The following is a 140947-nucleotide window of genomic DNA, read 5'->3' as shown; positions in this document are numbered from 1 at the left end:
GGAATCCTTTTTTTTCCAGGAGGCAACTGGACTTTCATCTTTTTCTTTGAAGACATTTCACTTCTCATCCAAGAAGCTTCTTCAGCTCTGACAGGATGGTGAGAAATGGAAGGATTTATACTCCTTGCAGACAGCTGGTCATTTGCATGCTTTTAGAGAGTTGTTGAGACCACACCATCGATCTCCAGTCTACAACACAGTCCTTTCAACAGTTCCAAACTCATTTGCATCATTCAGATGTCCCTGATAACACAGCTAAACCTCCAGGTGGCCTCAAAAACTCTCTAAAAGAATCCAAATGACCAGCTGTCTGCAAGGAGTATAAATCTTTCCATTCCCTACCATCCAGTCAGAGCTGAAGAAGCTTCTTGGATAAGAAGTGAAACAACTTCAAAGAAAACCCAGAAAGTCCAGTTGTCTCTTGAAAAAGCCTCTTTTGGACAACCATGACCTAGATAACTGAGAATCTCCAGTGACAGTTACTTGACAGTGTTACAGATGTTGCCGCAGAATATAAGTTGTTCCAAGTAAAGTTGCCTTTTTCAATTGACTGGTGGTGATTTTGTCAATGCCAATGATGCTCAAATGATCCTAGATGTTTTGGGATTACATCCAAGAAGCCTATTATTACTGGTACTATCTTCTCGTTCATTTGCCACAGTTGTTGTTCTTCTATTCTCAGGTCTTTGTATTTTGTGTTTTTCTCCAGTTTTTTTTCTCTTCTGTGCCTCTAGGTACTGCAATGTTTATTATTCAGACTTTGTCTATTCTTATGAATATTTGTTGTTGTTGTTACGTATGATGGACATGTTCCTAAACTTTTCCTCCCCAAATAGCCATCTTAGTTTTGCTTGCGCCCACAATAAGTGGCTACCCATTAGAAGCACCCTTTTTAATCTTCTTCCTTCCAGACATTACAGACACAGGTGAACTTGCCTCCTCTGCTTCTCCATAATATTCAGAATTATTCATTGCCACCCTCCCGAATGACAGTTTTATTGGTATAATTAGGGCCAAGGTTGGTAAGGAAAATATAATCATTAATCAGTTTGAAGTATGCAGAGTATTTTCAGTTTCAGAAGTCATGTGTAAAAGTATTCTGTCTGCCTACATAATGAGCCCAGAGACCCTTATCATCATGTTGCGATTTTTAAATCCCCCCCCCCAATACATTCTGGGCTCCCAGCCACATCCTTTCACCTATAGCCATCCCCAAAAACTTAAAGGGAATCTTTGATTTACTACGACAGATATATAATCAAGCTTGGAAATTATAACATACATTGTGACAGTTGTAAAGTGGGACATCATGTGATTGATCCTCCGTTTTTTGCAGCGGTTGTAGAGCAAACACCATGGTTATTAAGCAAACCCATTCTTGGTTATGGCCCAGATTTTGGTAGATGCCAGTTTCCAGCAAAAGCATCATAAATCACAGTGACATGGTTACTTCAAACAGCCATAAATGTGAGCCCGTTGCTGAGCGCTTCCAGTATAGTTATGTGACTGTGGGCAGGGGCACAGCTGCCAGGACCTAGTTATAAGTAGTTTTTGGCATTCATTTTAACTTCAAGCAGTTTGTAAGCAACTGGTGACAATTCAAGAACTACTTGTAGTTGGAGAATGTGGTGGGGTGGGGGTCCTGAATAACATAGGACCATGAGGGCGAACCTATGGTACGTTTGCCTGAAGTGGCACGCGGAGCCATGTTGCCTGGTACGCAAGGGATCACCCGTTCCTCTTCCGGGTTTCTGGCGCGACGATCAGCTTGTGCATGCTGCAGTGCCAGAAACTGGAAAAGCTGGTCTTTCGTTTTCCAGCTCACCAGCTGATCAGGATGCGCGCCAGTAATCAGAAGACTAGCTGGCTGCCGTGCATGTGCGCAGCAGAAACCAGAAGTTCTTTTTCCGCACGCATCCCCCCCTGGGCAGCTCCTCTTCCAGATTGTGGCCCCGACGAGCGCAGGTGTGCTCTTGGTGCTGAAAAGGTTCGCCATCACTGACATAGGACATAGAAAGCGGTTTGTTTTGAACTATGTGATGGCCTAATGATGGAGACACTCGCCTCCCACTTGGATGTCCCAAGTGCCATCCCATGTTCAAATCCTAAGCAGCAACAAATGTTTCTCTCTCAGGGTACAAAGAGAAAATATCTGCTGTGAACTCCATATGGCATCAGGAAGAGCATCTGGTCAGTAAATGCTCTGCTCCATCCAGTCGCCCCAACTCTACCCCGAATTAAGAGATTATAGGGTTGTAAAATAAGAGTTTATAGAAAGGGGTTTGCCTATGGAGATTCTCAGTCATCCCGGTCATGGTTGTCCAAAAGGAGCTTTTTCAAGAGGCAACTGGACTTTCTGTTTTTTATTTGAAGATGTTTTTCTTCTCATCCAAGAAGCATCTCCAGCTCTGACTGGACAATGGGGAATGGAAGGATTTATACTCCTTGCAGACAGCTGGTCATTTGCATTCTATTAACGAGTCGCTGAGGCCACCTGGAGATTTATCTGTGTCGGTCACTTGAGTAGTGCAAATGAGTGTGAAGCCTTCTTTGCAAATGTCCATATTCACCTTGATTATTTTTTCTCTTCAAGAAGCTGACTGTGTGAACACTCCATCTTCTAGTATAATCATTCAAGAGCTAAATTTTGCTCAGCGCTTTGACTTTTGGGCTTGTTTTGATAGTGCTGTATACAGAGGGGAGTCTTTACACAGTTAAAGGTGTGGAATCCTTTCCAGTGTGACCGTTTCCATTTTTTCCAGCTGTAGAGTTTTAGTTAACTCGAGTTGAAGTTAGGCTCCGATATCAGTTTATTCTTCGGCGGCAATGTTCCCCCATTCCTTTTTATGGCAAATTCCTCTCCAGGTCAGCTTTAGATGTTAGTGTAGGGTCAGGGTTCTTGTACATTTTTGCTCCCAGTGGCAACCCCAAGCTCCTGCAATTTGTATTGTGAAACAGATTCCGTTGAACTGAATGGAAAGCTTGATTTTTATCAATGTGTCACCATGATCAAATCAAACCAAACTTAGATGCAAATACATGGATGCGAGACATCGTAAGAACTGAATCTGAACCTATTTTGTCCTCATTTTTGTGGAACCGTTGATCTAATCAAGTATTCCCAACAGTTAGTTAAATATTAAAGTCAAAGTCTTGTATCAAGATGTTCTTCCTTAGTTCTTTTTAAATGTGTTGTAAGTATCTCATAATGGGATGTATTAACACCTGTATTAATCAGCTGGAAGAAAATAATCTGCCTCCAAAAGATAACCACTTACGGAAGCAAGAACTTCCATAAAAGTCACTATTACTCCATCTGGATGTGATGTCTGTTATGAATACTTACCTCAAGGTGGCGATAGAAATTCATGTCTATTAGATAACCAGCTTTAAGAATGTTGCTCTTTTCAGGAAAGGAGTAATGTTTGGGATTCAAACATTTTTACTACTGGTTTTGTGGGTGTGGCTTTGTGGTCGTGGCAGGGGAAGGATACTGCAAAATCCCCATTCCCTCCCCACTCTCAAAATTTCCGCTACCGGTTCTCCAGAACCTGACAGAACTGGCTGAATAGCACCTCTGATACAATCCCTTTGGATTGAATCTGGCTCCTTAAGTAAAATATTTATATGGATTCATAGTGCATAGCTTTTACATCATCACTACTCTCTTCAGCTTTTCTCTCTTTATAGTTTTATTTTTACAGCAAACCAGAATAATAATTCTTTGATTAGAGGTAATAAGGATCTTAAGGTCATCCAAAAGTGAACAGATGGAATGGCCATCTCAGCTTTTGTTAGCTGAGTTGAGTTGGAATTGATAGAAGTCTCATCGAATGGTCAAATGAGGTGGAGATCCCAAACACTCAGGCCAAAGAAAGTGACAGGTATAAAGAAGGTTTAGGTACTGATATTTGTCTTACTGTGTTTCCCCCGAAAACAAGACAGGGTCTTATTTTCTTTTGACCCCTGAAATAAGCATTTGGTCTTATTTTCGGACAGGTCTTATTTTTGAGGTGCAGGAGGCAGAGAGCAGGGTCACCTGATGGCTGTTGATGTGTTGCAATATTTTCCGAGAGGGCGTATTTCAGCGCATGCGCTCAAAAGCTCAATTGGGCTTATTATCTAGGGAGGTCTTATTTTTGGGGAAACAAGGTATCAAACTAGCCACTCACAAAAAACCCATATCCTGCATGGATGAGCTGAATAACAAATACATTTGTGTGCTTTTTAAAAAAAAAATCTCTCTTCAAGGGGCAGTTTTGCTCCTTCGTGAATTATAATTTATATTCCGGTGCATTTTGAGTGTAATTATTTCATTCAAGGATGGCCATGTTGAAGTTAGCCAGAGAAACTATTTTCACATTAGGCTAAGTTTGTATTAACTGTGGTTATTATATAAACCATAAAATATTGCCTTCACTCAACATGTTGAGCCATAATCAAACCACATTGTATGGTTAGCGGAGTTGGAAATCTGTTGCTTTAACCTTTTGGACCAAACTGGCTCTCCACCGCAGAAGAACAGAGTTGGAAGGACTTTGGAGATCTTCTGTCAGACCCCCTGATCAAGCAGGAAATCAAACTCAATTTCATTGAGGGTTGTGTTTGAGCTCATGGGACCAGGGTGGGCGTGGCCAGCTTGACATCACTTGTGTCGGAGGTGCCTGTGGTGGCCCAAGCACTCTGCCAGTGAAAACAAGCTCCTGATCTCCGTTTTCAGCTGGGGCAGCCTCCTGCAATCCTCTGCCAATGAAAATGGAGCTCGGGAGAGCCACATGCAGCACTCCCAAGCTCCATTTTTGCTGGCAGAGGCACTGCGGGCCGCTCCTTTGCTGTTTCCAGGGTGGTCCTACAGGCCAGATATAAGCATGCCATGGACTGGATATAGCCAATGGGCCTTGAGTTTGACACCCCTGCCCTATAACATTTCAGACAAATGTTGTCCAATCTCTTTTAAAACCTTCAGTGTTGGAGTACTCACCAACTTCTGGAGGTAGTCTAAATGTCACAGATCAATGGGACTTGGGGCTTCCTAACTAGGTGTGCACAGGATGCCATTTGGATGATTAAGCATACCTCTTTGGGGCACGCTCACACATACACCCAACTATAGTCTGCCACTTGGAAATGGAAGTGAGAGAGTTGCTGCTAAGCAACTTAGCAATACCTGCTAAACTTGAGTGCCTGGGGAAATGTTTGTTGGAATTGAGTAGGGTCAAGCTAAACATTGGGTTTTGTGCATCTGCACAGAAGATGGCGGACTAGTTGTTCTCATGCATGGAAAACTGTTGATGGGGAAATGTTGATGTGATACAATGAGTCCCATGCTGGAGTGAGATCTAGGAGGGCTCAGCATGTACATGAGACCCCCACACTACCCCTTAACCAATGGTGGCCGGTTCAGACCGGTTCAGGTGAATCGGCAGAGGTGGTATTCACTTACCTTCCCTACCAGTTTGCAAATGTGAGGGTACATGTGCTTTTGGCAAAAAAAAAGGCCTAAATTGGATGCTGTAGAACCGGGGCGGGTGTGTGGGACCACCCACGATTTCCGCTACCCAGGCGGGTAAACCAGTCCGAGCCAGTAGAATACCACCTCTGTGAACTTGTAGTTCTGACACCCCCGGCTGGGCCCGCCCATCCGCCCCAGCGCTAGCCTGTCCTATTTATCTTATTCTCTGGCTTTGTTCCCCACCCACGAAGCCCAGCTGATTGCCCTGCCTCACTGCTTTACTCACCGTGGCTGCCTGAGAAGCTTCCTGTGGGTTTGAAGCTGTGTGAAAAGCTCACATTTCTGGTGAACCAGTTGTTAACATATGTTCAGCCCACCTCTGCCCTTAAGCCCTCATGGAACCTGTCCAGTTCACATGGAAGTCAAGAGTTCCTGAAACCCAGTTTGAAATATGTATGTATGTATGTATGTATGTATGTATATGTGTGTGTGTGTGTATGTGTTCTCTCTCTCTCTTTCTCTCTCTCTCTGTCTCTCTCTGTCTCTCTCTCTCTCTCTGTGGATGGATGGATGGATGGATGGATGACAATCTGCCCGTGGAGATCCGGACCCTCACTACTCTCCCGGCCTTCCGCAAAGCCGTTAAGTCTGGCTGCTCCAGCAGGCCGGGGGGCTTTCGAAATATCCGGCCCCTCGGAAATTGTGACTGTTGTATATTTTAATATGTTGTCTTGTATATTATCCCCTTCCCTTGTTTTATTGTAAGCCGCCTGGAGTCCTTCAGGAGTGGGCAGCATACAAGCTCAATAAAACAAAACGAAACAAAAATGAAACAAATTGTGTGTGTGTGTGTGTGTGTGTGTGTGTGTGTGTGTGTGTATTTTTTTCTTTTTTCTATTTGATCCAAGTCAAGTGTTTAACATATTTCAGTCTGATTAGGAATGTATACAAGAGGGAGCACATTTTCTTTTGTAATCCAAGTCAGTAAAGAAAACCTTTTCTAAGACTAAGGAGAGAACGTTAAACCGCCAGGCTTATCTACAACCCTCTTAAGATCAGCTCTCAAGAGTCTTCCAAAATATGTTAGGGCCATTTTTATTGTGGCAAAAGGGCATCTTTATGAAATACAGGACAGGAGAATCGCCCCTACATAAAATTTTGATTAAGTTAAGTATGCAAATGAAAGGTAAAACAATTTAATTTTTGTTTTATGTCACTCAAAGGTCAACTGTGTCTTTAAGCCTAGAAAAGTTTTAGATCCCGCCTTTAGAAGATACCGTACCCTCCGGAGTTTACATCCTGCTTGATTAATTGTTTTTCTGGATTTGGCATTTTGTCCAGAGAGATTCCATTCAATTTCATTCTAAGCCCCCCCTCCAAAAATCAAAAGCTGTTTAAAATGGAGAAAATGTCCCTTGGTTGGAACGCAAACAAATGTTTTGGCATTGTTCAGAATGCAAATCTAAATGTTGACCTACGATAATAGTGATATGGGCATCCTCTGTCTGATTTCAGACAGTCCAACATTTATGATGGGTTTGGATTCCTTGGCGTGAATTTCCCACATATTTCTTGCCCTTTGTTAAATTGTATGGTTAGTGTCAGGCCTGGAAGCCATCTTTTGCATTGGGCCTTCAGGCCTGCCACAATTAATGTGTGGGAAAATGGGAGGAGGGATTATGTGGAGTATGGGAGATATATAATCTAAATAACATTCCTTTCTCAGAGAGTCAAGGACACCTTGCCCTGCAGCTGCAGTGGTGTGACTGGGAGGCATCTCCAGTTTTGGACAGTGCCTGATTGGACCATGTGACGGACATCTGAGTGCTGGGCATGGTCTTGAACTTTCATTTGGGTGGGGAAGACCTGGAAACTTTCAGATTCGGGTTTTCCCAGATGTGCCAACATGGCATCTCTAATAAAATGGAACTTTGAGGAAACTCAAGCCTGACAACCGTAATTGAGCCTGGAATCACAGTCATAAGTTATGCTCGTCATGAAGCAGGTCAACACATGACCAACCTGATTTTAATACTTTTTTGTGGCAGTCGTTAAGCAATCCATGGTCATTAAGTGAACAACGTGACTGTTAAGTGAAGCCATTGTTCACAAGGACCTTTTTGTTTTTGGCCAGAAATAAACACAGGTTTCTGGCAAAAATGGATTCACTCAAAATGACTTGGTCGTTTGTGGCTAAGTTAGCCTTTGAACCAGAGGTGGTATTCAGCAGGTTCTCTCTGGTTCAGGTGAACTGGTAGCCGCGGCTGCGGGAGGCTCCGCTCACCCGCCCCGACATAATGCATGAGCACTGTGCATATGCAGAATCGGCAGGGAAGGGGAGTGAATCCCAGCTCTGCTTTGAACCAATCTTGCTCTCTTGGCTGCAATTTTCCTTGGTCTTTATCTCAATCGCTTAAAATGTTTTTGTTATTACTTACTATCACATTTATTCTCTGCCTTTCTGTTTATGCAAGCCCTCATTTGATCAGTGAAGAGGAACATCTGCGTACAACGAGGAAGGATGCGATCTGCTTTTAGTCTGAAACTGCACATTTATCAGGATTGCTTTGAACTACTCCAAGTTCCTGGCGCTGCCCTTTGGAGAACTACAGCTGGGCTCCCACAAGCTGGCAGCTTCAAGGAACTGCGCCGTGCTCGGGGCCCCAGCCAGCCCATCTGGCAGATGGTGGCTCACTCCAGGAGGTCCCATCTACAGACAGCCTGTCCTGCCACTGGCACTTCCTCCCCATGAACAGCAGGCAAACTGCCTCGGAACAATGTGCTGCTCAGAGTCCCCTGATGATGAAAGATGACAGGCGCTTAGACGGGCAAGCCAAGATTACTGACGAGAAGACCCATCCGGATAATTGCTATAATTATACCCTGCGAATTCTGCACCCATCAGATGGGTTTGCGCTAGGTAACCCATTGACGATGAGTGCAGCTCTGGCAGCGAACTTCCACCCCTGCCTTTCAAAATTGCCTCTCCTGTGGAAACCAAAGTCAGAGATTGGCAGATTTTTTTTTCATTTTGTGTAATTAGACAAGCTGCCTCATCTTTTCCCCAAAAGCAGGAAACTCGTCCTACTTGGATTTCAATGGCTGCATGCCTAACTTTGGATGTGGCCTGCCTGTCAATTGCAAAATATAAGGGAGAAATCCTTTTTACACCCACGAAATTCTAAAGCAAGGTAAGAATCCTCTTTGGATGTTTCTTTGCTCTTCTCATTTCTGGGCCATCCTTTGTGGCAATGCTTTTGAAAGCCATTTTATTTTTATTTATTTTCAACATTTATTATTTAGCTGCCCTGCCCCCAACTGGAGCCAACCGCATGATTTCTAAACTCAGGTACTCATGGAAATTAGGCCCTTCGGTTTCATTCTTTCTGGTTCCAGCATGGAAAAACCTTGGGGCATATCTTAATCGGAGCTGAATTAGATTCCCTTTAAAACTAGCATCCTGCTCTGGCTTTGCCATTTTTAGTAATTACATTGCTGAAAAGGTGCCCTTTACTCTCCCAAATGTTCCCTATAAAAGTCTTGCTTTTCTTCTCATTCTTGGTATGGATTTATTTTATCTTGGGATTTATTTTCCCAAGTATAATAGCAATAGCTCTTACATATACCATTTCATAGTGCTTTTACAGCCCTCTCTAAGCAGTTTACAGAGCCAGCCTATTGCCCCCAACAATCTGGATCCTCATTTTATCCACCTCGGAAGGATGGAAGACTGAGTCAAGGTTGAGCCGGTGAGATTTGAACTGCTAAACTGCAGCTAGCAATCAGCTAAAATAACCTGCAGTACTGCATTCTAACCACTGCATCACCTTGACTCTTTTATACCCTTTATATACCCCTTTTTATTTACTATTATTAATTTTATGGCATTTATCTACCACTTTACAGTGCTTTACAGCCCTTTCTAAGTGGTTTACAGAGTCAGCACATTGTCCCCAACAATCTGGCTCCACATTTTACCCACCTTGGAAGGATGGAAGGTTGAGTCACCCTTAAGCCTGGTGAGATTCGATCTGCCAAATTGCAGGCAGCCAGCAGCTGGCAGAAGTAGCCTGCAGTACTGCACTCTAACCCCTGCGCCACCACAGCTCATAATATATGAATTCAGATTGTGATAAGGCACAATGTAAGTAATAGTCATACTTTAAGCTGGGATCCCCAGACTACAGACTGGGACTGGTCAGTTAGGAACCAGGCCGTACAGCTGGAAGTGAACAGCTGGTGAGCAAAACTGAATACAGGGGACCTAGGTGCCGAGCTTCTCCTCCTCCCCCCCCCTCCCAGTCTGGAAAAATTGTCTTCCACAAAACCAGTCCTTGGTGCCAAAAAAGTTGGCGACCGCTGCCTTAGGCAATTTCAGGATATTTTGTTGTTTTATAGTTGTGATATTAAGGCAATTTCTAGCTAAAGGTTCAATTATATGATACAATTTGGGGCTTGTGATTGTGAGAAATTTGAAGACAGGATAACAAGAATTAAGATAATAAGACAACCACACCAACCTTTAGGAAATTTTGTTTTCTTCTACTAGAAAGAGTCCCCAAAAGTCCAAGAGGTAAAAGCAAAGATCAATCATGAACACCAGGATGCTCTTAAGGATTAAATGACAATTCAACAGATCCTAGCCTTCACCAACTCCCAGATCTTTTCAGCTACAGCTTCTATAATCTTCACCCAGGATTCTTGCTTATGGGTTCTTCTTGCTTCCTGTTCAGATAGATAGCCCTTATTATGGGGCTGGGGAGGGGGTTTCAGATTTTTACTTGCAGAAGATACACATAATTCATCTACATTCAAAAATAGTCTCAGGAGTGGCTGACCTTGTCAAGGCCCAGGAGCCAAGCAGAGTCCAGCCTGTTTAGTTTTTGGATGGGAGATGGCTTGGACATCCCAAGACCATAGCTAAGATTGGGAAAGTCGTGGAAGAAGGCAATGACCAACAGTTCTGTCCAGTGCCTGCATGGACATTTCATCCGGAGCATAAGAAAGCTGAACTTTGCCATACAAATAACCCTGAATATATTAAAACTACAAAAGATTGCAAGATTGCATAGAGATGTTTACAGAATTTACAGAACAGAGTTGGAAAGGACCTTAGGGGTCTTGTAGCCGAACCCCCTGCTCAAGCAGGAGACCCTATACCAACCAGGGCAAATATCTGCCCCATCTCTTCTTAAAAATCTCTAGTGATGGGACATCCACAACTTCTGGAGGCAAGCTGTTCCAATGATTAATTATACTCACTGACAGGAACATTTTAGACTGGATCTCACCTTGATAAGTTTCCCTCTATTGTTTCTTGTTTTGCCCTCAGGTGCTTTGGAGAATAGATTGACCCCTCCTCTCTGTGACAGTCCACAAGTATTGCAAGACAGCTATCATGTCACCAGTGGTTGGATTCAAATTTTTTTTACTACCGGTTCTGTGGGCATGGCTTGGTGGGGATGGCTTGGTGAACGTGATGTGGCTTGGTGGGGATGGCGTGGCTTGGTGGCTGTGGCAGGGGAAGGATACTACAAAATCCCCATTCCTTCCCAATCAGCTGGGACTCAGGAGGCAGAGAATAGATGGAGACGGGGCCAGTTAGAGGTGGTATTTACTGATTCTCCAAATTACTCACAATTTCCGCTACTGGTTCTCCAGAACTGGTCCGAAAACCTGCTCAATACCACCTCTGCATGTCACCCCCTAATCCTTCTCTTTGGACATACCCATTCTATGTTTGATTCTATGTTTTAGCCCCCAGTTCTCTAATCATCTTTGTTCCTCTTCTATGCACTTTTTCGAATCTCAACATTTTGTGTCTCCTGCTGTTCACAATTGGACATCTTGCCTAGCTTCTCTCAATTGCAATAGAACTTTCCCAATCGACAATGGGCAGCATTTGGCATTTTTACTCGGGCACCAAAGGAGGCCCAGATAAAGCAATACAGAAAGATTTTCAAGCAGGGTGGGACAGATGAGGACATGGAGGTTAAGAAAGCCACTTTTCCACCGTTCCTACCGCAAACACACTTGAGTGACTAGGCAACCAGTGTGTTTGTTAAACACAGAAATCCTTTTTCTAAAGAAACCAGTTGCTTTGTGAAAGAGCACAGGGTTTTTGGATTTTTTTTTCTGTAGACTGTCCCAAGTTCACGTCACAGATGTTTAGTGAAAGTGTTCTCTGCCTGCCTGTGAACAAGCAAAGATTTAAATAGGCTCAGGGTTGAGTTTGGTTTTTAAAGAGCGTGAAAACCATATTCAAAAGGAGGCCAGCAAACAGTTTATAAATATAAGTAGGGCTCCTACTGAATTACATATTTTATTCCAGAGGTGGATTCCTACCAGTTTGGACTAGTTCAGCTGAGTAGGTAGTAACTCGGCTTGCCACTCCCCCAAACTGATTCTCTTGTTGGTGCCGTAGGTGCCGCCATCTTGTTTTTTGCTTCTGCGCATGCACAGAAGCATTTTTTTAGTACTGTGCATGCGTGCACAGTGCTTCTCTGAGCAAACTGGCAGTAGCAGCAGCCAGAACCCACTCCTGTTTTATTCCCGTAGCTGATTAACTGCCATTATGGTCCTCCCCGGTCAGGCATAGATGGGAGGGGGAGGGACTAATTTGAAAGAAAGAGACACTTCCCACTTCCCAAACAATGGCCTTGGAGGACAAACAGAGATTGGAGCAAGTGGGGTGTTTGGGTGGTTTTGCTTATCATTATTTTTTGTTATGAGAAAAAAAAGTTTTTGATTTTTTAATATGAAATCAGGAAAACGAGCTAATACTTTCACTTTCTATACCTGAGATTTCTGATGAGTTGAGATATATCTTTATAATGGGTGAGAATTCTTGAGTCATGTTGACTTAGGAATTCTGGGAGTTGGAGTCCACATGTTGTAAAGTTGTCATAGTTGCCCACCCTTACTCTATAATCATCCATTGACTGAGTTCTGGTTAAAAGAGATAGCTCTGATTGGTTAATAGTTGGTTATTAGTTCTCTGCAAAGCCTGATGATTCACATTGAAATAAATTGGTCTGTTTCCTTAATGTACAGGCCATTTATATGCCATTAAGTCATTTTAGTCATTACATTCTAATTGGTGCCATCCCCTGCTTTATCTGAAGAAGAAGTAATTCCTAAGGTTTCAAGGGCTTCTGTTATTCTAATAAAAATATTTTTACTAGAAAGCCACATGTAGTTTTTAGATTTTTCTTCCACAATGCCTTCTCAGTCAAAAAAAGGCCATAAAGGACATAATGATAAGAAGGTACAGAGCTTAAGAGAACATAGAAATAGCAAGCATTGTAAGAAGCCAGAAAAACATCTGGGTATCCTGGATGTTACTATTTTTAACAAGACTGTGTTTAGTAAATATAAAGCAGGATTAAATCAACTAGTAAATATAAAGCAGGATTAAATCAACTGGGAGTTCCTTGAAGGATACTGACTTAAAGAGACAGCTTAGGGAGACATGTAATGTTCTAACATCAGAAAATAATCCATTGTTTCTTATCATTAAAAACTCACATAGGTTTTTTTTTTAATAACCAAAAACCCAGATGCATTAATTTGACTCCATTTATGCTTTGAAATGACTCATCAAAATTCTCTGAAATTCCCTGTCCATGCCCCCCCACCGGCTCCCCGAGCTCAAACACAAACCTGATGTGGCCCTCAATGAAATCGAGTTTGACACCCCTGTTTTAAGTGCAAGGGCTGTTTGTAAGTCATCTTTTTCAGTAACAACTTGGACCGTTGTTAAATGAACAATCATAAGTTAAGGGCTTCCTGTATGGTAATATTTATAGGTAGAAAAGATAGGTGGGTAGATAGCAAAGGAAAAGAGGATTGGCTGGTGGGACAGGAACCTTCAAGATGATACCATACTGATTAGGAAAGATCTGGTTTTACTCTCTGTTGAGAAAAGCAGTCTCAACCTAATTTTGATACTCTTTCTTAACAGTTGATCCAGGCCCCTGATGAGAGAGTTTTGCCCTTGTTCCAACAGTTGCAATTCACATTTGGAGATCAGCTCTCCTGGGCTCGAGACCCGAGCACCATGCATGGGGTTAGCTTCCATTCTTGTCCCAACATTTGAGAACATGCAAATGCAAGTAGATAAATAGGTGTTCTGACCTAGGCTTCCCCAGCAGCATGAAGCTGAATCCTCGTCCTGATAAACCCCTTTTATTTAATTTACAGTGAATTATTCTCTCCAGCAAAGTCCTGGCACACAATCTTTCAAGATAGTTCACAATTACCGACCTTTATCAGGCTTGGAGAGTGGCAGGCCGATATCTTTCAGATGCCACAATACTTGGCAAGAATACAGGAATGAACAAATTGTCTCCTGCAAACACCCCGCCTTTTGCTCCTCTTTTATTTCCTCGGGGGGGGGGTGGTCATTCACCATCCACATGTGGCTTTACTCCCAAGTCGACCCTTGTTCCTTAGCTGTTCCCTTCGTCTGGCAACTCAAGGCCGAGGTGGCGCAGTGGTTAAATGCAGCACTGCAGGCTACTTCAGCTGACTGCAGTTCTGCAGTTCGGCTGTTCAAATCTCACCGGCTCAGGGTTGACTCAGCCTTCCATCCTTCCGAGGTGGGTAAAATGAGGACCCAGATTGTTGTTAGGGCAATATGCTGACTCTGTAAACCGCTTAGAGAGGGCTGAAAGCCCTATGAAGCGGTATATAAGTCTAACTGCTACTGCTATTGCTAACTCTGCACATGTGCACACTGGTAAAAGGCTCCAGCTGCCTCACTGATGTCTGATAACTGTTAGACGGCCCTGGCCCCATCTCTGCCTCTGACGCAAAGCATTCATCAGAGCCTTCCCCAGGTCCAGGACTGACTCCCCAACTTCCTCACTGTCCGAATCTGCTGTCAGCTTTGCTGGTGGGCCACAACAATACCTTCAGCGGGAAGGTAACAGTATTCTGTGTGTCTTTGGCATATAGCCATGGTGGCCACATGACTATAGAAAATGTCTTTGGACAATGCTGGTACCCTCAGCCAATAAAGAGTCAGACCCGACTGGACGGGGAAACCTTTGCTCCCTTTTTTTTCCTAGGCATCAATGAAAGTCTCATATGACAATCCAACACAGGTGCAATTTTCTGGGGATCCATTTAGAGAAGTAAAAATGGACCATCCAGTGCTAATTCAAATGTACAGTATGTTACAGCATGATATCGTTGTGACCCGCCAACAGCCAGCGGAGCTAGCAGCAGATTCAGACAGTAAATAGGTTGGGAAGGAACATGAGCCAGTCCTGGAGTCTTGGGAAGGCTCTGATGAGGGCTCTGTGTTGGAGGCAGAGAGGGGGCCAGAGCCATATGCCAGTTATCAGCTGCCCTCAGAGTCAGACATCAGTGGGGAAGACGAACAGCTGGAGCTTGTTCCCAGTGTGTGCATGCACAGAGTTGCCAGACAAAGGAAACAGCTATGGAACAAGGGCTGACTTGGGAGTAAAGCCACAGGTAGACGGCCCCTCCTATCGGGAATAAAAGAATGAAAGGGGAGTGGAGTTTGCAGGAGAAAATTAGATCACTTAATTGGTTCGTGACTCTATGAGACACCTTGCCAAGTTTTGCACATATCGGCCTGTCAGCTCTCCAAGCCAGATAAGGTCTGTGACTGTAAATCCTCCCTTGAAAGACTTTGCTGGATGTGAGTGAACAGAATTCACAGTAAATTAATAAAAGGGTTTTTTGTTGGGTCAAGGAGTTTGCTTCATGCTCTTGGAAAGCCTAGGTCAAAACAGACATACTGGCCTTACTGGGTTTTTGGAAAGGGTCCTTTGAATGTCCAAATACCAATTTTTAAATTCTTGGAAATAGCTTTTTGGAATTTCAACCCAAAAAATGTCATTCAAAATGTTATCCTTTGCTAACCAGATGGCACCCTGTACCAAGTCCCCAAAGGGTTAATGATCCCTGCTTAAGCAATCTGCCTGATACCCCTAGAAGCAGCATTAATTACAGAGAGAGAGCCTGGAGGATACAGGAAAGCTCTGGAGTATCTGAGTAGTATTTAACGTCAAGACATTTTAATAAGCGGTTGAGTTGGATGATCCCTAATAAATTACTGCATTGGGTTGCTGAAATTCAGTGTGAAAGTGAGGGGAGGATGAAGGGGGTTCGCAGCTGATGTTTTAAAAATAAAAACTTTTAAATTGCAGGAAATTACTGTAAGGTTCTTTTGGGGATACGCATCACATACCGCATTTAAGAAGTCGGTTGTGTTTTAATCTCTTTCTTTCTTTGATGCTCAATGTTAAAATCCGTAGGTTCAGAATTGTTAAGGATCCTAAGCAAGAAAACATCTGAGGAATAACTCTGGTTTATGTTACAAAGGCAACACACTGCTTGTATGTGCATTAAGTGGCAGCTTTCAATAGTTTTATTAGCAATTTGCAGATATGTTTGGACATGTCTTATATATGTGCACAGGGTTAGTGTTTCATCAAGTTACACACAGCGAGTCTTTTTGTCATGAACTGGGCAGAGCTGAAAGAGCAATGGGTTGTGCATTGTTTCAAAGTGAACAATATGCCACTTCAGTACAACCTGTCCAGAGTTTGTGTATCTCTCTCCTCACTTCTTCCTTTTTTTTTTTTTTTTGGCTAAAATAATAGAAGAACAAGTCAGTTTATATGAGGTCATCTCTTAAAATATATGGCCAGAGTGGCCTATAAGGTAAAGGTAAAAGTCCCCCTCGCATATATGTGCTAGTCGTTCTTGACTCTAGGGATAGTGCTCAACTCCGTTTCAAAGCCAAAGAGCCAGCGCTGTTGGAAGAAGTCTCCATCAGTGACGTGCGGTGAGGTTTATGGCTGGTGAGGCAGCAATTTTTGTAGACTTGTGGACTTCAACTCCCAGAATTCCACAGCCAGGCATGCTCAGTTCCGATTTAAAGCAACAGCATTTGTTTTTCTCCTTTGTTAAATAAGTTTCCTTCTTTCTTTTTCTTTTTCTTCTCCCTTCCCCTCCCTCCCCCCTCTCTCAAACACACACACATACACACACACACACAGTTGCACCAGGATTCAGAAAATTTAGGTTTTCCTCCTCAGCCCATGTGAGCAATACCACTAGCAGCATTTTGGCTGGCAGGTATAAGCAGAAGTGGAAATTCATTCTACTGAAAGCATTGTTTTTGCTTATGATTGGATAATTAAAATTTCAGAAGACCCAAAGGCATAGTATTAGAGTGTTACATAGTGCATAAACTAAAGAACTGTCTCAATATGCTCCCTCCCCCCTCTCACAAACACACACACACACATGCACACAGACACAAAGTTGCACCAGGAGGATGAAGTTTGAATTCCTGCCCCTCCCTCCGACCCACACGTACCTTTTCCAGCCGTTTTAGAGACGATTTCAACTCTGCTCTTGCCTGCCATCATGAAAAGAAAAAAAAATGTAAAAGGAAAAAGGCAAGAGCTGAGGTCAGGCTGAGCTAGTTGCTGCCAGAGTCACCATGGATGATCCTGCTTAGTGCTTCACTGTTTAAAAAAGCCTCTAAAAAAACACTCTCTACAGGAGGAGGCGGGAGAACGAGGTGCCTCATCTATGTCAGGAATTTTTCAGCTTTTAACCCTTGCTTAACTCTGCTCAAGTGATCATAAAATGCCAGACTAGATGAGGCACATCGTTCTCCTGCCGCCTCCTGTAGAGGGCACTTTTTTAGAGGCTTTTTTAAACAGCTAAGCACTAAGCAGAGTCATTCATGGTGACTCTGGCAGCAACTAACTCAGCCTGACCTCAGCTATTGCCTTTTTCCTTTTATATTTTTGTTCTTTTCATGATGACAGTGGTGAGGCTCTGCCTCCCCTGCCTCCCCTGCCTGCATCTCCCTGGTCTCCGTGGTCATGTGGCCAGTATGACCAAATGCCAAAGGCGCACGGAACGCTATTTACCTTCCCACCAAAGGTGGTTCCTATTTTTCTACTTGCATTTTTACATGTTTTCAAACTGCTAGGTTGGCAGAAGCTGGGACAACTAACAGGAGTTCACTCCGTTATGCGAGGATTCAAATCGCTGAACTGCCGATCTTCTGATGACAAACTCAGCGTCTTAGCCACTGAGCCACCACGTCCCATAAGATAACTATTACATGACAGCAAAAATTAGATCCCCCCCCCCATCTTTTTGCTACCTTATTTGGATTCTTGAAACTCACATCTGGTAGAATAACCTTCTCTTAACTGACAGGAACTTAATTTTGAGAAGATACAGGCAAGGTTCCACGGCTGCATGCTTTCAAATTTATTTCAGTTTGCTTTTATGATGTGGGTTCTTGCTTCCAATAAGTTTGATTTATTGTTTCAATACATTTTAATCACATTAAAGTTTTAATCTTTTTTATAAGGAAAATGAGCATAGATTTTTTCCCCCTGCCAATAAAAGAAAATAAGGAAAAAAGGAAGAAGCACTATTTTTTTTTGTAATGCAATGTAAAGGAGCCAATAAAACATATGTTACAAAATTTCCCGTTTTGACCTTAATCATCTTGTTGGTTAAAAACAATAATAAGCATCTTCACTTTGTCTCATATTGAAATGTATGCCTTGTAGAATACCAGATCAGTTTGCTTTGGGCAACTGATCTTCAAGACATTCACATCTATGTAATTCTACTCAACTCAGGCCGAGATCTTTGAGCAGACAAAATTATTGAAGGCGGGTCCTTGAATTTGCAAATGCCACCTGATGAGGGCAATGTCGTTCTAGTAGAACCTGCTCAATCTGTAAAGCAGAAGAGAGATTTACCTTGAAGGCAACATCAAAGCTAATTTTATTAGCTTGGTTTCAGAGTTTATTATCTGTGCCTCATTACTGCAAATTGTTAACCAAGTTCAGCAGCATGCCCTGAGCAAGAATGAAAGAACAGTGGACCAGTAATTATGTAGGACCTCAGTGCTGGTGGTGAGCCCAATTCTGAAAGGAAAATACTTAAAGTCATATTGAGATAGTTAACCTTTTGCTCGGAATTGCCTAAAGGACATCTATCCATTTATCTGGTTTTGATGACCACACTTTGCACATATTATACAAAGGCGAACCAGCGCTTATAATCAATAGTTGGGTTTTTAACAACCACAACTGCTTGTGGAATAAGGTTGTGGGACATACACCATTGTAAGCCAGATATTACAAAGCTCTCTTGATGATTTGGCATCTTCTTCCTGACCTCCAAATAGGCAGCAAATTCATCAGATTTCTACAATATGTAGCATGCTCAAGTTGCACAACTGAAGTTCCCAGAGTCACATGTGACTTCCAAAAGAAGCGAAGTTTCTTCTCTGGTAATATTGTACTGCTAACTAAGGCATACAAAACCTTTGCTAGACCAATTCTTCCATACAGCTCGTCTGCCTGGAATCTGCACTGTATATCAGATATTAATACAATTGAGAGAGTCCAGAGGTATTTCACAAGAAGAGTCCTCCACTCCTCTACTCACAACAGAATACTCTATACCACCAGGTTTGAAATTATGGGGTTGGAAAACCTAGAACTGAGCCACCTACGGTCTCACCTAAGCATAGTACACAAAATTGTCCGCTACAACATCCTACCTGTCAACGGCTACTTCAGCTTCAGCCACAATAATACACAAGCAAACAATAGATACAAACTCAAGGTAAACCGCTCCAAACTCAATTGCAGAAAATACGACTTCAGTAACAGAGTGATCAATACCTGGAATGCACTACCAGTTGTTACATACCCAAAGCCCCATAATTTTAACCTAAGACTTTATTTTATTTATTATTTTATTTTATTTTATTATATTGTATTTATCAACATGTACAAGGTAACAGGTATTAGTATAGGCATGGGCATTTCCTCACCCCATTCCTAAGAGGTCTGTAAGGGGTGTGTATAAGTGCACCAGTGTGCCTAACTTCCCTGTCCCACTGTCCCCATTTATTTGTACCCATTTCCTGTGTTCTTTTTCATGTTTATTCCTATTCCTGTTATCTTGTACATGAGTGACAAGCTAAAGAAATGAAATGACATGACATGGGTACAGCTCCAGATCTTCAAAACTATCCACCACCAAGTTCTAAATGTATGGGGAAATTATGAACCAACAAGCAATAATCATATTTACCGCATAATTTTAATTAAAATTAGCCCCTCCTATTTTTGAGATTGAGACCTCCAGCACTCTACCTAAAGCTCAAATGTAGCTCTCTAACTTCTTGGCTAAGCTTGCATAGATGCCCCTTGATGCCTGGATTGCTTTCCTGGTCGGGAGGCATTGCTCAATTGATCCAACATCCATCAAGTGGTCAATTATAATAATTATAATAACTGGAGCAAACAACCATGGATTTAATGGAAGGATCAAATATCACAAAATCCAACAATGTTCATGTGAGGATGCTTCCAACATGAGAAGTTTACCGTGGAAAACCAGGAGTTGTGGTGGATAAACAGGAGAATCCAGGAAAAAAATAACCCTTCATCTTCCAGTTGCAACTGTTGTCTCTTTTCCATAGTTGGATAAAAATCTCTGAAAGAGGAGCAAATACAATGGGTTGTCTACCAATGTCTTTTAGTTGATAGCCCTCGGGAATTATTGGCCTGGAGGCCTCCTATGGCAATTCAATTGAAGTAAACCTAAATAACAAGTTACGAATGCATCAGAAGAACCATATAGATCAGTGTTTCTCAACCTTGGTAACTTGAAGATGTCCGGACTTCAACTCCCAGAATTCCCCAGCCAGCAAATGCTGGCTGGGGAATTCTGGGAGTTGAAGTCCAGACATCTTCAAGTTGCCAAGGTTGAGAAACACTGATATAGATAGCACTGCTGGCTCTAAAGGGACAGGAAAAAATATCTCCAGATGAATTCTGCTCCACTTTACTTCTGCTATTTTGCACCAAGATTTCCCTGTACAACCTTCCACTGCATCTCGACAATGCTTTGCACAATTGCTTATTCAGTCACCTCATGCTGCTGTGAATTGAGCACAGTTGTGCAGGTTGAGGAACTAAACCGTTCAGCTGTGCTTCTTTTGAATTGACCTGAGGACAGGGCTGGTTTCTCCTTCCTCATCTTTGCAGTTCTACGGTGAATGCAAAAGCCTGCTGTTTGGGAAAGATGTTCTGACCACAACTGCTAAAACAGGGGTAAACAACATCTTTATACCCCAGACTTCAAGGCCCGAGAGCCACACATATTTTTGCACAAACTTGTGGAGTGAGATGCATTTGCATATTGTTGCACTAAGAGGTAAAGCAGGATTGCTGAAGCAGGAAGAAGGCGAGCCAAGATGGCGCAGTGGTTAAATGCAGCACTGCAGGCTACTTCAGCTGACTGCAGTTCAGCAGTTCGGCTGTTCAAATCCCACCAGGCTCAAGGTTGACTCAGCCTTCCATCCTTCCGAGGTGGGTAAAATGAGGACCCAGATTGTTGTTGGGGGCAATATGCTGACTCTGTAAACCGCTTAGAGAGGGCTGAAAGCCCTATGAAGCGGTATATAAGTCTAACTATTGCTATTGCTAGGAGTGGTGGTGAAGAAATCCTGCTGTTCAGTGCTTCTTTGGTGGTTTGTCACTAGCTCAATTGGACTTCTGATGGAAGTCTTTTGCCTTCTTTCTGCTACTTAATTCATAACTACAACAATATTGGCAATAAACTACTACTCTCATTCCTGAGATTAAATCCCTCATGGCACTGCCTTCTTGATGTCTACATGTCCAGTTGCAGGCCTGAGGAGAGGGGGGTGCAACTGGTACATTGTTCCGGGGCCCAGGCAGCTCAAAGGGGGCAAACGAAGGAGAATTTTTTTCAAAATATTTACAAAACCATTTTTTTAAAAAAACAAAAACAATATTGGATGTATATTCCATACTCTATACCCGGGATGGTGAACCTATGGCACGTGTGCCACAGGTCGCACGCTGAGCCATTTGTCAGGGCACGCGAAGCGTTGCCCTGTCATGCGCGTGCTGGCCAGCTGAGTTCAGCCTTTTTAAAAATCATTTTTCGCCTTCCACAGACTCCAGAGGTTTTATAGGAGCTTGGAGAGGGTGAAAAGAGCCTCTCCCCGCACCGGAGGCCCTCTGGAGCCTTCAGGAGTTCCTCTGAAGCCTCCGGAGCGCAAAAAACCCAGCCCTATGGGCAAACCAGAAGTTCAGGAATGGACTTCCGGTTTGCTGGTCGGGTCAGTTTAAGCCCTCCGGAGGCTTCAGGGACCTTCAGAGGTCACTTGGGCTTCAGGGGGTGCACACACACACACACGCACACGCACACGCACACACGAACCCCGTTTTGGGCCTAATAGGCCTCCCCACAGTACAGTTATGATATTATTGATTTATGTGTCCATGTGTAGGTGAGGGGGCCCATATTAGTCTTGTTCCAGCACTTAATAATCCTCTCAACGGCCCTCTCCAGTTCCATGCAGTTGGGTTATCAATCCCTTCATCCTCCCTTAGTTGCATGTCTGCTTGTGCATGCAGAGTGGGTAGGTGGGTTGGGGGGATAAAAGACAGGAATCACACCCACTGGTTCTGCTCCTGAGCTGGTTGGTCTTTCCTTCTCCCTCGAAAGGGCTGCATCATCTTTCATCTCCTCAGAGATGTGGTCTTGGTCATGCTAATTGGAAATATTCTGCTTTCATAGATTAGCACATTTGGAAGCGGGTAGATCAAAGATGTCGAACCTTGGCAACTTTAAGACCCGCGGACTCCAACTCCCAGCATTCCCCAGCCAGCCTGATAGTAAGCATAGCTGGCTGGGGAATTCTGGGTGTTTAAGTCCACAGGTCTTAAAGTTGCCAAGGTTGGACACTCCTGATCTAAATGAAGGGAAGACTGTTTTACTAATTTTGTTGAAAGAGATCAATTAACGGGTAGCTGGAAAAGCATCAACCAGAGTCTTCACGCTACTTCCTCTTCCTCCTTTATCAATATTGTGAACTTTCTGTTCGGGGATTTTTGCACATTCTCACAATTTTCTTTTCCTCCAGGAGGCTTGACAGGTACATATGTCATCAGTAAGAACAACACTTATCAATCTGCAAGAGATCCATTCTTCCCAAAAGTTACTCCCCCCCCCCCATTTCAAAGGCCCCCTTCATTCTTACTTTTTGCCCTCTCACCTCTGTTTGCCTGTTTTGTTATTGCTGTTCAACTGAACAAGAGTTTTCCACATTCAGGTTATACGAAAAAACATTGCAAAAAGGTCAGGGAATGTCAGATGGCAGGCAAGGTTTGTTTCAGACAGGGACTTGTCAAGTTGGAATGAAAGTTCTTTGCTTTGTACTCCTTTTAAGAGCCAGCATGGATTAAAAGAACATCGCTTGTGCCAGAATTCAAAATATTTCATAAGCGCCAGCCCCATGCCTAGTACAATGAAACTCATCTGACTCTGCTGTCATCTTTTTGTTTATAATTTTTGCAAATGGATATATGTATTTACATTCATATATAAAGAGAAAGAGAGAGAGAAATATATCTATAAATATATCTATATCTATCTATATCTGTTGTGGCCAGCAGGAGCCTTTGGAGCTGTCACCAGACTCCGACAGCGAGGGACCCTATGAGTCAGCTCTGGAGGATGTGGAGGACCCTGGACAGGGTTCCGACTCCGAGCAGGGTGCAGAGAGGCTGGTTGGCCACCAGGAGGCGCCTGAGCCTTGGACCAGTGGGGAGGAGACAAGGGAGAGTGATCCAGAAGCCAGCAGTGAGTTCTTCCCGGCATCAAAGAGCTAATAGGCGTCAGGAACAGTTGTGCAAGTACAGGAGGTAATTGCACTCAGCTGGTGGTCATTAGGCTCCTCTCCAGACTATAAAAAGACTGCTTGTGCACACACCCCTCTTGCAGAAGTCAACGCATCAACTAATGTTTTATGAATAGTATTGTGAGCTTGGCATGCTGGATTGCTGCCAGGGCTTATCTGTGCTGGATTGCTGCCCCGGCTTATCTGTGCCGGTTTGTTGCCAAGGACCTGTCTGTGAATAAATTCCGTAAAGTATCTTTGGCTTCGAGTGTTTTAGTGTGGGACGAGGGAGGTCAGAACATATATCTATCTATCTATCTATCTATCTATCTATCTATCTATCTATCTATCTATCTATCTATCTATCTATCTATCTATCTATCTATCTATCTACAATAGATAGGACCCACCCATCCTCCTAGAAGAATGAAATATTCTGGGAAATATTATGTCAGAATTTTCTATTTCCCTGGATAAGAAAAGGGGAAACATGTTTTTAAAGACAAAGCAGCTTCATGCAGCTTCCCCCCACCCCCCATCTTAAAGTTGCTGAAGTTAAAAAATACTGGGATGGAAAGTCTTCCATCAACTATACAACAGAAGTCTTCCTAATGATACCATTCAGCTACAGTAAGCAAATAGTAGAATTCCTAGGCAGGTGAGAAGAATTGGAGATTAGATCAGGGAAGTTTGCTTTACTGCATTTAAGAACAGATTAATCTGTTTTAGAATAGATTAAATAATCTATTCTAAATAATCAATGGGATCCCTTGCCTCCTTGCAATTTGTTGTACAGAGAGAGCAACCAGAAACACATTGGCAATAAAAATCAGAACACCAAATACAAATTGGGTGGAAATGACCTTGTAGATGACCCTCAATCTGACAAGGACCTTGGAGTACTCATCTCAAATTATCTAAGCCCCAGAGCTCACTGTAACAGCATTGCCAAAAAGGCGTTAAGAGTTGTTAACCTAATTTTGCGAAGCTTCTTCTCCGGTAACACTGTATTGCTAATTAGGGCATACAAAACCTTTGCCAGACCAATTCTTGAATACAGTTCATCTGCTTGGAATCCACACTGTATTTTGGACATTAACACGATTGAGCGGGTTTAGAGGTATTTCACGAGAAGAGTAATCTTCTTTGCTCACAATAGAATCCCTTATGCCACCAGGTTTGAAATTTTAGGCTTGGTCAATCTGGAACTGCGCCGCTTGCGCTTCGATCTAAGCATGGTACACAAAATTGTCTTCCATAACATCTTGCCTGTCAACAACGTCTTCAGCTTCAACCACAATAAAACACAGGCAAAGTATCAATAGAAATTCAAGGTAAACCACCTCAAACTCGATTGCAAAAAATACGACTTCAGCAACAGAGTGGTCAATGCTTGGAATGCTCTACCCGACTCCATTGTTACAGCCTCTGACCCTCACAGCTTCAATCTCAAGCTGTTTACTGTGGACCTCACCCCATTCTTAAGAGGTCCGTAAAGGGGGTGTGCATAAGCGCACCAGCATGCCTACCATATCTGTCTTACTGTCCCCATTTATCTGTTTTTACTTCCTTTGTTTATGTTTATGTTCATACCTATACTTGTTATCTTATACATGTTTGACAAACAAACAAACAAATAATATTTAGGAGACTAAATATTAAGTAGCTGCAAGTTCGTAGCTAATAATAGTACTAATATTATAGACAAGTAATAATTATTCTTTATGGAGTTATTAATTCACAGCATCAAGCACAAGAAAAATATTTTTTTCTGTTTTTAATTTCATTGTTGGCATATACTGTATATTGGTTTTTATCCTTGGTTGTGAGCTGCCCAGTGTCTGGTTTAAGTTGGGCAGTCATGAATGTTATAAATAAATACATAATTGATCATCAGTTCATTCTACTAATTACTCTTGGATTTCCTAGACACATAAATTAACGTAGAACTCATGTTTGATCATGTTCTTCCAAGCATAATTGTCGTTGAAGATGTTTCTTGGTAATGAACTCATTTTTTAAAATTAAGAAAATTTTTGCTGCACATCACCTTCCACCATCACATACTGTATATCCTAATTTCATGGCATAAATATTGTTATTCTGTTTTCAATTTCAAGTTGCATTGCTAGAATGATACTTTCCCCCATAATTCTTTTAATAGGAGCAACTGATAGTAGGCCTATCAGAATGAATAGAAGACAGTGGTGGTTCAAGCATCCAAGGAAGTGGATCGTCTCAAATTATAAGAGTGTCTGCTTGAATCTCTAAAAGTGAAAAGTGAATTGCAGGAGAATTAAGACTGATTTTGACTCACTCAAAGTTGAAGTCAAAATTGATTTAGGAAACATTGAAAGGAGAGAATAGGCCAGTGATGTGCCAATATACAATTTGAACCCACAATTCAGTTAAAAGAGTTCCAATTTGTGATTTGATTCAAAGATTAAAACTAATTTAAGTTAAAATTGCAATTCAAATAATTGAATCAATTTATTTCAATAAAATGTCTGTGCGTGTGTATGCATTCAAAGTCACTATATCTTTGGAATCATTTAAAGTCAACCGATTTAATCTGACGCATCAGATTGATACAAGAATGTGATTTGAAGATTATTTTTGAAGGGATGATTTGATTGCTCTTTAAATCAAAGGTTTGGAAACCCACAAATAAGCTATCACTTAAGGACCTAAAATATGCTTTTCAATTAGTTTAGAGGTTTGGTTTCTGGAGGTGTCCATTTATTAAAGCAAATTTATCCCGTATCTCATTGTACTTTCATGATGCACCTATAAAATGGGATTGCACCATTGATTGCATCATTACAGTCCTTTTCGGGAGAAGCAATACCTTGAAAACATTTCTGCCTACATTGCAGACTTTATAGTAGTCTTATTTATAGGAGCCTGGAATGGGATGGGCAGGAGGAAGACCTTTAAGTATAATCTTTATTGTCATTGTACTTAAATACAACAAAATTGGTTTAAGAGTTTGTGCCAGCCAGAACAGCTACCAACAGTGGATTAAATTAATAAAAATTCCACAAAAAAAGCACCTTCTAGTTTCCTTAATTTAAAACATGGCTATTCTAGTGAAGAGAAGGACCAGGGAAGACATGATTGCAGTATTCCAGTATTTGAGGGGTTGCCACAGAGAGGAGGGGGTCAAGCTATTCTCCAAAGCGCATGAAAGACAGACAAGGAATAATGGATGGAAACAGATCAAGGATTCAACCTAGAAATAAGGAGGAACTTTTCTGACAGTGAGAGCAATCAACCAATGGAACAGAAGTTGCCTTTGGAAGTTGTGGGAGCTTCATCACTGAAGTCTTTCAAGGGGAGATTGGACTGCCATTTGTCGGGAATGGTGTAGGGTCTCCTGCTTGTGTGGTGGGTTGTACTAGATGACCTACAAGGTCCCTTCCAACTCTGTTAATCTGTTGGTTTGTTTTTTAAAAAGACATAAAGGAGGTGCAATACCTTTTAGATGTTTCTATAAAATGCCAGAGTTTTTAGTGCCAAGGTTAATGTAGGAAGGTGGAAGAATTCTGAGACCAGGCCTGGACAAGGATTGAAAGGAGGTATTTGGACCAGGAATGTCCACACTAGGTAAAGCTGTTGGTCAACTGGCAAATTACCGCTTTTATGTTGCTTATCCCAATCTCCTTTTTTCCTTTTCCACCAAAATCACTGTTTGCTGCTTCTCTGCTATTGTTGAAATTTACCAGAAACTTTGGAGAATCAGCAATATAATTTTACAAATATTGGGAGGAAAATTGCACTTTGGCATCTGGAAAGTGGAGGCATCGCTATGTATTATTTAAAAGTGCAGATCTCAGGTACAAAACGTCTCTAGCCTTGGTCTAATTTTTGTTCCTTTTTTTTTTCTTCATGACTACTCTTGCATTGCATCTGGGAAATTTTAGCTCGGCCCAAGAATGTGTCAGATGCAATATTCATTAGAAGGATAATTGCACTGGAGAAGCATGAATCATCACTGAATGGCGAGATTCTTCTCATTGTCGCCCTAGGAAGATTGCCTTTCTAATGCATTTGTTACAATGTGTGTGTGTGTGTGTTTGTGTGTTGCATATGTGCTGATAAATAAAGGGAGACTAGTATAGATCTATTTCAAGCTATTTAGCTCTCATCAGCTAGCCATACCCTTACTGGGAATCGAACCTGGGCTGTATTACATATCAGGCAGTTATATTAGCCACTAAGCCACAGGCTCTCTTCCTTTATCAGCTAGGCCAGGGAAATAGGTATGTATTGTGTCACAACCCCTGGTATGCCCAAATATGGGAGGAAGCATACTGCTTCCTTTCTCTCTTTATCGGCTCATCACAAGAGACCATCACGACAGAAAGCCATTATTTTTACTGTTGCCTTTGCAGAAGCTCCTTCAGCTCTGAATGAGATGAGATTCTTAGATGAGATTCTTGGATGAGAAGCAAAACATCTTCAAAGGTAAACAAGAAAGTCCAGTTGCCTCTTGGAAAAAAAAATCCTTTGGGACAACCATGACCTGGATGACTGAGAATCTCCATAGACGTTTAAAGATAAGAAACGTTTTTTTATTTGATTCAATCTGGATTGCTGTTTGACTCCAAACAAATCTGGGAGTCTCAAAACCATACCAGTACATAAAAACATCCCCCTCCAAAAAATTAAAAACACAGAACTAGTACAAAATATAGCTACAAAATAATTATAGGATGGCAGACCGACAACAAAGCAGACAAATATTTTAACTTATATTTAATTATCTTTTCATTATCATCATTATTTCATACGCAAATAAGTACATATAGAACTTTTTAGAATATGAATATAAGTGAGGTGTATGTTGCCTATCATGTTATGTAACACGTTAATGGAATTGTAATAAGCATTGAATAGCAAGGATTTCAACTAAAAGATAATTAAATGTAAGCTAATATATTTGAATGAAATAGTATAGTATTTGATAGGCACTAACAGATGAGAGAGAAGTGAATATTTGGATATAGATAGGATAAGTAAGGGAAATGGAGGGGGAATTTGAAATATATTCTTAATGAGAAAAATATCTGAGACTAAAAACTTGGGGCGTGTAATGATGTATAACTATATAGTATTATTATGAGGACAGCTGGAAACTTGAACTAGGCCCACTCTTTGGCCATCCATCCACCCTACTTCACATCTGCCCCATCCACCATACTCCAAACTTTGGGTAAACAGCCAACATCCAAAAAGTCTGAAAGTGCCCATCAATAGCAGAGGGAGCAAATGATCACCAACTTGCCCATTACGATGTCTTTCTGTTATAATTATAGCAATTTATTTCTAAACATGCCGAATCGAAATTAGCAGTTGTAAATGTTATGTGCATTAATAGCATCATTTGTCCTTTTTTTAAAGCATTGGGTAAGCTGCCATCCTGTCCTAATTCTTCATAAATATTAACAGTAATCATTGCTACAACTTTGTAAGGCAGGGGTGTTAAACTCAAGGCCCGGGGGTCGGATCCGGCCTGCGGGGTACTTAGATCTGGCACATGGGGCTGTCCAGGAAACAGTGAAGGACTGGCCTGCAGTGCTTCTGCCAGCGAAAATGGGCTCCCGAGCTCCCGTCTTCGGCTGCCGCATCCTCCTGCAACCTTCTGCCAGTGAAAACAGGAGGGCAGCCCTTTCAAGCTCTGTTTTTGACGGCAGAGGGTTGCAGGAGGCCGTGGCAGTCGAAAACGGAGCTCGGGAGCCCGTTTTCGCTTGCAGAATGCTCGGGCCGCCACAGGCGCTCCCAATATGAGTAAGGTGACCAGACGTCCCGCATTTGGTGGGACAGGCACACCTTCTCATAATTTTTCCCGCGTCCCGGGCCGTTCCCAAAAGATCCCGCTTAATTTTGGCGCCTTCTTCGACTCGCTCCCCCACCCATCCGCTGCCGCTCGCATGGGCGGGGTAGCATAGCGAGTGAGCGGGTGGATGGGCGGGGGAGCGAGCTCACCTTTCCAGCCCCACTTCCGGACAACAGGAAGAAAAGGCGCTGCAGGCCTGGGGAGTGGGGGAGCGGGAGGAGCGCTGGTGGTTTGTTTTTGGGGTGGGGGCGCGATGGGGAAAGGGGTGACTGCGCGGAGAGGCTCAGAGGCGGATACACCTGGCAGTCGGTGGGGACGGTGCCGAGAGGGACTTGCGCTGGGAAAGGGCGGCGTGCAGCAGACCATGCAAGCTCTCTCCCTCCGTTTTGGTGGAAGGACAGTGGTGGAGGGGAGGCGTTTTGTTCCAAGAACGGGCTGCTCGGCGAGAGGAAAGGGGGCTCCCTGGGAAGCGAGAGCAGCGAAGAGGTGGTGTAGTCGCAGAATTCCCTGCATCCGTATTGAGGTTGGCGTGTTTCCGGTGGCGGTGCAAAAGCCCAGCCCAGCCACAACTACTGCCTGCCTTTGAGCCTTAATAAACTAAACCATTTTGTTCTTCATCTTAATGGTATAATTGAATGAGATTTGGGAGTAGGTTATTTCCAAGATGTGTGGTTGGGCTGGTGAAGGAAGTGTGAGGCTCAAGAGCTAACATAAAAAAGAACAGGACCATATTTTCCTGGCAAGATTCTTGCAAAATTTACTTACAAAATTTTAGAAAGCCTCCTTATGTGAAGATTTTAAAAAGGTGGACTGGACCTCTATTAGGGAGGGGAGTAGAAGATCAGAGGTAATCATTTGGATCCCTTTTCAAAAGGGAATAAATATTATCATTAGTTTGGTTAGTAAATTGTAGTTAACAGCATGTTGGCTTGAAAAGTGGTCTTTAGATTAGAGATTGCAGCTTGCATAGAATAAAGTTAGCATACTTGAAGTGAAATAGGCTTTGGTTATGTTTAGATTGCATTAGCTAAAATGTGCCAATACCGTCCTTGTTGGTAAGAATTGTTGTCATGTTAGAAGAATGACTAAGGCTGACAGCCTAATCTACTCTGTGTTAAATAAATAAAATGGATGGATGGAAATGAAAGAATACAGAAAAGGTTGGTGAGGCATTTAGTGGCCTATGGATGAGAATGGTGGCTGTTTAGTAAGAAAACCTGTTTGGAATGTGCATATATATTCATATGTGGCCATAGCAAAATAATAAATAGAAATAAAAAAGCATGATTGATTTTTACTGTTTTTGATGAAAGTGAGAGGATTAGTGAAGGCTTGGTGCAGCAAGGATCCCACTATCTTACTATTTTATTTTTCTTTATGTACACTGACTGAGAGCATATTCACCAAAGACAAATTCCTTGTGTGTCCAATCACACTTGGCTAATAAACTATTCTATTCTATTTTACTCTACTCTCTTCATTTCTATTTCAATTCTAACAAGTTTAGCTTCTCTCTCTTGAAAATGTAAGCTAGCATAAGGCATTATAATGCAAGCTAGCCTTAACTTTCAAACAGTTCATTTAGTAACCAAAGTTACAATGGCATTGAAAAAAGTGTCTGATGACCATTTTCACACTTAGCGACCATTTTCACACTTAGCGACCGTTGCAGCATCCTCATGGTCACGTGATCAAAAATTTTGATGTTTGGCAACAGATTCATATTTATGATGGTTTCAGTGTCCTGGGGTCATGTTTGACAAAATATAAAATTTTTAATCAACCCCCCCCCCCCCCGGGTCAATGGTGTCCCTCTTTACCAATCTGAAAATCTGGTCACCTTAAATATGAGTGACGTCGATCTGGCCAGGCCAATCCCAGCTCCCCCATGACAAACACAACTTGGATGCATCCCTCAATGAAATTGAGTTTGACACCCTTGCCGTAAGGCAAGTCAATTATTAGCATATTCCAGATATCGAGAGTAAATAATTTGCAGTACACCATATAATTCATATACACAGAATCAGTAGATGACCTAGGCCCGTGTGCCACAGATGGCATGTGGAGCCATATATGAGGGCACACAAGGCATTGCCCTATGTCAGCTCCAGCACGCATGCCAGCTGATTTTTAGCCTTCTGGAGGGTGGCAGAGGCCGTTTTCACCCTCCCCGGGTTTCAGGAAAGCCTTCAGAGCCTGTAGATGGTGAAAAACAGGACCAACAGGCCTACCAGAAGTTCGGAAATGATTCCGAACTTCCGGTAGACCCATTGGGCCCCATTTTTCGCCATCCACAGCAGAGGTGGGTTCCTACCAGTTCGCACCTATTCGGTAGAACTGGTTCGTCAAATCTACCGAACCGGTTAGAAGAGGTTCCACCAGTGGACCCGGAAAGCAGGCCACACCTACAGAAGAGGTTCCAAAAAATTTTGAAACCCACCCCTGGTCCTTGGATATGATTATTCTACACTATCAAGCTCATATTTATTAAACTCAGTGCCTCTGTGAAAGGTAAGGATGACTACTGCGTTTGTGGTGCAATCAGAACATTGTGTGTGTTGAAGTTGTTTTAACGCAAACCAAAGATGTCTTTTAAAAAACAAGTTTACATCATAGTCTTATGTATGCCAGTGCTGTGTCTGAGGTAATTTAAGGTGGTTCTGACAAGTGTCGTCGGCATCTTCATATCCGGTCACATGGGCGGCAAGCCACTCCCATCCGGTCACATGGGCAGCAAGCCACTCCCACAAAGGAGGCCACACCCACAGAGTAGGTTCAAACAATTTTTGAAACCCACCACTGATCCACAGGCTCTGGAGGCTTTTCTGAAGTCTGGTGAGGGTGAAAAATGGCCCAATGGGCCTACCAGAAGTCCAGAGGCTTCAGTGAGGCTTGTGTGCATGCACGGGAGGGAGCGCAGGGGTGTGTGTGCATGCATGAATGGGGGACATTGTATTATGGGTGTGGACATGCATATGCGCACTATTGCACGCACACCCTTTTGGCCCCCGAGCAGAAAACTCTTTGCCATCACTGACCTAGGCTGAACTTGATTGTCAAATGCTTAACTGGGTTAGTAGTTGGATTCAGTGGGGTATTTGGATGGAAGCTCTCCAGAAAATATAGGAGACTGGAAAGTTGGGAGAAAAAAACCTTCCTGGGGAAAAACACTGGCAGACATATTGATGTAACTGACAATAAAAGAATAGGGACATGTGTATGAAGTCATCAGGAGCCAGGCTCAAATTAATCCAATGTGTTTGAAACTTGGCTGAGCAGAAAAAGAGGCTCAACGCCATAGAAAGGCAGAGTACAAAGCAGATTAGATTTGAGATCAGTGCTGTACCCAGCACATTGTTCCAAGAAAGGGGGGGGGTGGGATTAGATCTTTCCATGATTCTATCTAGTTGTTAGTAGTAGGAAAATAAAATGTCTGTAGTAATTATTACTAACCTCTTAAGATTCTAAGGACAATTCAGACAGCTACAAAACAATATCATTTCAGTGGAGTTTTTTTTAGATCTGTTAAATATTTTTTATCCCACCTTTATGGGACTGGAGGCATATATGAAGAACGGCTGCAGGAACTGGGTATGTCTAGTTTAATGAAAAGAAAGACTAGGGGAGACATGATAGCAGTGTTCCAATATCTCAGGGGTTGCCACAAAGAAGTGGGAGTCAAGCTATTCTCCAAAACACCTGTAGAACAAGAAGCAATGGGTGGAAACTAATCAAGGAGAGAAGCAACTTAGAACTTAGGAGAAACTTCCTGACAGTTAGAACAATTAATAAGTGTGACACCTTGCCTCCAGAAGTTGTGAATACTCCAACACTGGAAGTTTTTATAAAGATGTTGGCTATCTACTGTATTTGTGTGAAGTGGTGTAGGGTTTCCTGCCTAGGCAGGGGGTTGGACTAGAAGACCTCCAAGGTCCCTTCCAACTCTTTTATTCTATTCTATTCTTTATCATTTTTATATAAATAACTCAAGGTGGGGAACGCTAGTATCTAATGCTCATTCCTCCTTATTTTCCCTCAACAACAACCCTGTAAGGTGATTTGGGCTGAGAGAGAGTGACTGGCCCAAGGTCACCAGCCGATTTCTCATGCCTAAGTGTTGTGGCCCAGCAGGAGCCGTTGGAGCTGCCGACAGACTCCAATAGCGAGGGACCCTATGAGTCGGCTCTGGAAGTTGTGGAGGACCCTGGGGAGGGTTCAGACTCCGAGCAGGGACCAGAGAGGCTGGTTGGCCACCAGGAGGCGCCTGAGGCATGGAGGAGCAGTGAAAGCCAAAGGGAGTTTGTCCCTGACGTCAGACAGAGAAGGGCGGAGAAGTGCAGGCAGCAATTACGAAGACATCGGAGATAATCAGGCCCAGGTGGTTGTGATTTGGCTCCTCCCAAGAGAGTATATAAGACGAGATTTTGGGAGGAGACCTTTTGCAGGACACAACTGTTTTACTAAGCTGGAGAAGCTCTTGTGCGTATCTCTTATCTGTGGGAGTCTGGGTTGCTGCCAAAGTCTTGTCTGTGAGTAATTACTGTGAATAAAGCGTGGCTAACAGTAATCTTTTGTCGGCATGACTCACCGTACGGAGGGGGTCAGAACACCTAAGGCTGGACTAGAATTCACAATCTCCTGGTTTTTAGCCTGGAGTCCTAATCAGTAGACCAAACTGGCTCTCCTTCCCCATTTCCACATAGCCAGATTTGATTAAAATCTGAATCAACTTGGCTTCATGCTGACAATAGAGATTATAGATTATAGCTATAACCAACAGCCATCAGAGATGGTTGGACTTCAACCATGAGACCTCTCAACTAGTCTCATACTCTGAAGTTGAAGTCCAGCATATCCATAGAATGCATGTGTATGAAAGTTGTGTAGGGGGTTAGCACCCACCCCTCTCCTAGAAAAATGAAATATTCTAGGAAATATTAAAAAGGCAGAATATTATGTTTTCCTGGATGAGAAAAGGAGAAAGATGTTTTAAAGACAAAGCAGCTCCCTGCAGCTCCTTGCCCCCTCCCTCCTCCAGCTCAAGGGTGATGCGATTAAGACATGGCCCTCAGGACATGATAGGATTAGCCCTCTGCCCATCTCACCATATGCCACCTGGAAAGATTATATCATCCAGCAAGGCTCAACCAAGCCTGGGACTCAGGACAGCCTACAGAGTTGCCCCTGCATGGCCCCATGGGAGTCTGTCAACCAATCAGAATACAAGCTCAAATTCAAAAGCCCAGAGAGGGTATAAAACACAGGCATTCTTTGCATCTTGGCTTTTTTTTTCCTCTCCTTCACTCAACATCTTCAAGGCATGTCATCCTGTCCACCATTAAAACCTTCTTTCCAAACAACTTCCATGAATCCAGTGTCTTTTCCCCCACTTGGAACTAAACCCAGATGAACATTTCTTCCAGCAATTGGAATATAATTTCTCCGTGACCCGTCAAAACCGCACTCGACTAAACCGCGCCCGATTAAACCGTGTCGCTAACGTCATCAACAGGGCGACAACAGCCAGCGCGGAGAAAGAAGGGCGCTTTAAATAGCGCTTTGAAAGCAAGCCGATTCAACTTAAGGTAAGGGTTAGGGTTAGGGTTAGGGTTAGGGTTAGCTTTAGGGTTAGGTTAAGGGTTAGGGTTAGGTTTAGGTTTAGGGTTAGGTTAAGGGTTAGGGTTAGGTTTAGGGTTAGGTTAAGGGTTAGGATTAGGATTAGGATTAGGTTTAGGGTTAGGTTTAGGGTTAGGGGTTAATTTTAGGTTTAGGGTTTACAGCGTGCTTCTGTCTCCGCACTGTTGTCACCCTGTTGATGACATCAGCAACGCGGTTTAGTCAGGCGCGGTTTAGTCGAGCGCGGTTTTGTGGTGGAACCAATTTCTCAACCTTAGGCACCATTTATTTCTTCAGGCCCTTTCTTGTCTCATCAAATCCTAGCGCGATTTGCAAACATCCACTTACTTGCTTTCCTAATTTGGATGGCATTCCTGATTTAGTTGATCTCTCCTGTACAAAGAGATTGGAGCCAAGAGTATCTTTTGTAGTATTTGATGCAAGAAGTAACATCTTCATTTTGCTATAAGTCAACTATAATAGCTTCATGGAACTCTGCAATATGTTAGAAATTATCCTGGTCTTGCACTGATAAAATAACAGGTGCTGGGGATTTTTCTGCCATATGTATAATAATAAATTACCCCGTATGTTTCCCAAGCAGCAGTAATTAGCAAATCAAAGTCCTTTTTTCAGCAAGTATGTATTTTTAGCACCAAGCTGCTTTATAATTAATATGCACCATATCCTGGGATTAGTTTCTGGAACTAAGTTCTGGGTTACATCCAATGCATGGTTTTTGAATCTGACCATAGCTTAAAAATTTGAGAGTGGTTTTTGAGTATTTTATTTTAATGCCTTTGAACTGTAGATATTAGAAAACGTTGGAATTTCTAGCAAGTAAATTAATGTATGAGATCTTGCTTTCAAAGAAATGTATATATTCAAACTTTAGTTGTAATCTAATATCTAAATAAATTATTTTCCCAGGCAGTTTTGAAATTTGGGTTCTTTTTTTTAAAGAATGAATGGCAATGAGTAAAAATAGTTCCATTCCTCAGTGCATATATGGAGAAACCATCTAATCCTTCAACACTATCAAACTTTTCTACAGATGTGTAGTAGCCCAGTGGTTACATGCTAAAAGTCCCAGCTTTAATTCTTGAGATCTCTGAGTAAGATACTACTATTGATGATCTACTGACTACATCAGGGACATGCAGTCACTAGAGGCAAGGGAGGCGGGGCCTCACCAGTCTCCTGAGGGAAAGGAAAGAATTTTAAAGAATTTTTTTAAAATAATTAAAGCCAGGATAGTTGCTACCAGATTTCAAGTCACAGTGGCTTGGTGTCTGCTCTCAGTGTTAACTAGGAGGAGGCCAGAGAACTCAGGGCTTCCTTTGCATAAGGAATTTTTCGCCTTTTAAAAGTTAAGAAAGAGTTAAAAAGCAAAAAAATTAATATGCAAAGGAGGCACTGATTCTCCCGCCTCCTGATCTGGGAGCAGCGAATCATGTCTTGCACTTGAGCGACTGCGCAATCGAGGGTGATTCTGGAGAGGTTGCTCTGGGCCACCAGCCGCCATTTCTTCAGCAGCAATTTCTTCTCTGCCCGGCATTTTCTACTGGGTGGCTTGCCCTGGCCTGCAGCCAGCCCAGCACCGAGTGGGGAGGAGGAGGAGGAGGAGGAGGAGGAGGAGGAGGAGGAGGAGGAGGAGGAGGAGGAGGAGGAGGAGGAGAGCGGTGAGACCTTGTGTTGGCCGGCCGGCCGGCCAGGCAGGGAGCAGGTCGGGCGGGGGTGGGGGTGAGTTTGCTGGCTGGCTGGGGAGGGACTCACCGCTCTTCTCCTCCCAGCCAGCCAGCCCACCCACCCCCGCCCGACCTGCTCCCTGCCTGGCCGGCTGGCCGGCACAAGGACTCACTGCTCTTCTCCTCCCAGCCAGCCAGCCCACCAACCCCCGCCCTGCTCCCTGCTTGGCCGGCCGGCCGGCACAAGGACTCACCACTCTTCTCCTTCCAGCCAGCCAGCCAGCCAGCCAGCCCACCCACCCACCCACCCCCGCCCGACCTGCTCCCTGCCTGGCCGGCCGGCCGGCACAAGGACTCACTGCTCTTCTCCTTCTCCTCCTCCTCCTCCTCCTCCTCCTCCTCCTCCCCGCTCGGTGCACATGTGCAGAGTTAGCAATAGCAATAGCAATAGCAGTTAGACTTATATACCACTTCATAGGGCTTTCAGCCCTCTCTAAGCGGTTTACAGAGTCATTGACTATCAGGACCTATCTTGTGGCAATACGGGTGGCGAAATGTGCACATTTTTCCGCTCTTATTGCATCTGCTGAATCGCGCCCAGCTGCCTTGTTTAGAATAGCCTGCTCCCTCTTGAAAGGGAGGGACGCGGACGACCCTTTACAGGGTAGAGCTGAGGAATTTGTTCAGTTTCTAATGGATAAAGTTGCTCAGATTCGGACAGATCTGGACTCCAATTGCACGGTACCAGCCGAGGTACCGGGGGAAGGTCTTGAGCGGATTTTATGGAGCGAGTTTCAACTTGTCGCTCCTGAGGAAGTGGACAAGGCCATGGGAGCGGTGAGTGCCTCCACTTGTATACTGGACCCATGCCCCTCCTGGCTGGTCTTGACCAGCAGGGAGGTGACACGTGGCTGGCTCCAGACGATAGTTAACACCTCTCTTCCCGCACCTCCTAAAGGATGCGGTGGTGAGACCCTCCTGAAGAAACCTTCTCTGGACCCAGCCATTTTGAGTAACTATCGTCCAGTCTCCAACCTCCCCTTTGTAGGGAAGGTTGTTGAGAAAGTGGTGGCCTCTCAACTCCGACGGACCTTAGATGAAACCGATTATCTGGATTCCTTTCAGTTGGGTTTCAGGCCTGGCTACAGCACTGAAACTGCTTTGGTCGCGCTGATCGATGATCTCTGGCGAGCCAGGGATAGGGGTCACTCCTCTATCCTTGTGCTTCTTGACCTCTCAGGGGCCTTCGATACCATTGACCATGGTATCCTTCTGCGACGGTTGCGAGAGGTGGGAGTGGGAGGCACCGTTCTTCGGTGGTTCTCCTCCTACCTCTCGGACAGGTCGCAGTCGGTGTTGGTCAGAGGGCAGAGATCGACCCCTAGGCCCCTCAATTATGGGGTGCTGCAGGGTTCGGTCCTGTTCCCCCTCCTATTTAACATCTACATGAAGCCGCTGGGTGAGATCATACGCCGGCACGGGATTAAATACTACCAATACGCGGACGATACTCAATTGTATCTGTCCGCCCCATGCCAACTCAGTGAAGCGGTAGAAGTGATGTGCCAGTGCTTGGAGGCTGTTAGGGTCTGGATGGGAACGAACAAGCTTGCACTCAACAAGACTGAGTGGCTATTGATGCTCCCTCCCAAGGATGGTCCAGCTATTCCATCTCTCAGCCTGTGGGGTGAAATTATTCCCCCTCAGAGAGGGTTTGCAATTTGGGAGTCCTTCTGGATCCGCAGCTGACGCTGGAACATCACTTGTCGGCTGTGACCGGGGGGGGGGGGGCTTTGCCCAGGTTCGCCTGTTGCACCAATTGCAACCCTATCTGGACCGGGAGGCCCTTCGGATGGTCACTCACGCCCTCGTCACCTCAAGACTGGATTACTGTAACGTGCTCTACATGGGGCTGCCCCTGAAGAGTGTTCAAAGACTTCAGTTAGTCCAGAACACAGCTGCGCGAGCGTAGGTGTACCTAGGTGTACCTAGGTACACCCACGTTACACCTATCCTCCGCGAGCTGCACTAGCTTCCCATTGGTCTCCGGACACGCTTCAAGATGCTAGTCGTTACTTTTAAAGCTCTTCATGGTATCGGACCTGGTTACCTGATAGACCGCCTCCTGCCAATTACCTCCCAGAGGCCTATAAGATCGCACAAACTAGGCCTCCTCCGGATTCCATCTGCCGGTCAATGTCGGCTGGCGACTCCCCGGGGGAGGGCCTTCTCTGTAGCTGCTCCGGCTCTATGGAACGATCTCCCCCTTGAGATCCGGACCCTCACTACCCTTCCGGCTTTCTGCAAAGCGACCAAGACCTGGCTGTTCCAGCAGGCCTGGGGCTGTTGATTTGTCCAGCCCCATCCTAAGTTGTGAATGTTGTGGATTTTTAATGTTGTTTTGTTTTTGTATGTCTTCCCCTTCCCTTTTTACTTGTAAGCCGCCCTGAGTCTTCCGAGAGTGGGCGGCATACTAACTAACTAACTAAGTAACTAACTAACTAACTAACTAAATAAATAAATAAATAAATAAATAAATACTGACCATTCCTGCATCAGTGAATGGCCTGCACAAAGAAGAGACACACAAATGAACTCCTCAATTTGCATGCACCACATTAGGATGAAACAAGCACACAAAACAATAAAACTGCTACTTACAGAGAGAAGATGACTGCCTTGCCAGTCTTCTACATCACTGACCATACTTGCTCCAGTGAATGGCCTGCACAAAGAAGAAATGAACTCTTCAATTTGCATGTACTACGTTAGGATGAAACCAGCACACAAAACAATAAAAGAGCTACTTACAGAAGAAAGATGACTGTCCTTGCCAGTCTTCAAAATCACTGACCACCTTGCTCCAATGAATGGCCTGCCCAAAGAAGAGACACACAAATGAACTCTTCAATTGCATGCACTACATTAGCATGAAACAAGCACACAAAATAATAGAAAAAGATGACTGTCCTTTTGTGTGTCTTCAACATCAACGACTGATCACCTTGCTCCAATGAATTGCCTGCACAAAGATACACATGCACTACCACCAGCTCCCAAAAAGCCTCGAGAGCCTAGGGTCGGCAAAAAAAGCATGCCAAAAATGGAGGGGTCGCGTCTGTCATGCGCGCATGCACTCTGGGGATCATGCATTGCATTATGGCCAAACCCCCACCGTAGGGAGGAGGAACCGACCAGGTGGTTCCGCCCCAGGCGACTTATGGACCCGTTGAGGTTCCAGACGGAGCTTGGGGTTATTCCTGATACTCTCGCCCACAGTTCGGCGGAGACTCTGGTTGCCGCCTGGCATTCGGCGGCGTCGGAGTCTCTTGATCGGATTGCGCCACTACGGCCCCTCCGGGTCAGTGGATCCCGGAGGCCTCCTTGGTTTACCGAGGAGCTCCGGGAGAAGAAACGCCGGAGGAGATGCCTAGAGCACCTGTGGAGGTCCGATAAGTCCGAGGCGAACCGAGCACTTCTGACCACCTGCACCAAGGACTACGTTAGGGCATTAAGAACTGCCAAAAGATCATACATCTCTGCCTTGGTTGCGTCCGCCGAGTCACGCCCAGCCGCCCTGTTTAGGATAACCCGCTCCCTCCTTAATAGGAGGGATGCGGGAGACCCCTTGCAGGGTAGGGCTGAGGACTATGCTCAATTCTTGGCGGACAAAATAGCTCGGTTTCGATCGGACTTGGACTCCACCGCAGTAGATCCAGCCGAGACACAAGAGGACTACTTGGCAAATCACCTCTGGGTTGAGTTCCAGGATGTTGCCTCTGGGGATGTGGACAAGGCCATTCGAGCTGTAAGTGCCTCCACCTGCATTCTGGACCCGTGTCCTTCCTGGCTGGTTGCCAACAGCAGGGAGGTGACACATGGCTGGATCCAGGCGGTCGTGACCGCCTCCCTTCGGGAGGGGCACTTCCCCGCCGTACTTAAAACGGCGGTGGTGAGACCCCTCCTGAAGAAACCATCTTTGGATCCAGCCATTTTAAACAACTTTCGTCCTGTCTCCAACCTCCCCTTTATCGGGAAGGTTGTTGAGAAGGTGGTGGCCTTCCAGCTTCAACGGGCCTTGGAGGAAGCTAGTTATCTTGACCCCTTCCAGTCTGGCTTCAGACCTGGTTACAGCACAGAAACCGCTTTGGTCGCATTGACCGATGATCTCTGGAGGGCCAGAGATGGAGGCTATGCGTCCATCCTGGTTCTCCTTGATCTCTCAGCGGCTTTCGATACCATCGACCATGGTATCCTTCTGCGACGACTGCGGGAGGTGGGAGTGGGAGGCACTGTTCTGCAGTGGTTCTCCTCCTACCTCTCGGACAGGTCGCAGTCGGTGTTGGTCGGGGGGCAGAGATCGTCCCTGAGGCCCCTAACATGTGGGGTGCCCCAGGGTTCGGTCTTATCCCCCCTACTATTTAACATATACATGAAACCGCTGGGCGAGATCATTCGGAGGCACGGGATAAAATACCACCAATATGCGGACGATACGCAACTGTATCTGTCCACCCCGTGCCAACTCAATGAAGCGGTGGACGTGATGAACCAGGGTCTTGAGGCCGTTAAGAACTGGATGAGCGCTAACAAACTGGTACTCAACCCGGACAAGACCGAGTGGCTGTTGTGCTTCCCTCCCAATAATTTGGCTAATGTACCAACGCTTAGGCTGGGGGGTCAAATTTTATACCCCTCAGATAGGGTCCGCAACTTAGGAGTCCTCCTGGACCCACAGCTGACTTTTGACCACCAGCTGTCAGCTGTGACCAGGGGGGCATTTGCCCAGGTTCGCCTGGTCCGCCAGTTGCGGCCCTACCTAGATCGGGAGGCTCTCACAACAGTCACTCGAGCCCTTGTGATCTCTAGGCTGGAATACTGCAATGGGCTCTACATGGGGTTGCCCTTGAAGTGCATCCGGCGACTACAGCTAGTCCAGAATGCAGCCGCGCGAGTGATAGTGGGCGCACCGCGGTTCGCCCACGTTACACCCGTCCTCCGCGAGCTGCACTGGCTACCTGTTGGTCTCCGGGTGCACTTCAGGGTACTGATGACCACCTTTAAAGCACTCCATGGTAGTGGATCTGGGTACTTGAGAGACCGCCTTCTGCCGATTACCTCCCTACGACCAATTAGATCGCACAGACTGGGCCTCCTCCGAATCCCATCTGCCAGTCAATGCCGACTGGCGACCACACGGAGGAGAGCCTTTTCTGTTGCAGCTCCGACCCTGTGGAACGATCTCCCCGTTGAGATCCGTACCCTCACCACCATCCAGACCTTCCGCGCAGCCCTCAAGATCTGGCTCTCCCAGCAGGCCTGGGGATAGGTTCCCAATTCACCCGCCCGAGTGTTTGATTGTTGAACGAAAGTTGTGTTTTTACTATTTTTCTTTGTTCACATTTTGTTTTGTTTTTTGACACTGCACCCCCCTCCCTTGTGGTTGCAAGCCGCCCTGAGTCCCCTCAGGGAAAAGGGCGGCCTATAAATCCCAATAAACTCTATAAACTCTATTATGGGTGCGGCACTACCGCATTAAGGATGAAACCAGCACACAAAGCAATAAAACAGCTACTTACAAAGGAAAGATGACTGTCCTAGCGGTCATACTCAGTTGCCTCTTCATCCTGTTAAATAATAGTAACTGCGAAAGAAATAAAACAATAATGGACTCGATTGTGGTTGTAAGCTGAGGACTACACTACAGGTAACAGAAGGCACCTCTGTTTTCACCCAACAATGTATAGTCTTTTCAGGAAGGATGTCCCCCAACAAACAGGAAAGATATAGTTTTTCATCTAAGAAGTTAGATCAAGAATGAATATCATAGGTAGATTCACAGAGCAATACAGATTTCTTTTTCTGAAATTTATTCCTCAGTTCTAAAAACAGGAATATATCAATTAGGTTCAGTACTTAGGACAAACCAAGTAGCTATTCAAGAGTTAGTGGTGTCATGGTTAGAAGCAATGGTAAAGCAAGATATGGATTTAAAACCAGTAATATTTTGTTGGGTATTTCAAAGGGAATACAATACATATCTAATTTTACACATGTTAACAGCTGCTGGAATTGTGTTTGCATAACAGTGGAAAAACAAAGATATGAAAATGAATAAATATTAGAATGTGCAGGAATGAATAAATTGACAATCAAAATCAAGAAGGCTTCGAATACTTTTTCACGTGGGATTTGTTTTATCACTTGCTAACTAACAGAAACAGAAATCAGAAATCTAAAAGTATGAAAGAAAACACCAATTATGTAAGGAATGGTCACTAAAATGTATAAGGAAATATTATTAGTACTTGATGATTATTAATGTGTAGATAACTGCAGGACATTACACACACACACACACACACACACACACACACACACACACTATGACAGTGCCAGGAAAACACCAAAAGAATAACAGTTTTCCCCCAAAAGACTGCAGATGAAACCAGTTTTTTCCCTAACCCTAAGGACAGGAAAAACAAAGCCACTAGAATAAAAACCATCAAGGCAATGGAAATTATAAAGGACAGTGCCAGGAAGCTCACAGAACCAGCAACCACCTCACAATTACCTAAACAAACAGATACCACACAGAAACACACAAAATCTGGCAAAGCTGCCTTGTACCAACCTGAACTGTCCATAGAAAAGCAGCCACTTTGAGACATATAAACCATACACCAACCTGCACACTTAAAAGCAACATATTGCATCACGAATAAAACATTTGCAAAAAGGAATAACATTTCTTGTAATAAGCATATTCTATAAACAATAAATCAGTGTTTCTCAACCTTGGCCACTTTAAGTCCCGTGGACTTCAACTCCCAGAATCCCCCAGCCAGTTCTGCTTCTGGGATTCTGGGAGTTGAAGTCCACAGGACTTCAAGTTTCCAAGGTTGAGAAACACTGCAATAAATAAATAAAAATACCCTAAAAATATTTTTAAAAGATATTCTATAAATAATAATAATAAATCCTTAAAAACCATTAAAAAAACATACTCTATAAACAATAATTTAAAATACCATTCCCTCCCTAAAAGCCATTTAAAAAATTATATAAACAATAAATAAAATATCCTTTAAAAAAACATTAAAAGCATAAAGAAAAAAACTCACTTACCAGCAGGCAGAATCAGCAGCTCTCCGATGCGATGGATGCAGGCAGCAGGCAGGCAACAAGGCAGCAGGTAAGCTGGACTGGAGGGACACAGAGTCAACCCAGTCAGCTAGGCCCGCCGCCTGGTAGGCTTAGCAAGCCAGGAGAGGCTGGGGACTGGGTGGGGGGCGGGGGATCGCAAGAAAGGCCTCAGCTGAGCACCACGTGGGCCTGCGGTCTAAGCGAGCTTGGGGATCAGCTGAAACGAAGGTCCCAAAGGATCCCCGGACTCCCCCAGAGCGCAGAGCCATGGCAGGCCACTCCAGCTGACTTTCCCGCCGCCGCCACTCACATGGTATACGCGAGGCCACGGCCTTGGCGAAGGAAGGCCTTCCTTCGCGAAGGCCCCGGGTTTGCGTAGTGTAGGCTCCCGTCACCGCCGCCGCCCACACCTACTTCAGCCACTCGACATATGCGAGCCCGTGGCTTTCGGGAAGGAAGGCCTTTCTTCCTTCAGAAGCAGATCTGTGGAAAGTTTAAAAAAAAAAAACCTCACTGGCTGTATTCATACAATACATTTAATCTCTCTGCTGCAGTGTCTGCATTTGACCAACATGCTAAACTTAGTTATTCTGTTCTGAGAATTCAGTTGACTTGGTTAGATTATGATTCAGTGTATTGTGCAAATGAAGAAAAATGGCTCACTACATAACCAAATTAAACTTGGGTGCAGACAAATAAAGAGTGCATGTTTATCATGAGGCCCTTTCCTTGGAAATATTGACCAGAAATTTTAGGAGAACACACATCATCCACCATTCAAGACTTGCTGCCCAACACCTCCTGAAGTCCACCATCTGGCATTCCCATTTTAGCTGGACTGAAGAACCCCTGGAATTCTCAAAACATACAATTCTGGGATTATTGTTGCTACTACTGTTGTTGTTATTGTGGTGGTGGTTTTCATGCAACTTGTGCTAAGAGCATACAAGGTTTTCTAAAAAGCAAGTTTCCCCTTAGAGCTTTATAGTGGAAAAATGCTCACCACAAAAGCAATTGAAATAGGAGCAGGAAATGAAGACGGGGTTAACAGGGAGGAAATGATCAAGTCCATTTTGGCTTAATTGCCCTGTTATTTGAAGCTGCAGTTCAGTACAGTATCTTCTGATTACATAATAAGATGCCTATCCTTTTAAATGTTGATCATCTCTCTGAGCAAATGGGACGACGCAAGCAGCACACATACAACGCACACACCACCGTCCTTTTTTTGCTTCTCTCCATCATCCCACCCCTGTGCTTCTTGTAAAGACTTTGGTATGTCGAACGCTGTCAAACAATGCCCGATGCCAGGTTTTTAACAAGAATCTCACACAATGCCCAATGCCAAACACCCTCTTTAAACAATGCTGGATGAAGGATCGCAAACACTCCATGGTAGTCATAGAGTTAGTTGCTTGCAGACCATATATAGGCAAAAGACAGGGGATTCCCTTTGCTGGGGAGACAGTCACCCGATGGCTGAGCACAGACTCTGGGCAGAATCTGTAGCAACCCAACTGTTGTACACATGGCACAACTCTCTCCCAATGGACATGGTATCTTATTGTAACGCAGGCACTGAAGATACAGCTCAGATTGCAGGGAGAAGCACAGCCCAGACCAATACTGAACCCACCAGCCTTTGCCAAAGGAGCCCCTCGTGCTGTCCCCTTAGTAGCAGGAGCCAGAACACACACACACACACACACACACACACACGGAGGGAGGGAGGAAGGAAGAAAGGAAAGAGATATGAAAGGAAGAAAGAAAGAAAGAAAGAAAGAAAGAAAGAAAGAAAGAAAGAAAGAAAGAAAGAGAGATATATGAAAGAAAGAAAGAAGGAAAGAGAAAGGAAGGAAAGAAAGAGAGATAGGAAGGAGGGAAGGAAGGAAAGAAAGATATGGAAGGAAAGAAGGAAGGAAGGAGATATGAAAGGAAGAAAGAAAAAAGAGAGATGAAAGAAAGGAAGGAAGGAAGGAAAAATGGAAAGAGAGAGAGAAAGTAAGAAAGTAAGTAAGAAAGAAAGAATGAAAGTAAGAAAGAAAGAAAGAAAGAAAGAACAAAAGAAAAAAGGAAAGAAAGATAAGAGAAAGAAAGAAAGAAAGAAAGAAAGAAAGAAAGAAAGAAAGAACTTTTTTTTGGTAGTTGGGGAAGCCAAGTTAGAGCCACAATGATCTTGGTTTTTGTCACCAGAGAGGAAGAGAAAAGGTCTGTTTGTAAGACCAACAGCTGCATTGGTGGCGTTTGAAGGAGTGGCAAAGAAACAAAGCAAAAGGTAAACCTTCTGTGATTTAAGTGCCCTTTCCAATTTCCTTTCAGGCAAGGAATTTCCCATTTCCACCACACCCTCCCCAGGCAGTCCTAGGGTTCTTCCCTTTTGGAGATACCCAACCCCTCCCTCCTAACAGTGCTTCTTCTAAATGGCATGACCTGGGTGTTTTTTTTTTTGTGCCAAGGTGGTTTTGCATTGGCTTCCTGCCCATCATTGGGTGTCCAGAGGATTCAGTGCGATTCACAGGCTCCAGGCCAAGACAGTTCATCCTGGTTTAATGTTCTGAAGTGGCAGGTGCAACCGATCTGAAGAACACACCCTCACCTTTAAAGTCCTAGTGCAGTGATGGCACAGGTGGCACGCGGAGCCATTTGTCAGGGCACGCGAGGCGCTGCCCTGTGAGCTGGCCAGCGCGCATACATGCGCTGGCCAGCTGAGTTCACCCTTTTTTAAAGACATTTTTCGTCCTCCCCAGGCTCCAGAGGCTTTATAAAAGCCTGGGTAGGGTGAAAATAGCATTCCCCTCCCCCCCTCGGAGGCCCTCTGGAGGCTTCATGAGCTTCCCTGAAGCCTCCGGAGCGCAAAAAAAAAACAGCCCTATGGGCAAACCGGAAATTCTCCGAACTACTCAAAATTTCCACTACCGGTTCTCCACAACTTGTCAGAACCGGTTGAATACCACCTCTGGCACCGGGGATCAGTTCCACTGAGAGAGGTTTTTCCACAGACCAGAGGGGGCGTGGTTTCATGTTCTGCCCGCATCCCATGGATGGGGTTTCACTTGTCTGCACAGTTTCTGGCATTGCCGTGGCCTGGTATTGGTCCACAAATCCAGGGTTCGGGACCCCCGATCTATGGCTCACTCCAAGCATTTTGAAACTTATTAGTATGAATTGTTTGAGCTCAGAAAATGTTCAAAATGAGTTGAAGTTAATATAGGACACGAAAATCACAGAAGGGGCTTCTTCAGATATAGTCATAGAAAGGGAACAGGGAAAAAAAATAACAGAATAACAGAGTTGGAAAGGGCCTTGGAGGTCTTCTAATCCAATCCCCTGCTTAGGCAGGAAACCCTATATCATTTCAGACAAATGGTTGTCCAATCTCTTCTTAAAATTTCCAGCGTTGGAGCATTTACAACTTCTGGAGACAAGTTGTTCCACTGATTAATTGTTCTAACTATCAGGAAATTTCTCCTTAATTCTAAGTTGCTTCTCTCCTTGATTAGTTTCCACCCATTGCTTCTTGTCCTCAGGTGCTTTAGAGAATAGCTTGATTCCCTCTTCTTTGTGGCAGCTCCTCAAATATTGGAACATTGTTATCATGTCATCCATAGTCCTTATTTTCATTAAACTAGACATGCCCAAACGCATATTCTATAAAATCAGCTGGTCATGTGACCATTAAGAACATTATGGGCAGGCTCCATTATAGTTGTAACTAGAAGACTACCTATATTACACTTAAATATTTTTATTCCATCTTAAGAACATGGTACACATTCATTCTAATCAGGGGTGGGTTTCTTGCCCCGTTCCAACCGGTTCAGTTGGAACGGGGCCGGCGGCGTCCTCGTGCACGCGCGCGGTGCACGCATGCGTACTAGTGTCTGTGCGATGCTCCAGCTGCTCCTGGAGGATCGCGCAGGTGCTGTATGCGTCCTGCGCATGCGTGGAAGCGCAGAACTCGTCAAAACCAGGTAAGGAGCGCGGTTGGGCGGGTGGGCCCTTCGCCGTTCCCGGAAGTTACCTTCCAGGTTCGCCAACCAACCGGTTCGCAGGGACCGCCACGAACCGGTTGAAACCCACCCCTGATTCTAATGATCCATCAAAGAAGAAAAACAAAAAAATCAAAATATCTGCCTGTTTAATTGATTGATCCCTGGAATGAATAGTATAAATCGTCTTTTATGACATATTCCGAATAGTAGTAACCAGCCTTCCAAAATTCTCAATCCTCAATCCTTCTGACCATTTGCATTAAAAATTAAACCACTAAATTCGATCACCATTCCATAAAATCCCTTTTCTTGGGGATAAAGCAATCAAAATTCTTCTGCTTTGGTTGGAATTAAGCCAAAGAAATTTAGGAAGTTAAATTAGAGAAGCAGTAAAGCTAAAGCTAAACCAAAACAAGCATAGTAAAGACTTCAAGATCAAAAGATGGGAATAAATTCTACAGAGGGAAAAAAATGAGGAGTTGGCACACTCCATTTGACCCCTGATTATGCAATGAAACCGATCTGAAATGTGGTAGGCAAACAACTAACGTCTCCTTTGACAAAACGTTCAGAAGAAAAAAAAACCACCTGCCCACTTGGTCAGCATTAACAAAGCAGGCCAAGGCAACACAAAATAAATATAGCAACTAACTCTGGAGGCTTTGTTAACGGATTTGCTAAGGAACAAGCCCTCAAAAGAAAGGGCAAACAGCACCTGTTCAGAGTCCCAAAGAATTGTTTGCACACCTAACCAACAGCCAGGCAAGGCGGCAAAAGGGGCGCGAGGCTTAATGGTTTTGCAAGACGGCAGAGCACCTGCGGCTTCACCTTCTTGCTTGATTTATCTAGCAGGTGTAGGATCTGGTTGGCTTATTTGGTTCTTCCTCCTTCCATAGTAATCGTGGTTGGAAAAAATTAAGTAAGGGTGCATAGAGTCCATATCCATTCTTGGTTTCGGGGGGGGGGGGGGCAAATTGCTCTGTGTTTTTTTTTTGTGGGGGGGAAACAAATCTTACAAATGATTCCTTACTTGCCAAAAAAGCCAACACAGTTCTAGGCTGCATAAACAGAGGGATAGAATCAAGATCACGTGAAGTGTTAATACCACTTTACAATGCCTTGGTAAGGCCACACTTGGAATACTGCATTCAGTTTTGGTTGCCACGATGTAAAAAAGATGTGGAGACTCTAGAAAGAGTGCAGAGAAGAGCAACAAAGATGATTAGGAGACTGGAGACTAAAACATATCAAGAAACATCAAGGAAAGTGATACTACCTTGTTGTTTGGGTAGCTGATCCATGATACAATACAATACAATACAATAGAGATGTCAGCGTTGCAAATACCATGTAGAATCAAATCAGAATCGAAGGCAAAACTTTGCTTAAAGTTCCAATTTAATAAAGCAGGCATGTTGGCACATAGCTGTGGGGATCCCAACTCTCAAAGTTACATCAGAATCCCACCCAGTTAAAAGTTCATGATCTTGTCCCGACACCCACAGTCCATCACATGGTCCAATCTCCTTCTTCCATGCTGGCGTCCATGCCCAGCTTCTTCCAGTCAGGTGTGAAAGTGCAGAGACAAAGGATGACCTTGACTTCTAGCAAAGAATGAAAAACAACACATTCCAAAATCCTACTCCTTCTAATCCCCCTCCCATTGACTATACTTAAAGAAACAGCATAATTAAATAAGAGAAAGTGTGGCAGGCCAAAATTCTAAAAGGAATATAAACGCAGGCCTGACAACAATACAATAGCAGAGTTGGAAGGGACCTTCGAGGTCTTCTAGTCCAATCCCCTGCCTAGGCAAGAAACCCTATACCATTTCAGACAAATGGACATCCAACATCTTCTTTAAGACTTCCAGTGTTGGGGCATTCACAACTTCTGGAGGCAAGCTGTTCCACTGATTAATTGTTCTAACTATCAGGAAATTTCTCCTCAGTTCTAAGTCGCTTCTCTCCTTGATTAGGCTGCATAAGCAGAGGAATAGAATCAAGATCACGTGAAGTGTTAATACTACTTTATAACGCCTTGGTAAGGCCACACTTGGAATACTGCATTCAGTTTTGGTTGCCACGATGTAAAAAAGATGTGGAGACTCTAGAAAGAGTGCAGAGAAGAGCAACAAAGATGATTAGGGGACTGGAGACTAAAACATATGAAGAACGGTTGCAGGAACTGGGTATGTCTAGTTTAATGAAAAGAAGGACTAGGGGAGACAAGATAGCAGTCTCCCAATATCTCAGGGGTTGCCACAAAGAAGAGGGAGTCAAGCTATTCTCCAAAGCACCTGAGGATAGAACAAGAAGCAATGGGCTGTGAGCTGTGAGCTGTGAGCTGTGAGTTGGGGCAGAGATGTGTCTAACAAAAATTACATTACAAATAATAGTAATGTTTGAACATAGCATTATATATTATGGGAATATAATTAAGAGTAAACTTTAACAAGTTATTAGCTAGTTAGTTTCAACACATAAGAAATGGGTATGACCAGTAGCTGTTAATCTGATAGACTGATTATGCAAGAGAGAACTTCAATAATTCATGCCAACTGATATTATGAATAGGCTTAAATTTTAAAGCATGATAATTTACAGCAGGAGTGTCCAACCTAAGAAGAATGGTTGCAGGAAATGAGTATGTCTAGTCTAGTGAAAAGAAGACTTAAGGTATATATGATAGCAGTGCGTATTTGAGGGTCTGTCAGAAAGAAGAGGAGGTTGGACTAGAAGACCTCCAAGGTCCCTTCCAACTCTGTTATTCTGTTCTTGTTCCAACTTTGGCAAAAAGACTTGTGAACTTCAACTCCATATGCTGGTTGAAAAATTCTGGAATTCTTTGTCAACGAGTCTTGCGGCGAAGGGGGGGGCGGGGGGGTGGAGGAGGAGGAAGAAGAGGAAGAAGAGGAGGAGGAGGAGGAGGAGGGGAGGAGGAGGAGGAGGAGGAGGAGGAGGAGGAGGAGGAGGAACAAATGACTAGGATAGTTATCTTTTCACTGTAAATACTTTGGCTTTCCCAAAATCCCAAGAAGCAACAAAAAGAAGCTTGTTCAAGCTTTGTGCCAAATTGCAATGCTAAGCAAAGAGCAAGCAAACCCATATTTTTCAGCCTAAATTGTTCGCTCTGCTCTTCTGACTCCTCTTTCTGAACTCCCCACCTCTGCCTAATGGAATCTGGAGAACATTTCTGTTTATGCTAACTGCTGCACCACTAATATAAGCCAAAACTAGCTGTTACTGCAACAAGAGAGATTATTAATATTTATTGAATTTATTCTGTGTTGGGGTTGCATTCGGGGTCATCTGTTTAAAAAACACCAAAGGGATGTGTGGTGCTTTGATCATGTGGCCACAGAGGCTCTTGGACTTTTTCGAGACTCACCCTCCTGCAGACGTCCCTGAGTTCCCTGTAGTTTTTCAATCAATTAACACAGGCTGCCTAAATATGGACTGGAATTAGATCAAAAGTCTCTGGTTGCAATGCTGGCTCTTGCTTTGAGTATATTTCTATTCCAGTACCCTATGTCCTGTGCCTGCAGTTCTTTTTCCATGTTGAATAATGGCAGGACAATCAAATTCCTGTAGGGTTGATGCAAAATATTGCATAAGTCTGAAGATCTGTCCTTGTTGCCAAATAATCTCTGCAGATAAGGAAGACCACCTAGCTAATAACTAGGTGCAGGATCAACTACGTCCTCCAGCTTGACTCATATGGAAGCACTAATGTTGATGTTTGAAGCAGTTTTTTTCCCCCTTTTGCAGGGAACATTTTATTTTGTAATTATTTTTAGGCCTCCAGGCACTGCAGTACTGAAGTCATCAGATCATCCAGAGCCAACCCCTTATTGGCCCCGGTAAGGGATTTAGTCTCTTTAACAGATAAGATACGTATTTAAGTCCTTGTTTTTTTAGATGTCAAATGAACCAACATTCAAAGTCTTCAGCATCATCTAAGAAGGAGGGGATGGGCTGCTGACGGTTCGCGGGGGGTTGGGAGATCCTCTAGCTAAGATTATGTGCAGTTCAGAGAACCCCCAAATCCCCCCCTGGCTGGCCATGCCCACCCTGCCATGCCCCTCCCAGGAGTCCTGTTTTGGATGCAGGTAAGTGGAGGCGTGCATGGAGGCTCGAGGAAGGGCAAAAAACGGGCCTACTGGAAGTTCAGGAAGGCTGGAAACGCCTCCATTTCTGGCATCCTGGTGGCTTCCGGAGCCTTGGGAGGCCGTTTTCGCCCTCCCAGAGACTCGAGAAAATCCTCCATAGGGCACCCCCCCCCATGATGCAGGAGGCCAACTAGGCCATGCCCACCATGGCCACACCCACCCAGCTACCAGGCAGAGAACCCCTTGCTAAATTTTTTGAAGCCCACCCCTGTCTAAGACGCAAATGTTTGTCCAAACTTTGGGCTGAACCATTGTTGTTTTGCCATTTTGTGTATTTCCCTCAAATTCTTCTATGGGTGGTTTTCACTTGTATGATCCCATCTAGTAGTATTAACTGAGTTATGCTGGGGGGGGGGGCGTTAATTGTAGTGGAATTGGACTACATGTGCATAAATAAATGAATAAAACTGAAACATAGCAGAAAAATGAGAATCAACCTGTTATTGAACTTCAGTGGTACAATCTCTTGAAATCTCTTGAAGCTGTGAGACTACACTCAACCCATAATCTGCAGATTTGCCATCCCTATCGTAGATTAATATTGTCACAGTTATGTTTGCACAATATCCTTTTGTAAACCCATCTGTATTAATTTCAAGCTGTGCAATCTGTTAACTTTAAATCTTCCGGTGTATGTGATATAAACTGTGAGTTTGGGTCTACCATCTGTATCTATTTGACGCATCCTGTTAGTTTACAGTAAAAACAGCATGTTGAATATTCCTGGACTTCTGCCATCACTTATGTCGGTTGCCCTGTTCATTTGGGCTGAACTGGAAATAAAACACATGTTGTAAACACTCTCACAAAATGGCTGCCATGAGGACCCGGCCTGTTCATAAAATAATAGTTGCTGGGAATGTTGATTATAAGCTACTGCCGTTCTTACAATCAAGATGGGAAGATTTCTACCACCTCCTCCCAACCTTATCTACATAGATGTCATCTGCTGAATAAACAGCTTGTCTTGAAAGCCTTTACTTGCTTTCTCAAACTGTGCTAGGCAACTGTGTGAAGCAATACAACCATGTGGCCCAGAAGAAAAAGAGGAACGCACTAGTGGCAACTTCCGTTTTTCTGAAATTCAATGTTGATCGGTGGCTGTATTCTCCTACTGACGGTAGCATCTCTTTGGGGACAGCATGTTATGGATGCAGCTTGATGCTTTCCTGATCCCCTGAATTTACAGTATTATGCAGCTTCTCCTTCGTTTTATTCAAAGCATGCTTTGGGACACTATGCACAGAATTTAATTCCTTTTGAACTGTTTTAAGGACCTGAGGCTCTTTTCATTTAGCTTGATATCAAAGTTCAGACATTGCACTAGAAACTAACTAGGGGAGCGGGAGTTCTAGTCTCATCCTGGACACAAAGTCTGAAAAAGTTTGGTTTTTTTTGTTCTGTATATAAAATTATAGGTATACATTCACATAGTTATTATTCTTTTTTACATTTGTCATTCATATACATTCATCATTCCATTTACAGGGTTATAATATACCATTTGGGTTGCTTTGTTTACCATCCCTCGCCTGTTTTCCCTCCCTTCTCTACTTTCTTCCTCCTCTCCTCTCCTTTCCTTCTTCCCTTTCCTCTCCCCTACTCCTCACTTCCTCTTCCCCTCTGGACACAAAATCAACTGGGTGACCTTGGGACAGTCACTTTCTCAAGGCTCTAGAAAGGGGACAATAGCACACCACTTCTGAAATCTTGCCAATAAAACTGCAGTTTTCCAGAAGCTAAAGCTAACTACAGGCACCATCTTGAACAACTTATTATTAATTTTATTGTTCACCTTCCTGCCAGCAATCAACACCCGGATAAGCAGGAATTAAGATTAATACTAAACCAGAAGTAAAGAATATCCCAATCTAGTAACTAACAACTCAAAACAATCAAACAGTAAACACCAACCAAATCAAGGAACTATCAAAAAGAAAGCAACACTCCCACCAACATGGGCAGGACAACTCATTGTATAAAAATAGAGAGCAAACCCCACTCCTTTCAACTACTGACGCTATTGATACACTTTGTGGGTTGGCACAAAGAAGAGGGAGTTAACCTACTCTCCAAAGCACCTGAAGACAGAACAAGAAGCAATGGATGGAAACTATTCAAGGAGAGAAACAATCTAGAACTTTCCTGACAGTAAGAACAATTAATCCGTGGTATAGCTGTCCTTCAGAAGCTGTGGGAGCTCCATCACTGTAGGTTTTTAAGAAGAGATTGGACATCCATTTGTCTGAAATGATACAGGGCAGTGATAGCGAACCTTTTCAGCACCGAATGCCGAAAAGGGAGTGCGCATGGGCGGCACCGAGAAAAGAGAGCATTTTTTGTCGTCTGGGCCGCAACTAGCAAGAGGAGTCCTTCTGTTCTCCGGAAATGTACTTCCGGTTACTAACGCGCATGCGCACACCCCAGTCAGCTGGCCAGCATGCATGCTCAACTGGATAACAGAAGACCAGCTCTTCCAGTTTCTGGCACTGCTGCACTCACAAAGGGCAGCTGATCATTGCATGCGCATGCACACCAGAAATCCAGAACAAGAATGGGTAACACTGCACATGCCAGGTGATATGGCTCCGTATGCCACTTCGGGCATGCATACCATAGGTTCGCCACCACATGTATAAGGTTTCCTGCCTTAGCAGGGGGTTGTACTACAAGATCTCCAAGGTCCCTTCCAACTCTGTTATTCTGTTCTGTTATCTAACTGTTCCCCTGGCTTTAATCCTTCCTCCTGTCTCTCAAGGCCATTCCCACATACCATTACATTCAACAGTGGTCACATTTGCACAGAATAATGTTTTCACTTTTTCGAAGAAGGTGGTCACAGGATCCTGTTTGAAACCTGTGTCTGTAGAAACCAGGGCACCGTTGCTTTGCAAGAACATCAAAACTGAACAAAATAGTCCATTTAATTAAGTTTGATTTAAGGGCTCTCATATAAATTGTAAATGTTTTAAAACCAATTCTATTACATTGACTCCAACTGATGAAACGTAGAACAGTGAGCAGTATTAGGTTTCTTTCTCCAAGTTGGCATTTAACAACAGGCTGTTCAACGCCAGCTTGAAGAAGGAAACCCAGTGTGGAATGTTTCTATTTTTACTTTTAAGTCACAAAAAGGAAAGGAATGATGAATACACCAACAAGAGTACCAAAATAATGTAGCATCATATTTTTTTGCCAAGGAGAGGAAAACGGGGAGGAAAAATTATACTCTTTCAACCCCACTTTCCTTCTTTCTGTGCCCAGGGGGAGCAAGTTTTGACAGATGACTAAAACCTTTCTCCTCCAGGCAAAGGCATGTGGCATGCTTAACTATTTAAACTCACTACCCCTTGATTGCATACAACTGAAGTAAGTTGTTGTGGCCTCTTGGCCACCAGCCCCTACAGTAGCCAAATCAGATGAGGAGGCAGTGTGGGAGTCAGGGCCAGCATCAAGGCAGCCTGAGAGCTCTGAGGGAGAAGAGGGAAGGGAGCTGTCAGAGAGAGAGAGAGACATGCGGAGCTTGGGCTGCCCATCAGCCCTCAGATGGAGAGTCAACAGCCCCCAGATCTGGAGGTGGCTGGTGAGGAGGAGGAAGAACAGCTGGGTCCAGTGCCTGATGCATGGCTGTGCAGAAGGCAGAGGAGAGGAGAGCAGTGGAAATCTATGGGCCGATCCTTGGGACGAAAGAGCCACCGCTGCTAGCAAAGCCCTATCCTAGCTCTGGGGATAGAAGGCAGGGGGCGGAGATAAATAGGTATGGCAGGCAACTATTCATCTCCCTGCCGGACAGACTTGTTAGCCTGCTGTGTGGGAGAGAGAGACTTTTTTGCCGGGGCTTCTGGCGTTCTTAATAAAGGAATCATTGATTTAACTACGATGTAGACCACGATGTAGAAAAGATGTGGAGACTCTAGAAAGAGTGCAGAGAAGAGCGACAAAGATGATTAGAAGACTGAAGGCTATAACATGAAGAATGGTTGCAGGAACTGGGTATGTCTAGTTTAATAGAAAGAAGGACTAGGGGAGATACGATAGCCGTGTTCCAATATCTCAGGGGCTGCCACAAAGACGAGGGAGTCAAACTATTCTCCAAGGCACCTGAGGGTAGAACAAGAAGCAATGGGTGGAAACTAATCAAGGAGAGAAGCGACTTAGAACTGAGGAGACATTTCCTGACAGAACAATTAATCAGTGGAACAGCTTGCCTCCAGAAGTTATGAATGCCCCAACACTGGAAGTCTTTAAGAAGATGTTGGATAACCATTTGTCTGAAATGGTATAGGGTTTCCTGCCTAGGCAGGGGGTTGGACTAGAAGACCTCCAAGGTCTCTTTCAACTCTGCTATTGTATTATTGTATAACTACAGAGGGTTTGTTGTGTTTGGGAAGCTGGGTAAGAACATAAGTTATAAATGGAAGGTTAAAGCTAAGCTCCCCCTTTGTGGATCAGGGCAGCCCAATTTTATGGGGTCTTTTGTAAACTAATTAGAATACAAAACCAGGATGATCCAAGTCAAATCAGAAGTAATCCTAAACAAAAGCATAAGAAGCATGAAAATGTCTTCCAAGTAGCCCTGCCCTCAACAAGCTCACTCAAATGAGGCCAGCCATTGATGAATACGCATATGAGCTAAACATGTTCTTCAAATTATGCAGGTTGATATGAAATATGACAAAAAGTGTCTGCCAAGCTAATGTTCAACAGTGAGAGTTCATATAAGGGGAGAAATAAGAAATTAAATGAGCAGATATATAAAGAGGGACATTTTTCCAACACTGCAAATATAGTTGTTGCCATGGTGTTCTCTGGAGCAGAGATGAAATCAGGATAAGGTAGTCTTCAACGTACGTCCAGAATTTCCATTGCTAAGCAGTGCAGTTCAGAGGTGGTGCTCAAGCCAGTTCTGACAGGTTCTGAAGAACCGGTAGCGAAAATTTTGAGTAGTTCGGAGAACCAGCAAATAGGCTGGCCCCGCCCCGGCTGCCTCCCAGCTGATCTTCTTTTGTTGCCCTGAACAGGAGAACGGAGCTGGAAAGCAGATTAGTGGGGTGGGGTGGGGGAATGGGGATTTTGCAGTATCCTTCCCCTGTCACACCCACAAAGCCACGCCCACAAAGCCACATCACGCCCACAAAGCCACGCCCACAGAAATTTCGAATCCCACCACTGGTGCAGTTGTGAAGTGAGTCACACCCAGTTTAACGACCTCTTTTGCCATGGTTGTCAAGCAAATCACTGCAAGTTGTTAAGTGAATCACACTGTCATTAAGCGAATCCAACTTTCCCCATTGAAACTTTCCCCTTGTGGAAGCTGGCTGGGAAGGTCACGAATGGCAATCACATGACTCCAGGACATTGCAGTAAATCAATTGTCATAAATACATGCCGGTTACCATGTATTAAATTTGGATCCGGTAACTGTGAGACGCTGCAACAAATGTGAGGGCCAGTTGTGTATGACAGTTGCAAGTCGCGGACTTCCTGTACTCAAAATAGCAGAGGATTCTGCAGAATCCAATTCCCACTTAGGTGGAAGTCACCATACAATACCACACACTACACATACCAGGCATCCATCACCCAGACCACACAGTGGGGTCAATTAACTTACTTAAAGCCTCTAACAAATTGTTCAGTTCCTCTTAGAGAATCTTTGGCTCTGCTTCTGGGTAAATAGACTCAACAATAAATGTCAAAGGCGCAGCCAGCATGAAAAGAGCTGGGTGGGTAAAAGCACCAGAATAAAATGTGTTATTGTGAGGAAGCAGGTTGAGACATGTCCACAAAGCATGGGGAACGTGCTCTATTCATCTCTTTCGATGCAAGGAGAAACGCAGGTGCCAGGTTTATTAGGGGGTGCAACAGTCATTCAGATGGAAAGAAAAAGCTTCAGAGGAACTACTCAACCCGTCGGCAGTGTTACTTAAAATGGTTATTACGCTAAATGGTTCCTTTGGTTAACTACAACCTGCCAAAAAGAAAGAAAAGTCTCAGGATAAGTACAGTGCGATTTGTTTTAATGGGAACTGAAGTCCAACCCTTTTGCAGGCCACCAGCCGTGAAGGTGGGGTGTAGACATTTTAGATCAGGGACATCCAACCTTGGCGACTTTAAGACTTTTGGACTTCAACTCCCAGAATCAAAAAGAGAAGCAATCTGGACTTAAGGAGAAACTTCCTAACAGTGAAGACAATTAGCCAGTGGAACAGAAGCAGTGGGTGCTCCATCCCTACAAACCTACAGGAGGTTTTTTAAGAAGAGACTGGACAATCACTTGTCTGAAATGGTATATAGGTTCTCCTCAGTGATGGGATTCAAACAATTTAACAACCGATTCTCTGACCTAATGACCAGCTGGGTAGGTGTGGCTTGGTGATCATGTGACTGGGTGGGCGTGGCCAACTCAGTGTCACACACGTTGATGGGTGTTTCACCTTAGCTGTTACAATGTAGTAAGGGTTAACCGGAGAGTCAGTTTCTGTGAGCAGGGCAAGAAAGATTAGACTGAAACAACACCACAATGTTTCCTTCCTGCCTTCCGTACAGGATTAGCCCTGAAAAGTGGAAAAAAAACAAAATGAGATTTCTTCCAACAACCGGTTCTCCGGACTGCTTAGAAAGTTACCAACCGGTTCTCCCAAATAGGTGCGAACTGGCTGAATCCCACCACTGGTTCTCCTGCTTGAGCAGGGAGTTGACTAGAGAACCTCCAAGGTCCCTTCCAGCTTCTATTCTACTCTCCTCTGCTCTGCTCTACTCCCCAGGCAGCATGGGAGTTGAAGTCCACAGGTCTTAAACTGACAAGATGGAACATCCTGTTTTAGATAACATCACCCACTTGACAGTTTGCAGCCACTTTGCTTTTCAGATCTAAAACACAAAAATGATTTTTTTTTTAAAAAAAAATGTTGACAGCCTCCTCCCCACCCCGCAAAAGGTGGCATTCGTCTTGCACTCCCTTCCTTTTTATCTTTTCCTGCTTTGCTGCTCAGTTTCTGCTCAGTTAGTCGGAGCCAACAGCAGGGGGAACATCCTTTCCCCCAAAAGCCCTCGGCTGTGTTGGCAACTGAGCCCAGAGACTTGCGGTGAGAAGCTGATAATCAGAGTGGAGCGGAGCGCAGAGCTACGTCTGTGATGGTTGCACAAACTCCCCAGGGCCAGGCGGTCAAAGCAAATCTCTAAATATAGAGAGGAAAATATTTATGTCTTCCGTCAGTTCAAAAGACATGCTACAGTATGTATTACTAATGGCAACCAGGTCTTCCTCTCTGTGGAAAAATATATATGTTAAGACTGAGGGAAGGTAACTACGTAATTGTAACAACTCAGTGGACCAGAATAGGGTGTTTTTTTTTTTGTTCTGATCACCTGCAAATATTTTGTGAATGGCATCTGTTAAAATGGCATTGATTATTTTTGTTGATCACATGTTTAGGAGTTCAGGTGGTCCCTTCTCTTCACAATTCTCACCATGAACTTGGGGACTCTCTTCAATTAAGGGGCAGGGCTGTGTTGAAAGTCAACATGGTCATGTACGGCTTTGAAACACATCTCTTGAGATCTAGCCCAACCCACTCCCTGCCCCCACCACCCCAGACAAACCTGATTAGTTTCCCTCTAAATCAGTGTTTCTCAACCTTGGCAACTTGAAGATGTCCGGACTTCAACTCCCAGAATTCCCCAGCCAGCAAATGCTGGCTGGGGAATTCTGGGAGTTGAAGTCCGGACATCTTCAAGTTGCCAAGGTTGAGAAACACTGCTCTAAATGCAGCTACTGTTTTTACACAACAAACAAAGCTTGTTTATTCAAGCTTGTTTGTTTTCTACCTCCACACTAAACAAAGCAAGCTGACTAACTTTGCCCAACACATGCAGACATACCATAGGCAACTAAGAAAAAACAAAAGACAGTCCGGTTGCCTCCTTGAAAAGCACCTTTGGGACAGCTGCAGGAAGTTAGCACCCAACCCTCTCCTAGAAGAATGAAATATCCTAGGAAATATTGAAAAGGCAGAATATTATATTTCCCTGGATAAGAAATGGAGAAACATGTTTTTAGGCAGGAAACAGACTCACTCTTAATTGCCCTCACTTTTGTCAATGGGCCATTAGGGGCCCTGAGCTGGTCTACTCTACATAATAAAGGTAAGATTAGCCTTCTACAGAAACTCACCACATGGCATCTGGGAACTCAACCGAGCTTGGACTCAAAACACAACCTACAGAGTTGCCCCTGAATGGTCCCATGGGAGTCTGGCATAAGAGCCGAGGTGGCGCAGTGGTTAAATGCAGCACTGCAGGCTACTTCAGCTGACTGCAGTTCTGCAGTTCGGCTGTTCAAATCTCACTGGCTCAGAGTTGACTCAGCCTTCCATCCTTCCGAGGTGGGTAAAATGAGCACCCGGATTGTTGGGGGCAATATGCTGACTCTGTAAACCGCTTAGAGAGGGCTGAAAGCCCTATGAAGCGATATATAAGTCTAACTGCTATTGCTATTGCTATTGACAATCAATCAGAATACATTTCTTACACAGGAACAGGAAACAGAGAGGTGGGACTGCACAGAGTATAAAAAACCCAGGAACCCTCTGCAGGCTCTCTTTTTTCTTCTTCACCCAACATCTGGAAGCATGTGATCCTCCTTTTCTGTTCAGGAGCTCAAGCCATGTGATCCTGTCCACCATTAAACCATCTTTCCAAGCAGTCTCCATGTTTCCTGTCTATTTTCTCCACTTGGAACTGAACCCAGATGGATATTTCTTCCAACACAACCATAACCTGGATGACTGAGAATTTCTACAGACTTTTAGGCAACCAAGTTTAGTAAATGCAGGCTGTGTCTTTGTTTGGTTGCATGAAGGCAGCCCTTGTTGCCAATCCCTTCCCCTGATTGTGGGAGGTCTTTAAAGCTGCAGGACGTGAGTTGCAAAGATCCAGGCAACCCATAGATGGTGGTAAAGATTAGGAGTTGTCACTATCACTTTGCTGCCCTCTTGTGGTCATGCAGATATTGGCAGCCCAGATTCAGTAGGTGGGTTCCTGCCAGTTCTAACCTCTTCTATAGAAGAAGTTCCACAAATCTACTGTGCCATTTAGAACCAGTACCAGCTCCCTCCCCCGCCCGTCCACACCACGCTTGCCCCGCCCACCGCCCACTGATTGGCTGGCTCACCAATCGCCCCGCCCGCCTCAAAGAGTCCTATCTAAACCTTAAAGTCTTAAAGCTGTCAAGTTTGAACACCCCTGGGGGTTTTTTTCTAAAGGGTTAGGGGTGCGAGGGTCTTGTAACTTGACAGCTTTAAGACTTGTGTGCTTCAAATGCCAGAGTTTCTGAGCCAACATTTTGGTTGCTAAGCAAGAGCGTTGTTAAGTGAGTTTCACCACATTTTACAAGTTGGCCATGCCCACCCAGTCACATGACTGCCAAGCCACTCCCACGTGGTCACATGACTGGAAAGCCACTCCCACCCGGTCACATGGTCGGCAAGCCACTCCCACAAAGCAAGCCACACCTACAAAAGAGGTTCTAACATTTTTTGAAACCCACCACTGCAGTAGACCTAGAATACAGAATATAGGTCAGAACAATGTTTTTCAACTTAAGCAGCTTGAAGTTGTGTGGACCTCAGTTGAATTTTGGGAATTGGAATTCACACATTTTCAAGCTACTAAGGTTGAGAAACATTGGGCGTGAGTGTATGTGGGCAGGGCAAGGGTTTTTTCTCTTATCTCATGTCTATTAAAGGTTTCACACTACTGTTTTTGCAGATTGTCATTCTCAAAATGGTGAGCATTTTTCTCCAATCATGTTGCTATAGGCCTATATAAAAACACCCGAAGCTTGCTCGGTTTACTGACTGTAACTTTTATTAAGAGCTTTTTTCCCATCTTTTGCTAAGTCAAAGTGTCCTCCATCCATCTTTAACTTCTCCATCAATCTCTGAGTTGGCAGAAAACTATTCCACAATAAAATTTGCTGCTCACAATGTGAATCCTTTCCCTGCCTCTCTTGCTTCTGTAGCTAGTCATTGACCACCGGGGGGGGGGGGGGTAATTTTCCTTCAAACTAGTATTTACTAATAGGTTACTAACAAGTAACAAAGCCTAACAGATCTTACCTAGTTTGGCACTGTCCTGGATGTGTTAGAATAAGGGAGAGAAACCACCTTCTCAACTTAAGCCTGTGTTGCTCATGGACAGGGAAAGAAATGAACAGCATAGAGAGATCTGCAGAGTTCTGGAAATTGGCAGAAAGAAGATTTGTCCCCAGCATATTTGGGCTACAGTTAAGTGTCAGTGACCCACAATCTTACTTTCCAAATCAGGAACTGCACTTTGCATTCCTAAGGTAAAGGTTTCCCTCGCACATATATCCTAGTCGTAGTCTAGGGGGTGGTGCTCAGCTCCATTTCAAAGCCGAAGAGCCAGCACTTCCAAAGACGTCTCCGTGGTCAAAGGTGCACAGAATGAATGCCGTTACCTTCCCACCAAAGATGGTTCCTATTTTTCTACTTGCATTTTTACATGCTTTCGAACTGCTAGGTTGGCAGAAGCTGGGACACGTAATGGGAGCTCACACCTTTACACGGCGCTAGGGATTCGAACCGCCGAACTGCCGATCTTTCTGGTTGACAAGGTCAGCGTCTTCTTAGCCACTGAGTCACTGCATCCCTTTTGCATTCCTATGTGTGGTTAAACTTCCCTGGGAAGTTAGACGTAGGCAGCCGTTTGCCTGAGATGTTTTACGGGCAATCCTCAGCTATGACTGTTTGTTTAGTGACTCTCAAAAAGGTCCAGTCCTTGCCCTTAGAACCATCATGGCACCCACAGACTAGGCCTCCTCCGAATTCCATCTACCGGCCAATGCCGATTGGCTACCACCCGGAGGAGGGCCTTCTCTGTGGCTGCTCCGGCCCTCTGGAACGAGCTCCCCATGGAGATTCGGACCCTCACCACCCTTCAGGCTTTCCGCAAAGCCCTTAAAACCTGGCTGTTCCGACAGGCCTGGGGCTGACGAGTTTCTGTCCCCGCTCGAATTGTGTGGTTGTTGATTGTTTTTAAATTGTTGTTGTTGTTTGTCTGTTGTTTTCCTCCTGTTTGTATCCCCTCCCCTTACTTTGGTTTGTGAGCCGCCCTGAGTCCCTCTGGGAATAGGGCGGCATAGAAATGCAATAAATCAAATCAAATCATGGCATCCTCACGGTCATGTGATCAAAATTCAGGTGCTTGGCAACTAGCGTGCATTTGTGACAGGTGCAGTGTCCCAAGGTCATATGCAGAGGTGGGATTCACTTACCTTCCCTATCAGTGAGCAAATGTGAGCTCACACACTATGTCGGGGCAGGGGGGGGGGAGCCTCCCGCAGCTGCCATTACCAGTTTGCCCAAACCGGAGAGAACCGGCTGAATACCACTTCTGGTCATACGATTTCCATTTGTGACCTTCCCAGCTGGCTTCCGACATACAAATGGGGAAAGTCAAATTCCCTTAATGTCCGAGGTGGCGCAGTGGTTAAATGCAGCACTGCAGGCTATTTCAGCTGACTGCAGTTCTGCAGTTTGGCTGTTCAAATCTCACCGGCTCAGGGTTGACTCAGCCTTCCATCCTTCTGAGGTGGGTAAAATGAGGACCCGGATTGTTGTTGGGGGCAATATGCTGACTCTGTAAACCACTTAGAGAGGGCTGAAAGCCCTATGAAGCGGTATATAAGTCTAACTGCTATTGCTATTGCTATTGCTATTAAGTAGCAATAGCAGTAGCAGAACAGCTCATAACATTGGCTGCAACTTACTTAATAAACTCCTTTTTAAATCGAATTGGATAGAAGTGAAGTGAAATTCTGGTCCCGACTGTGATCATAATCAAGGATTATTTGTTTTTAGATTTCTCTTTTTTTAAAAAAAATAACTTTATTAAAAATTACATTATACAAACAAAACTTGATACTGCTAACTAGATAATAAAGAAATATATTTTTGAAAAATAATAATTAAAAAGCACAGAAAAAGGAAAGAAGGAAGAAAGGGAACAAAGGAAAATAGAAGAAACTTCATTCCCAGCAGCTATAATCAACACAATTTATCACAGTCTCTTAGAATACAACCATACCCTCTTTTTCATTTCATATCTCACCCCATTCTTGATAAGCCCAACTCTACAACCTCATCTTTCTATATTATATTCAATTAAAGTTCATTATGAGTTATCAGAAACAACAACATACCATATTTTTTTGGAGTATAAGATGCACCGGAATACAAGATGCACCAAGATTTTGAAGAGGTAATTTAAAAAAAAAAGTTTTTGCACTCTGCAAACCTCCCAAACCACTCAGCAGGGAGTTGGATTCTCGTGTTTTCCATGGTTCTTCCCAACCCTTTCTACTAAAAGCCAAGCCAAAACAGAAAAGAAAAATCCCATCATCTTTGTTCCAGTTCTATCATTGCCTCGTCTGTTGCAGGCTTCTGTATACCACATACACAGCAAACACTGGTGTGCCCCCCTCCCCCCGCCCAGCCACCCTAAGGAGGTGAAAAGTTGCCTATCCCAATCTAGAAAAAAACATGTGCAGGATGAGAAAATGTATTCATGACCCAGAGAGGGCCTGAAATGGTCACTGGAGATGTTCAAGGAGGGAGGCTCTGGCTGGGATGCATTAATTTTAACCCAGAGGTAGATTCAGTAGTTCCGTGGTCTCAGTGTGCCTCTTTAACTTTCCCATCACACACACACACACACACACACACACACACACACACACACGAGGGGAGAGGGAGGAAGGGAGGAAGAGAAAGAATGAGAGAGAGGTGGAGAGGGAGGGAGAATGAGAGAGGGGGAAAGAGAGGGAGAATGAGAGAGAGGCGGAGAGGGAGGGAGGGAGGGAGGGAGAAAGAATGAGGGAGAGCGGGAGAGGGAGGGAGAGGGAAGGAGAATGAGAGGGGGGAGAGGGAGGGGGGAGAGAGAGGATGGTGTTTCCCAGTAAGGATCATTGGAGAATTCCATGGATGTCAAAATGATAGCAGATGGCACAGCTTAATATTTTTTTAAAAGTTTCTCTGCCCAGTTGCCTAATCTTAGCATTGTTACAAAAATAGTACTGAAAAAAGCAGCCCCAATCTAAATAGTTTAAACTATCTGGTGATCTTTTTGCTTTACTGGCAGACTTTCACATGACTAAGGGTAGGCGGCATATGAAATTAGAACACTTAAACAAGGAAGGTTTAGTAGACTGAGGTGCTCAGTTCCATTCTGTTCTGTCTAAGCTCAAAAAATGATCCCAGATCTGCTCCAGTATTCCTGCAGAATCTACAAAAAGATCTTTCTTTCTTTCTTTCTTTCTTTCTTTCTTTCTTTCTTTCTTTCCTTCCTTCCTTCCTTCCTTCCTTCCTTCCTTCTTTGTCCTTCTTTCTCTGTCCTTTCTCTCCTTTCTTTCTTCCCTTCTTTCTCTCTCTCTTTCTTTCCTTTCTCTTTCCTTCTCTCTCCTTCTGTTTCTCTTTCTTTCCCTTTCTCTCTTTCTCTCTCTGTCCTTCCTCCCTCCCTCCCTCCCCTCTCTCTTCTATAATTTTCCCCATGCTGCTCTATTCCTGCAGCCCTAGAGCAGCATACAATAACCAGAAAAGGAATTAAGGACCCAACAGAATAACAGTCAGATAAACTCTAAACAGCAGTATCAATTCCCTCCGTGAGAGATAACTTAAACCTCCGCGTTCTGTCAAAGCCATTTATTTTAGCAGGGCTCCACAAAGGAGGTAGGGCTCCAAGATATGTCAATTTATTCCATAGGAAGGGACCACCACTGAGAAGGCTTTGTTACAGGATCCCTGGAGAATGGAATTGTCTTGCAGATGGGACCTTAGCAAGCCTTTTCTCCCCAGTCTCGTTGGACATGGAGATTCACCTTCATTGTTCCTGTCGATCAGGGGTGTCAAACTCAATGTCAGCCTCTATATCGCTTGCTTCTTATCGGCTGCCACAGTAACAGGGAAAGAGGTATTTGGAAGGGGACTAGTGCTGGAGATGTCTCGGGATGAAGAGGGAGTTTTGTTCTCACCATCTTCCGTGCATGCTGAATGGACTTGTTTAGGTGAGGTCAAGGTCAGCCATCTCTGCATACCAGATGGACGAAGCCACCTGAAGATGCACACCACATGACACCCTTGGGGGCTGGAGATTGGACATTCAGTTTGGGGTTGTTGGGGGGAGAGGCAGTTGGGTAAACTTTGGATATGGACAATTTCGCGCCTTTAGCCTCAGATCTTGCTTTACTTTCGATGCTGTCAGTTCATAGCCAGTAAAAGTACTTTTTCTCTAAACAATGGGGGGGTAGAGAGGGTGGGAGAGAGGACTGGAGGGAGGGTGAGAAGGAAGGGAGGGAGTGTACCGGGAGAGGGGAGTCGTAGAGGGGGAGGGGAAGTAGGATAGAGGGGAAGGATGGAGGGAAGATGGAAAGTTGGAGGGGGGCGAAAGAAAGGGTGTATGGAGGGTCGAAGAGGTACATTGGATCTTTATTTTGGGGGGTTTTGTTGACAAGAGGAATGGCTGTGTTTATTGTTTAATGTTATATGACCCCGGTTATGCTCAGTATATATGTGACTGTACGAAAATGAAAATGGAAAATAAAAAACACATTTACAAAAAGAAAATAAAGCTCCCTCAGGCGGAGCTAAATACCTCATGGCTTAAAAAAAAAACAAAAAACAATGGGGTGGGGGGGGTTTCTTTCTTGGATTTTGAAAGAGGCGCGTCTGATCGTTGTCACGTGACGTGTCTCAACTTCCCCCCCTTTGCTAAAATGGGGGTGGGCATGGCCAGCGCAGGATGCATTCAGCCTGCAGGCTGCGAGTTTGACATCCCTGCTGTAGATTAACCCTCTGTGATATGGTAACCTTCAAATGTGTTTAAATGACAGTTTCAACAGCTTTATTGCCTTTGGTGGAGTATGAAGAAGTGTAGGCCAACATATCTGGAAGGCATCAAGTTGGGGGAGGATAGGTGAACCTGATGGCTCATAAACTTGATCCGTTCCTCAGATGAATATTGAGAGAGGACATGGCAGTTATATAGGCGTGTGGTGCAACAACAGCAGATGTGTATCTGATACACATACTTGTGAAACCAGAATTGGGATAGGAATGTAGGCACTGCCTTGGTGCCTACAGAGATGCTATTCTGTGACATTAAGGTGCTTTTCTGGGGTGGCAGCAAATTTCAGGGGTGAGGGAGAAAGGCATTAAACCACTTTCTCTTCCAGACAAGTAAATGCCATTTTATTTGCTCCCATGGCTGGTACGATGGTTCAGTGGTTAAAGACATTATGCTTGTTAGCTGGAAAACTGACAGCAGGGGTTCAAAACCTGAGTGCCAGGTGACGGGGTGAGCTCCCGTTACTTATCCCAGCTCCTGCAGTTTGAAAGCTTGTAAATGCAAATAGGTAAATACCGTGATTCCCCGAAAATAAGACAGTCTTATTTTCTTTTGACTCACAAAATATGGCTTGGGCCTTATTATCAGGGGAGGGCTTATTTTGGGGGGGTTTACTGGCCAGCTGCTCCCTTGTGAGCGGGCTCCCGAAGAGCCAGACACAGCCTCAGGGGTGAAGCAGCCATGAGGTGACCACACTCATGAGCAGCCGCCCAGCAAACCCCCTCTCCAGCCAGGCAGAGCGCCATTCACTGACCTAGGGGGTATCCCTAAGATGCCAAGCCATGTGGCATTCTGCCCGCCCCCCCAGCTCCCCCAGCTTGGCACATTCGGGATACCCCCTCCGGCCAGGCAGAATGCCACTCCCCAACCTAGCGGTATCCCGAAGGTGCCAAGCAACGTGAGTGCCTTTCCCCTCAGCTCCCGTGGCTTGGCACCTTCAGGATGCCGCTAGGTCGGTGAGCGGTGCTCTGCCTGCCAGAAAGGGGGGGGGGTGTCCAAGGACCTTATTTTCAGGAGGGCCTTATATTTTTGCCCACCCAAAAAAAATGGCAATCGAGTTTGGAGTGGTTAACCTTGAGTTTGTATCTATTGCTTGCCCATGTATTATTGAGGTTGAAGCTAAAGTAGTCACTGACGATAGGACATTGTAGCAGACAATTTTGTGTACTACGCTTAGGTCAGACCATAGGCAGCATAGTTCCTAGGTTGTCCAAGCCCAAAATTTCGAGCCTGATGGTGTAAGGGATTCTATTGTGAGCAGAGAAGTGGAGAAATTCTCAGATAAGTCTGAGCAGCGTTCCTCATTTTCTTGAATTCCATTTCTGGCTGGAGATTCTGGGAGTTGAAGTCCACAGACCTTCAAGTTGCCAAGATTGGGAATCCTTGTTTTAGAGAGCACACATTGGCTGTGAGACACTAGTAAACTTCCACCTTTAGTTTGCAAGGCCCAGGCAGACTTTTCAAGAAGAGAGGCAGGGAGATGGTGAGCTCCTGATGTCATAAATCTAAACTCTTTGGAATCGGAGTCAAAAGAAGAATAAAAACTTCTTTCCCTGTATGTCTATATTTGGCCATTTCACTACAAAAATAAATTACTGGTCAGATCAAGAGGAAGTGAAAGTTTCTGCAAAAGAGGGGGAGGTTTCAGGGAGAAAAAGAAAGTTTTAGGTGAAGGGAATTATCTACTGCTCAAAACCAGATGGACACTGAGTGTGACTACTGTGTAACCTTCTAAGCTAAAGGATTTTACAAGGTAAAGGCTCCATTTAGCATGCTTGTCCATGCACACCCACAGCCTGCGATGCTCTAGCTGCTCAGCGGAGAATCACACAGGCGCATTATGCGCTGTGCGCAGGCGCAAATGGCCCGGTTGGGTCAAATACAGGTAAGGAACGTGGATGGGTGGGCAGGCCCTCCGAAGCACCGTAGCGGAACGGTGCCTGCTGCTCCCAGCAGGCACCGGTACGCCCATACCGGAGAGTACTGACCAGAACCCACCACTGCCCCTTGCTCAAGCAGTAGATCCTATACCATTTGGAGCTGTCCAATCTCTTCTTAAAAACCTCTAGTGTTGAGGGATCCACAACTTCTGAAGGCAACCCATTCCACTGGTTAATTGTTCTCATGGTTAGGAACTTTCTCCTTAGTTCTAGGTTGCTTCTCTCCTTGATTAGTTTCCACCCATTCCTTCTTGTCTTGGCTTTTGGTGCTTTGGAAAATAGGTTGACCTCTCTTTCTTTGTGTACTATACTTTTAAGTTAAAGACTGGATTGCAATTGCCTAAATGAACAGATCAAAAGCTCACAGGTAAAAGATCATTAAAGGCAAATTATTGTCCATCATGATTCCAGGAAAAGATCCCAACTGAAAGAATTCCAGACAATCAATGATGGGAAATGTTTGAATATCAGTTTTATTCATAAACGAAACATCTGCAAAGTCCATCACTGAAGTATATGGTTTCTACGTATATGGGAATTTTAGCAAATCTTAACACATCAGCAAGGGCAAGCAAGGGCTCTCTTTTACACAATCTTTCCTCCTCATTTTGAGACTTCAGTTTTTGGCAATGAATTTGTAACCTTGTAACCCACCTCCATATAGGGACACGGTGGCTTAGTGGCTAAGACACTGCGCTTGTCGATCAGAAAGGTTGGCAGTGCGGCGCTTCAAATCCCTACTGCCGCGTAATGGAGTGAGCTCCCGTTACTTGTTCCAGCTTCTGCCAACCTAGCAGTTCGAAAGCACATAAAAATGCAAGTAGAAAAATAGGGACCACTTTGGTGAGAAGGTAACAGCCTTCTGTGCGCCTTCACTGTTTAGTCATGCTGGCCACATGAGCACGGAGACACCCTCGGACAGCGCTGGCTCTTTAGCTTTGAAATGGAGATGAGTACCGCCCCCTAGAGTTGGGAACAACTAGCATATATGTGCGAGGGAAAACTTTACCTTTACCTTTTAACCAATCGTAGAATTCAGCCAGTTCGCACCACTTCGGGAAAACAGATTTTTAAGTTTCTAAGCAGTTTGGTGAACTGGTTGTTGGAAGGAATAATTAGGGCAGAGAAGCGGTTGTTAAATTATTTGAATCCCACCACTGTTTTTAACCCACCTCTTTTTAAATTGTTTCCTGGCCTTCTGTTTTTGCAACCATGGACTTCTTCTAGCCTTATTGCCAAGGATTGGAATGAAAATATAATTTTTTTAATTCTTCATATTTTGCAGAACCTTTCCAAAAGATAAAAAGCATGAAAAATTGTACAAAGACCGGAATCAACAGAGTTCATGTCAACTGTCTTTTTCTAAAGGATATGAGTAATCTTGTAGATTTACGTGATTTTTTTTTGTGGGGGAGGGGGGAATTGAATGTTTTATAGTTGGTGACAAACAAAGAAAGCTAAAATATTTCAATATATGTTACATGTCCTAAAGTAACAAAGATGATCAATGTGCAGAGAAAAAAAGGGAGGAAAAACGACTGAAGTGCATTTTAGTCCAATGCATATTTATTGAGAAGTACAGGCTAAGGTTTGGTCTTTTTCCCGTTCAAATAAATCCCACATCATAATGGACAGGTAGATTTACAGTGACTTACAATACGATCTTCATAGTGAGTGCCAGTACATCGACTCATCATACCAACAGTCCTTTTAATCAACGCTAAAGTGCTTTTCTTGCTATTTTTAAAAAGTTTAATTCCCTTTAATGGAATACCACTCTATACTATATAGCTTTTTCTAACTTTTTTTTAAAGTTATCATATTCTGATCAGTGCTATTCTAGTAATGTAATAGCAGTTGCCAGAAAAGTATTGTTCAATCATTTTTTTCTAATGGAATTTATTCTATAGCATAATAGTATGTATTATACTGGGCAATAGGATAAAATTATCCAGAGAAAAGATGAAATTATTTTATCTGGAAGTTTCAAGGAGAGGTTGAACCTCCGTCTGTTGGGATGCTTCATTCTAGATTTCTGTAAGGTTAGAATGTTCTAACATTTCCATTGAGGTTTATAGCTTGCATATGTGGGTGTGGATGTGTGAATACATATATCTCAAAATGGCTGTCTGTGTCTGTGTATGTTCCAGCATAACTCTGGAATGCCTCAACCAATTTCAACCAAACTTGGAACACAGATGACTTTCTCTCTGGAAACAAATACTGTGGGTAAGACATCCCTAACACCCCTTGGGGGGGGGGGTGTTCTGTTGTGTACAGCCTATTGTGCCTTTAAATGGCTTCTACTGTGCAGCGCAGTGGAGTTGCCATGGTAACGGCTTCACAGTTCTCCACAAGGGGGCTCCCTCTGGTAAGGGGGAAAATCCGACAGTAGAAATTACATTTGGTCCAGACATTTTCACCAAGGCTTTGATTATTTTGAGGTCAAATGTATGGTCATGATCAATAAAACATTATTGCAACATGGCCTGCCTACACTACTATGAGACCAGCACAACATACTTTAAACAGATTACATACCAGAAAAGAACTACAACGTTGAACAGTTTAGTGCAAACATTATGGACAAGAAACCACTTCTAAATCAAGATCAGAAAAAAACATACCATATGATCAAGAAGTAGAACAAGAAGCAATGGGTGGAAACTAATCAATACAATACAATAGCGAAGTTGGAAGGGACCTTGGAGGTCTTCTAGTCCAACCCCCTGCCTAGGCAGGAAACCCTATACCATTTCAGACAAATGGCTATCCAACATCTTCTTAAAGACTTCCAGTGTTGGGGCATTCACAACTTCTGGAGGCAAGCTGTTCCACTGATTAATTCTTCTAACTGTCAGGAAATTTCTCCTCAGTTCTAAGTTGCTTCTCTCCTTGATTAGTTTCCACCCATTGCTTCTTGTTCTACCCTCAGGTGCTTTGGAAAATAGTTTGACTCCCTCTTCTTTGTGGCAACCCCTGAGATATTGGAACACTGTTATCATGTCTCCCCTAGTCCTTCTTTCTCTTAAACTAGACATACCCTGTTCCTGCAACCGTTCTTATATGTTTTAGTCTCCAGTTCCCTAATCATCTTTGTTGCTCTTCTCTGCACTCTTTCTAGAGTCTCCACATCTTTTCTACATCGTGGTGACCAAAACTGAATGCATTATTCCAAGTGTAGCCTTACCAAGGCATTGTAAAGTGGTATTAACACTTCACATGATCTTGATTCTATCCCTCTGTTTATGCAGCCTAATCAAGGAGAGAAGCGACTTAGAACCGAGGAGAAATTTCCTGATAGTTAGAACAATTAATCAGTGGAACAGCTTGCCTCCAGAAGTTGCGAATGCCCCAACACTGGAAGTCTTTAAGAAGATGTTTGATATCCATTCGTCTGAAATGGTATAGGGTTTCCTGCCTAGGCAGGGGGTTGAACTAGAAGACCTCGAAGGTCCCTTCCAACTCTGCTATTGTATTGTTGTCAGGCCTGCGTTTATATTCCTTTTAGAATTTTGGCCTGCCACACTATTGTTGCAAAACTGCAAAACTGCAAAAGGAAAATGCATAATTAAAAATTATTTTAAAAAAGAGAATAGGACGTGTCAAATATCATGAGCCAGAAGAAACCTTTTACTGTATGAGATGGACACATTAAAAAAGAAACATACCTGCTCAGAAAATTTTAGAAATCAGACTTGAAATGAAACATAATTCTTCTTCCTAGGCATAATTCCAAAATCTGTTAACAAAAAATATCACAGTTTACTATACTCCATGTCTATAACTGCAGTGATAAATTTAGCACAACACTGGGAAAAAGATACATTACCAAAGAAATGAAACTGGGAACTTCAATTTGGAGAACATGTAGTAATGACACAATAAACAGTATATATTCACAACAGACTTTTAACCAAATTTAAGCAAGAATAGGTTTTACACATTCTGTATATTATGTAACAAGGCAAATGCAAGTATTTAGAAAACAGTTTTATAAAGGGAAGAAAAACTGACTAAAGAACTGAAATCAGAAACACACACAAATACATAATGTGTATAAATATTGTAGAAAGCCAGTCTAATGTAGTGGTTCAGATGCCAGATTAGAAACTGGTAGAATGTGAGTTCTAGTCCCACTTTAGCTATGAAAGCCAGTTAGCTGAGAGATTCACATTGTCTTAAAATAATTTAATGTATTTTGTTTCCTATGGTTAACTTCTTGTCAACAATATAATGCACACTAACTAGAGAGTAACTCCTTTTTCCACTTATTGACATTTGTACTACTGTATTAGTTTTTTTTTTAAATGGCTATCAAATGATCAATGGGAAAATTCAGTTTTGATGGGTTGCATTCAAAATACTTAAAAGAAAAAAAACAAATACATAAAACATTAGGCTAGGGCCGGGATGGCACGCTGACCAGCTGACTTCAGCCTTTTTTTGAGGCCATTTTTCGCCCTTCCCAGGCGCCAAAGGCTTTATAGGAGCCTGGGGAGGGCGAAAACAGCCTCTCCCGCTCCCCTGGAGTCCTTCCAGAGGCTTCAGGAGCTACCCTGAAGCCTTCAGCGCACAAAAAAACGACCATACGGGCAAACCGGAAGTTCGGGAACAGATTTCCAGTTTGCTCGTAGGACTGGTTTTAGCCCTCGGTAGCCTTCAGGAGCCTTCCGTAGGCTTCCCTAAAGGCTCTGGAGGGCAAAAAACGACCCTATGAGCAAACCAGAAGTCACTTCCGGTTTGTTCATAGGGCTGTTTTTCATCCTCCGGAGCCTTCAGGGAACCCTCCTGAAGGTTCAGGAGCAGTTCAGCTGAACCGGTAGTGGTTGGCTCCTGGGTCGCTGAAACCGGCAGCGATCCAGGCCGCCAAACCACTACTGGTTCAGCTGAACTGGTCCGAACCGGTAGGAACCCACCACTGCTTGGAAGGATGGAAGCAGAAGTGGGTTCCTACCGGTTCGGCCGAATAGGTAGTAACTTAGCCGGACCCGTAACCGCACCGGTTCTATCCTGAGCGCTGCCATCTTTATTTTATGTTGTGCACATGCACAGAAAAATCTGCATTTAAAAAAATGTAAAAGACTTTTCTTTTTCAATGGTGTGCGCATGTGCAGACCTTTTTAAGTGCAAATTGGTGCGTGCGTGCAAAAAAATGTTCGGGCACCAAACTGGTAGTAATGCTGGTAGGAACACGCACACACACACCCCAGATGGAAGGCTGAGTCAACCTTGAGCCTGGTGAGATTTGAACTGCCGAACTGCAGCTAGCAGTCAGCAGAAGTAGCATACAATACTGCACTCTAACCACTGCGCCACGCCCACCCTCCCTGGCTCTATTTCATCATCCTATTTAGGAACGTTTTTTGAGCAAAGCGCATGCGTGGGAGTCCGGGCGCATGCACATGCACACACATTTGCAAACCGGTAGGGAAGGTAAGTGAACGCCCTCCCACCACAATTTAAAAAACAGCAACCAGAATTCCCTCTATGAAATGCTCCTTAAATATCCAGCCCTGCTCATAAGTAGCACGCCGCCCGTTTTGCAGCTGCTTGTCCCAGTCTTGGGTCAAGCTGGGTATTTTCTTTCCGAAAGAAAGAAATCAACTACTGTATGTATAAAACAAGAAATTGTGGCCCTTTCACAGCCAGCGAGGGAGGAGTTAAAAATTAGGCTGCATACTCCAAGCAAATTGAAATGGCCTTTCATAACAGGGACTGGATTCCCCCCCCCCCCCGCCCCAGCAATCTTCTAAGCCAGCATACAGTGTCTGCCTCTTAACTGATGTGCCCTTGCAAAACTTGTGCAATTCATCCTAGCAAACAAAAGGCATAGTTGCTAAGAGAGTGTCAGCATGGCGATACATAAAACAGAGGGGAAAAAGGGGGCGGCTCTAGTTTTTGCAAAAATGTTTTCTCTTCTTAAATGTTGTTTCTTTCTGTTCCTCCGCTCCCGCCCCCAAGCCCTGGGCTTTCTCTTTTCAGCCAGAGTTGCTTTTCCTTTCAACAGCTTTGTCCTTTTTGGGTGAAAGTAGCCAAACGACATTGGCCCAGAGGTTTAATTTCTTTGTTGCAAATGCCAGTCCTGGGCTCTGCTTGGCATTCAGGACCAAAAAAATGTTGTTCTGCATGATCTATCTGTGTTTTCGCCTGGCAATCTTGGAGGTCAAATCCAAACACTTTCTTCGTGAATGTCTTCTGCAAACATAACAGTCTAGAGCAGGGATGGCTACCCTTTTTCTAAAGGGGTGCCAAAATTGTGTGCATGCTCACTACTGCAAGTGCACACATGCCGCCCTCCACCTGTGCATGCGCACACGACCCCCCACCTGTGCATGCACGAGTGATTCCCCCCTGCACATGGGGGGGATTTTTGCCCTCCCCAGGCTCCGGAGGCTTTTCTGAAGTCTAGGGAGGGTGAAAACGGTCTCCCCCGGCCTCCTTCACCCTCTCTAGGCTTCAGAAAAGCCTCTGGAGCCTGGGGAGAGTGAAAAATAGGCCTAATGGGCCAACCAGAAACAAACTTCTGGTTATCTCGTTGGGCCTGTTTTTCGCCCTCTCTAGGCTCTGGAGGCGTTTCTGAAGCCTGGAGAGGGCGAACAATGGCCTCCCCCGGCCCTCTGGAAGGCCGAAAATCAGCCGGCTGCCGCACACATGCACGCTGGAGCGGAGTACTGCCACACCGGCAAATATGGCTCCGTGTGCTCCCTGTGGTTCCTCGTGCCATAGGTTCGCCATCCCGATTCTAGAACATCGAACAATAGAGTTGGAAAAGACCTTGGAGTTCTTCTAGTCCAACCCCCTGCTTGAGCAGGAAATCCTCTTACCTTGTCAGTAAATGGTCATCGAATCTCTTTTTGAAAGCCTCCAGTAATGGAGCCTCCACAACTTCTGAAGCTATTTCATTGGTTAATTGCTCACACCATGAGGAAATCTCTCCTTGGTTCCGGGTTGCTTCTCTTATTGGTTAGTTCCCATCCATTGTTTCTTGTCCTGCCTTTCTGGTGCTTTGGAGAATAGGATGACCCCCCCCCATCTTTGTAGGAGCCCCCTCAAATATTGGAACACTGCTATCATGACACCCATAATCCTTTTTTCCCCCATTAGACTAGACAGACCCAATCCCTGTGACGATTCTTTGTATGTTTTAGCAGTGGTGCGTTTCAAAAAAATTTCGAACCTATTCTGTGGGTGTGGCCTCCTTTGTGGGAGTGGCTTGCTGGCCATGTGACCTGGTGGGAGTGGCTTGTCGGCCATGTGTTTTCTTTCTCTCTCTCTCTCTCTTTCCTTCCTTTTGTCTCTCTGTCCCTTTTTCCTTTTTTTCTTTCATCTCTCTCACTTTTTCTTTCTTTTTTCTTTTTTCTATTTCTTTCTTTCTCTTTCTCTGTGTGAGTCTGTCTCTGTGTGTGTGTGTGTGTGTGTGTGTGTGTGTGTGTGTGTGTGTGTCAGTGGTGGGTTTCAAACATTTTTGAAACCTCTTCTGTAGGTGTGGCCTGCTTTCCGGGTCCACTGGTGGAACCTCTTCTAACTGGTTCGGTAGATTTGATGAACCGTTTCTACTGAACTGGTGCGAACTGGTAGGAACCCACCTCTGTGTTTTAGCCTCCAGTCCTTTAATCATTCTTGTTGCTCTTCTCTTTCAACATTCAACAAAGGAAGGAAAGAATGTTATTAGATGTATCATCAGTCCAATATATATTTACTTCCTTAACTAAAACAGAGCATAAACAGCCTGTCTCCCTCACCTGTTGGCCAAAACCCAGGTTGGGTTCATCTGATATAATTTTCTTTCCTAACAAAGCAGGCTTTGTTAGTTGTGGTGCCTTTGGTATACTATGGTTAAGCAAACAATGGGTTAGTGCAATGTGTGAATCCAGTTACTAAATCTTGCTGGTGAAGGAAGTTAGCACCTACCCCTCTACTAGAAAAATGAAATATCCTAGGAAATATTAAAAAGGCAGAATATTACATTTCCCTGGATGAGAAATGGGGAAACATGTTTTTAGGCAGGAAACAGACTCACTCTTAATACCCCCCCCCTTTGTCAATGGGGCATTTAGTCCTGGGTCAGTCTATTCTACATAACAAAGATGTACCCCCTTCAGGCAGAGCCATTTCATTGCCCTTCATTGCACTACCCACCAAGTTTCAACCAAACTTAGACACAAACAACCTTCAAAGCTAGCTATGACCTCTGACAACAAACCATCAGGATACTCTTCCTGTGCCCCAGGAAGTTCAAAACCCAGAGAGGGCATAAAATCCAGGAACTCTCAGCATCTCTTCCCTTTTTCACCCAGGAGCTCCAAGCCATGTGGTCCTGTCCACCATTAAAACCATCTTTTCAAACAGCCTCCATGTTTCCAGTGTCTTTTTCCCCACTTGGAACTGAACCCAGATGGACATTTCCTCCAACACTGGCTATGTTTGAGGGTTCTGGGGCAAAATTCCACATTGTGCTTCTGCTCCAAAAATGATATAAATCTTGCAAATAAATAAAAAAATATCTTCTTTTGCATATTACTTTGGTGGAGACAGATGGAAAAAGCTGCTTCTCTTCTTCAGGCCTTATTCACAAAAACATTTGCAGAATTACATGCAAATTAAAACTCAAGTTTCTAGAAAGGCCTACAGCTAATTGTGGGATGTGGAGGCCTAGCTTCTCATGAGCTAGGCTATCAGAGGAATTTCAAGTGGTAGAAAGGAGGGGAAAAACCAGAAAAACTAATTTCTTAAATATTTGTCTTTATTTTAACATTGAATTGACTTCTCAATGTTCTCTCTATTTGGAGTAGAAGTAGGTGTTTAGGAATTTTCTGGTAATGTGACAAGAATGGACAATGACAACAGCCATTTGCCTTGTCTTTAAAAACAGATGACGCATTTACTCACTCATGGATAAGAAGTGGAAGGGAAGAGAGTACGCACTTTAAATAATATGAATATTTAATTTAAATAATATGAGAATAGTATGAGAAAGGAATAAGCAGAGCCAGGTATATTTGGGCTACAAGATGTGGGCTGCAGAAACCCTATGCGACTACTAGGTGGCAGCAAATACATTCAGAATACTCTGATCACTAGGTTGCCATCTAGTGGTTGTACTGATTTTTGCAATGCAGAATCCTAGGATAAAGAAACATCTGCTTTAATGAGCTATTCATTAAATCCTGCAGGTTCCCAAACACCCTTTCCTAAATCACATCCGAAACACTGCAAATCCATTGTTATTTATCAGTAGTAAAATTCGTAGTGGCATTTCATTTCATTTCAAATGACACACACGTAGGAACTGGTGAAGATTCAGTGACTTCCACCTGGACCTTTTTTTTTTTTTTACCCTACCTTGCAGGCAGCCAAGGCAGGGGAGATTTATAGCACTGCTGTTTCTTTCTCTACCAATTTTCCTCTTTTGCTAAATAGGAGGTTTTTTTTTCCAACTTCCCCTGCTGATGAAAGTATTGCAAGGGGAAATTGGAAAGAGAAATAAAATCTATTTCTTGAACTGGAAAAAAATTCTTCTCTGTTTTTGGTTTGGGGTTTTTTGGGTAGTGGTGAGAGGAGATTCAAAATTGCCTTTCCTTTTTCTTCTCAGAACATCTCTTTTTATCATGTGGTAGCTATCTATAACCTCTCAATGGCTGGTAGCTGCATAATCCACTTTGACTAAGAAATTAGCAGAGTTGGAAGGGACCTTGTAAGCAGTGGTGGGTTTCAAATTTTTTTAGAACCTCTTCTGTAGGTATGGCCTGCTTTGTGGGAGTGGCTTGCCGGCCATGGGATCAAGTGGGAGTGGCTTGACAGTCATGTGACTGGGTGGGCGTGGCCAACTTGTAAAATGTGGTGAAACTCATTTAACAACGCTCTTGCTTAGTATCAAAATGTTGGCTCAGAAACTCTGGCATTTGATGCACACAAGTCTTAAAGCTGTCAAGTTACAAGACCCTTGCCCCCTAACCCTTTAGAAAAAAAAAACCCCAGGGATGTTCAAACTTGACAGCTTTAAGACTTTAAGGTTTAGATAGGACTCTTAGAGGCGGGCGGGGCAATTGGTGAACCAGCCAATCAATGAGTGGTGGGCGGGGCATGTGTGGTGCGGAGGGGCGGGTGGGGAGCTGGAACCGGTTCTAAACGGCATGGTAGAGTTGAGGAACCTCTTCTATAGAAGAGGTTAGAACTGGCAGGAACCCACCCCTGCTTGTAAGTCACCTAGTCCACCCCCCCCCCAAGCAGGAGACCCTGCACCATTTCTGACAAATAGCAGGGGGAGGGGGAGGGAAGGGGGAGGAGGAGGAGATGATGATGATGATGATGATGTAGTAGTAGTAGTAGTAGTAGTAGTAGTAGTAGTAGTAGTAGTAGTTGTCGTTGTCAAGGATCTTCAGTAACAAAGAGACCAGTCTTGCATTTGCTTCTAAGTCCTCAGAGCATTTTTTTTCAAATGATCTTTTCCAAAATTATTTTGCCACGTATCAGGTTGACAACTACCTGGCTGGTGGTTTCTGCCTTTTACATGTTGATTTTGATTAATTAACTAAAGGAAGCTAGTCTGTTCACATTATAACTCCAGACCAGACAGAGATCAGGCACATCCTACTATGAGCTAGAAAGCGACAGATAAGGACAAGAGAGTATTCTATCGCAGAAAGCAGAAACTTCCAGGCATGATCTGGTGGCAGGCATGCACACAAATTAGGCACACACTATTTCTCTTCCTGTGTTGCTCTAGGAGAGACATTTCATTCAAATTAGTTTTATAATTCAAATGATTTCAGTAGAGCTTTTTGTTTGTTTGTTTGTTTTAAAGGTGGGAGGGTTGGTTTGGAACAAGCAAATCGCTTAGTTGGCGAGAAAGTATATGGGATACAAATAGGGTAGAGAAGAAAGGAGGGAGTTTCGTTAGCATTTTCTCTCTGGTAACACAAGAGTTGGTGCTGGTCATGGAGCTTCTTCTGCATTTTTTTAAAACAACATCACATTCAGTGGATGGCAGAGAGCAGACTTCAAACATTCCTTCACAACCAAGGAGAAATTGAGCAACGATCCTCCTGATGAATGCACTTTTATTTACAAGGTGGTCATAACTCATGGAATCATAAAATTATCTGGGTCGGAAGCAGAGGTGGGTTCCTACCACTTTGCACCTATTCGGTAGAACCAGTTCATCAAATCTACCGAACTGGTTAAAAGAGGTTCCACCAGTGGACCCGGAAAGCAGGCCACACCTACAGAAGAGGTTCCAAAAATTTTTGAAACCCACCACTGGTCGGAAGTGATCTTGGGGGTGTTTTAGTCCTACCCAGCCCCGTGCAGGTATCTTCATACCATACCAGACATCTGGTTCTCCAATTTTCTCTGGAGAACCTCCATTGATGGAGCACCCGCAACATCAGGAGACAGCCTGTTCCATTGCTTAATAGACAAGAAATTCCTTTTTATTTCAAGGTTGGATCGCTTACTGTAGAGCTTCCAACTACTTCTTACTTAAGCCTCCCACACTATGGGGAATAAATTCACACCTTCCCTATGAAATTCCTTCATCTGTGGAAAGTATGCTATCACATCTCCCTTCTCTTCTTTAGGCTAAACATGCCAAGTTGCTTCTATTGCTCTTTGTAGGATTTAGCCTCTAAACCCTTATCGTCTTTTCAATGTTCCCTGCAGTCTTTCCAGTTCCTCATTGTCCTTTTTGCATTGTGGTGGCAGAATTAGAAACAACATTCTAGGTGTGCGTGGAGCCATGCTATCACTTCCCATGAAATTGATACTATATCCTTACTAATGCAAACTCATACAGCTGTGCCTATCAGCTTTGGAAGCCATATTAACACCGGAAGCTTTCATGTTGCCACATTCTTGTGCTTGGGAAATTAGGAGGGGGGATTTAGTAGAGGGAATGTAGTTAGACATAATAGCATTCTTCTTATCGGTCAAGGTCATGGTATTCCTGCACCTGGATGAGGAATGAAGTGATGTCTTGAGTTGGCATGGATTGGGATTAGACCAGTGGTGAAATTCATTTTTTTTATTACTGGTTCTGTGGGCATGGCTTGGTGGGCATGGTGTGGCTTGGTGGGCATGGTGTGGCTTGGTGGGCATGGCAGAGGAAGGATACTGCAAAATCTCCATTCCCACCCCTCTCTGGGGCCAGCCAGAGGTGGCATTTGCCGGTTCTCCGAACTACTCAAAATTTCCGCTACCGCTTCTCCAGAACCTGTCTGAACCTGCTGGATTTCACCCCTGGATTGGACCACGTGATGGAGTGATGGGTGCAGGGGCTGGGTTTGGACCTTTGACTTACTGAGGAAAAACCCGGATCTCTCAGATTCAGATTTTCCCAGATGTGCCTGTATACCTAAAATAATAAATGGGAATTTTGAGCAAATGCCTGTCTCTGAGTTTTTAATTGGAGTTGGGTCCTTCAGGAACACTGACAGCCTCACAATGCTGGCTCATCCTAATTTGTGGACTACCAAGACCACAAATTAGGAGCAACAGCATTCTAATATTTGAGGGGATGCAAGAAGCGATCAGCCCATTTTCCAAAGCCCTAGAAGACAAGACAAGAAGCAATGGATGGAAACTAAACAAAGAGAGAAGCAACCTAGAACTAAGGTGAAATTTCCTTACAATAAGAACAAATAACCAGTGGAACGGCTTGCCGTCAGAAGTTGTGGGTGCTCCATCACTGGAAGCTTTTAAGAGACTGGACAGCTTGTCTGGAATTGTATAGGGTCTCCTGTGTGAGCAGGGGGGTTGGACAAGATGACCTCCAAGGTCCCTTCCAACTCTGTTATTCTGTTCAGAAATACAGATCACAAATGCTATTCCTAAACAAGATAATACTTGGTACCTGTTCCTCTGGGGGCTTTTTTCCTGCCAAAGTGCTGTAGGAAGTTAAAATCCACCCCACTTCCGTCCCACCTCTCTGTTTCCTGTTCCTGTGTAAGAAATGTATTCTGATTGGTTGTCAGACTCCCAGGGGCTGGTATGTGTGTCTTAGCTAACTTTGTAGGTTGTGTGTCTTTTGAGTCCCAAAGCTTGGTTGTGTTCCCAGGTGCCCTGTGGTGAGATGGGTAAAGGGCCAATACTATCATGCCTTATTCCCACCACCCTGGAGCTGAAGGGGGAAATCGTTGTTATGTAGAATAGATGGGCTCAGGCATTTTAATGGCCCATTGAAAAAGGTGGGGGCTATTAAGAGTGAGTCTGTTTCCTGCCTAAAACATGCATCTCCATTTCTTATCCGGGGAAATATAATATTCTGCCTTCTTAATATTTCCAAGGATATTTCATTTTTCTAGCAGAAGGGTGGGTTTTAACTTCCTGCAGTGCAGAACTTACATTTCTCCCCACCTTTTATTCAATAGGGCCAAATGTTCAAGTCTGTCAAGATTCCTTTGAATCTTAAGCCTCTCTTCTGAAATATTAGCCATTTTTCTCCCCCCCCCTTTTTGTGTCAATTAAGCAAATCTATTAGTGTTCATTTTAAAGACCCACTATAAAACATTATTATCTCATCAGGCAGCAGGATCTAGACAACCTTGAATGAACTTAGAAGTAACCAGGATTGGTACTCGATTGAAAGACTTATTAGGAAATCCCAGGACCGCAGTCTGAGAAACATAGTCATCATGAGAAAGAAAATTGCACGATTGTGCCTTTGAAGTCTCCAAGAGTTAAACATGATTTGGAGACTTCTTTATCTTGATTAATGTAAAAATGAAAGCACATTTTATTTGCCAGCCTAGGCTGTGCTGGGAGTTTCCATTCTGGAGAATTGTTGAAAAATTATGACTTGAAGCTATGCTGATCAACAGTTCCTCTGCAGCCATTAGCTGGCTTGCTTGCCAACTATCTCAGCCTAGAGTCGCCCTTGCCAGAATGCCCTGTTTCTGCCTGATAAGCATTCCTTCTACATTGTTCTCTTCATTCCAGCATAATCTTCCTCCTGTTCATCATGAATGGTCTTTGGACAATCCCATCCATCAAAATAGCCCGGCAACAAAACGCATGGAGAAATTTCCCTCTTCGCTGCTCTCTTGTTGCAAAAACTGCCTTCCCCCAAATTCACCGAACCCCAACCAAGCTATGGAGATTTTTTTAAAAAAATGTTTATTATAGGTGGGGTAAACTTTACAGAGCCTGTAACTGAAGCTCTGTTCTAACTGTTGGTCTATTTCTGCAAAAGATTGAAGAGGCTGGTTGGATCTGAAAAAACAGTAGTATCTATCTATCTATCTATCTATCTATCTATCTATCTATCTATCTATCTATCTATCTATCTATCTATCTATCTATCTATCTATCCATCCATCCATCCATCCATCCATCCATCCATCCATCCATCCATCCATCTATCTATCTATCTATCTATCTATCTATCGTCTGTCTAATCCAAATATCATTCACTCATCCCAAAATCTCCAGAACCGTAAAGCCTACAAACAAATTTGGCACGTATGTTCCTTTTGGCTTCTTGGTGCTCGCTAAGAAAATATTTTTCAAAATGACAATCAGATTATTAGTATTTCTTATACAGTAATTAACATGCTCTGATGCTAAGGAGTTCTACTCCCCTTCCCCACCTTAAAAGAACTCTGTTCTAATTGGCAGTTGCTTTATATTAACATGCTCTGATGCTAAGGAGTTAAGACATTCTACTCCCCCTCCCCACCTGAAAAGAACTCTGTTCCAACTGTCAGTTGCCTCACATTCTTTTACGTTAGTTCAAACTGGCAGACATTCCACTCTTTCACTCAGGAAAGGTCTGGGGCCCCTTACAGTACTTAAATGTCGGTACCTCACCAAAATGTCTACGCCTTCCACCTATGGAACTGCTTCCGGACTCAAGATGGCAGGAGCGATAGTTCCCTTATGTGTTTCAATTACCAACCACCACTGAGCCAACATATTGAACTGGAGTGAACCAAATTTCTCCTGCATTGCCTGACCACATAGTTTTATTGCAAACATATGAGTATCAGCTAGTATATATATATGAACTGAAATAGCATCCTACTTACAACTACAATTGACTCCAAACGTTGTGTTGCTAAGCAAGATTGTTGAGTATTCCCACATTTTCCAATCCTTTTGCCAGTCGTTAAGCAAATCACTGAAGTTGTTAAATGAATTATGTGGTTGTTAGGTAAATCTAGCTTTACTCTTTGACGCTGTTTGTTGAAAACCAGCAGGGAAGGTTACACATGACGATCACATGACCCCGGGAGAGTGCAACTGGCATAAGTACATGCCAGTTGCCAAGTGCTTGAATTTAGCCTGTCCCCTCTGCCAAGTAGCTGAAGGGAACATAAAGCACATCCTCAGAAATTGGATGAGCCAGCCAGCAACCAAGGATACCAAACCACAAATCATTAGCAGAATTTATGCTATGCCCTAAATCAGAAGTCATCAACTTTTTCTAAGTTAAGGTTTGGTACGATTTACTAAGAAACAGGTTTCCAAAAGCAAGAGACCAGTCAACAACAAAAAAAAATTGAGCCTGCTGATTTAAAATTTAATATATTGATATGATTACTCTGCACTTGGGTATTTAACCATGTTCATCTTCTGTCATATTGGCAAATGACAGCTGAATAACTGGGGGATGGATATATGTGTTGTGGCCCGCCAGCAGCCAGTGGAGCTGGCAGCAGATTCGGACAGCGAGGAGGTTGGGGAGGAACATGGGCAGTGGTGGGATTCAAATAATTTAACAACTGGTTCTCTGACCTAATGACCAGCTGGGTAGGTGTGGCTTGGTGGTCATGTGACCATGTGGGCGTGGCCAACTCAACATCACTCAGGTTGATGGGTGCTTCGCCTTAGCTATTACAATGTAATGAGGATTAACCAGAGAGGCAGTTTCTGTAAGCAGGTCAATAAAGATTAGGCTAGAAACAACACCAGAAAGTTTCCTTCCTGCCTTCCTTACAGGATTAGCCCTGTAAAGTGGAAAAAAGCAAAAGGAGATTTCTTCCAACATCTGGTTCTCTGAACTACTTGGAAAGTTACCAACCGGTTCTCCCGAATAGGTGCGAACTGGCTGAATCCCACCACTGAACATGGGCCAGTCCTGGAGTCTGGAGAAGACTCTGATGAGGCAGAGAGGGGGGCCAGAGCCGTATGCCAGTTATCAGCTGCCTTCAGAGTCAGACATCAGTGAGGCAGACGAAAAGCTGGAGCCTGTTCCCAGTGTGTGCATGCGCAGAGTTGCCAGATGAAGGGAACAGTTAAAGAACAGGGGTCGACTTGGGAGTAAGGCCACAGGTGGATGGCGCCTCCCAGAGGAAATAAAAGAGGAGCAAAAGGGGAGTGGAGTTTGTAGGAGACAATTAGTTCACTTAATTGGTTCGTGACTCTCCGAGACTCCTTGCCAGGTTTTGCAGATATCGGCCTGTCAGCTCTCCAAGCCAGATAAGGTCTGTGACTGTAAATCCTCCCTTGAAAGAGCATGTTTGCTTCATGCTCTTGGGAAGCCTAAGTCAGAACAATATGAAGCCTGGGGACCAGGGCTGTCTGTAGGGTAGACTTCAAAAAATGCTAAGATGGTATCCACCACCAGGCAGATACCCGCCTGGGTCCTCCAATTGTGCTTTTCTGGACAAAACCATATATCATAGCTAGTGCCACACATTGACTGTGACTAGTTTCATGTAACACACTAAGGTAAAACCACATTATGGCTTTCTGCAATGTCTGAAACCCAAGCAACACTGCAAGGAATTTCTTCCTGGCTCAGCCAAGGACATCTTATCTATCATTAATATATTGTTTGCATTCTCTGGCAGCCACGAACAGCCTGTTGCCTACTACCTGAGGCCAATCTGCTTATATCCTAAATTGACTCATATATTATAGCAAGTCATGGTTGCTTCTCTGCCTTCCTGCCACTGCAGCAATCCCATAAATGCAATAGAAACCCGGTGGCAGAATGCAAAAATACATTTACCTTGTTCAGTTTTCTTCTACTTATCTGAAAGGAAAGGGAAGTTTTTCCCCTCATTCGTTCGTTCATTCATTCATGTCATTGTTAAGATATTGGATTGAGTCTGGGAAAACTCAAGTTTCAGATTCAGATTTCAGATTTAATTTATTTGTATGCCGCCCTTCTCCGGGAGGGACTCAGGGTGGTGAACAACTCAAAAGGGGAAAGGGGATACAAACACAATACATATAATTAAAATACACAAGAGTCATACGGCCATACAAGTCGAGAGGGGAGGGGAACTCATCAACCCCAGGCCTGCCGGCACAGCCAGGTTTTGACGGCTTTCCGGAAGGCCTGGAGAGGGGTGAGGGTCCGAATCTCCGCGGGGAGTTCATTCCAAAGGGCCGGAGCTGCAACAGAGAAGGCCTCCCCCGAGTAGTAGCCAGATGGCATTGGCTGGTAGACGAAACCCGGAGGAGGCCGACCCTGTGCGATCTAACGGGTCTGTGGGAGGTAATTGGCAGAAGGCGGTCTCTCAAGTACCCAGGTCCAATACCATGAAGGGCTTTATAAGTTACGACTAGCACTTTGAAGCGTATCCGGAGACCGATCGGTAACCAGTGCAGCTCGCGGAGGATAGGTGTAACGTGGGTGTACCGAGGTGCACCCACGATCGCTCGCGCGGCTGCATTCTGGACGAGTTGTAGTCTCCGAAGTGCAAGTAGATTCTCATCCATGGAAGCTCTCTGGATAAGTTGCTGTTTTCCTTTCTTTTTTCTCTCAGCCCATCCTCAGTGGTGGGATTCTGCTGGTTTAACAACCATTTCAGTGATCATGTATTTGGGATATAAATGAGATAATAGAATAGAATAACAGAATTGGAAGGGACCTTGGAGGTCTTCTAGTCCAACTCCCTGCTTAGGCAGGTAAAATGGATCTTTTTCAATTCTTGGGGGAATTTTTGTAATGGAGGCAGGTGCTTTTCTGACTTTCCTTGGTTGGTCTGTCTTTATTATGGATAAACCGGGCAGGTGCATTAGGCTTTAGATAGGTCTACTGCAACTTCTTTTACCATCTCCCCTCCATCTCCATGTAAAATGAGGAAAAATGTGAATAGCGTCATTGCTACATCCAGCAGGATCCACAAAGGCTGACCTTCAGTGAAGCTTTCTACTTTAGCACTTAACATAATATGGAACGCACAAATCAGAGCACTCTAATTCAAATCCTAAAGATGTTTTTCAAAAGGCAACTGGACTTTCTGGGGTTTTCTTTTCTTGAAAACATTTCGCTTGTCATCCAAGAAGCTTCTTCAGTTCTGAGTCCAGTTGCCTTTTGAAAAGCACCTTTGAGACCACCATGACCTAGATGATTGAGAATCTCCATGGATCCTCTAATCCAAGATATATAGGATATACAGGATCAGATACATAGTAGTGGCCAACCTTTTGGGAGGCAAAGTGTATTTTGAAGTTTGATGGCTAATAACATCACTTTTTTGCAGTAGTACCATAAAAGTATATATATCAATGGAAAGATAATTTAATTAAGAATGTGATGCAACAAATTTTGTTCAGTTATCTGTGTTCTATGAAAAGTTATAGATCAGAAGCGATCCAGCAATAAAACCCAGTTAATAGAAGCAATCATTCAATCTTGGTTTCACATTATAATAGTTGCAGAACTAAAAGACTTGGCTCACTCAATGGGAAGACGTTGTAAGACTGTAATTCATGCTAAAGGTTACCAACTAAGTATTAACTGACATGGTGATAATTTTTGTATATCTCATTTTTTCTATGGTGATAAATTTTATATATCTCGTTTTTCCTACCTGTTTCACTTTTCTTCTTTATGACTGCTATTCTAATAGCAATTCCTTCATAAAAGTTATTGCATTGCATTGTTGATTAAATTATCTTTCCATTTATATATAATTTTATGGTACTACTCTCCAAAAAAAGTAGTGTTATTAGCCATCAAACCTCAAAAATACCCTTCCCCCAAAAAAGATTTCTACAATTTTGGCTACTACTGTACAGTCCAGTGAGGTAGCAACCCATAGATATCTCCCAGTTTCTCATAAGGTAGCCAAAGCACGACACAATCTTAAAATTCAAAATAGTTTATTGCTCTTCTTTGTAAAAATGCACTTCTTACACTGTCTTTTACTTATTCAGCACTTTGTACCACTGGGTGTCAAAACTCTCTTGTTCAAGTGTGTAACACCATAATAGAGCTCGGATTTATCCCTGACATTCGCCTAAACAGTGCTGGTCGAAGACCCCGCTTAGCTTTTATATAAATACTGTAAAATTTCTCTAGACCTGCAGCATCATAAACAAAAGATCTATTAAAGTAGACAATGTGTTCAATAGTTTTTTTTCTCGCTTTTCTTGCTTTTAAAAATATACCTAAAACTTTGAGATAATCTTAAAAGAGTAACAATTACAAATAAGAAAAAAATACAGTGCATCGACTTGAATATTGCACCGTCCTTAAAGCCAATATTACTTTTGCATGTCGAAAGCAATTTAGAACTCCCCAACACACAATTAATTTAGGTGTGAGTATTAGACAAGGCAGATATTACTATATTTTTCACCTGCAATTCACAGCTCCTGTGAATAAGGAGAGATCACAATAAATATTAAAATAGGCTCTCTTTTTTGTCTTTCTTGTAAGGCATTTGAGTATTACAAAGTTTTTAATGGAAGGATCCTCCCACCCCTTGACCCCCAAAATTTGCTCCTCCCCCCCCCCTCATTTATGTATTCTCCAAATACCTTTTGCAACAAGGCTAAATAACAGGTGGCAAGAGTCGGATGGCGCATAAGCAACTTAAGTAATAAAGCAGAAAATGGCTGGTGATGAAATGAAACTGCCAGGAAGTGTTCAACAGTTTGCAGTTTTCACTTATAAGCACAGGGAGTGGGTGGGTGGGTGGGTGTGTTTGTCATTTTAGTCCCTCTTTGCAATAATATCTGTCTCGATAAAAAGGAAGAGAGGGAAAGATGGAAAAAGAGATTTTCCAACGTTCGTCGTAAGAAGTCTTTTTTTTTTTTTTTGCAATGATGTTTTAAAAAGTCTGTAACACTATAAATAGCTTAGGTATAGATATGCATCCTTTCTAATAGGATCAATTTTTCTTTTTTTACTTTTTTTTTTTTACAAAAACTTGATTTTTTTTTAAAAAAAAATTAAATTATTGTTTTTCTCCTTTGTTTTCTCGGCCCCCTTCCACGTCCTTGCATTCCTTCATAGCCAGAAAGGTTTTTCCGAAGATGGGTTTCTATTGCATACGGTCTGGTTGCAGCTGTGTCGCTGGATACTGCACAAAAGTTGTGGGTGCTGCTATTGGTAGACCGGCAGCCGTGGTAGGTTGAGGAAGGGCGCCCGTGTACCCGTATCCCACAAAGCCAGCAGCAGGAGAAGGAGCATAGGGATACTGGTCGTAGGCAGCAGCGGTGAATTGTGAGTAGGCCTGGCTCGCCGTTGTGTAGTCTATGTAAGGAGAAGTGATGGACTGGACAGGAGTCGGGATGACCACGCTGGGCTGAACAATTGCTTGAGGGTAGATAAAGTGATGGGCGAGCCTGTAAGAGGAGAGAGAAAGAGGTACAATCAGATTGTTTCTCTAAACAGTAAGTCGAATCATAACTGGGAAAGTAACAACACAGCTGAGGTTTAAATAAGAAATAAGGATGACTGAAATCACGGAATGGTTGACTTGATAGATTCCTGGGAAGACATGGGTCATGAATAATGCAACGCAGAAGCTCCTGTTCACACTTACAATCAGCCAACTGCTTCAGAAGTATTCTAGGGCACTCACTTTCACGACATTTGTAAAAGTCAGTAAAGTTCCTTTGCCTGGATGTTTAAATGTATGTTCATATTTATTGTGTTAATATTTTAATGTTTTAAATGGTATTATAACTGCAAGACAGTTAGCCCACATAGAAACCGCCTTGGCAAGAGATGATGGATGGATGGATGGATGGATGGATGGATGGATGGATGGATGGATGGATGGATGGATGGATAGATAGATAGATAGATAGATAGATAGATAGATAGATGGATGACAGATATGGTATTCCTCACATGTTCACCAAAAGAGACTACTCTTTAACAGGAATGCCACATGGATTTCTTTAAACCTTGATGTTTCCTTCAGCCTGTTTCATTCCTTCATTTTAGGTCAGTCAAACAAACCCCACACTCACTAACACCGATGAGGTTGGATGATGAAACACGTGGAAGAAAACAACCAATTTCAGACAGCGCCAAGCACTCCGCAGTACATTTGCAACTGCTGCAAAGCAGGTTGGAAATAGCTTCCTTAGATATTTTATATTTCTGGTTGTTTCATTTTTTTTACAACTTATTACTTTTCCTTTTCTGTTTTCGTACTTCTTTTTCTAAAAAGAAAAATTCTACCAATCTGCCTGCTATAGAGGACCTGTATACTGCATGAGTCAAAAAGGGGGCTGAGAAAATATCTACAGACCCCTCGCATCCTGAACATAAATTGTTTCAACTTCTACCCTCAAAATGACGCTATAGAGCACTGCACTCCTGAACAACTCGACACATGGACAGTTTTCCCCACATGCCATCACTCTGCTTAACAACTAATTCACACAACACTGTCAAATAATTTACCAAGAATATATTCTTCTTCTCTTCCTTCCTAGTATCTATCTCTCCCCACTTATGACTATAACCATGTTGTTTGTATCTTTCAACTTATATTGTTTTTGTTTCCTAGTACTATTTGATAGCTTATTAGTAACCTTGACTATCACTAAGTATTGTATCTTTTTATTCTTGATGAATGTATTTTTATTTTCCTTATGTACATTGAGAGTATATGCATCAAAGACAAATTCCTTATGTCCAATCACACTTGGCCAATAAAGACTTCTATTCTATTCTATTCTATTCTGAATTTTCGCTTTTGATTTGATAGTTTTTAATCCTGTATAAATTATTTCCCAATAGTGTGTGTGTGTACGTACACACCGTATTTTTGGAGTACAAGATGCACCTTCCCCCGCCCCCAAGTGCATGGAAATGTTGGTGCATCTTATACACCAAATACAGCCATTTTTGGCCTCCCGAAGCCCCACCCTCGCATCCTATTTTTGCTGAAAAACAGGCTGTTTTTCACAACGGGGGGCATTTTTGTCTTGCCCCAGCCCTGCTGAAGCCTCTAGAGAGCTGCTGGGGGCTGAGGGAAGGCAAAAACCTTTTTTTTCTTTCCTGTTCAAAATCTTGGTGCATCTTATACACTGGTGTGTCTTATAGGCTGAAAAATACGGTATGTATGTATGTATGTATGTATGTATGTATGTATGTATGTATGTATATGTAGCATTAGGTGTTGAGATTGAGGTTTCCATCCAAATGGTCTCTTTTATTTTCCTCTTTGCAATACCTATGAGGTAAATAGCAAAGCTCCCCAGTCTGATAGTCACAGATTAATTTACTCTGCCTTGAATGATAGGAGGGCCTTTTTCAAGTTTATATAACATGTCAGGCTGTTTCATGTTTAGACATGTACTGGCACAATGCTGAAGGCTTTTTTTTTTGCAGGACAGCAGTGACTTCAGGGGTCATCTGTTGTCAAGCATGAAATGCTTATTCTATTCAATTTTCTTCCTCATGCCTCCCAATTCCTATTTTCATGAAATCACCAAGCAAGCACCCTTCGTACAGGTTTCAGCTGAAAGGGCACGAGAGAGAGAGAGGGGAGGAGGGAGAGTGGGTGGGTGGGTGGGGAGGGGAGGGAGGGAGGGAGGGAGGGAGGGAGGGAGGGAGGGAGGAGAGAGAGAGAGAGAGAGAGAGAGAGAGAGAGAGAGAGAGAGAGAGAGAGAGAGAGAGAGAGAGAGAGAGAGAAGAGAGACGTAACCCAAGTGTAGCTAAGCATTTCATGCTATGCTCTATTAATCCCTTTTCAGAAGAAATGGCTAAAAATAGAATGGAGGAGGTGGGGGCATCCCAGGGGGCTAGACAGGATGGCAGAGAACATCTTCACTAGTAGGTTTTCTGGTTAAATGGTATATTTTGACTGATTTAGCAGCTCTTCTCTCCAAGATTCCATTCTGAGGGTCAGGCCCATCTACTTTCAGATTTCCGGATGGCATTAAATGGTGCTTATCTGTGCCAAACTCTTTGTATCACTCATGCAATTATTGCACAGACCTTAACATACTACTTCAGTTGGCTGAAGGCCTGTCTACTTCATCAGTATTTGATGACCAAAGTGATAACACAGAATAACAGAGTCCTTGGGAAAGTCCTTGGAGGTCTTCTAGTTCAACGCCTGCTTGTACCAATCTGGACAAATGACTGTCCAATCTCTTCTTTAAAATCTCCAGTGATGGAGCACCCACAACTTCTGAAGACAAGTTGTTCCACTGGTTAATTGTTCTCATTCTCAGGAAATAGCTCCTTAATTCTAGACCTGATCCCTCTTTGATAATCTTCCACCTGTTACTTCTTGTTCTACCCTCAGGTGCCTTGGAGAATAGTTTGACCCCCTCTTCTTTGTGGCAGCCCCTGAGATATTGGAACACTGCTATCATGTCTCCCCTAGTCCTTCTTTTTATTAAACTAGACATACCCAGTTCCTGCAACCATTCTTCATATGTTTTAGCCTCTAGTCCAGAGGTGGGTTCCTACTGGTTTGCATCAGTTCGGCCGAGTAGATAGTAACTTGGCCATCCACACACCCAAACCAGTTCTATTGTCAGTGGTGCCATCTTGATTTTTGGTTCTGCGCATGCACAGAACAATCTCCATTGCAGAAATGTAATCCCCCCCCTTTTCTAACGTTCTGCGCATGCGCAGAACTTTTTCTGGTGTAAACGCGCACAGGCGCAGAGCACACATTTGGCATGCATAAATATTTTTTGCACCGAACCGGCAGTAATGCCGGTAGCAACCCACCCCTGCTCTAGACCCCGTATCATATTAGTTGCTTTTCTCTGCACTTTATCTAGAATCTCAACATATTTTTGTATCACAGTGACCAAAACTAGATGCAGTATTCCAAGTATCATCTTACCAAAGCAGCATTAACACTTCATGTAATCTTGATACCACCCCTCTATTGAGGTAGCCTGCTACTGTATTGGCTTTTTTGGTACCTGCGTACAATATATATTAATATGTACAAACTATTACATTCTACATCTCTCTCTCCCTCTCTCTCTCTCTCTCTCTCTCTCTCTCTCTCTCTCTCTCTCTCTCTCTCTCTCTCTCACACACACACACACACACACACACACAAACATCCCTCTCTCAAAGGACAAGAATCCTTTGATGAGGCAGAAATATTTTTTCATCTGTACCAATTTGGCATTGATGACACAGGTTTCTTGGGCCGTCCCACATCCTTGAGAAAAATTGATATGGGAGCTCATAGATCTGCACAAGGCTGTCCCCTGTTCTTATGATTCTGAGCAGTTTATTATCCGTGCTGCATGCATCTTTGAGGGTCAACCATTCCTAATATGGCACCATCCAAAAGTATTAGAGCTACGACTTCCAAACTTTCCAGAAAGCAGGACAAAACAGGAAAATGATTGGAAATGAGTTGCAAAAGATTTTAGAAGGTACCAGGATCTTCTACGAAAGATGTTCCAATGTAAGTGCTATTCTGAGGTCTGAGGTTGTCAGCTATGGTCACACAGTTAATGCAATAACGCTCAAAATCATAAGATCAGGGAACACATTTTTGCAGTTTTATGGATTTTCGTATAAAAGGCTTTTCTCAAGAATTTGGGACTGCTCAAGAGAAGCTTCTAATACCTGACATCTGGTGGACATCAAGAATCTGGTAGGCCAGTTTAGTTTTTTTCATCATAGTCAACTGATTGCAACTATATTACTCAATCATAATATTTCTCCATACATATACAACCCTCCTCGCAAAAAAATTAAAATTGATTCTCCCACTGTCCTAAATGACAGAAAAGAGTGATCTAGATTTGCTGTAAAGTTCTCTTCATAAGTTGTGGATTCTCCAACACTGGAGGTTTCTAAGAAGAGATTGCCCAACCATTTATCTGAAATGTTATAGGGCTGTGATGGTGAATATATGGCACACAAGCCATCACCCCAGCTCAGCTCCGCAGTGCATGCACCTCCCACCAGCCAGCTGGCTTTTGGATCTCTGCCACGCCTACAGGGGGGCCGGGGCACATGTGACAGATGTGCATGCATGCATGGGGGCGGGGTGTACACATGGGGGTCACACGTGCCTGTGGGGGGTGCACATGGGGATTGTGCATGCATGCGTGGGAGGCGGGGAGTGTGCAGGGGATCGTGCACACATGCACGGGGCAGGCCACAGAGGGGGGGGTAACACGCACATTGCCTTATGAGTGTGCGTGCACACACACGCTTTCGGAACTCTGTGCCGAAAAGGTTAACCATCACTGTTATAGGGTCTCCTGCTCGAACAGGGCGTTGGACTAGAAGACCTCCAAGGTCCCTTCCAACTCTGTTATTCTGTTAAGCATAGTAGCTTCAGAAGTGCTTTCCATCTCTTATTTAGTAGCAACCCTTAGCCATTAATAATAACCAATGCTGGCAACTAAGCCATAAATAATGGGGTAGTGGGAGACTTAATTTAGACCAGACAGAGAAACAATTCCTTTATTCATCTGTAAGAGACAGCTGGTTTTATATGGATTGCACTTTAAACAAATTTATATTTAGCCTGCTGCAGGAATAGAGAAGGCAGAGAAGAGCCAAAGGTAGAAGCGATTTGTGCCCAGGGATGTCTCCGTAATTTCTTTAGAATTACATTCCACATAATAAATATATTTTTATGTGTCTGAAAGTTTCCGAACCTCCTTTTTCTTAGATGTGTAGGATCTCCGTTTTGTTTTGGCAATTTGAGTCTAACTTCTGCTCTACATTCCTAACCATAGCAATTCATGTACTGCTCTAACGTGATTGCATATCTTTTTCCCTAATCAAGCAAACGTCTTAAGCAAGTTAAATAATTTGCAGCACTTCAAGTGTATTACAACCCCTGGAATCTCTTACAACTAGCTATGCTTCTTAGGAATAATGGATGTTATCTCCAGTGCCTATGCTTAGATTAAATCTTACAATTCTTCTTACACCAACCATAGATATTAATTTAATGTGACCCAAATCCCAAACCTTTCTTGATTTAAAAGCAGGTTGATGGAAGCCTTAAACTGGAGAAAATAAATTATCAAACAGAAATGGCAACCTAAACGTCCCCTAGAATAAGAGCAATTATTTGAATTAAAGTCTGGATTAAATGTTTGAGTGAAAGAAAATACATTGATATGCTAAGTTGATTGAGTTGTATTTTTCTTTCTGTCCAAAGTACAGACCAATTTTGTGATGAAATTATCTTCCGGATAAATTATTAAAGATGCATCATAATGTGCTAAAAGCACAAGACTGAAACCTGAAAAGGTTTCATTTTTCATGTTTTGAAAATGAAAGTATGAACTTCTTCTGTTTTGCAATTCTGTTTGAAACGTGTGGGAATCCAAGACAGCCCGAGATAACGACTCTAAATGCCAGAAGAACATTTCATCTGAAACGCAATTATGAAAAACATCTATCTTGAAGCGGTCAACCCACATCAGATCTACCCTCTGAATGGGAGCTTGGGAGCTTTTCACAGCGTTACTGATTAACTCCTGGCCAAGACCACAAACAGTTCGAGCACATACCAAGAAACATACTCAAACCTAAAATTAGAACCATTGAGGTTTGTGGTAGAGACTCATGCCAGGTTTCTCTTGCTACCAAGAGAACAAGATGAGGAAGGCAGCATATGGCCACAATCAAGGTGAGATGGGAGTTGCAGGGCTGGATGATGCACAAAACATCAACAAGACACAAAAACAAGACATACACATTTACAGGAGATTTGCAATACCTGTAAAAATAAGACATATCTAGTTTTAACTTAAGATCAGTTAATTTTATAGAAAATTTAATTCAATTTCTAAAATAGCTAGTACATATACTCTCCAAGCATCTAATTGAAAAAGTGGATGTAAGGACTTCTTGGATATTTTATCTTCCTTCCTTCCTTCCTTCCTTCCTTCTGCCTTACTCCCAAGTCGACTCCTGTTCTTTACCTGTTCCCTTCATCTAGCAACTCTGCACATGATTGCGCATGCACACTGGGAAGAGGCTCCAGCTGTTCATCTGCCTCACTGATGTCTGACTCCGAAGGCAGCTGATAACTGGCATACGACTCTGCCCCTCCCCTCTGTCTCCGACACAGAGCCTTCATCAGAGCCTTCCCCAGACTCCAGGACTGGCCCATGTCCCTCCCCAACCTCCTCACTGTCGGAATCTGTTGCCTGCTCTGTGGGCCACTGGTGGGCTACAACAGGATCAGCCTTTTGCCAGATACTTATTTCTTCAAATTCTGAAAGGATGGGAATTGCGTAGAACTCAATGCACAGGAAGGGCACCAGTCTGAGAAGGCAGGGAGATATGTGTGGGCTTTAAAATGAAAACTCTGGTTTAAGGACCTGAAGTTCTCTACAAAGGATAGGGGATCCTCTAAGGCCTTGATTTGTGTCCAGCTTTGATTCTTTCATTGGCCCATAACAGGGCCCTGAAGTGTGTGTGACTCATGAGGGCATCATACAATAATACAATAGCAGAGTTGGAAAGGACTTTGGAGGTCTTCTAGTTCAACCCCCTGCCTAGGCAGGAAACCCTATACCGTTTCAGACAAATGGCTATCCAACATCTTCTTAAAGACTTTCAGTGTTGGGGCATTCACAACGTCTGGAGGCAACTGATGATTTGTGCAGTTTCCAAGTTCTCATTCTTCTTCAAGTTCATTCTTCTTCTGCCATCCTTTTAAACCTAGAAACATCTCCCATTTCTCCAAGCTTTCACCATCAAAACCTTTCCAAACACATGCTCAGCTTTTTCCTAGGAAATTCAACATGTGCAAGGCTATGCCAACGAGAAGGGCTACAATACCTATTTAAAAGGTCAGTTCATCAATACAGTAGATTCGTTCCCTCCCCTCCAGCCAGACGTTTCAACGTTTCATTTCTATATCCATGTTATCCGCCGCAACAGTGAGCCACATTAAAGGCTGAAGAATTAGAAATGATTGTAGGAAGTTTATAAAAGGTTGTTGGGCAACCAAAGGGAAGATACAATAGACACGAAACAACAAAATACAAAGGCAGAGACAGTTTGTCAGCCAAGTGGAAAGAAGAAAGGAAAGAAAGAGAGAGGAGAGGGGAGGGGAGAGAGAGAGGGAGAAGGAAGGAAGGAAGGAAGGGCATTTGTCCTCTTTTCTAAGAAGGAAAAGAATAAATAAATAGAGTTGACTCTTCCAGTCTGCAGAGACAGAAAAAATAATTTTCAAATGTGGCATCACCATAGAATTAAGAAGATAGTTATGAAGCCAGACATTTTCATAGTTGATAGTAGGGGAAGAACCATCCATTTCTTTATGGCTATTTAATGGTTGATTACAACTCCTCTGAAAAAGAGTTGCCCGTGACTTTAAATCTTCCACTTTAATCATAGCTGGGGCTTATTATTATTATTTTTGAAGGTAAACTTAAACAGGAAGTAGACGGGGGCGTAGCAAAGGAGAGTTGGAGAGAAAACATTATACTGAGGGAGGAAGTGGATCTTGTAACACTGCAACAAAGCCAAGGTTACGACACAGGAGAGAGAGAGAAAGGAGAGGGGAGAACAAACAGATGAAAACGTTTTTCACTTCCATGTCCGTCAATGTAGCATTATCATCACCACTCCTCCTACTCTAGCGCTCAAGTTACAAAACTGAGCTGTGCAATCTGGACTGTTAGTGGGGGTGAGCAGGTGGTATATCAAAAAGTCAATGTGGTGATTTTGGTTTTGTGATTTTAGTCACCATTCTGACTTTTTTTGACACACACACACACACACACACACACACACACACACACACGTATGCATGCAAAAAGAATCCTCCCACAAACACAGGAACTCATAAACAAAATTACAGTTTGTTTCACTAACTTGGCTCAGAAGTACGTCCCTTGCCAAAGCTCCAGTTTCTATGTCCCCTCTGCTTTTGGGGGGGTTAACTGAATTTCTTTTCACACAAATGAAGATTGAGTGGGCCTGCAACAATGGGCTGATTAGTTGATTAGGAGTGGGTATCTCAATAGTAGGGCATCCGCTTGTTGTGCGCAGACCTTGGGTACGTGTGGCCCCGCCCAACGCTTTCGAACGGGTCACCAATCGCCTTCCAAAAGCTGTCATTACTATTTCATTTTTTGTGAGCTAGAGGTAGAAAATTATTAAATAATTTGATCTGCATTAAAGAATTAAATGTGCTCTGGTTACTCCCACTAGTTCATTCTGAATCTACTTCTGCTTTGCGGTACTAACCGGGATGTGGCCCTGAATACCAGGTAGGGCACTGAAGTCTGGAAAAAAAAGTTCTATACTCTGATTTATGAGGACTCCGATTCAATCCCAGTCCTTCAGAGAGCTCCTGTAGAAGTTGTAAAAGTGATTTAGTTCAGCTAAATTCAGTTTCCTAAAAAAAACGGGTGAGCTCAAGATTTTATCATAGCAGCTTACACATTTCAGCAATTGGCCATTCTGACAGAAGATCTAATACTGTGATGGCGAACCTATGGCAAGCGTGCAAGAGGCGGCACACAGAGCCCTCTCTGTGGGCACGGGTGCCATCGCCAGCTGCTCTTCAGGAGCGCCGGAAACCCGAAGACCAGCTAGCTGGTGTGCATGCGCTCCAGCGTCGACAAAGACCAGTTGGCCGGCGTGCATGCGCATGACAGAAACCCGAAGACCAGGGGGGCTGGCGTGTACATGTGCACTGGCCAGCTGGTCTTTGGGTTTCTGGTGCTCTGGTGCACGTGCATGCATGCACATGCGTTCCGGTTTGGACATTGGATGCCAAAAAGTTTCGCCATCCCTGATCTAATTACATGCTCAGATGGAACCAATTCTTACAATCCCACAACTCTTTATTTTCTCTCACACAGTTCCCATCTCATCTTCACATCTCAATATCTATATTGCAGCTTTGAAAATGAAAACTCCTGAGAAGTCTGCACCAGAAAGACTTTTCCTTAGTTTTCAGAAAGGCTATTAGGAATGTGCTTTTAATAGCTTTTAGTGGCTTGATTGCCACTTTAATATTTTATGTTGGCCGGCTGACACGTTTTTTTAGGTTTTATGATGTTTTACAGGAGTTCACTGTGCATTATCTTGATGGTTGCTATAGCTTCTTCCAAAACAACTCGTGCGTGTAGTGCGATCCCAACTTCCATTTCTAAGGTTGGGATTCTATTAGTACCACTAGATTTTCTAACAAAGTAACAATCCTTTTTTTGACTCTTGAGAACACGTTATCTGTTCTGTAACAAAATGGTTCGTGTGGATCAGTGCTGGGATTCTAAATCTTCTCCTACTGGTTCTATGAGAGCATGGTTCGCGCATGCACTCACGCTTTATCCTCTGTGTGAGCGCTAGTGAGATGAGCTGTCACGCAAATCAGCTGAGTTAAAAAACAAAGGAATATAAGACAGGGAACAACAGGGGAGGATGGGCGGGGCCAACTAGAGGTGGTATTTTCCGGTTCTCTGAAGTACTTAAAATGTCCGCTACCAGTTCACCTGAACTGCTCCGAACCGGCTGAAAACCATCTCTGGTATGGATGTGAGAGAAAAAGTATCTGTTCAAACGATGCACCTTTTCTGGGCAATGAGGCATATATGTGGACAAAATATCTATTTTTTAGAAGATAAATAGATAAAATTCTTCTCCTACAATCCTTTTACTTGAAGAAGCAAATAGGTACACTTCCTAATAAAACATCTAATTGGGGTTAATCGTAATTTATTTCCTTCCTTTTTAAATTCCATTTTTTCCTTCTTCCTTCAAGATATTGGAATATGGTCTCCAAGCTATGGAGCTGGGCTTTCGGTTTTGTCAACGTCTGGAGCATCTGACTGATCATTGACCAGTTGAATTTTCAGCTTGATCCAGATATCTCCGTCTGGAAAATTCTGCAAAAGGCTTCCCAATTAGCACGTGCAATGCAGAATGTACTGATCACACAACTCTGGATGTTGGCCATTACAAAGCAGTCTTGCGTTAAGACAATCAGCTCAAATTTTCCTTTCAATGGCATGAAAATAAATAATGCTGAGCCAACAGCACGTTTGGTGGCAATGCAACGGAAGAAAAATTGACTCCTTCAGTTTAAGCCTGAGCAACTTGGAATGGCAAACTAAATAAAAGGCTCCATTTACCAGGGACGGCAACAAGTAATTGTTTCAGCCATCAGCATCGTTACACATAAGCACAATTGCATGAAGAATACTATTTGTTGAAATGACCTTAAAACTATTGGTTTAAGATAGTATAGTCTTAAGGCTAAGAGATATTTATGAAAGTAAGAGTGGCGCTAGCACTCTATAGCCTTCCAGTTTCTACTTTATTTATTTCATTAACTTTAAGAAACATCTAAAACACTTTAAATCAGGTAGGTCACATTGCCTGACAGATACCAATGGATCTTCCTGAGGGTACTTTCCTTCCCCTTTCCTCCAAGTTTCTTTATAAGCCAAGTAGCTGATAACCCGGTGTAGCCTGAGTATCTATTTATCCCAAACCTGTATTAGAGGGAGCCCCCTTGTAGAGTACTGCGAAGGTGTTACCATGGTAACTCCACTGTACTGTACAGTAGAAGTCATTTTAAGGCACAACAGGCTGTATCTTAACAGAACTTAAATCCAAAATGCACACTACCACTGTCAAAAGTACTGTGACTTGACATTATAGATATAATTCAGTCCTTTTCATTTCAGCGGCCCAGGCTGGAACACACAGGCTGGGGGTATCTTACCGCCACGGTATTTGTTTCCAGACAGTAAGTCATCTGTGTACCAAGTTTGGTTGAAATTGCTCAAAGCATTCCAGAGTTATGCTGGAACATAAACATACACACACACACACACACACACACACACACACACACACACACAGCCTTTTTTTTATATATAGAAGGTGGGTCCATCCATATGCTCATACCATTCATCTTAACTTAAGCTTCCAATGCTTGATTATGCCACCAGTTTTGTGGCTCATTTTTAATAAACAGCCTGGCTATTGGCTAATGCTATATCCCTAGTACAGTAAGACTGAGCTTTCATCACTTCTCTTAGTGGTATGAAATGTCACAAGATATTTTCTCTGAGTCACAAAGCACTTTGCAAAGCCAAGACTAAGACTTAATTAATTTTATTTTATGCAATTGTTACTCCACCCCTTTTCTAAATTATTTACTATAATCCTTAAACCCAATAAAACAAGCCAGACAGCAAGAGGGTATGGGAATTTCAGTGAAGTCATAGACTTAAAAAAATGGAAGGCTAATTGGAGAGGACTCCTCCAACTGCACCAAATTAATCTACAACATCATAATGGTTTCTAGCTGCTTCTTGGCATGCATTATTCGCTAAGAAGATTGTGCTTCTTCTGTCCACCTGGGTACACAGAGTCTCCACGGCATGTATGAACATGTTCTCCATGTGATCAGTTATATGGCTATACATTAGGAGGGCAAAATTATGTGATTCTTCCATCTTAAAGGAATGGGAAGAAGTAACATGATTTGGCCCGCCCATCCATCCATCCATCCATCTATCCACCAAATCATACATATATATTCATTCACATGGAACATCTACAAAATATGTATGTGTAAAATATCAATTAAAGGCCTTAGTTGACACAAGACACTTAGTGGTCCCTCTAGAGCCAAGGTGGCGCAGTGGTTAGGGTGCAGTACTGCAGGCCACTTCAGCTGACTGTTATATGCAGTTCAGTGGTTCTAATCTCACCGGCTCAAGGTTGACTCAGCCTTCCATCCTTTCAAGGTAGGTGAAATGAGGACCCAGACTGTGGGGGCGATATGCTGACTCTGTAAACCGCTTAGAGAGGGCTGAAAGCCCTATGAAGCGGTATATAAGTCTAACTGCTATTGCTATTGCTATTATTTTGGTATAGATCACGGATGTCAAACTCAAGGCCCGTGGGTGCTTAGATCTGGCCTGTGGTGTCACCCTGCAAATAGTGTGGGACTGGCCCGTGGTGCCTCTGCCACTGAAAATGGGCTCCCAAGCTCCATTTCCGGCTGCAACGGCCTCCTGCAACCCTCTGCCAGCAAAAACGGAGCTCCCTTTTCACTGGAAGAGGGTTGCAGAAGCTGTCCCAGCCAGAAACGGAGCTCGGGAGCCCGTTTTTGCTGGCAGAGCACTCGGACTGCCATAGGCTCCCATAACATGAGTGACATCGAGCAGGCCACGCCCGCTCTCACCACATCCACCCCGGCCCCCTGAGGTCAAACGCAACCCTGATGCCCTCAATGAAATTGAGTTTGACACCACTGGTATAAATACACTTATTATCACCAGCAAATCTTCTTTTTTAGATTTATGGACTGACTTTTCCTAAGGAGAGAATTAGAGGAGTATAGAACTTGTGCACATATGTGTACATGTGCATTTTTAGAATATTTTTAGTATTTTTCCATTTTCTGGGAAATGAGAGATTTGATGAGCAAACTGTTGGTATGTTTCTTGAACTCACTCTGAACCTCTGAGAATCGGTCTCTCTTCTTGAAACTGAAGAGCAAAAGGAGGCCTAAGAGATCAAAAGGATTATTTCACGTTTTGAAGATGCTGTGCTTAGGTCCTAGAAAATTGATTTTCTTTTAGCTTAATATAGTTTCTCTCTGATCTTGGTCAGTCACTCTCCCATAGCCTAACCTATGTCTCTGGATGTTTTGGTGGTCTTGTACTGCTTTTAGATATAAGAATAAGGATTGAAATATGAACCAGAGCTATATGCAGTAATTTTATACAGAGGCAAGCCATCTACAACAATCATTTTATGAATATATCTACAATATTTTCTTCAAAAATTCAAATGTGCCCACCAGCTTCATGTTCTCATACTACTTCCTAGAATTCTTAATCTATTATTTTATACATGCCACAGAGCTACAACACCTTCTACATCAGTGTTTCTCAACCTTGGCGACTTGAAGTCCTGTGGACTTCAACTTCCAGAATCCCCCAGCCAGCACAGCTGGCTGGGGAATTCTGGGAATTGAAGTCCACAGGATTTAAAGTCGCCAAGATTGAGAAACACTGTTCTACCTCATCCAGTCGGGGCTGAAGATGCTTCTTGGATGAGAAGTGAAACATCTTCAAAGAAAAACCAGACAGCCCAGTTGCCTCTTGAAAAAGCACCTTTGGGACAACCATGACCTGGATGACTGAGAATCTCATAACGTCAGAGTTTAATCAAAAATGTTGGTAGCAAGCTTTCATTTGAACCTGCAGCACTAAGAAGTTACCATTATGAGTAATGCTGTCCAGAGAAACTACATTAACCATTTCTAAAGTATTAGACAACAACGCTCAAAATTTCTCAAGAAACACAACCGGTCTATACTCTAGCAGGGAAAATCGGACGAAAGAGCCCAAGACATGTGGAGATTGGGAAAAGCAACTTAAAATACTGTAGTTGTCTTTTGTGGAATCACAGTGTTGTGGTCTGCCGGTGGCCTGCGGAGCTGGCAGCAGAGTCAGACAGTGAGAAGGTTGAGGTGGAACATGGGTCAGTCCTGGAGTCTGGAGAAGGCTCAGACAAGAGCTCTGCATCGGAGGCCAAGAGAGGGCTGAGGCCATCTGGTAGTGATGTGCTGCTTCTGGAGCCTCCGGAGTCTGACATCAGCGAGGCAGAAGAACAGTGTGAGCCTGTTCCCAGTGTGCACATGCGCAGAGCTGCCAGAAGGCAAGAACAGTTAAGACAAAAGGGGCGACTCGGGAGTAAGGCTTGGAGATGTTTGCCCCCCACCTCAAGACATAAAAGAGGAGCAAACAGATGTGAGCCTCTGTAGGAAGCAATTTTGTTCATTTTAGTCTCTGAGAATCTCAGTTTGACCTTGCAAAACTAATTGGCAATTAGGTCTCTGGCAGCGTTTCAAGGGAGATGAAGGTGGGTGCTTATCAGCATTACCATGAAAGACTGTGGCAGACATCTGTCGGACTCTTCACAGACTGTTTGTGAATCATTAGAGGGTGTGAATGACCATAATTCACAGCTGTTTAAATAAAAGAGGGTTTTTGGGACTAAGCATGTGATTTATGCTTTATCAGGAAGCCTAGGTCAGAACACATAGCTGGAATAAGGTAGCAACTTCATCAAACCCAAGTCCCTGATCACTATAAGAATCCAAATGAAAGTATTTCTGGAAAATGTTTGTATAGTCTTTGTTTGAAGATATCTAATGTAAGAAAGAGGGGCCCCATTGTTAGTAATTGGCTTCATCATCACACATATTCTTAAGTAAGTTTCTTCCTAACATGTAAACAGAATCTACTAGCAGGTGATAAGTGTTTGAAAACTGCCACGGGATCAACTTTCTACTCTCCTCAGAATTAAGATCACCTAGTTAAGAGCTCCATTTCCAGGATTTCTATTTCCTACTGATTAGTGATAAAACAATTGCAACAATATCACTTTATGCAGCAAATAAATCTACCAACTGGCAAAAAAAGATCCAGCCATTGCAACCAGCCTAATCTGTCAACTAAGCTCTCCGCCTTCACACACACATTTGTATTTCTTTGGAATCATAAATGTGCTGAGCCCTTATTTCAGTATAATGGGATCAAAGGCTGAGCGCCAAAGAATTGGGGCCTTTGAACTATGGTGCTGGAGAAGACTCCTGCGAGTTCCTTGGACTGCCAGTAGATCTAACTGGCCAGTCCTAGAGGAGATCAACCCTGACTGCTCTTTAGAAGGCCAAATCCTGAAGATTAAACTCAAATACTTTGGGCACCTAATGAGAAGGAAGGACTCACTGGAGAAGAGCCTAATGCTGGGAAACATTGAGGGCAAAAGAAGAAGGGGACGACAAATAATGAGGTGGCTGGATGGAGTCACTGAAGCAGTCGGCGTGAGCTTAAATGGATTCCAGAGGATGACAGAGGACAGGAAGGCCTGGAGGAATGTTGTCCATGGGGTCACGATGGGTCCGACACAACTTCGCAGCTAACAACAACAACAATGGGATCAGTAAATAGGATCCAAAAAGACAAAATTTGGTTCCTTTTTGCCTGTCTTATTTAAACAAAAGCAGCGCCCCTAACCCTAACCCTTTAGCAAATTTATTTTAACGGTTGTTTTAAAAGATCTGTAACCACACAATGCTTAGAAATTTGGATCTTTTTTCCCCCCTAGACTGAAGAAGCCTTGAGTGTTCAAGGAATGTTGGTTTAATATTGAAGCCTATGTATTACCAATTGTCTCAACTGGACAAGAATAGAGCCAGTGGCCAAGCCTATGTTGCTAGGGGAGTGTTTGATGCTTTGCTAAGAAAAAAGGCACCATAGTAACCGAGATTGCTCAAGCAAATGGCCTTGCCGATCTGCATTTCTCACAATTAAACCACTGCTGGAACAGAATGTGGTGAAATTCCTGTTTACTGATCCAAATGATATATACTAATGATACCTCCCCTGCTTTCTTGCCTCAATCCATCTCTCAGCAACCAATAAATAATTTATAACAAACACTGTCCAAGTGGCCCAAGGGGCAGTTGGGATGGTTTTGATTGGGGAAGTGGTTGTCTAAAATCTAGAAAGGTAAATTGCTAAAGACATACGTATGGATATTTATGTCTCTTATACAGACATAAATACATGCCTGAACAATTCTTATTCATGCACTTAAGTTTTCTGCATACAGGAATAGAAAAAAAGTTGCAAAAATCCTTAATTACATGTTGGAGAAGCTTACAATCAAGATCAAGGAGGTACTAATATCACTCTATAAAGCCCTAGTAAGACCACATCTAGAGTACTGCATCCAGTTTTGGTCACCACACTATTAAAAAGATGTTGAGATTCTAGAAAAAGTGCAGAGACAGCCAACCAAGATAATGAGGGGGCTGGAGGCTAAAACATATGATGAACTGTTGCAGGAACTGGGCATGGCTAGTCTAGTGAAGAGAAGGACCAGGGGAGACATGATAGCAATGTTCCAATATTTGAGGGGCTGCCACAGAGAGGAAGGGGTCAAACTATTTTCCAAAGCACCCGAACGCCAGACAAGGAATAATGGATGGAAACTGACCGAGGAGAGATTCATCTAGAAATAAGGAAGAACTTTCTGATAGTGAGAACAATCAACCAATGGAACAGAAGTTGCCTTCAGAGGTTGTGGGGGCTTCATCACTTGAGACTTTCAAGAAGAGATTGGACTGCCCTTTGTCAGAAATGGTGTGGGGTCTCCTGCTTGAGCTGGGGTTGGACTAGATGACTTATGAGGTCCCTTCCAACTCTGTTAATCTGTTAAACTTATAAGTGTATATATGGACAAATGTACCTGAGAAGGTGGCCACATTTAGCCAATGTTGGCTGACCTAAGGAGCAGTTTAAGAAGAAAAAGAAGCTGTTAGTACTTGAAAAGAAGATTGCCTGGGAACTCCAAGCTTGTTGGCTCAACTGGAAAGTCAAAACACACCCAAGAAGGAAGTCACAAATCATTTCCAGAACATGCCAAGCTCCCTCACAAGAATATAGGCACTTCTCAACTTATAATCATTCGTTTAGTGACTGTTCAAAGTTACAACGGCACTGAAAAAAAAACTTTTAACAATTTCCCCATTTATGGTCACTGAAGCATCCCCATAATCACATGATCAAAATTCGGATGCCTGGTCCCTGGCATGCATTTATGACAGTTTTATGTGATCGTGTGGTGGGTTGCAGGAGGTACGCCCTGGTATGGGCGTACTGGTGCCTGCTGGGAGCACTGGGTACCGTTCCAGTATGGTGCTCTGGAGGGCCCACCCCCCGCCTGAGCTCCTTACCTGTATTTGAGCTCTTTGGCGCTTCCGCGCATGCAGCGTACGGTGCCTGTGCAATGCTCCGCCGAGCGACTGGAGCTTCGCAAAGGCATTGTGGAGGTAAGGATGCACGCATGAGCTGCGCATGTGTGCTACGCCCGTGCATGTGGGGGATGCCGGGCCCCGTTGCACTGTACCGGTTGCACCAAGTTCCGGAACCCACCACTGATGGGATCGCTTGTTTGCGACCTTCTGACAAGTAAAGTCAACGGGGAAGCCAGATAACCACCTTACTAACTTAAATGCAGTGATTCATTTAACAACTATGGCAAGAATGGTTGTAAAATAAGGCGAAACTCACGTAACTGTCTTGTGTAGCCACAGAAATATTGAGCTCAATTGTCTATGGAGATTCTCAGTTATCTAGGTCATGGTTATCTCAACTGTGATATTTTTTTCCAAAGGTGTTTTTTCCAGAGGCAACTGGACTTTCCGTTTTTTCTTTGAAGATGTTTCGCTTCTCATCCAAGATTTTAATCCAACATGCTTCTTCAGTGCTGAAGAAGCTTGTAGGGTGAAAAGCGAAAATGTCTTCAAAGAAAAAAAGGAAGTCCGGCTCTGGAAAAAGCATTTTTTTTGGACAACCTGCATGACTGAGAACCTTCATAGCAACCGGACTTTATTTTTCCAACAAAGTCCAGTTGCTTTTTTTGAAAAAAAAATTTGGGGGGTGCTCAATTGTGATTGTACGTTGAGGTCTACCTATATGTCCAAGCCTATGGACAGGTGATACGCTCCATGTGAAGGCTGGTACACTTTTCCTTCAAAGGGCCTTTGTTGCCTTTTTCAATCCCTAATCTTGAACCTGTGAGCAGAAAGTTCCGGGGGCAGAGATCTGTTCACAACCACCTGTCATGCCTGCAAGCAAGCCATCTTTTCTTTTTGGACTTCAGGCCTGCCACACTTTCTACTGTGGGAAAATATGGAGTTGGATGATATGTAGTCATAATAACATTCTTCTTAGAAAGTCAAGGTCATCCTTTGTCTCTGCACCTAGCCGGAACTGGATGGGTGGAATCTGCCTTCGTGGCACTGGAAGATTGGACCATGTGATGAACTTGTGGGTGTCGGGACAGGATCTTGAACTTTCAACTGGGTGGGAAAACCTGTAAGCTTTCAGATTCGGGTTTTCCCAGATGTGCTAACATGACATCTCTAATAAAGTGGAACTTTGAGGAAACACAAGTTTTATTTCATTGGGGGTGTTTTTTGGAACCCTGACACCACGTATGAATTCTCAGCATGTTCTAGGATTGCCTTATTTAGGCTGGCTTGTTCCACACTGAACAATCTGTGCAACCATGTGCAAATGGTATTCTGGCAGCTGCTTTAGCTGGATCTACTTGCACTTGAAGCCAAGTGGTGATTGGAAGTAGAGACAAAGAGATGAAAAAGAATCTGGGAGAAAAAAGATCAAGGGACGGATGCAATTTCTGCTATGGTAAGTGTATTGTAGTTGGCTGCAATTAAAAAAAAAGTATCAAGCGATGAATTGTCATCCTGTGTCATCCAGTGAAGTGAAGGGTGGAGAAGCTTTTTCACAGTGAATAAATACATTATGGTATTTGTTGCTGCTGTACTGCTCCTCAAAAACCAAGATCATGGTTGTCAGCAAACAACCCATTAATTTACCACAGATAACTTTGAAAGGAATACTACTCGAAAAAGTTGAAAGGATCACGTACCTCGGTTCTAATTTACATGAAAGCTGGAATATGACCACTGAAGTAACAACAAGGATAGAGAAAGCTCAAACAGCATTCTTCAAAGTGAAAAAGGTCTTCTGCAGTCACCACATAAGCCTAAGATTGAAAATCAGGCTTGTCAGATGCTACATCTTTTCTACCCTGGTCTACGGAGTGGAGAGTTGGTCTCTGATAGAAAGCCACTTGAAGAGACAAGAAGCATTTGAAATGTGGATTTACAGGCAGCTGTTATGCATACGTTGGGTTGACAAAAACAGAAATGAGGAGGTGATAAGCTGCCTGGGAAAGCCAAGGGAAATCATCAAAACCATAAAAAAGCAAATTAGAATATGAGATACTCGGAAAAATATGGCATACTATACTTAACCCTCCGGGGAAAGATTGAAGGCAAAGGAGGTCCAGGCAGAAGAAGAAGATCGTGGCTTCAAAACCTAAGGGACTAGGTGTGGACAAAACTCAACAAAACATTTTCATGCGGAGGTTGATAAAACTAGGATCGCCAACATAAGCGCCAACAGATATGGCCCAACAAGAAGAATTTGCTACTATGGCTTTTCAGACTCGATCCCACAGGAATGCAGATGTAGTATCGGTCTGCAACTTGTTAGAGGAGATGTGCTTTTTTCCTGGAATCACCTGTACAATCCTACAGCTGACTTAAGAAGATGCAGACAGTTGATGTGTTTGGGCCATTTTTGCTCCAAAGCAGAGATCTCCAACCTTGGCAACTTTAAGACCTGTGGACTTCAACTCCCAGAATTCCTCAGCCAGCAAAGCTTAAAGTTGCCAAGGTTGGAAAGCCCTGCTTCAAAGCACCTTTTGGGAAACTAATCTGAAGCACCGCACAATCTATTCACTACTATATATGGTTCTTAAAAAGTAGGACAGCTTTAAAAAAGGAATAGCACACATTTTGGGGGAAATACAACTATTGGTAGTTACTTGTCACATTTTTCTTATGTAATTGCTTCCCCTCATCTGTTCCTTTTCTGCCCTCAGTTAAAATGGCTCTTCTTATCTTAAAGCCATCTGTCGGGGCAGCCCAGCCAATCTGCAGGCATTCAACTCGGCTATTTTTCCAAAGTCTTCATCCTCCTCAATCCCTTTTCTCCCTGTCCTCCTTGGAAGTCCATGGCAAGAAGCTTTCTGAAAGAATAGCTCAGTTTGGCTGCCCTGTTATTTAATCCTTGGGGGGGGGGGGGACAACTAGCATATAGGAGTCTGTGTGCTTTGAAAGATTCAAGGAAAGAATTGTTTGAGAGTTGAGTGACCTAGAAATGTGACAAATTAAATTCAAGTCACTCTTGGCATCTTTGAAGATGCACACAGCCATAGAAATGAAAGGAGCCACAACAATCACCCTCTCCAACTTTCTGCAGTATGCTGGAAGACCAGTTATGAATGGGTTTTCTGGGATTCATTCAGCCGGTGGGACAGGATTTGCATGACTGCCCGGTTCTATTCTGCAGAGTGTTGTAAAGAAAGCTTGATTATGCTTTATTTGTTTACGTTCAAAGTATACGTTGGAATTAATGAAAGCTGCTATTGAAGGAAGGAAATGGCTGTTATGGTTACACAATGGTTACACCTGCTCTTTGCTCAGAGTCACCCTTATCACACTGTAATACCATTAATCACTAGAAACAAGGAGCAGTGTCACAGCTATTCACCACATAGTCCATTCAGTCGTAGCTTGGTTGGAATAAAATATGCAATTAAATATGAAATCTTGCTAGAAAGGTGCTCTTCTTCTCGGACTCCCACAAATGATTGCATTTTAAAGTGGTAGTATATAATATGGATATAATATCCTCGAATTGGTGTGTATGATACACTACAAAGTACATGGAAGATCCCAGTTCAAAGAACGTACAGATCAAGCTACATACTCTATTGTTCTAACCAAGCACAGTACTGTTTTCCTAAGAACTGATGGAAAAAGCAAAATGCAGACTCTTCAACTAAATGCATCCTGGGTTCAGTTGCTAAAATATATGCAGATAGTCCTTGTCCTACAACCAATCATTTAATGAGTGTCTGAAATTACAACAGCACTGAAAAAAATAACTTGCAACTGTTTTCACACGCATCCCCATGGCCACATGATCAAAATCAAACATTGGGCAACTGGCATGTATTTATGACAGCTGCAGTGTCCCGGGGTCATGTGATCATCTTTTGCAACTTTCTGATAAGCAAAGTCAATGGGGAAGCCATATTCACTTAACAACCGTCTTACTAGTTCAACAATTGCAGTGCTTCACTTAACGACTATGGCAAAAAAAACCTTGTAAAACAGGGCAAAACTCACTTAACAACTGTCTTGCTTAGAAATAGAAAATTTGGGCTCAATTGTGAACGCAAGTCGGGGATTATCTGTAAAGGATAAAGCTGGAAAATGGGAGCAAGCAAAACCACAGAAGATCAGGTGAGGAAAAAAGAAGCCAAAAAGGAAAGAAGTCCCAGGAATTCTGGAGTGAAAGTGAACACAGAGTGACAATGCATGAGAGAGAGAGGGAGAGAGGGAGAGGGAGGGAGAGAAAAGGGGAGAGAGGGAGGGAGAGAGAGGGAGAGAGGGAGAGAGAGGGAGAGGGGGGAGAGAGGGAGAGAAAAAGGGAGGGAGAGAGAGAAAGGAAGGGAGAGAGAGGGGGAGAGAGAAAGGGGGGAGAGAGAGAGAGAAAGAGGGAAGGAGAGGGAAGGGAGGTGGAGAGGGAGGGGAGAGGGAGAAAGTCAGAGAGAGGGAGGAAAGGAGAAGGAGAGAAGAAGGGAGAGGGGGAGGGAGAGAAAGAGGGAGGGAGAGGGAGATGGGAGGAGAAAGGGAGTGAGAGAGGGAAGAAGAGAGAGGGAGAGGGACAGAGGGGGGAGAGGCTCACCAAAAAGATTCAAAATGCTTGCAGGAAGGGAAAGAAAATGTTGTTTGCAAATATTATCTAGATTATCCAGTTATAAAAACTCCGGGAGGACCAAGGGTAAGCATGCTACTATTCTTTGTCATCAATAGAGACTCTGAGTGGGATTGGAGGTCCTCAGACTTCAAAGTTAAGAAGAAGGTCTTCATGATGCCATCTTTGCTTTTACCTCTGGAGGTCATACAAGGCAGGGAAGGCTAGCCTATTTATTCATCCCACTCTTGCTGACGGAGAAAAGGTTTGCACTATTTTCAATAAACATTCGAGTTCAGGTCCTCTAAAATATTCCCCAAGTTTTCCCGGTCATGCAAGCTACTTGTGTAAGCACTCTTCTCACCAACATCAAACATTTCTCTCCTCTTCTCTGTTTGCCCACCAACAAATCCACCTGCAGCACCTGATTTCTAGACGATTTCAGGGTGGGCTGGAAACAACAGTGACTTTTGACCTGTATTTTCTCCTCTTACTACAATTCTTACTCTGCATTTCCTTCTTGCCACTGCAGCTTCATCAGCTATAATAACCAAAGCCCTCAAAATTGGGACTGAGCCAATTCTTATTATTACGTAGTATCAAACATGCCATAAAAAGCTTCTAAGAAGTTTTAAACAAATGCAAGATTCATATTCATAGCCTCTGACAGTTCCTCTTTTTTCCTGGGCACTGTAAATTTAAAGCACATATTCATAGACAGGTCAGGATTCAACATCTCAAAGTCATTGTGCAAATGCCTATCTGGGCTTCTTCAGAGGAACTGCAGAATTAGGAAACATCAACAATTGAGAAATGTGGCTATAAAAAAAGCATCTACGGAAAGCACCAAGTGAATTGAACTGGGTTCTTGTTATAAATTTGAACAACCTTTTCACCATAACTGAATATAACAGAGTTGGAAGGGACCTTGGAGGTCTTCTAGTCCAACCCCCTGCTCAAGCAGGAAACCCTACACCATTTCAGACAAATGTTTGTCCAATCTCTTCTTTAAAACCCCCAGATTTGGAGCAAGTTGTTCCACTGATTAATTGTTTTTATTGTCAGGAAATTTCTCCTGAGTTCTAGGTTGTAACAGACTTTACTGAATGAAAATGCTGCTCTGCTGCTGATGGCAAATAGAAAACACATTGGAAATTGGAATATCTTTGCACTTGGCTATTAAGAGTAAATAAAAAGATTTCTTACTTTTCCTCCAAAATAAAATGAGCATTCCAAAATTAGCGTTAGGAATGGTGTGGAAAAACTTATTTGAACCCTCTATACCAGTGATGGCGAACCTATGGCAAGTGTGTCAGAGATGGCACTCAGAGCCCTCTCTGCTGGCACGCGCACAGTTGCCCCAGGTCAGATCTCTATGGCTTTTCTTTTGTGAGCTTGCTTCCCTGCAAACAACGAAACAGAAGCTCACAAAAGAAAAAGGTCTTACCGCTTGCTGTGCTGCCGATATTGGAATGACCTGCCTTCCGCCAGCCAGCTGGTCTTTGAATCTTTGCTGCGCATACGCATGTCCGTGCATGCACACGTCCATGTTTGCTCGCATGCACTTTTCAGTTTGGGCATGCGCACGCGAGCTGTTTGGGCACTTGGTGTCTAAAAGGTTCACCATCACTGTTCTATACAAACCAAACAGATATATTAGCAATAGCAATAGCCCTTAGACTTGTATATCGCTTCATCGTGCTTTACAGCCCTCTCTACAGAGTCAGCACATTCCCCCCAACAATATGGTTCCTCATTGTACCAACTTAGGAAGGAGGGAAGGCTGAGTCAACCTTGAGCCGGTCAAATTCCTTGCTGTGAGCAGTATTAGCCTGCAAACACTGGGCCACCATGGCTCCCTATTAATTCCCTATTATGATGCCACCAGAGCAGCAAGAGGGGAAAAAAACACACCATCACCACTGGAATCATAAACTCAGAAGAGTGGAATAATCCAGAGCAGGAAAGTTGGAGAGGGAAGCTCTAAAGAAAGACAGTTTATGTGTGGGTTTCTGGTTGGGGGGGGGGGGGAGACACAGAGAAGATTAAATATTAATTCCTCTTGGCAAAGAAAACAATGGTCCATTGTTTCTTAAACCATCAGCCTTCCAAAGTTTTTTCTCCCCCCCCCCTCCCCAAGAGAACCGAATTTCCCCAAATTCATTAAAAGACACACGCATACCCACAAATTTCCATTTTCAGAAAGCAGTGCTGGAGAGCGAAGGAGAGCGATTCAGAGAATTACATCAATCATTAAACAGTTAAATGAAGTTAGGATGACAGTTGCTATTGTTGTCTCTAAGCACTCTTGGCTTTTCCACAGCAGCTGCCAGATCCTATTAGATGTATAAAAAGAGGATGCTTTAGACCAAAGAGAGCTGGGATATTCTATTGAAAAGTGGAGACAATAGCCGATTTCTGTAAACTCCTCAAGTCCTGTATAACATCTGTCCAGAATCAATTTTTGACCTAATGTTTCTTTTCACTGAATATTAGATTTACTATCTGAATGCAATTTGTTCTCTGGCCTGGAATTGCCGTGCGGGGCCCAAAGCAATGAGATGCAACCCGCTGCCAAGGCCTCCTGCATCGGCACCATTTAAATTAGAACTCAAACAAACAAACAAAGCTTTTGTTGGATTTTATAAAACTCACACAGCATGTCCTCGTAAGAGGCCTTTGGGTGCCTCAAGCCCAGGGAGGCCACAGTCCTATGGGACAAGGACCTCAGGAAAGAGATCTGCCTAAAGTCCAAGTAACACCCCCAACGAAAGAAAGCTCCAAGGCTTGAAGTTCCTCAAAGTTCCATTTTATTAGAGATGTCATGTTGGCACATCGGGGAAAACCTTAATCTGAAAGCGTCCAGGTTTTCACCACCCAAGTGAAAGTTCAAGCCTCTGCCAAGCACCCACATGTCCCTCACATGGTCCAATCAGGCACCGTCCCAACCAGAGATGCCTCCCAATCACACCACTCGAGGTGCAGGGCAAGATGACCTTGTCTCTCTGAGAAAGGAATATTATTTAGACCAGTGTTTCTCAACCTTGTCAACTTGAAGACGTCCGGACTTCAACTCCCAGAATTCCCCAGCCAGCATTCGCTGGCTGGGGAATTCTGGGAGTTGAATCCGGACATCTTCAAGTTGACAAGGTTGAGAAACACTGATTTAGACTATATATCTCCCCTACTCTATATAATTCCCCCCTCCCATTTTCCCACAGTAGAAAATGTGGCAGGCCTGATGGCCCAATGCAAATGATGGCCTCCAGGCCTGACGTTGTCACCCATAAAAAACACAGTCTCAGGGAATCATATGAAGGATCCTTTCAACTCCAGGGATAAGAATAAGATAAGTTCAAATGCATGAGTTCACATGTCAGGTTAAGCCATAGTTGGCTGAAAAAACATCCATCGGTTGAGTTTTTTTTCATGTTGGGAAGATGTAGCAGGTTAGGCTAAAGTAGACCAAGCCACGTTAAAGGCTAGCATTTTATAGGAATGCAATCATTTTGCATGAGATACGTAAGCATAAAAGCTAAGCCATAATGTGAATGGCTTTATTTATTTTTCCGTGTATAAATCCAGCCAACCGTGGTTTGTTCAAATAAACAATATAATTAAACTATGACTTGAAGGCTCTGATCAAACCCAATCTCGTCATGGGGGAAGCATTATGGGAAGACTGGGTGGGTACACACAACCCGTTAAATCTTAAGCATAAGTCACACAACCACTGGGTATACGTTACACATTCTACCTATGTAAATAACAGAATATATTAAAGCTTAATTTCATGGTCTAACTTTCAAAACATTTAAAGATCACTCAATCCCATTTGAACTCAGCATAGTGTACATATGTATCTAGAACCCTGTAATAAGATAAATCAATAAATTAAATCAATAAATTTGATTAAATAAATAAAAATGTATGAATCTAGATGTTCTGCTTCCCAGAATAGGGTAAGAACCTCCACTCTGTTTCATCACCTATGATCATGAAATAGAGGAATTCAATTTAGCACTTATATACCACTTCATAGTGCTTTACAGCCCTTTCTAAGATTTTAGATTTTTAGATTTTTAGATTTTATTTGTGATTTATAGGCCGCCCTTTTCCCTGAGGGGACTCAGGGCGGCTTACAATTCATGGGAGAGGGAGTGCAAGACAAAACATAAGACAATACGTGAATAAGAAAAAAATAAAGCAATAAAACACAACTTTCATTCCACATTCGGGTGGGGGCGAATTAGAATCTTATCCCCAGGCCTGACGGGATAGCCAGATCTTAAGGGCTGTGCGGAAGGTCTGGACGGTGGTGAGGGTGCGAATCTCCACGGGGAGATCGTTCCAAAGGGTTGGAGCTGCTACTGAGAAGGCTCTCCTCCGCGTAGTCGCCAGTTGGCACTGACTGGCGGATGGAACTCGGAGGAGGCCTAATCTGTGCGATCTAATAGGTCGAAGGGAGGTAATCGGCAGGAGGCGGTCTCTCAAGTGGGCTTTACAGAGTCAGCCTATTGCCCCCAACAATCTGAGTCCCCATTTTACCCACCTCGGAAGGATGGAAGGCTGAGTCAACCTTGAGCTGGTGAGATCTGAACTGCCAAACTGCAGCTAACAGGCAGCTGAAGTAGCCTGCAGTATTGCACTCTAACCACTGCGCCACCTCAGCTCTATTTACTAAAAGTGGAGATCAGTGGTGGGATTCAGAAATTTTTACTACAGGTTCTGTAGGTGTGGCTTGGCAGGCTTGGCACGACTTGGTGGGCGTGGTAGGGGAAGGACACTGTAAAATCTCCATTCCCTCCCCACTCCAGGGGAAGGCACTACAAAATCCCCATTCCCTCCCGATCAGCTGGGACTCAGGAGGTAGAGAATAGATGGGGGCAGGTCCAGTCAGAGGTGGTATTTACCAGTTCTCCAAACTACTCAAAATTTCAACTACTGGTTCTTCAGAACTGGTCAGAACATGCTGAATACCACCTCTGGCGGAGATCATGGAATGAGCTTACAGATGATCCATCCCTGTAACAATTCTGGGACATAATGAAGAGGACCAGAGAAATAGAAATGTTGAACTATATCAGGAAGGAAACTTGTTTTTAATGTATTTTAAGATTATCCACTGTCTATAATCAATTGCTGACATAGTTGGCCCTACAAATAGAATGAACAGATGAACAAACAATCAAACAAATCACCCAATCTAAGGAAGTTTTCAAAAGGTTTGCTTCATATTCTAAGTGAGGACCAAGAATTCTTGTTTGAGATGCTGTAGCCATACCACATTTTGTAATCTAGAGCTTGTTTCCTCTGTCTTTGATGCTTTATGAATTCGTACCCAGATTGGTGGTTAACCCAGTTAAAAAAGAAAAGTTCCACTTACCCATAGGGTCTCTGAATAAGAGCTGGATGTAACTGCTGCACCCCTAAGGTAAAACCTAGGGAAAAATAGTTGAAGGAAAGTTAAACTAAATCATGCAACTTGGTGGCTTCTTCAACAGTGCAACCCAACTATAGGATATACATTTTATCGCTTTCATATTTCACTTGTCATTATGCACTAAACTGTTTTGGATTGTGCTAGAAAGATGTATATGGCATGTCTTCCCTTTCTTTAAAACTTTCCATCCGGCATACAAAAAAAAAATGTACTTCAATGTTTTAATGATTGACGAATGATGAAATATTTGTGTTTTTTAAAAGAAATAAAACCTTTTTAAGATGAAAAAAAAAACTTTCCATCCTTTCTTACACAACATGACTTGAGTAGAATAATGGTACTGCAGTTGATCAATTCTCCCCAAATGTCTAGATTGATGTTCATGTTTGCATCTTTTATTACTTTCTACTCAAGTGCCTCCAGTTTATTTATTTATTTATATTGTGATTAAATTCAATTCTCTTAATGTTCACCTTGAGATTGCATTGCATTTACATCTTTGTTTCCTTTTGGTACACCTTCTGGAAGCAGAGTAATAAACATTTAAAATAACTTCAGTATGAACTGTGGAAGTGTTTTAACTCAAAATAGGGTCTCTCCTTGGTCTTCTCTATTTTTGGCAAAGAAAGTTTCAAAAATATCGTCCCCAGGTGAAATAGTACATACTGCGGAAGTGTACTTAAATCACAGCTTAAGCTTTATTAGCATCCATCTTAATTAGGTTTTCCTTAATTATTTACTATGCTGGGAACTCCATTCACTGCATTAACTCATAGTTCTGTAAACTGTGCACACAAACAAAAATAATTTAAATCACTTTAATTTGTTTAATTTACTCTTTTTGGGGGGCCACTTCCCCCTTAAACAGCAAAGGTGGGAATAATGGGGAAAGACTGGGAAAAATGGGGAAAGTTACTAAAACAATAGAAGTAAAAGAGAGAGAAAAGAGTGGGAACAAAAAATATAGAAACTACAAAAACAAGAAAAAGAAAAAGCTGGGCAAATGTGTGGAAGAAAAGAATATAAGAGGAGTTCCTGGAGAATAAGAGAAAATGGTTGAAAGGAGGAAAGAAGGAAAAGGATTTACTAGTAAAATAGAATGAAATACGGTAATATTGTCAATGGTATATAGCTAATAGGATGTGAGGGAAACAAATTAATATTATTAATTGTGGATAGTTAATTAAGTGAAATGTTTATTATACAAAATTAAATTTGAGTATATATGTTATTGATAGTAAAATAGAATAATAGATGGAAATGAAATGTTAAATTTGATTAACTTGGAGGGGCAAATAATGATGTTGTTTATATATTAAAAAGAAATTAAAGTTAAGTTGGAAAATATGAAAAGAAAATAAGATGGCTGAAATTTGAAATGGAAATGTGATGTAAAATGAACTATGCACAAGAGAAGATGTAAAGTGGGGAAAATCCAGGCAACACTTTGTTTATAAAAGAAGTTAAAATATGTAACAAAAAAAACTTTGCTTAAAAAAAAATTCAGTAGAGTAATTAGGTTTAGTATGTTTTGTGAACTTAACTAATGTATACTATGGGAAGAGCTAGTTATGCTTTGTAGAAAAATCCATGCATTGCAGAAAATCATATTCATAATCTGCCTAATGTTATTTCTTCTATATGTTTTTTTAAAAAAGACGATTAAAGAAGAAATTGTGCAGAACAGAGTATTATTCAGATAAATGACCCTTTCTTTGGTAGATAAATGCAGCACTGACATGAACCTGATTTATACAAAATCACTTCTACCTAATTGGAAAATATTTGGCTGTAGTTTTTCAACTCTGTATACAAATTGAAATCATTTTCCTCTTTATGCAGCCATTTCTTTCTGTTTTTACAATACATTTGTTTTTAATGCATATTCAAAATTGCAGATATACATTCAAATATGCTCCACACACTAAAATATATTTGAATATACTTTGTTTTCTTTTTTAAAAAAACAATTAAGATCTTCAGCTTATATCTTTGCAGTTTCTATTTCATGTCTTACACAATGCTAGAAACTGAGGAAACAGAATCTATATTGAAGTGCAGGGCTCAAGATTTCTCTTGCTGATTTCCCATCTGCACGTGTGAAATTCTATCGTTTCACCTCATTTTGGCTTTATTTACAAATGTGAAATTTCCAGCAATCCTCTTGTTTTCAGGAACCTCACAATTTAGCTTTCTACATAGGAGGGAACTTTTTGTTAATGAAGCAGTAATACAGCTGCATATACCCTCTGGGACAGAGAAACACAGAGCTGGAAGGGGATGAATCCACAAAATTCTACCCGCAGCTTCATGCAAGAATTCAAATTAAAGTCCCCTTCAAGATCACACCAAGAAAGAGAAAGTCAGCACCTCTCTGGGTTCCCTGCATTTTCTCCAAGGAAGATACATATTTCTAACCTTCAGTTGATACCTCTGAAATTTAAATTTATTACTAGCTGATAAACCGGTGTTGTCCGGGTATTTATTTATAGGGGGGAAATGTCCGGACCAAACATAATTTCTAATGTTGGATTTTCCCCCTTACCAGAGGGAGCCCCTTGTGGAGTACTGTGAAGCCCTTACCATGGCAATTGCTCTCCGCTGTACATTAGAAGCCATTTTATGGCAGTACAGTAGAAGCTATTTTAAAGCACAACAGGCTGTATCTTAACAGAACACATAACCCGAGGGATGTTAGGGATGCCTTATCCCCACAGTATTTTTTTCCAGAGAGTAAGTCATCTGTGTACCAAATTTGGTTGAAATTGCTTGAGGTGTTTCAGAGTTATGCTGGAACACAAACACACACAGAGCCATTTTTGTTTAGATAGATTCTGTGTCCTGCATTTGAAACAATCAAAAAGTTCTGAAGTTCTTCTGTCTAGCAGAGATGTTTGAAGAATGCATTAGTATATCCCTCTTCACTCTTGAGGTTAAACATACTCAGTCCCTTCAATTGGTGCCCATGGGTTCTCACCTTAATGTTGCTAGGCCAGTGATGGTGAACCAGCAATCCCCAACAATTATTTTCAGAAGCATGCCTGGTTCTCAACACAATTTTTGGAGGCTGTAGGGACCACACAAGAATGGGGTGTACTTTTTGCATGGTCTCTGGTATTTCTAAAAATGAGTTTATTTTGCTTGTATTTCATTTTTGTAATTACTTGATATTTCTTTATATAATGCAAGATTGGACTGTATTTTTTAAATAAGTGAATTCCAGCAGAGTCAAATTAGGCATTTTCTCAATTTTTTGACCAGAGCCCAAATGCCTTAAGGGGCATTTCAAGAAATTAAGATGGTTGCAGCCCAAAATTGTCCTAGGAAATGTGTTCATCTACTATTGTGGGGGAAAGTCAAAGGTCAGATTGTTTTAAATTTAAGAAATTAAATGAGAAGCTAACATGCATCAAAGCAAAGTGCCAACTCAAGCATTATCATCATTTCCAGGAACGTTTCTGGGCTCAGAAGCTTTCTTGGAAAATACACTGACAGGACTTTTAGGCTGTCTTTTCTTTGGAAGTGTGCCTACTCTCCCCCCACCAGGAGAAAGAAGATGGAAGAGGAAGTGATGCAGAGGATTCTGGGAAATGACATAAATTGGTAGAAGCAATCCAGACAGCTTGTCTTCCAAGAAATGAGTGATAGGTGATTGGTTCCACTCATTGTGGCTGCCATTTTGTGTAGGTGCTTGTGACATGAAAGTGCTTGTGAAATGCTCTCACCAGTCCAAATTTGCACATTAACTCTGCAAGATGTGGATAATCAATTAGATGTGCATATTTTTAAATACGCATCTCAATGGAATTTTGCCGGGTTTAAAATTTCTCTTGAACAGCAAATGAAGGATGGGCAAAGCATTGCAAACTGAAATATCCCAAATTCAAAACACCCTGTTCTGAGCACAAAACAGCCCTTTTAAATGTTTTGGAAACATTTCAAGTTTGCCACTGAGAGTTTCATGCTCAGAACAGTCAATCTTGACGCCTGTCGAAAGGGCTCAAAAACCAGTTTTGTGTCAAACCTGAAACAAGTGGTTTGGAGAGGGAGAGAGAGAGAGAGAGACATTTAAATTTGAAATGTTTGCTTATACTTAGCAAGAAAACTTTATCTAAAGGCGAGTAATTTTAAAGCATCAAATTAATGAAATGATGAGGTAAAAGTAAAGCTTCCCCTCACACATATGTACTAACTGTTCCTGATTCTAGGGGGCAGTGCTCATCTGCGTTTCAAAACCGAAGAGCCAGCGCTGTCCGAAGACTTCTCCGTGGTCATGTGGCCAGCATTTCTAAATGCTGAAGGAGCACAGAATGCTGTTGCCTTCCCACCAAAGGTGGTTCCTATTTTTCTACTTGCATTTGTACATGCTTTCAAACTGCTAGGTTGGCAGAAGCTGGGCCAAGTAACGGGAGCTCACTCCATTAGCTAGGGATTTGAATTGCCAAACTGCCGACCTTTGTGATCGACAAGCTCAGTGTCTTAGCCACTGAGCCCTTGTGAGATCATGAGGATGATGGATTAATTCCAATTTCTGCTTGGCTTCAAATGTGCCCATTTTGGATGGCACAACCAATTCTGATTGAGGCAAACAAAAAAAGGATAAAGTTTGGACAAAAATGAAAAAGGGAACATTCGCACCCTGTTCTACCATCGGACTCTGGTCATCTGCTACAAAAGGCTACCTAGCTTTGCTATTTAAGTATAAATTCCAGACATTGGTTTTGTGAACATTTTTCTTGTTTCCCCATCATGATTTTGGTAGCTTTCATATAACGTTCATAGAAAAACAGAGAAAAAGATATGTATCCTTAATCATTGTCCTGTCTCTATTAAGCTTCATGTCAGACTCAACAATAAAACTCAGCTCTCCAGATAGATTACACCTTATTCAGAAAACAATTTACTCAGCATTAAGATGGTTTGATTGAACTAGCTTCTTCTTTTTTTTCAATAAGAAGAAAGTCACATATAAACAAAATATATGTTCAGGACTCAGAAATCAATAAATATATATACATCTTATGCTCCTGGATTAAAATTCTAGGTTTTTCACACCAAACTTTATGTTTCAATAGATACTGCCTATTCTCTTGATTGCTTGGAAGCTCCTGGTCTTCTGTTATCATCTGAGAAATGTTTCTCAAGCCATGCCAGCTTCATTCCTTACATCAGGCAACATTCCCTACTAACTGTAAGGACAGCACATGTTGATTTTGCGAAGTATTTTATTTAAACTTCATCTCTATAGCTGCCCATCTCAATCCAGTGACTCTGGATGGTGAACAAGTGCAAGTTGCACAAGTGAAAACAATGTTCAGTTTTATCCCGAGCATGCTAGAATCTCTAACCTCCAGTCTATCTTACAAGCCAATGGACTATTGCATATGTCTCGTCATGAAGGGCATGAAATGTGGCATTGCAGGAAAAAATGCATAGTTTAGTTTACTTTATTGTCACTGCACATTGTACAATGAAATTAAATGCCATCTTCGGTGTACATTTTAACTGAAAAAATAAAAACACAAACACACATCCGTCACATGCTATATAATTGAAATTGAAAACCTGATATTGCATTAATATTGAACTATAAAGTAGAATTCAATATGGTTACAGCCCTGGAATAGAAGCTGTTTTTCAGCCTGTTTGTCCTTGTTTTTATTGTCCTGTACCGTCTGCTAGATGGTAATAGTTAAAAAAAAAAAAGGGTGCCCGGGATGAGATGGATCTTTAAGAATGTTTTGAACGTTCTTAAAGCAGCGGGAGCTATAAAACTCTTCCAAAGAGGGGAAAGGGCAACCAATGATTCTCTGGGCAATGATGTTAACCCTCTGGAGCGCTGTCCTATCTGCCACTGTGCAATTGCCAAACCATACATAGGTGCAGTAAGTTAAAATACTCTCTATGGTGCAGCAGTAGAAGGTCACCAGCAGTGTTTCATGTTTCCTGAGAAGTCTCAAGTAGTATAATCTCTGCTGGGCCCTTTTGACCAGTGCTGCAATGTGAGTGCTCCAGGTCAGGTCCTCTAAGAATCCAATTGCAAAACAAGCGTATGAAGAATTAATGAGTCAAGATGAAAGGGAAGATGGAGAAACTTGTGTAATGGGATGGAGCTGCTGAGATCCTCAAAAACATAGAAGTGAGGCATTTGAGGAACAAAAGCGAATGTTTGAATCAATATACATGTGAGGGGTATAAGGATGGCTTGCAAGAATAGAAAAATATAAAGGTATAATTTAGATTTGGTTACTTTTTCCTTTATTTTTATCTTTAATTTCTGTTGTTTTATTACTTTCCCCCTGTGCATGGAATAATGTTACTTATCCCCTAAAGCAGGGGTGTCAAACTCTCATTGTCATGGCAGCGTCATGTGACATATCGGGACTTCCCCCCCTTCACTAAACTGGGTGTGGGTGTGGCCAGCATGTGACACATCTGGTCCATGGCCCGCATGTTTAAGAGCCCTGCCCTAAAGGAACAGTACAATAGGTATGTATATACACATCCAGCTGCTTTGGATTGCTTAAGCCATGGTTTAGAACAGGGTGTAGACCCACTCAGTAATGCAAAACACTAAACGAAGATTATTAACCATGCTTATTGAACAACCCACAATAAGCATGGTTAATAATACAAACTAAATACATCTTTCAATTATATAGGCTATATTTGGCAAATTATGGTTGCAGATAAAGGTTGCATTTGAATCATCTGGTACATCACTTTAAAACTTCTTACACAGAATGACAGGTTATAAATATTTGAATAAATCAATAAAGCTAGGCCAGAAAACAGGGAAACTCCATAATGATTTAGTGTAGCAGTCCCAACTTTTCTGGCACTTGTGACTGGTATTGTGGAAGACAATTTTTCCATGGATCAGGGAGGGCGGAGGGGGAGGAGAACCAGGGAGCGGGGAGGACCCGACCTATTTCCTTAGTATGCACAGTTAACAGTAGGATTCACGCTTCTATAAGGATCTAGCCTGTTGATCTGAAGTGGAGCCAAAGCGGTGATGCTAGCACTGGGGAATGGCAGCAAATACAGATGAACTGTCACTTGTTCGCTCACTGCTCACCTCGACCTCTGCAGCCCAATTCCTAACAAGCCATGGACCAGTATCGGTCCATGACCTGGGGGATGGAGCCCTCGGACTTAGTGCAGAGTTTCCCACCTCAGCAACTTTTAAGCTGTATTGAACACATACCAATGAGCCATGGTGGCGCAGTGGTTAGAGTGCAGTGCTGCAGGCTACTTCTGCTGACTGCTGGCTGACTGCAATTTGGCAGTTCAAATCTCACCAGGCTCAAGTTTGACTCAGCCTTCCATCCTTCTAAGGTAGGTAAAATGAGAACCCAGATTGTTGGGGGGCGATAAAAACCACTTAGGGAGATCTGTAAAGCCCTGTAAAGTGGTATATAAGTCTAAGAGCTATTGCTATACTGGTGGGGAATTCTAGGAAGGCCACATGGCTTAAAGCTGCTGGGGTTGAGAAACAATGGCTTAGTGCAATGTCTGAACCTAATCTGTGGCTATTTATTGGGGCTTCTGCTGCATAATAGCACCTCCACTGATAGCCAGGGAGTCGGTTTGTGGCTTTGGATACGGCAAGCGTGGCAGTAGAAAACAAGTAAGAAAAGACTGCAGGATTTACTTGAACGCTGCATAAAGCATGAGGGTGGAATAAAATTGAACAGCCCTCTCTCAACAGAGGGGAAGGGATATGGCATCATCTATCTCCAGTCTGTTCAGCAATTCCAAGAAGGCTCCACACCCATTTGCACTACTCAGGTGACCCTGAGGACACAGATAAACCTCCAAGCGGCCTCAACGACTCTCTGAAAGAATGCAAATGACCAGCTGTCTGCAAGAAATATAAATCCATTCCCCACCATCCAAGTCAGAGCTGAAGAAGCTTCTTGGATGAGAAGCAAAACGTCTTCAAAGAAAAAACCCCAGAAAGCCCAGGTGCCTTTTGAGAAAAGCAGGTTAGAGCTCTATACTGGATTATCTCTACAGAAGTCCATATAAAACAGTGTTTCTCAGGTTTGGCAGGCTTTAAGATGGGGAGTTCTGGGACTTGAAGTTCACCCATCTTAAAGCTGCCAAGGTTGAGAAACGCTGGCATGGAAGGTGAAATAACTTAAGTGACAGTAAGAGAAGAGCTGTTGGCCTCACCAGTTTGAATACTCCTTGGCTTTGCTCCCAGATAGGCTAGGTTGACGTTTGCTTTCCGCCCATCAATGATGGGGTTGGGATCTTTGCAGGCTCTTTCAGCTGCAGCTCTGTCAGTCATGGTGACCTGGAAAGAAGCAGACAATTTCCCTTTGTAGAAATGCAGATCAAGCACAGATTTTGTTTTAGAAAGGCGCAGCACAGCTTCCCTCCCAATGGATGGGACAAGGGATGGATGCAACAATTAAAAATAAGATGTAAAGAAAAGCAAACCTTAAAATTAAAAGCATAACCGGTATTATGTTAGATAAATGCAAAATTTACATTTTCCCCCACATACGGCGTTAGCATGGCACAGGTGTAGCTCCCATCAAATAAGATGGAATCAGAGAGCCCACAGGACTTGTCTCTGGGTATGCTTGGTAGGTATTCTTGTAAATTATACAGTCATACATGACATAATAAAAAGCAAATTAAAGCCAAGGTGATGGGTGCTACTGCATGATCAAAGACCTGGCCCATTATTATACCCACCACCCTGATTTTTTTCAGACCTCCACAGATCGTCCCTGATAAAATTTTGTAGATAAGACCCATACTTGTCTGTTAACTGTAAGTGTCATGGCAATGAGTCAATTTCAAAAACCATGCAAAGATCAAAGACAGGCGACACAACCGTCCATTTTGACAGACTACAGTATTGTAACCAGAGAGGTCTTCATATACCCATCTCACTTTGGCATTTTTTTTTAAAAAAATATCTTAACCTGATTATCCTCCATGCATGTAAATATTGGCTTGGTTTGGACACTGTTTATCAGTAATCATCTGGGAGGAATAAGCCAACACCAGGGGTGGGATTAAAAAATGTTAGCAACTGGTTCTCTGCCCGCTTGCTGTGTGGCCTCCTGTATCATGGGGGGGAACATTTTTGCCCTCCCCAGGCTCCGGAGGCTTTCCTCGAGTCTCCGGGAGGGCGAAAATAGCCTTCCCTGGGCTCTGGAGGCCGGAAACAGGCCCATTTCTGGACTTCCGGAAGTTCTGGGAGGCCTGTTTTTCCCCCTCCCAGAGCCTCTGTGTGGGCCCCAGTTTACCTGCCATCATGAATGGGCCGCGTGGAGACTCCTAGAAGGGGCAGAGCCAGCTAGTCCTTGCAACTACCAGTTTGGCGAACGAGATGTAAAATTAACATCCGGTTCGCTCAAAACATTCCAAACCGGCTGAATCCCACCCCTGGCCAACACCCCAGAAGACAAGTTCAGGATCCAAAAAGATCTTGACAGACTTGAACAATGGGCCCTATCCAACAAAATGAATTTCAATGTGGAGAAAAGCGAAGTTTTACATGTAGGCAGGAAAAAACAAAGGTGTAAGTGCAGATTAGGCGAGACCTGGCTCAAAAACAGTAACTGCGAGAGGGGCCTTGGAGTCCTAATGGATGATCACTTCAATACGAACCAGCAGTGTGCGGCAGCAGCCAAAAAAGCTAAATACAACCCTGGGTTGTATAAACAGAGGCATAGGATCAAAATCACGTGAAGTATTAGTACCACTTTATAAAACTCCAGTAACACCACACCTGGAATATTGCAACCAATTCTGGTCACCACACTACAGACAAGATATTGAAAGTACAGAGAAGAGCAACTAAGATCATCAAAGGCCTGGAAACTAAAACACATGAAGAACGGTTGATTTGGGTTTGGCTAGTCTAGAGAAAAGACAAATTAGGGATGACATGATAGCAGGTTGGTTTCTGGCATTTTTTTCTAGTTTCCAACAATAAACGCCCATTATGTAAAACTGAATCACTTAACGACTATGGCATTTGCTTAACCATCACCAAAAAATGTCAAAAAAAATGGATCCATTCATGTGATGTTTTGACTTATGCTCACAATGACTTATTGCCAGTAATTCTGGGCTCAGTAACGGCCCTAAATTGAGAACCACCTATATTGTGGTCTGCCCAGCGTAATTTATTACTCAGCTCAAAATAATTTTCAAACCTTAAACTATGGTGGCTAAACTATGATTTACTAAAACAATTCAGATATATCTTAAAAGCTTATTTTGAGCCTGATTTGGCTGATCTGAAAAAGCTAAATAAGAGTGAAACCTGATTAGTATCTTGTGACATTAGTTAATATTATAGTCCGGTTTGATGAGGAACCATTTATGAGTTCTCTCTGAATATGCATTTAAAGCCAAGTATATATCCCTTTATTGGTTAAGCCAGGGCTGTCAACCTCCAGCCTACGGGTCAGTTGTGTCACACACCCAGTTAAGCAAAGGGGAGAAAAGTCGCAATATATCAGGTGACGCTGCTGTGATGATGTGAGTTTGACACCCCAGGACTAAGCCGTTCAGCCCACAATTTAACTGGCTTGCTAACAGAATGTTACAGGTTATTTTGTCAAATAGTCTGTGGATATACTACTATGTTCTATAAGATTATTATAATATGCTAAATAAAGAATTGAGGCCTATGAACTCTGGTGCTGGAGAAGACTCCTGCAAGTCCCTTGGATTGCAAGGTGATCAAACTGGTCGGTCCTAGAGGAGATCAACCCTGATTGCTCTTTAGAAGGCCAGATCCTGAAGATGAAACTCAAATACTTTGGCCACCTAATGAGAAGGACGGACTCACTGGAGAAGGGCCTCATGCTGGGAAAGACTGAGGGCAAAAGAAGAAGGGGATGGCAGAGAATGAGGTGGCTGGATGGAGTCACTGAAACAGTCGGTGTGAGTTTAAATGGACTCCGGGGGATGGTAGAGGACAGGAAGGCCTGAAGGTCGCGATGGGTCAGACACGATTTCACAACTAACAACAAATAAAGATTTTGACAGGAAAATAAGGGAAGTCTGGTAAAAATTGTTTTTGAGAAACCCAAATCAAATTTGAATACATTGGAAGGTAAAACCATCTGGCCTGCTCCTAAAACTGGAATTTAAAAAGGACATTTAAAGCACAATATGATGCCTGGGTTCCAGCTGCTGGCTGGAGAATTCTGGGAGTTGAAGTCCACAAGTCTTAAAGTTGCCAAGTTTGGGAACCACTGCTCTAATGTGTGCATCACTGATCTGAGCTAAGCACAATGGATAACTTAACCATTACATTTATAAACCATGATTTATGGCTAGTCCTGCAGGAACAAGACATAAGCACTTGTTGAAATGCAAGTTGTATCAATAAAACACTGATGGTTAGAAGAGCCCTGGTGGGCCAGTGGTTAGGATGCAGTATGGAGTGCTGACCCTGCTCATTACCAGGAGTTCAATCCTGACTGGCTCAAGGTTGACTCAGCCTTCCATCCTTCTTAGGTCGGTTAAAATGAGGATCCAGATTGATGGGGACAATATGCTGACACTGTAAAATGCTTAAAGAGGGCTGTAAAGCACTGTAAAGTAGTATATAAGTCTAAGAGCTATTGCTAGTGCTATTTAGGTAGGGCAGCCAATTTGGTGTAATAGTTAAGACACAAAATTTGAAACCAGGAGACTGTGAGTTCTAGTCCCACCTTAGGGACAAAGCCAGCTGGATGACCTTACTCAGTCCCCCTCTCTCAGCCTCACAAAGAAGACAGGAAGGGAAAATCACTGCTAAAAATCTTGCCAAGAATAGTGGCCCAGGAAAGTCACTAGGAGTCAACACAGACTCGGAGCACACATCCCTCCCCCATTGTAGTAGATTAAGTATCCTCCACTGGGTGGGTTTGAAGAACAGCAAATGGCTTCATTATTCATTCCAGTTTCCCCCAGCAAGACAAGAAAGTGAAACTTTATTCGTTGGAACTTTACAGTTGCATGGGGTGAGGTAAGAGTTCATTTGCTGGTCAGGAAACTGAGCCTCACCTGTTGCTCTTAACAACAGATTTCCTCTTCACAGTCTTTTTTTTTTTAAAGTCGGGAGTTTTAAGAAAACAACCAGAACAAGAGAAAGGGATGAAGTGTACAAAAAGCCTTTAGCTGCAATCCCCAGCATCTTTAAGAAGGGGTGTGTGTGTGTGAGTTCCTTTTTGAGCAAACTGGCTTTCTCTGCACAACACACTTAAATCAAATCAGTTGCAGGATGAGTCACACAATCACCGAACCTCAGTCAGCAGTGGGGTGGGAGAGAGTTTATTTTAATTCCCCAACAGCCTTGAGTTTGTAAGGGAGAAGCTACATTCATCTGGTCAGTTACATTGTGTGAACATTATTGCTTGATCAAAAGTGGGCTATTTTCCAGCCCTTATCGAGACATTCTGCTAAGACAGCATGCTGGCTGGGGAATCCTGGGAGTTGAAGTCTACGCATCTTAAAAGTTGCCAAGGTTGAAAAACACTGCGATAAGAAAAAGAGTTGGCAATATGTACTGGCTGAACACAAAGGAGCTTTTCTGTTACTGAACTTTCTGTTAAAAACAGAGATCAGCCAGGGGCCACCTTCTCTCAAGCACCGATTCACTCAACGGTCATGGTCAAGCCATGCCTGTTGGGAAGGGGCTGTTTCATGAGCAGTAATAAAATTTTGCCGATAATGAACAAGCACAACATTGGATAGGTGAGCAGGAATTTCCTGAATAAAACAGATGAGGGCTCTTTAGTCCCATTACATTGGGTGTCAAACTCAATTTCACTGGGGGGCATCAAGGCTGTGGTTGACTTGGGGGTGGTGGTTGGTGTGGCCAACTTGGTGGGCGTGGCCAGCTTGACACCACTCCCCAAACTGCTGGCATGTTTCCTCTTTGCATTGGGTAGACTGGGCCGAAGCCATACTGGTCTGATCTTTCCTCTTTGCATTAGGTAGACCAGGACAGTCCCGTGGGCTGGATCTGACCACATTGCGGGCCGGATCCAGCCCATGGGCCTTAAATTTGACACCCCTGCACCAGAGGTGGTATTCAGCAGGTTCTGACCAGTTCTGGAGAACTTGTAGCAGAAATTTTGAGTAGTTCGGAGAACTCTAATTGTCCCCGCCCCCCTCTATTCTCTGCCTCCCGAGTCCCAGCTGATCAGGAGGGAATGGGGATTTTGTAGTAACCTTCCCTTGGAGTTGGGAAGGAATGGAGATTTTACAGTATCCTCTCCCTGCCAGGCCCACCAAGCCACGCCCACAAAACCGGTAGTAGAATTTTTGAATCCCACCACTGCCCTGCACTATATCAACTTTTGACCCAGTTACTGGGGCTATAAGCTGCAGAACTAGGACATTTGACCAGGTTGCATACTATGTGGACAAGGTCCACAGAGAAAATATAGAACAGCATGGGGCAGTGGTCAACAAGGATGTTGCAGTCTGCTCTACCTTCCTAATTCAGCATGCTTCCTTGAATGAGGCTCTTCTAACTACACCTTCTTTCCAGTAATAACAACTCTCTGAGAAGCCCAAGAGCAGCATCCGAGCTACATTTTGTCCCCTTCTGCACGTTTCAAACGACTCATGCCTACAGATGTGCTATTTCTGAACCTGGGATAATACATCACCACAATTTGTACCCTCCTCATGCATGGAAGAACCAGTCTCTTGACCTTTGACACCAATGACTGGCTGAGAGAATTTGCTGTATAAAAAGATTCCAGGGACAGTCACAACACAGCATAGTGGAGCACATTCTTTGCAAGTGCTGCTTGCAAAACATTGTTGTTCTATCCTAGGATATTCCATGTCATCACACATTTCATGCCTTCATGCTTTTGAGTTTTTCCCCAGAAACTCAGCCAGCAGTCAGTGTATTTAGCATCACTGAAAAATTTAGATCTCCTATCAAGCTCCATGTTTTGGAGAATTTAATTCTTGTATTCCACATTCCAGCAATTCTATCGACAAGACACTGTTTTGCTTGGCCTTTGGCTACAATACTCACAATAAAGGTACTATTCAAGAATGGACATTGAAAGTAACAAACCTAGCTGAGATGGCTAAAATATCTGCATATCTCAAGGACCATTCAAACGAGATATATAAACTGGAGTGGAGAAGATGGATTGACTATACTCAAAATATGGGACTAAGAAATTTCAGATAGCTTATGACTAAAGAAACAAGGAATGATATAATTTGTTTAGAGCTAGCCTAGCAAGGAGGAGTTAAAGCTCAAATGGAAGATGATATTATTTTTTTAAAGTTTATTTTAAAATGTTTTTGTTAAAGATTTATACCCTGTATTGGTTCTGGGAAGTCGGGGGGGGGGGGGAGGGGGAAGGTTAGGGTAAGGTAAGTTAAAGGTTGGTCACTGCTAATAATTATGTGGAAATATATTCATTTTATTTTCCTGGGCTCCAAGATCACCGCACATGGGGACTAGAGCCAAGAAATTAAAAGACGCTTGCTCCTGGGGAGGAAAGCTATGGCAAATCTAGACAGCATACTAAAAAGCAGAGACATCACCCTGCCAACAAAAGTGTGTATAGTCAAGGCTATGGTTTTCCCAGTTTCAATGTATGGCTGTGAAAGTTGGACCATAAGAAAGGCTGAGACCAAAGAATTGAGGCCTTTGAACTCTGGTGCCGGAGAAGACTCCTGCGAGTCCCTTGGACTGCAAGGTGATCAAACCGGTCAGTCCTAGAGGAGATCAACCCTGACTGCTCTTTAGAAGGGTAGATCCTAAAGATGAAACTCAAAAACTTTGGCCACCTAATGAGAAGGAAGGATTCACTAGAGAAGAGCCTAATGCTGGGAAAGATTGAGGGCAAAAGAAGAAGGGGATGACAAAGAATGAGGTGGCTGGCTGGAGTTACTGAATGAGTAGGCACAAGCTTAAATGGACTCCCGGGAATGGTGGAGGACAAGAAGGCCTGGAGGAACGTTGTCCATGGGGTAGTGATGGGTCAGACACGACTTCATGACTAACAATAACAACATAATGACAGTAATATCATATAATATCTGATGTATCATTATGTTGAGGAAGAAGTTATAACTTACAGCTGATCAAGGAGGAAGGAAAGGGTAGACTTCGTGACCATTTCTGTAGGCAGATTTGGAAGTTTGAGGGAATGTCACAGGTGTGCTCATAAAATGGCTGCTGCAGGGAGTGGGGGCTGCCTGTTTAAAACATGAATATCAAGGTGGACATATCTAGTCACAAAACACTGATTTACCAGGAAGGTAGACTGCCAAAATTACTCCTTGGCACTCTCTTTACTATCTAATCTTACATTGATCTTTGCTTGGCAAAAAAGATCAACGTACGATTAGAGAGTAAAGAGAATTTGCTACATGGCACCCTTCCAAAGTAATCACAGGGCAAAGAAAACCTAACTTTTAATTTTTTTTCTAGGAATGCTTAGAGGAAATCCAGAGGCATAAAGATACTAGAGGCCGATGTTTGTAATATGACTACTTTTCATTCAGTTTCTCTATATAGTTAAACCCATTAACAGATTTCATACTGCTGCCCTGGATTGGATCAAAAGCAAGTGACAGTATTTGTGTTGGCTGACTGCAATTGTTTTACATAGTGCATTTAAGGGGAAAAAAGAGCTTAAACGTGTTCTGCATGTGTTTGTGCCTCTCTTATGATGCATTTTAATCTGCAAATTGATTTTATGATATCTCAGTGCTTCCTTAGTCATGCTTTAATTATCGAAAAATTGTCAACAATTTCCATTGTTACTGTTTCTTTGGAATCAAACTGAAATATGTTATATGTTCCTTCCTCTGTAGCCAACCTTTGTTACTGGCTGTTCATGGTTTCCTACATTTCCTCCCTTCTCCAATAATCAGATTTAGCATCTTCCTCCCTTCTGATGGTTGGCTATTTTTGTTTCCTTCTTCCCAGGGAGAAAAGGAGAAAAATCTCCAATAGAAACTTTTGTTCTAATACTATTAAGTGTCCATTCTTCTTATTGTTCAGCTAGGTGAGAATTCTATGGCGCTGAGCCTTTCTTATGGTCCAACTTTCACAGCCATACATTGCAAATGGTTTTCCCAATTGCAACATATGGCTGTGAAAGTTGGACCATAAGAAAGGCTGAGCGCCAAAGAATTGAGGCCTTTGAATTCTGGTGCTGGAGAAGACTCCTGCGAGTCCCTTGGATGACCAGGCGATCAAACCGGTCAGTCCTAGAGGAGATCAACCCTGACTGCTCTTTAGAAGGCCAGATCCTGAAGATGAAACTCAAATACTTTGTCCATCTAATGAGAAGGAAGGACTCACTGGAGAAGAACCTAATGCTGGGAAGATTAAAGGCAAAAGAAGGGACAACAGAGAATGAGGTGACTGGCTGGAGTCATCGAAGGAGTAGGCGTGAGCTTAAATGGATTCCAGAGGATGATAGAGGACAGGAAGTCCTAGAGGAAAGTTGTCCATGGGGTCGCGATGGGTCAAACACGACCCATCTAACAACAAGAAGGTGAGAATATCTTGCTATTTTGGCCAACATCAAAAAGCTAAGGAGAGTCAGATAGTACTTGGGTAGGAATCTCCAAGCTGTAGATTTTTCAAAAAGGTGAAAATATATCCGAGAAAGCAGCAATAGGAGTATCTCTGTAGCTCCCAAACAAACTTTATTCAAGTAAGATTTCCTGTATTTCCTTATTACTTGAAAGAACAGGCATATCTCCATCCCCGAATTAACATCTCACGGCATACAGAGTTTCCCACTCACCATAGTATCTAAAATACTTTCCTGATATTAATTCCTTGGAAGTTCAACAATGTAGAGATAGAACAGTAATATATAAGCAGTTGCCATCCAATCTCTCGTCCATTTTGAATTATACGCAACTCACTTCGGAGACAGTTTTTGTTTCCTATCCTGTAATTTTTTTTGAAATGGTAGTGGAAAATGGTAAGATAGGCAAGGAACCTATCTTCAGTATAATGTTGTATCCCAAAAACTTCCTGGCTTAGAATGGACAGTTGTGAGATATGGAAGAACGACACCACCAATGTTTACAAAACTGGAGTACAACTGCATCAAGGAGGATATAAAGTCATCCTGTCTCACAAACACAGGTCTTTCAATTGTTCAGAGATCAGGGAAAGCAACCACCAATTTGCAGTCATATCTCTAGTTTTCAAGACAAAGAATGTACCAATTTCCAAGAGAATAGCATTGTAAAGAATCCACATTTGGTGTTATCCCATCTCTTTGTCCAGTTTTAAGGCCCATCGATCCATCATTCCAAGGTTCTGCAAAATGAGTTCAGTTGCTATCTGGAAACATTAGAAGAAATTTCTATATTTCAGAAGACAACTTCTCGACAGAAGACAGACCATGCTCTAAAGGCTGCTTATACAGATAGTAGATGATACAGCAATGAGCCAACTATACCTATTTATTCAGAAACTTACTAGACCAGCAAACTGCCCTACGCTGTCATTAAGTTCTTTTCATTCTAGTTAAATGAAAAGAAGGACTAGGGGAGACATGATAGCAGTGTTCCAATATCTCAGGGGCTGCCACAAAGAAGAGGGAGTTAAACTATTCTCCAAAACACCTGAGGGTAGAACAAGAAGCAATGGGTGGAAACTAATCAAGGAAAGAAGCAACTTAGAACTGAGGAGAAATTCCCTAATAGTTAGAACAATTAATCAGTGGAACAACTTCCCTCCAGAAGTTGTGAATGCTCCAACAGTGGGAAGTTTTTAAGAAGGTGTTGGATAACCATTTATCTGAAGTGGTGTAGGGTTTCCTTAAGCAGGTGGTTGAACTAGAAGACCTCCAAGGTCCCTTCCAACTCTGTTATTCTATTCTATTCTATTCTATTCTAAGTCTCTTTTGTATTATTGTGGACAATAATCCTGATCTACAATTAAATGGAACCTGGTGAGACTATAAACGGCCTTTTTGAACTCAACTCGTTAGATCTAGGGAGCTGCTTCTGATCTCCAAAGAATCTTCCAGAACAGCAATCGCTGAACCCAACTGTTCACTTTCTATTCTGTTTAAAATTGGCAGCCAACTATCTTCACCACTTCTCTCCTCCCACCCGGCATCAATGATTCATCTTACCTCTGTTATGCCAACCACAGGCACTTCTGAAACTCATTCCCTAGAGACACATCTCAATCCGTTTCAGAAAACTTGAAAAGGATGGTTGCAGCTCTGGGGATGCTTAATGCACAATGTATTCCTTCTCATGTTTTACATTCCATTCCTCCCTCCCTAGTTGCTTCCTATCTGCTTAAAGTTCAGAACAAGAAACACAATCCAGTCGGGGCGCACAAACATGAACTGGAATGAGTCCATGTTCAGACCACACGTTTAATCTAAGTGAAGGTAGTCTTCGACTTACAACAGTTTGTTTAGGGACCATTCGAAAATACAATGGCACTGAAAAAATGTGACTACTTATGACCGTTTCTCACAGTTACGATCGTTGTAGCATCCCCATGGTCACGTGATTTACATTTGGATGCTTGACAACTAACTCATATTTATGACGGTTGCAGTGTCCTGGGGTCATGTGATTCCCCTTTTACGACCTTCTGACAAGCAAAGCCGATGGGAAACCAGATTCACTTAACAACGGTGTTACTAATTTAACAACTGCAGCGATTCACTTAACAAATGTGGCGAGAAAAGTCTTACCATGGGACAAAACTCACTTAACACATCTCAATTAGCAACATAAATTTTGGGCCCAATTGCAGTTGTAAGTTGAGGACTACCTGTACAGATTTCATTCACTGTCTGAATTCATTATAACATCTTAGATGTTATAACTAGGTAAGGTAGTTTCACAAAACTAAGCCACAAAGAAACGCACCACTAAGCCACAGCTAAACTGAGCAAAGTTAGCATTAATCAGGCTGAAAATACGATTCAGTTAAGCAGAGCTGTGCAAAAGCCTTTCACAATGAAAATGCCGTTCGTTTCCAATCCAGGATGGAAGAAGGAGAAGAAGAAAAGAGTTAGGTTTTCCCAAATTGTGTAAACAGGAAAGCCAAGTAGCTGACTCTGTGGTTTTTTCCCCAAGCCCCCCAAACTTTAACCTCAGACTGTTTACTGTTGACTTCACCCCATTCCTAAGAGGTCTGTAAGGGGCGTGCATAAGCACACCAATGTGCCTACCGTCCCTGTTCTACTGTCCCCATGTATTTTTATCAATTTCATGTATTCATAACCATATTCATACTTATGTCTGTTATCTAATTCATGCTTGATGAGATAAATAAATAAATAGGAAGAAATACATAGATGATAGTTAGTTAGTTAGTTAGTTAGTTAGTTAGTTAGATAGATTAGATAGATAGATAGATAGATAGATAGATAGATAGATAGATAGATAGATAGATAGATAGATAGATAGATAGATAGATAGATAGATAGATAGATAGATAGATAGAGCAAGCGGTTGCTTAAAGCCAGAGGGGAGCTGAAGAGGAGATTCAGATGCGCATTTTCTGCCATGTTCTGGACAAATCTTTCAACTGTTTCTCTCCCCCCACACACACCCCAAGGGCAGGTGGTAGAGATGTGCAAAAGGGAGCGAGCCCGATATGCCCAGCTGGGAATGATGGGTCATATAGCCCAAATCATCCGTACAGGACCCGGCAGGGAAAAGGCGACTCAGTAACGTCGTCCGAGGCTCCTCCGGAGCCTTTGTTACAAGTGTCTGGCGATTGCGGTGCCGGTCCCGACGGCTCCGGGGACACCCGGGGGGGGGGGGAAGACTCCCGGTGAGCGATGTGCCGATCCACCCTCCGCCCCGCGCACTTACAAAACCATATCCTCGGGATTTGCCCGTCTGCCGGTCGGTAATGACCACGGCTTCGTCGATGTCCCCGAAGACCTCGAAGTACTTCCTCAGCGAGGAGTCGGTGGTGTGGTAGGGCAGCCCCCCGACGAAGATCTTGGTGAAGGTAGTGTCCTTTTGCACCGTGTGCATGGCGCTGCCTCGGGCGGAGCAAGCCCGGCGGCGGGAGCAGCGGAGGCTGTCGCTCCGGGAGGAGAAAGCGCCGGCGGCGGCCGGTGGTAGAGAAGAGGAGAGGCTGGCAAAAGCATCCAAAAGAGGCGCGGGGAAGCCGAGACGCCAGGGAAAAGTTCCAGGGCGGAGGAAAGGCGCTACGCAGCCGGGCTCCTGGCTCTCGGCCACGGCGGGGAAGGCAAACCTGCTCCCCCGGGGGATCGGGCGCAAGGCTTACGGAGCGGACCTGCAGCCCCGCGTCCCATGCACCGGCGGCGGCGGCAACAGCAGCAGCATCGGCGCCCTTTGCAAAAACGCACCGCTCGCCCGCCCGCCAAGATCGCCTCCCCGAGCCGCCGAGGACGAAAGTAATTTCTGGCAGATGCAACCAGCGGGCTTTGTACCCATCCTTCTTTCTCCCCCCGCCCCTCCGCCCGCTTCCACCCAAGAGCCAACCACGCCTCCCCGTGCTCTGGCGGGGGGGGGGGGAGAGGGAGGGCGAGAGAGCCGCAGAGGACCCTGGGCTTCGTAGTTTTCGCCACTCTCGGTCAAGGGCGGCGGGCAGGGGACTCTTAAAATGCTTCTGGCCGAGCTAGGATAGAATGAATAAGAGCTAGAAGGGATCTTGGAGGTCTTCTAGTCCAGCCTCCTGCTCAAGCATGCCATTTCAGACAAGTGGCTGTCTAGTCTCTTCTTAAAAACCTCCGGTGTTGAAGCACCCACAAGTTTCTCCTTAATTCCAGATTGCTTCTCCCCTTGATTAGTTTCCAACCATTGTTTTGTGTCCTGCTCTCTGGTGCTTTGGAGAATAATTTGACCCCCCCCCCTCTTTGGGACAGCCCCTCAAATACTGGAACACTGCTATTATGTCACCCCTAATTCTTCTTTTAGGGGATGCAGTGGCTCAGTGGCTAAGAGTTTGTAAATTTGATTTTATTTATAGGCCGCCCAATCCCGAAGGATTCCGGGCGGCTTACAGAAGGGAAGAGAAAGAGAATAAAAGAATAAAAATAAAATAAGAAAAGTTAAAACGACACAAATACATTCATTTCAATCGGGGCTGGATCTCAACCATGAGGTCAACAGCCCCAGGCCTGCTGGAAAAGCCAGGTCTTGACAGCTTTTCTGAAGGCCATGAGAGTGGGTGAGGTCCGGATTTCTGGAGGTAGTTCGTTCCAAAGGGTCGGGGCAGCCACAGAGAAGGCTCTCCTCCGGGGAGCCGCCAGCCGACATTGTCTGGCTGACGGCATCTGAAGGAGGCCAACCCTGTGGGATCTCAACTGCCGCTGGGAGGAGTGTGAATCTTGCATTCTGATTGTTTTCTGAAGGCAAGCTGTTCCACGGGTTAATTGTTCTCACTGTTAGGAAGTTTCTCCTTAATTCCAAATTGCTTCTCCCCTTGATTAGTTTCCAACCATTGTTTTGTGTCCTGCTCTCTGGTGCTTTGGAGAATAATTTGACCCCCCCTCTTCTTTGGGACAGCTCCTCAAATACTGGAACACTGCTATTATGTCACCCCTAATTCTTCTTTTAGGGGACGCAGTGGCTCAGTGGCTGAGACACTGAGCTTGTCGATCAGAAAAGATCGGCAGTTTGAATCCCTAGCGCTGTATAACAGAGTCAGCTTCCATGACTTGTCCTAGTTTCTGCCAACCTACAGTAGCAGTTCGAAAGCACATAAAAATGCAAGTAGAAAAATAGGGACCATTTTAGAGGGAAGGTAACAGTGTTCCATGGGCCTTCGCCATTTAGTCATGCCAGCCACATGACCGTGGAGACATCTTTGGACAGCACTGGCTCTTTGGCTTTGAAACGGAGATGAATACTGCCCCCTAGAGTCGGGAATGACTAGCACATATGTGCGAGGGGAACCTTTACTTACCTTAATTCTTCTTTTCTTTAGACTAACAAAATCCAAATCCTGCAGCCGTTCTTCATATGTTTTAGTCTCCAGGCCTTTAATCGTCTTAGTTGCTCTGTCTATCTTTTTTGTAGTATAGTGACCAAAATTGGTTGCAGTATTCCAGGTGTGGTCTTACTAGGGTTTTATAAAGTGGAACTAATACTTCATGTGATCTTGATTGTATGTCTCTGTTTATACAACTCAGGGTTGTATTAGCTTTTTGGCTGCTGCCGCACACTGCTGGTTCATATTGAAGTGATCATCCATTAGGACTCCAAAGTCCCTCTCACAGTTACTGTTTTTGAGCCAGGTCTCGCCTAATCTGTATTTACACCTTTGGTTTTTCCTGCCTACATGTAAAACTTTGCTTTTCTCCACATTGAAATTCATATTGCTGGATAGGGGCCATTGTTTAAGTTTGTCAAGATCTTTTTTGAGCAGCATAGGAGCGGCATCCTTTCAGACTTTAGGGAACCGTCCTTGACAGCAGCCCTATTCCTTCCCGTGGGGTTCCCCAACCTGACTCGGCCATCTCTTGTTCCCCGTTTGAATTCTCAGAAACCTTAAATGAACTTTCTAAGGTAGTTGCTAGGGTTCTCATCTAAGGTGAGGGACAACTGCTTCTGGCTAAGTACAGCTTGTTGTTGTTGTTAGTTGTGAAGTTGTGTCCGACCCATCGTGACTCCATGGACCCCAGGGGATCGCATGACGCTGGAACACTGCAACCGTCATCAATGTGAGTCAGTTGCTAAGGATCTGAATTTTCACCATGCGCATGCTGCAAGGGTTGTTAGAGTGAAAAATGGGCATACGTCACTTTTTTCTGTGCTGCTGTAACTTTGAATGGTCATTAAATGAACTGTTGTAAGTTGAAGACTACCTGTACATTCCTCACAGCTGCAGTACTGCATATGAGGCCAGCATCTTGTTATCCTTGGCAACTTTAAAACGTGGCACGACAAAACCGCGCTCGACTAAAGCGCGCCCGATTAAACCGCGTCGCTGACGTCATCAACAGGGCGACAACAGCGAGCGCGGAGAAAGAATGGCGCTTTAAATAGTGCTTTGAAAGCAAGCCAATTCAAGTTAAGGTAAGGGTTAGGTTTAGGGTTAGCTTTAGGGTTAGGTTTAGGGTTAGGTTAAGGGTTAGGGTTAGGTTTAGGGTTAGGTTAAGGGTTAGGATTAGGTTTAGGGTTAGGTTAAGGGTTAGGTTTAGAGTTAGGTTAAGGGTTAGGTTTAGGGTTAGGTTTAGGATTAGGTTTAGGGGGGTTAGGTTTAGGTTTAGGGGTTAATTTTAGGTTTAGCGTTTACAGCGTGCTTCTGTCTCCGCGCTGTTGTCGCCCTGTGATGACGTCAGCTACGCGGTTTCGTCGAGCGCGCTTTAGTCGAACGTGGTTTTGTGGTGGAACCCTTTAAAATGGGTGGACTTCAAGCTGGCTGGAGAATTGAGGTCCACCCATCTTAAAATGGCTAAGGTTGAAAGATACTGGTCTAATATGTAGCATGCTGGCTGGGGAATTCTGGGAATTGAAGTTCACCTATCTTTAATCTCTCAAGGTTGGGAAACATTGGCTTAGTCTGATGGGCAAAACACCTTGTTGACATGCCTGTGTTTCAATGTAGTTGAGTCTATAACGAGTGGACTTGTTTGAAACTTTTTGTTGCTTATCCTTTTGAAGACTGAAGGAGGGACGCGACAACCAGGGTGAGAAACTAACTTCTTTTATTCACAGGCAACTATGACAGCGATTCGAAAAGGCGCGGTGCGCGCCAAGGTATTTATATAAACACAATAACCAATAGGAACCCGGGACTTGGGCAGCAACTGCTGTCAAGTCCCGGTCCAATCAACAGTAACTTTCGGCCGGCAACAGCTCCTGCTGCGTCCCGGCCAATCAGGAAGCAGCAGGCTGTTGCTGGCCTCCGAGAAGGTGCTGAACTAGCTGAGCCTAATTTACATGGCTCATTAATATTTAACACCCCTTCCCCCCAGTTCCGCGCATGCTCCCAGGGTGGAGCATGCGTAGTCCTGTAAATAGGCGGGGCGGCGCCGGACCCGCCCAGACCTTCGCAGTTCTACAGGAGTCGTCGGCGGAGGTGGACCTCCTTGTAGTAGCTCCTCCTGGAAGGGGGTGTAGCTCCAAGGCACGCCCTCTCGAGAAGGCCCAGAAGGCGGGCTCAACAACGATGGTAAGCAGGGACAAGGTGGCGCGTCCATAACAACAGAGTTAGGCATGGGAGGAGAGTCACTGGGGAAGGCTGGAGCAATAGGTGAGGCCTTTTCTGCGGCGGCTTGAGTGTTCTGTTGGTGCTCCCTGCAGGGGGAGCTCGGGTAGGCCGGGCCTGGTGTGGTGAAGGCCCGAGAATGTACTTCTTCGGTTTGAGCTCCAGGCAATTGAGAGGCAAGGCCTGGTCTGGCGAAGGCCTCAATTGGCAACCCCGGAAGGGCGGTGTTGTCTTCAGCAGAGTCCGGGTTGCCGGCCGGTGGCGGGAGGCGCCTCCTTAATTGATCCAGGTGGCGCCTCCATTGGGATCCGTCAGCCAGTCC

The 140947-nt window shown here is 43.3% G+C and overlaps 1 protein-coding gene across 1 annotated transcript; it reads right to left on the bottom strand.

Annotated features, from left to right (window-relative positions):
• Positions 1-87563: 87563 nt before the first annotated feature.
• On the bottom strand, positions 87564-136910 carry RBM38 (RNA binding motif protein 38). The gene is made up of 4 exons (XM_032217266.1): positions 136311-136910; positions 124659-124782; positions 116424-116478; positions 87564-89050 (listed from the first exon to the last, which is right to left on the bottom strand). Exons 1-4 carry the CDS (start codon positions 136476-136478, stop codon positions 88747-88749), a joined length of 651 nt encoding a protein of 216 aa, XP_032073157.1. The 5' UTR covers positions 136479-136910; the 3' UTR covers positions 87564-88746.
• Between the last annotated feature and the right edge of the window lie 4037 nt (positions 136911-140947).

The sequence above is a fragment of the Thamnophis elegans genome, chromosome 5, assembly GCF_009769535.1.
Source record: "Thamnophis elegans isolate rThaEle1 chromosome 5, rThaEle1.pri, whole genome shotgun sequence".
Classification (NCBI taxonomy): Eukaryota; Metazoa; Chordata; class Lepidosauria; order Squamata; family Colubridae; genus Thamnophis; species Thamnophis elegans.
This window is presented reverse-complemented; position numbering and strand designations above follow the sequence as displayed.

What these genes read in the sequence shown, in the direction of transcription:
- RBM38 (XM_032217266.1), bottom strand. Translation starts at nt 136,478, where the DNA reads ATGCACACGGTGCAAAAGGACACTACCTTCACCAAGATCTTCGTCGGG. An exon ending in AATCCCGAGGATATGGTTTT is followed by an intron (nt 124,783 to 136,310) that starts GTAAGTGCGCGG and finishes GCTTCTTTCCAG; the next exon opens with GTCACCATGACTGACAGAGC. An exon ending in GCCAAGGAGTATTCAAACTG is followed by an intron (nt 116,479 to 124,658) that starts GTGAGGCCAACA and finishes ATTTTTCCCTAG; the next exon opens with GTTTTACCTTAGGGGTGCAG.